This window comes from Odocoileus virginianus, chromosome 8 (genome assembly GCF_023699985.2).
Source record: "Odocoileus virginianus isolate 20LAN1187 ecotype Illinois chromosome 8, Ovbor_1.2, whole genome shotgun sequence".
Taxonomy (NCBI): Eukaryota; Metazoa; Chordata; class Mammalia; order Artiodactyla; family Cervidae; genus Odocoileus; species Odocoileus virginianus.
Window position 1 is genome coordinate 10,582,161 of NC_069681.1, and position 121,896 is coordinate 10,704,056.

At 39.7% G+C, this 121,896-nt stretch overlaps 1 protein-coding gene and 1 pseudogene across 6 annotated transcripts; both read left to right on the forward strand.

The window, feature by feature from the left end:
- The first annotated feature begins 15,371 nt into the window (after positions 1-15,371).
- Positions 15,372-80,986, forward strand: NAA16 (N-alpha-acetyltransferase 16, NatA auxiliary subunit). 6 transcript variants are annotated; one of them, XM_070471173.1, is made up of 21 exons: positions 15,372-15,681; positions 20,918-21,002; positions 22,648-22,752; positions 24,375-24,532; positions 26,987-27,121; positions 32,954-33,107; positions 35,887-36,006; positions 37,109-37,126; positions 38,785-38,880; positions 46,120-46,226; positions 60,804-60,876; positions 62,949-63,118; positions 63,461-63,613; positions 65,426-65,554; positions 71,608-71,821; positions 72,773-72,963; positions 75,015-75,123; positions 75,550-75,648; positions 75,959-76,102; positions 78,005-78,102; positions 78,879-80,986. In XM_070471173.1, the coding sequence occupies exons 1-21, from the start codon at positions 15,628-15,630 to the stop codon at positions 79,074-79,076; spliced, it is 2,610 nt and encodes an 869-aa protein (XP_070327274.1). In that variant the 5' UTR covers positions 15,372-15,627; the 3' UTR covers positions 79,077-80,986. The 6 variants fall into 6 exon arrangements, with proteins under 6 accessions (XP_070327274.1, XP_020735411.2, XP_070327275.1 ...); XM_020879752.2 differs by lacking the exon at positions 37,109-37,126; XM_070471174.1 differs by lacking the exon at positions 22,648-22,752.
- A 24,607-nt stretch (positions 80,987-105,593) lies between these two features.
- On the forward strand, positions 105,594-114,230 carry LOC110128790 (serine/arginine-rich splicing factor 3 pseudogene; annotated as a pseudogene).
- The last annotated feature ends 7,666 nt before the right edge of the window (positions 114,231-121,896 follow it).

Genomic DNA, 121,896 nt, shown 5'->3' on the forward strand with positions numbered 1-121,896 from the left:
GTAGGGTCGCGGACACAACTGAGTAGGCACACGCCTGTCGCATAAAACCCCAAGTTTATCGCGGTGGTAACTAGAATAAATAATTTCCTCTCTGAAAAAAAAAAAAATATATATATATATATGATGTATATTTACTTAGAAGTCTGGTGGAGGGTTTAGTGGTTAGGACTTCTGCTTTCACTGCTGTTGCCCCAGGTTCAATCCCTGCTCAGGAAACTAAGATCCTGCAAGTCATCCGGAGAGACCCCCCCCCATCCCCCAAAAAAGTTGGTGGAATTATAGGTAAACTCTACTTTCCTTTTTATAATATTACAAATTTCCAGAAATTTTGTGACGGGTATTGTAAGCAAGAAAGCTATAAAATTTTTAAAAAAAAGACATTCTTTCATGTCTGATTGAAAAGCCTTATGGAAGTTACTGTTGAATCATTCTATGAAGTTATGAAGTTATATTTCCAAATGTTCTGATATATTACAGAAAAAAAAGTTTCCAGAAATAGTAATAACAGAGGTTTATTCAGTGGGGGGAAAAAATAGCATTTTGATTGAATTAGGAAAGCATATTTCTCACAATCAAGTCAACTATGAACAGTTTTTTTTGTTGAATGAGTTTGTAATGGGCAATGCAATTTGGTATCTCTTTATGAGAAACGAAATGACCTGCTCCCTCCTACTCCCACCCCATCTTGGAGCATGCTAAGACGGCAAAATTCGTGGGGCCATTTTTCAGCTCCATTTAGAGCAAAATCTGCCCCAAGCCCAAAGGAGCAGGGAATGGAGATGTTCACTTGGCCTCCTCTCAGAGACTTCCGGATTGTTTTAAAGGTTCTGAGGATACTCTTGTGCCTACAGTGCTAACAGGAGGTTTTTGTTTGTTTAAGATTTGTTTACTTATTTTTGGCTGTGCTGGCTCTTCATTGCTGCGTGTGGGCTTTCTCTAGTTGCGGTGCATGGGTTTCTCATTGTGGCGGCTTCTCTTGTTGCTGAGCACGGACTCTAGGCACCTGGGCTTCTGTAGCTGTGGCTCACCGGCTTCGGTGCTCTGTAGCATGTGGAATTTTCCTGGACCAGGAACTGATGCCATGTCCCAGCGTCCCCTGCATTGGCATGCAGATTCTTAACCCCCAGGGAAGCCAATAGGAGGTTGATTTGTGCCCTTCTGCAGAGATTTCTCATCAACACAGTGTCTGCCTAGGGCTTTCCAAGAGAGAGCAGAGCAGCAGACTCTCCTTAGCCCTGGACATTCCTTGGGGAGCTTGACAAGGGTAGGTGTAGAGACTGTTCCAGGCTAAGCTGAAACCTTTGGTCCTATGTGGGAAATTTACAAAGGCCCTGGAAGCAACGATAAATCCCAGCTCACAAGCTATAATACATGATACTTTTCTGGTTCCCTGGAGTTTGGCCTCTTGACCACATCTTGAGACATTTCACGGTGGGAAGACCGGCAATAGTCTGGGATTTTAATCAGATATATTGCTACTAGAGGAAAAAGTGAAAGAAGTTATTTAGCAATTTATACAAAACTCAATCTCTCAATAAGATGGTAAAGTAGAAAAACAAAGAGTATTCTTTTTGTATTCTCATAAACAATCTTTCCTGAGAGAATTGGATTATGAAGAATGAAAAGCCAGCATTTCTTATTTTCATACATTCATTCAAGTTCTCAAATTTTTCGGCGCTTGAAAAAAATAAAGCTAACAAACACGCCACCTGCTGGCGTTAACTGAGACTAGATCACAAATAATGATCACAGTCAAGAGGTATTTAAGAGGTCTTGGAATGTCAACTTATACTGTATTCCTTTTACTCTTCAAAAAAAAAAAAAAGAAAAGGTAGATCCCGGAAACTCATCTTTTATCCCGTAAACTGGTATTATCCTAGGATGAGGTCAGCTTTGTTAACAAGCTCATTTAGTGTTGTCTCCTACAACTTCTTGAAATTTCATCTCTTCTCTTTTTCAACCTAAGTTTCAGGCCAAGTATTTTTCTTAAATTTTTTACTCCAGTTTTGAATTCTACATTTCAAATTTTCACTTCAATGAATTTTGTCTTTCCATCTTTTTCTACTAACAGTAGTCTTCAAATATCCTTTATACGCATTAAAGTACTTTCCAACGTATATCCAAATCCTCCATTGAGGAATACTCTGTAATCTATACTCTGTGTGTAAATAGGCATCTTTTTTTTCTTTTTATTATGAAAATTTTCAAACATGTTCAAAAACAGAGCAGTGAAATGACCCTCTCTGCATTCACCATGAATTCTCAATGTTATCAGCTCAGTTTTACCTGCCCTCCTCCATCTACCTTCTCATACTCACTGGATTAATTTGAAACAAATACAAAACATCTTAATTTTCATATGTAAATATTTTTGTATATAACTCCAGAAGATAAAGACTTTTAAATCATATAATCATTCTTAAAAATTAAAAATAACTTTCTAACATCAAATATCTACTTGTGTGCTCAACTGCTCAGTCATGTCCGACTCTTCGTGACCCCATGGACTGTAGCCCATAAGGTTCCTCTGCCATGGGATTTTCCAGGCAAGAATATTGGAGTGGGTTACCATTTCCTACTCTAGGGGATCTTCCCGGTCCAGGAATTGAACCAGCGTCCCTTGGGTCTCCTGCATTGGCAGGCAGATTTGTTACCACGGCAAGACCTGGGAAACCCATTAAATAGCTAGTCGATGTTAAATTTATGTGATTGTGTCAGCTTTTTTTTTTTCTTTTTCTTATTCTTTTCTGTCTTTTTGGCTGTTTCTTTATTCATGTGAAAGTGGAAGTGTCAGTCACTCAGTAGCCTCTGACTCTTTTCGACCCCATAGACTGTAGCCTCTGTCCGAGGAATTCTCCAGGCCAGAATACTGGAGTACGTAGCCATTCCCTTCTCCCGGGGGTCCTTCCGACCCAGGGATTGAATCCAGGTCTCTTGCATTGCAGGCAGATTCTCTATTCTCTGAGCCACCAGGGAATCCCCATTAATCACTGATGGAGGAATTAATTCTGCATAGGCTAGTTCACTTCAGTCACTCAGTCATGTCCGACTCTTTGCAACCCCATGGACTGCAGCATGCCAGCCTTCCCTGTCCATCACCAACTCCAAGAGATTGCTCAAACTCATGTCCATTGTGTCGGTGATGCCATCGAATCATCTCATCCTCTGTCCTCCCCTTCTCCTCCTGCCCTCAATCTTTCCCAGCATCAGGGTCTTTCCCAATGACTCAGTTGTTCACATCAGGTGTATTGGAATTTCAGCTCCAGCATCAGTCCTTCCAATGAAATATTCAGGACTGATTTCCCTTAGGATTGACTGGTTTGATCCCCCTGCAGTTCAAGGGACTCTCAAAAGTCTAGAAGGCTAGAAGGCGCCATTTTTGCTGAAAGGGGAAGAAAGAAGTAGAGTGATGTGTGCTGAGGAGCTGCCAACAAATGTAGATTGAATGAGTGAATAGATAAGGAGAAAATGTTGTACCCAGGAAATGGCAAGTTAGATGCATTTGAAGAGGAGGTATATTAAGAATAGAAGGGTGCATGAACTAGCTTCATGCACCATTTAGTAGACCATTCACCAGACCATTCAGGTATGACCTAAATCAAATCTCTTACAATTATACACTGGAAGTGACAAATAGATTCAAGGGATTACGTCTGATAGACAGAGTGCCTTAAGAACTATGGACAGAGGTTTGTGACATTGTACAAGAGGCAGTGATCAAAACCATTCCCAAGAAAAAGAAAGGCAAAATGGTAGTCTGAGGAGGCCTTACAAATAGCTGAGAAAAGAAAAGACTCGAAAAGCATAGGAGAAAAGGAGAGACATACCCATTTGAATGCAGAGTTCCAAAGAATAGCAAGGAGAGATAAGAAAGCCTTCCTCAGTGACCAATGCAAAGAAATAGAGGAAAACAATAGAATGGGAAAGACTAGAGATCTCTTCATGAAAATTAGAGATACCAAGGGAACATTTCATGCAAAGATGGGCACAATAAAGGACAGAAGTGGTATGGCCCTAACTGTTGGGGTCCTTTAATAGACCAAAACCTGGTGGTCCGGAGTTGATGATAAGAAAGTGAAAGAAGGAAAGAGGCTAATATTCCCTGGGTTACGCAGCTGGCCTTTGCGCTCCAGGTAATCAGCCAGAAATAGAGAGAGAGAGGGAGAGAGAGAAAGAAGGACACGGGGAGCCAAGTCTCTGGTGGAGCAAGGGTGATTTATTGAATTCTGTAAGAGTATATATACCGTAAAACAAGGTAGCTTCTTCAGATAAAGATCAAGAGACCAGACTTTACAAGTTACCAAGGAAGCAAGGAGCAATAGAGGCCCTAAGGCCAAAAGGCAATCCATATCAGAAGAGGGTCGTAAATAAGCCCTTTCACCAAATGGAAAAGCTAATGAAGGAAACCCTATGCAAGCATCCCATCTCTTTGATCTCTGTCCTGGGAGGGGCTTGCCTGCTCCTCTCGCCCTTGACGGGGACTAATAAGGAACAGAGGGCTTAAGAGAGAGAGGAAACAGCACAGAGGAATCCTACTGTTAAACATTCCCTGACACCTAACAAAAGCAGAAAATATTAAGAAGAGGTGGCAAGAATACACAGAAGAACTATACAAAAAAAGATCTTCATGACCCAGATAATGACGATGGTATGATCACTCACCTAGAGCCAGACATCCTGGAATCTGAAGTCAAGTGGGCCTTAGGAAGTATCACTACGAACAAAGCGAGTGGAGGTGACGGAATTCCAGTTGAGCTATTTCAAATCCTGAAAGATGATGCTGTGAAAGTGCTGCACTCAATATGCCAGCAAATTTGGAAAATTCAGCAGTGGCCACAGGACTGGAAAAGGTCAGTTTTCATTCCAATCCCAAAGAAAAGCAATGCCGAAGAATGCTCAAACTACCACACAATTGCACTCATCTCACACGCTAGCAAAGTAATGCTCAGAATTCTCCAAGCCAGGCTTCAACAGTACGTGAACAATGAACGTCCAGATGTTCAAGCTGGATTTAGAAAAGACAGAGGAACCAGAGATCAAATGGACAACATTCATCTCATTAGAACTGATTCAAATGAATTCTTTTTAATGGCTGAGTAATATTCCATGGTGTATATGTACCACAGCTTCCTCATCCATTCGTCTGCTGATGGGCATCTGGGTTGCTTCCATGTCCTGGCTATTATAAACAGTGCTGTGATGAACATTGGGGTGCACGTGTCTCTTTCAGATCTGGTTTCCTTGGTGTGTATGCCCAGAAGTGGGATTGCTGGGTCATATGGCAGTTCTATTTCCAGCTTTTTAAGAAATCTCCACACTGATTTCCATAGTGGCTGTACTAATTTGCATTCCCACCAACAGTGTAAGAGGGTTCCCTTTTCTCCACACCCTCTCCAGCATTTATTGCTTGTAGACTTTTGGATAGCAGCCATCCTAACTGGCGTATAATGGTACCTCACTGTGGTTTTGATTTGCATTTCTCTGATAATGAGTGATGTTGAGCCTCTTTTCATGTGTTTGTTAGCCATCTGTATGTCTTCCTTGGAGAAATGTCTGTTTAGTTCTTTGGCCCATTTTTTGATTGAGTCATTTATTTTTCTGGAATTGAGCTGCAGGAGTTGCTTGTATATTTTTGAGATTAATCCTTTGTCTGTTGCTTCGTTTGCTATTATTTTCTCCCAATCTGAGGGCTGTCTTTTCACCTTGCTTATAGTTTCCTTTGTTGTGCAAAAGCTTTTAAGTTTCATTAGGTCCCATTCATTTATTTTTGCTTTTATTTCTGAAATTCTGGGATGTGGTTCATAGAGGATCCTGCTGTGATTTATGTCGGAGAGTGTTTTGCCTATGTTCTCCTCTAGGAGTTTGATAGTTTCTGGTCTTACATTTAGATCTTTAATCCATTTTGAGTTTATTTTTGTGTATGGTGTTAGAAAGTGTTCTAGCTTCATTCTTTTACAGGTGGTTGACCAGTTTTCCCAGCACCACTTGTTAAAGAGGTTATCTTTTTTCCATTGTATATCCTTGCCTCCTTTGTCGAAGATAAGGTGACCATAGGTTCGTGGATTTATCTCTGGGCTTTCTATTCTGTTCCATTGATCTATATTTCTGTCTTTGTGCCAGTACCATACTGTCTTGATGACTGTGGCTTTGTAGTACAGTCTGAAGTCAGGCAGATTGATTCCTCCAGTTCCATTCTTCTTTCTCAGGATTACTTTGGCTATTCGAGGTTTTTTGTATTTCCATACAAATTGTGAGATTATTTGTTCTAGTTCTGTGAAAAATACCGTTGGTAGTTTGATAGGGATTGCATTGAATCTATAGGTTACTTTGGGTAGTATAGCCATTTTGACAATATTGATTCTTCCAATCCATGAACACGGTATATTTCTCCATCTGTTTGTGCCCTCTTTGATTTCTTTCATCAGTGTTTTATAGTTTTCTATGTATAGGTCTTTTGTTTCTTTAGGTAGATATACTCCTAAGTATTTTATTCTTTTTGTTGCAATGGTGAATGGTATTGTTTCCTTAATTTCTCTTTCTGTTTTCTCATTGTTAGTGTATAGGAATGCAAGAGATTTCTGTGTGTTAATTTTATATCCTGCAACTTTACTGTATTCATTGATTAGCTCTAGTAATTTTCTGGTAGAGTCTTTAGGGTTTTCTATGTAGAGGATCATGTCATCTGCAAACAGAGAGAGTTTCACTTCTTCTTTTCCTATCTGGATTCCTTTTACTTCTTTTTCTGCCCTGATTGCTGTGGCCAAAACTTCCAAAACTATGTTGAATAGTAGTGGTGAGAGTGGGCACCCTTGTCTTGTTCCTGATTTCAGGGGAAATGCTTTCAATTTTTCACCATTGAGGGTGATGCTTGCTGTGGGTTTGTCATATATAGCTTTTATTATGTTGAGGTATGTTCCTTCTATTCCTGCTTTCTGGAGAGTTTTAATCATAAATGGATGTTGAATTTTGTCAAAGGCTTTTTCTGCATCTATTGAGATAATCATATGGTTTTTATCTTTCAATTTGTTAATGTGGTGTATTACATTGATTGACTTGCGGATATTAAAGAATCCTTGCATTCCTGGGATAAAGCCCACTTGGTCATTATACAGAGTGAAGTAAGCCAGAAAGATAAAGACCATTACAGTATACTAACACATATATATGGAATATAGAAAGATGGTAACGATAACCCTATATGCAAAACAGAAAAAGAGACTCAGATGTATAGAACAGACTTGTGGACTCTGGGAGAAGGCGAGGGTGGGATGTTTCAAGAAAACAACATTGAAACATGTATATTATCTAGGGTGAAACAGATTACCAGCCCAGGTTGGGTGCATGAGACAAGTGCTCGGGCCTGGTGCACTGGGAAGACCCAGAGGGATCGGGTGGAGAGGGAGGTGGGAGGGGGGGACCGGGATGGGGAATACATGTAAATCCATGGCTAATTCATTTCAATGTATGACAAAAACTACTGTAATGATGTAAAGTAATTAGCCTCCAACTAATAAAAATAAATGGAAAAAAAATTAAAAAAAATAAAAAAAGTGAAAAAAAACCCCCAAAACAAATGGCTAACATTCATTGGATCATCGAAAAAGCAAGAGAGTTCCACACCCCCGCTCCCCCCCCCCCCCCCGCCCAAAATCTACTTCTGCTTTATTGACTATGCCAAAGCCTTTGACTGTGTGGATCACAATAAACTGTGGAAAATTCTTAAAGAGATGGACTACCAGACCACTTGACATGACTCTTGAGAAATCTCTATATAGGTCAAGAAGCAACAGTTAGAACTGGACATGGAACAACAGACTGGTTCCAAATCGGGACAGGAGTACGTCAAGGCTGTATATTGTCACCCTGCTTATTTAACCTATATGCAGAGTACATCATGAGAAATGTTGGGCTGGAGGAATACAAGCTGGAATCAAGATTGCCAGGAGAAATATCAATAACCTCAGATATACAGATGACACCACCCTTATGGCAGAAAGCAAAGAAGAACTAAAGAGCCTCTTGATGAAAGTGAAAGAGGAGAGTGAAAAAGTTGGCTTAAAGCTCAACATTCAGAAACTAAGATCATGGCATCTGGCCCCATCTCTTCATGCCAAATAGATGGGAAAACAATGGAAACAGTGAGAGACTATTTTTTGGGGCTCCAAAATCACTGCAGATGGTGACTGCAGCCATGAAATTAAAAGATGCTTGCTCCTTGGGAGAAAAGTTATGACCAACTTAGACAGCATATTAAAAAGCAGAGATATTACTTTGCCAACAAAGGTCTGTCTAGTCAAGGCTATGGTTTTTCCAGTGGTCATGTATGGATGTGAGAGTTGGACTGTCAAGAAAGCTGAGGGCCAAAGAATTGATGCTTTTGAACTGTGGCATTGGAGAAGACTCTTGAGAGTCCCTTGGACTGCAAGGAGATCCAACCAGTTCATCCTAAAGGAAATCAGTCCTGAATATTCTTTGGAAGGACTGATGTTGAAGTTGAAACTCCAGTACTTTGGCCACCTGATGCGAAGAGCTGACTCATTTGAAAAGACCCCGATGCTGGGAAAGATAGAGGGCTGGAGGAGAAGGGGATGACAGAGGATGAGATGGTTGGATGGCATCACCGACTCAATGGACATGAGTTTGAACAAGCTCCGGGAGTTTGTGATGGACAGGGAAGCCTGGTGTGCTGCAGTTCATGGTGTTGCAAAGAGTTGGACATGACTGAGTGACTGAACTGAACTGAGCTAGCTTAGATCCCTGGCATCTTGAAGAATGAATGACTCTTATTAAGGAATCAGCATATGTTTGCAGAAGGAAAGATACCCAATTGTCATTAGAACATGGATTGTCTCTCAAAGAATCTGACTGGAGTCACTAGCATCAGAAATCAGTGTTATACGCAAAACAGCCCTCTGAGCACAACAGCTCTTGGCTTCATGCTGGCAGGACGCTGGAGCCTCAGTGCAATGGCAGAAAGTCTCCTCTCAATGTCACCCTGACAGGCTACTAACCCCAGAAGCTGGCATCTCGTCTTCAAGACCAGGTAGTTGTGCCTGCTGCAACAAGTTTCCTTGGAGTTAAAAGGTTACTGGCAAATGTCTTCTCATTTAAAAATAATTTTAAAAGTAAGATAGTAGATTGCTAGAATTTGATTTAGGAGGTGGGGCAGGTCTTGCTGATTCTAAATTTGGCCATGTGAGTGGGTAGCTATAATTGGGTAGAAAGTGAAGTTCTTTGAATATGAAACCAAGGAACTGTAAGGCTAGGGATTAGAAAGAAAGATTTTATTTTTTAGAGTAGTTTTAGGTTCACAAAAAAAAATTAAGCTGAAGAGACACAGATTTCCCTTACTGAAACCACTGCTCCCACATATGCATAACTTCTTACATCTCCCAGGAAAGCAATACATTTGCTACAATTGATGAAGCTACACTGACACGTCATTATCACCCAAAGTCCATAGTTTACATTAGGGTTCACTCTTGATGTTGTACACCCTCTAGGTTTTGACAAGTGTAGCCCGCACTACAGTGTCATACAGAAGAGTTTCACTGCCCTAAAAACCCTCTTTGCTTCACCTATTCATCCCTCCTTCCCCCTAATCCTTGGCCTTTGGCAATCACTCATCTTCTTATTGTCTCCATAGATTTGTCTTTTCTAGAATGTCATATAGTTGGAATCACATAGTATATAGCCTTTTCAGACTGGCTTCTTTCACTTAGTAATATATTAGTACATGTAATATTCTTTGATATCTTTTCATCACTTGATAGCTCATTTCTTTTTAGCACGGAATAATATTCCATTGTCTAGATGTACCACAGTTTATTTATCAAAGGCTAGGGTTTTAAATCCACATAGTTACTGGAATTATAGTAGATAGATACCAGGAGTGAAGCTGAAATGACAACTATTGTCACTTGGAAGATGAACAAATGAAGGATAACAACCAAGAGGAAAGTGAGAACAGAACAACAGAACTGATGGGTATAGACTCAAAAATAATGAAGGTGAAGTCTTATGATGGGGGGGTGGGCGGGCAGTGGGATGGGAAAAAAATATTGATTTCTTCTCTCACCAGCTCATACAGTATGTAAGCAGAGGAAGATGCAAAATGAGAAACAGTATCCTTGGTGAAGGGCTGGGTATCAATGAAGCTAAGAAGGAAAGAATGCTCAGTGGTCGAGGATAAAGCTAAGTGGAAAGGTGTGGCATAGAAAACAGCAATAGGAAGATGAGTTTGGAGAGAAAACAGAGAGCCAAACAAACAAGAACACAACAGAAGTGACAGGACTGGAGGGTGTGAATCTGTTGGTTGTTCTTTTTTTCTCTCTTTTTTTTAAACATTAAAATTTACATTTATTTATTTTATTTTTGGTTGTGCTGGGTCTGTGTTGCTGTGGGCTTTATCTAGATGCAGTGAGCATGAGCTATTCCTTGCTGCAGGGTGTGGGCTTCTCATAGCAAGTGGCTTCTCCAGTGGAGCACCAGCTCTAGAGGATATTTCTACGCTGACCCAGAGCCTTTGAATAGTAACAGTTCTAGTCTGTGTTCACTATCTGTGGTCCCATCTGCAATTCGTAGTTTTTGATGAGGGTTCCAAATTGAATCTTGGTGGTGAGGGTTTTTTGTATTATGTGTCTGATCTAAATTCAACCTCAAGAGGAATGGTGGCATGTTTCAGTTCAGTTCACTCACTCAGCCATGTTCAAGTGTTTGCTACTCCATGGACTGCAGCACGCCAGGCTTCCCTGTCCATCATCAACTCCCAGAGCTTGCTCAAGCTGGCATGATTGAGCCTGGATTTGGATGAAATGCCCTGAAGCATTGGTTCTCAATATGCTGGTTGCATATTCCAGTCACCTGGAAAAATTTAAAATACCAATCTCCATCCTACCAGAGAAGACAATGGCACCCCACTCCAGTACTCTCACCTGGAAAATCCCATGGACGGAGGAGCCTGGTGGGCTGCAGTCCATGGGGTCGCTAAGAGTCGGACACGACCGAGTGACTTCACTTTCACTTTTCACTTTCATGCATTGGAGAAGGAAATGGCAACCCACTCCAGTGTTCTTGCCTGGAGAATCCCAGGGACGGGGGAGCCTGGTGGGATGCCGTCCACGGGGTCGCCCAGAGTCGGACACAACTGCAGTGACTTAGCAACAGCAGCAGCTCCACCCTACCTCAATAAAATCAGAATTTATGGAGGTGGGGCTCAGATACCAGTAGATTTTTAAGCTTCTTAGGTGACACAAAAGTGCAAGCCAAGGTAGACAATCACTGTCTTTGAATAATTTAAAATTTATAAAACATAAAACAGAGTAAGACATAGGCATAAAAGGACAAAGTACTTGTAAATACACAGAAGACAGAGATTAGATCTATCGGACAGACTTGGAAAGATCTTATGAAAGTCATGTCGTTTGAGATTTAGGAAGATCAAGATTAGGATAATGGAAGAACAATTTCATAAAACTATCAGGTTGAGTGAAAGTATGGAATTGAGAAAATACTGGATCTGATGTTCCCACTGGTTCCACTCCTATACAAGGTAATTGTGTGAGCAAAGTGGAAGGAAACTGAGAACAGACCGAGTTCTAGACCACGAGGGAGTTATAGACAACTGACAGAGTTCTAGACATTGAAAGTTTTGATACACTGAGTGGCCCATTTAGAGTTTTGGATAGAAAGAACAAATCTAGAGCAAGGTGCAAAATGAAATGGAGGAGAGAACATTAGAGTTATTCGGTTATTCAGTTTTGCAATTATAAGGTATTTGCAATACTCAAGGTGGAGTGGGAATAGAAAGCAGAGGAGGAAAAGGAGAAACATGACAGATCTAGAATCTAAAGGACTAGGCAACTTGAATGTGGAGAATAACAGAGGGAAGTCAAAAAGTTAATCAGAAAATTTTAACTACAGGAGTGGTGTCATTAACAAAAATAAGAGTTGTTACCAACTTCAAGCTCATACTGGTCACCACACAATAGGCTAATAAATCAGAGAGGGGTTGTTGGGCCAAAGAATAGTGATTTTATTTGGAAAGCTGGCAGACTGGGAAGATGGTGGACTTGTGCCCCACAGAATCATCTTGACTGGCAGGCAGATTCTTTACCACTAAGCCACCTAGTGCCCATTAAATGCAACCATGCATCAATTACCCTTAGTCTCATAAATATGCACACATCACGATCCAGAACAAGTATAAATAAGTTTATGTACCTGATATTTCCATATCCCTTAATATAAAACCTACATTGGATGTATGGCTATTCTTACTAACGATGTATGTCCAGATCATATCCAGAGTCATATATCTCTGTCATTCAGTTCAGTTCAGTCGCTCAGTCATGTCCAACTCTTTGCAACCCCATGGACTGCAGCATGCCAGGCCTCCCTGTCCATCACCAGCTCCCAGCGTTTACTCAAACTCATGTCCATTGAGTCGGTGATGCAATCCAACCATCTCATCCTCTGTCATCCCCTTCTTCTCCCGCCTTCAATCTTTCCTAGCATCAGGGTCTTTTCAAATGAGTCAGCTCTTCGCATCAGGTGGCCAAAGTATTGGAGTTTCAGCTTCAACATCAGTCCTTCCAATGAACACCCAGGACTTATCTCCTTTAGGATGGACTGGTTGGATCTCCTTGCAGTCCAAGGGACTCTCAAGAGTCTTCTCCAACACCACAGTTCAAAAACATCAATTCTTCAGCGCTCAGCTTTCTTTATAGTCCAACTCTTACATCCATGCATGACTACTGGAAAAACCATAGCTTTGACTAGATGGACCTTTGTTGGCAAAGTAATGTCTCTGCTCTTTAATATGCTGTCTAGGTTGGTCATAACTTTCCTTCCAAGGAGTAAGCGTCTTTTAATTTCATGGCTGCAGTCACCATCTGCAGTGATTTTGGAGCCCCCCCCCCCCCAAATAATGTCTGCCACTGTTTCCCCATTTATTTGCCATGAAGAGAGAGGACTGGATGCCATGATCTTAGTTTTCTGAATGTTGAGCTTTAAGCCAACTTTTTCACTCTCCTCTTTCACTTTCTTCAAGAGGCTTTTTCGTTCTTCTTTGCTTTCTGCCATAAGGGTGGTGTCATCTGCATATCTGAAGTTATTGATACTTCTCCCAGCAATTTTGATTCCAGCTTGTGCTTCATCCAGCCCAGTATTTCTCATGATGTACTCTGCATATAAGTTAATAAGCAGGGTAACAATACACAGCCTTGATGTACTCCTTTCCCTTTTGGAACCAGTCTGTTGTTCTATGTCCAGTTCTAACTATTGCTTCCTGACCTGCACAAAGATTTCTCAAGCGGCAGGTCAGGTGGTCTATTATTCCCATCTCTTTAAGAATTTTCCACAGTTTATTGTGATCCACACAGTCAAAGACTTTGGCATAGTCAATAAAGCAGAAATAGATGTTTTTCTGGAACTCTGTTGCTTTACTGATGATCCAGTCGATGTTGGGAATTTGATCTCTGGTTCCTCTGCCTTTTCTAAATCCAGTTTGAATATCTGGAAGTTCATGGTTCACGTACTGTTGAAGCCTGGCTTGGAGAATTCTGAGCATTACTTTGCTAGCGTGTGAGATGAGTGCAATTGTGTGGTAGTTTGAGCATTCTTCGGCATTGCTTTTCTTTGGGATTGGAATGAAAACTGACCTTTTCCAGTCCTGTGGCCACTGCTGAATTTTCCAAATTTGCTGGCATATTGAGTGCAGCACTTTCACAGCATCATCTTTTAGGATTTGAAATTGCTCAGCTGAAATTCCATCTCCTCCACTCGCTTTGTTCGTAGTGATGCTTCCTAAGGCCCACTTGACTTCAGATTCCAGGATGTCTGGCTCTAGGTGAGTGATCATACCATCGTGATTATCTGGGTCATGAAGATCTTTTCTTGTATAGTTCTTCTGTGTATTCTTGCCACCTCTTCTTAATATCTTCTGCTTCTGTTAGGTTCATACCATTTCTATTCTTTATTGAACCCATCTTTTTATGAAATGTTCCCTTGGTATCTTTAATTTTCTTGAAGAGTTCTCTAGTCTTTCCCATTCTATTGTTTTCCTTTATTTCTTTGCACTGATCACTGAGGAAGACTTTCTTATCTCTCCTCACTATTCTTTGGAACTCTGCATTCAAATGGGTATATCTTTCCTTTTCTCCTTTGCTTGGAGAAAATTTGGCCTTGGAGTGCAGAATGAAGCAGGGCAAAGGCTAATAGAGTTTTGCCAAGAGAACACACTGGTCATAGTAAACACCCTCTTCCAACACCCAAGAGAAGACTCTACACATGGACATCACCAGACGGTCAACACCGAAATCAGATTGATTATATTCTTTGCAGCCAAAGATGGAGAAGCTCTGTACAGTCAGCAAAAAGAAGACCGGGAGCTGACTGTGGCTCAGATCATGAACTCCTTATTGTGAAATTCAGACTTAAATTGAAGTAGGGAAAAACCACTAGACCATTCAGGTATGACATAAATCAAATCCCTTATGATTATACAGTGGAAGGAAGAAATAGATTTAAGGGACTAGATCTGATAGACAGAGTGCCTGATGAACTATGGACAGAGGTTCATGACATTGTACAGGAGACAGGGATCAAGACTACCCCCAAGAAAAAAAAAATGCAGAAAAGCAAAATGGCTGTCTGAGGAGGCCTTACAAATAGCTGTGAAAAAGAGAAGCAAAAAGCGAAGGAGAAAAGGAAAGATATACTTGTCATTATACTGCCTTTTATGTCAGAAAAACACTCCTGAGTTGGAACACCCTGGGCTTGAATCTTCTTCCTTCCATTATCATAGGTTTTGTACCAAGGAGAATGAGCTGAGGAGAAAGCCTAGGTAGACCTGGAGAATCAGTGGCATGACAGCACCATAATTCTGACACTGTTAGGTATTCTATACTGGTGAGAGTATTTTTCTTTGAATTTCAAACGTGCTTTCACATCAGCCCATTACAAGTCCTGTTCAATGACCTCACATACGTTGTGAATACTTGTTTGGTCCACACAGAAAAGAAAAGGCCTCTCTTGAAGTCTAAGTCGCCGGGGGAAAAGATGGGAAACAAGTTTGCCCTACACCAAGATACTTCTTGAGTCCAGTGCTGTTTAAATTCCTCACTGGACAGAAGACAACAACAACAACAACAACCAAAAAACACAGGCTCTGATATAACTAACACCCTCTTGGGCCTGAAACGTAACCGTCAGAGCACAACACAAGCCAGCGATCTGTGAGCGACGCGAGCGGGGAACTCCCACCGCTGGCGCGCGGGGCAGGTGCCTGAGGAGACCGCTTCACACACGCCCCGCTAGACTTTTCCGCGGGCGCATGCGCGCGCCGCCACGCTCGAGGGGGGCGGGCCCCGACCGCCATCTTGCCGTGCGCGGGACTCGCGCCGCGGGTCCCAAAACAAGCCTGGGCTTGCGGCGGCGTCCTGTCCGGACCGCCTTCCCCTTTCCTCGGTCAGAGCCGGCCAACAGCCCTAGCCGGCCCGCCCAGCCCCAGCTCTCGGCCAATGAGCTGATGCGAGGCTCGCAGCCCGACTCACAGCCGCGGCTTGCCCTGGTGCCCGTCCCGCAAGGCGGTGCGCGGGGGGCACCTAGCCTGCCCCTCCGGCCGCCATGCCCAACGTGCAGCTGCCACCCAAGGAGAGCAACCTCTTCAAACGCATCTTGGTGAGTGGCCGCTGACCGCACCGCCCGCCGCCCCGCGCCCGGCGCGGCCGGGCCGCCCCGCCCCCTCGGGTTCTTTGTTTTTGTGGAAACCCGCAGGCCCGCCTTGCCGGGCTGGCCCCCCGCTGTCGTGTCTCTCTCTGTGGACAGTCCTTCCAGGAACTTCCCGCCGCAGTCACCCTGGGCCTGGGCGCGGGGAGCGGCCCGCGCGCTGCGGTGCCTGGCGGCGGGCCTCGCCGGCTCCTCGCTCCTGGTCCTCCGCAGTTAGCTTTAGCCGTCACCCCCGCGCCCAGGGGTGCTGGTTCGCTGCTCCGTGTGGAATCTGTTGCACAGCGGGCGCTGACACCCAGGAGAGAGGGAGCGAGTCTGTGGCGGGGCGCGATCTGGTTTATACCGGTTCCCGGGAGCTAAAACCTCGGACGGAGACCGACCCTCCCTTTGACCGAGAGGTTTGTCTTCTTTTGGTGGCCAGTGTTCACCCTCTGAGAAGTTAGTGACCGGAACTGCCATTTTTAAGTTATAAATTCGAGCACAACTCTTGATTGCTTTTTAAAAAAATGTTATTTTTACTTTAATTGGAGAATAATTGTTGTATAATGTTGTGTTGGTTTCTCTTATATAGCAACGTAAATCAGTCATAATATGCCCCCTCCCTCTTCAACCTCTCCCCCCGCCCAATCCCACCACTCTCGGTGGTCACAGGGAACTCGGATTGCGTTTAACTCGCACAGGCCCTGCGGTGAGCTAAGTGATGAAAGCTTCTTGGGGTAGGCTGGCGTTGCACTTGAGGGAGCATTCACTTTGTTTTGTAGCAGAAAGAAACCTGGGAAGCAACGTGGAAAATGCGGTGAAAATGTTAAATCTTAATTTTACATGGTGCTTAGTGTTGAGCTGAAACTCCAATCCTTTGGCCACCTGATGCGAAGAGCTGACTCAATTGAAAAGACCCTGATCCTGGGAAAGATTGAAGGCAGGAGGAGAAGGGGACGACAGAGGATGAGATGGTTGGATGGCATCACAGACTCAATGACCCGGGTTTGGGTAAACTCCGGGAGTTGGTGATGGACAGGGAGGCCTGGCGTGCTGCAGTCCGTGGGGTCGCACACGACTGAGCGACTGAACTGAGCTAGTGTTGAGCAAATAATGGGAATGAGTGTAAAAATCTAATTGTGGCAGAATGCTTCTTTCGACTTTGCCTTTATTTTTTCTTTATTTTACTTTCATTTTTCTTATATCTATATTTTTCACAATGTGCAGTTAGAGAAGTGAATTTTTTGCCCCTTTTGGGTGAGCTGGTCTGTTACTTTTTTTGTTTAAGGAAGCTGAAACATGTCAATGAAAAATCATCTATATAAATTGCTAGTTGGATTTCAGGATATTTGCACTGTACATGAAAGATGACAACGCTTTTTTTTTGTCTATGTGGATATTTTCTAGTTCAAATCATGTCATCAGGAGCATAATGAGAAACAACTAATTTATTATATTCTAGTAAAAAAAAGTTAAAACTGCTGCTGAGTTCACTTTATTCCCCCCGCCCCGTCCCCCCAATTGGGAAATGCTGACCATTTTTAATGAGTATGTAATGTTTTTATAAGCTTACATGACTTCAGGAAGATGCTGCAAAATGAATTATTTTATCATCTCAAATTGCAGTAAGTGTGGGTGAAACTTGGCTGGGACAAATTCCATAGTTTTCAGAAGCCTGTCATAGAATTATTTTTTAGTTTTATTGTGGACCAAAGCGCATTGCCACCAACAGAAACTTTTCAGTGTTACTTTTCATTGTATTTAAACATCCAAACATGTTTACCAGGTGGCTTATCAACATGGTTTGCATGACTTGTTCCTACCTGTCTTATTTCCCCAAACTGGCTGTTAGCATTATGTTTTGTTGAATTCTGGAACTACTCCATTGCTCTTTACAGAGGAGACAGTCAAACCCAGGAATAGTAAATGACAGTCTAGGGGTCTCTGTCTAGTTAGTAGCCAAGTTGAAACTACAGTCTGTTTTTTCTACTTAGTATATATTCCTTATTGAACTTAATAAGACTTTCCTTTAACCTGAATGCTTGGATACTGGAGATGACTACCTGGGTTTGAATTGTGGCTCTGACACCAGCTGTGTAAACTCAGTAACTATGCCTCAGTCTCCATCTAAATGGAGATTACATGTATCCCATAGGCTTTCCTTGGGATTTAAGTAAAGAGTAAATGAGAAAAGCACTTGACACATAGAAAATGCTTCCAGGAAGTGTTAACTATTATTATTCCTGTTGTTGGTAGTATGATATTATTACTTCAGATACTTGGTAAAGCAGAAAAAAACATAATATTTCTCTTTTTCTCCTCTTCCCCAGTAGTTCCTTCTGCTTGTTTTTTTCTTCTTGTCTTTGTCATTAACTCCTGTGACTAGATTCAGATTGTTATTTTTTAAAATTTTTGTGTTAAAATATTTTTGGAATGTGTAATATGTTAGCATGATTCAAAATTCAAAGTTTTCCTATCTCTCCCAGAGGTCATGAGTTCAGTTCAGCTCAGTCTCTCAGTCGTGTCCGATTCTTTGCTACCCCATAAATGGAAGCATGCCAGGCCTCCCTGTCTATCACCAACACCCGGAGTTTACTCAGACTCATGTCCATCGAGTCGTTGATACCATTCAACCATCTCATCCTCTGTCGTCCCCTTCTCCTCCTGCCTTCAATCTTTCCCAGCATCAGGGTCTTTTCCAGTGAGTCAGCTCTTTGCGTCAGGTGGCCAAAGTATTGGAGTTTCAGCTTCAGCATCAGTCCTTCCAATGAACACCTAGGACTGATCTCCTTTAGGATGGACTGGTCGGATCTCCTTTCAGTCCAAGGGACTCTCAAGAGTCTTCTCCAGCGCCACAGTTCAAAAGCATCAATTCTTCGGCACTCAGCTTTCTTGACAGTCCAACTCTCAACATCCATACATGACCACTGGAAAAACCATAGCCTTGATTAGACTGACCTTTGTTGGCAAAGCAATGTCTCTGCTTTTTAATATGCTATCCAGGTTGGTCATCTTTCCTTCCAAGGAGTAAGCACCTTTTAATTTCATGGCTGCAGTCACCATCTGCAGTGATTTTAGAGCCCCCCAAAATAAAGTCTGACACTGTTTCCATTGTTTCCCCATCTATTTCCCATGAAGTGATGGGACAAGATACCATGATCTTAGTTTTCTGAATGTTGAGCTTTAAGCCAACTTTTTCACTCTCCTCTTTCACTTTCATCAAGAGGCTCTTTAGTTCCTCTTCACTTTCTGCCTTAAGGGTGGTGTCATCTGCATATCTGAGGTTATTTATATTTCTCTGGACAATCTTAATTCCAGCTTGTGCTTTCTCCAGCCCAGTGTTTCTCATGATGTACTCTGCATATAAGTTAAATAAGCAGGGTGACAATATACAGCCTTGATGTGCTCCTTTTCCTATTTGGAACCAGTCTGTTGTTTTTTGTCCATTTCTAACTGTTGCTTCCTGACCTGCATACAGGTTTCTCAAGAGGCAGATCAGGTGGTCTGGTAGTCCCATCTCTTTCAGAATTTTCCACAGTTTATTGTGATCCACACAGTCAAAGGCTTTGGCATAGTCAATAAAGCAGAAATAGATGTTTTTCTGGAACTCCCTTACTTTTCAAAGATCCAGTGGATATTGGCAATTTGATCTCTGGTTCCTCTGCCTTTTCTAAAACCAGCTTTAACAATCTGGAAGTTCACAGTTCACGTATTGCTGAAGCCTGGCTTGGAGAATTTTGAACATTACTTTACTAGCATGTGAGATGAGTACATTTGTGCGGTCATGGTGGAGAGGTCTGACAGAATGTGGTCCACTGGAGAAGGGAATGGCAAACCACTTCAGTATTCTTGCCTTGAGAACCCCATGAACAGAGGCCATCAATAAGCCTCAAAGACTTTTTTTCTATAAATACTTTTCCCCTCCAGATGTCACCCCTGTTGGCCAGAATTAATCTTTCTTCTCCTTTGGGGGTCCTGTTCTGTTTTAAACTTAGAAGACTGTACACATAGACTGTGTTGAGCAGTGCTTATTTGTCTAGAATCTGAGGATGCAGCCATGTTTAAAACAGTCAGGATCCCTGTTCTCATGGAGCCTACCATATGATGGGAAAGACAGACACTAAGTAAAAACAAATAAGTAATAATGTTAGGAAATGATAGCACTGTGTAGAAAATAGAGCAGTATCATAGAGTGTGTGTGTGTGTGGAGGGGTACAGTAAGAGGCTGGCAGTATTAGAGGGTCAGGTAGATGATGTGGAAAACTTGATCATAAGGAACCAGCCATGGGAAGATCTGGGGAAGAACAATGTTTCAGAGGGGCAGAGGCCTTGAGATGGGGGTGAGCTTGGCATGCTGAGTACTAGGAAAAATAACCTATAACCACAGGTGAGAGGTTGAGTTAAAGATGCAGTGTTCTCGTAGTTAATGACTGCGGAGGCCAGGCATGGTTATTTAGCCTGGCTGGTGGCATTTAGGAATAAAGAGGTTGCTTACATTTGTATTAGAATAATTGATGGAAAGACCATGGTCTTTGAAGTCAACCCAGAGTTTGCAACTAAGCTGAGCCACTATTAAACAAATTTAATGGACTTTTAAGTTTCTGCATCTGTGAATTGGAGATGATGACACCTACCTTAAGGAATTGTTGTGAGTCATAACAAGTTTTGTACAGACACTTATTAGTGGCCCAATAAATAGCAGTATTTTTTTGTGTATATGCTTTGGTTCCATTCTTGAAGTAGCAAAGGCTTTTAATACAGTTTCTAGTATTTTTCTTTGTGATCACATGTTTTTGCTTTTGGATTTTGAATAAAAGAAAGCCATAACAGTGTATTGATTGACAATAAGGTTTTTTTTAAAAAGTATCTATTTTCAAATATTTATTTATTTGTCTGCACCAGGTTTTAGTTGCAGCATGTGGGCTCTAGTTCCCTGATCAGGGATTGAACCTGGGCTCCTGCTTTGGGAGTCTTAGCCACTGGACCACCAGGGAAGTCCCAGTTTTTTCTTTATTTTCTGTAAAAGTGAAAATACTCAGATACCAGTAAGTAACAGAGGTACACTTCATGTTATAAGTTTTTTAAATTGGTATAAAACCTTTCCATCACATGTTTTAAACCTAACTTTGAATCTTGAATTTAGAATTGGTACAATACAATGAAATTATTCCATGTGTATTCATTTTGTATAATAATTTTTCTTTTTCAGAAATGTTATGAACAGAAGCAATACAAAAATGGCCTCAAATTTTGCAAGATGATTCTTTCAAATCCGAAATTTGCTGAACATGGAGGTATCACCTATGAGATTCCTTTGAGAAAATCTAATTCCACAATCAGATGGAAAGGATTTCTAACAGTGAAAGAAGAATACTACCCACTTTCCATGGCCTTGTAGCTCTCTTAGAGTCCACACATGTTTAACTTTTAAAATTATGCCTCATATCATTCTTATTCTAGATTATTTCCTTCAATATCATGCTTAGATATATTTATAGACTTTACTTTTATTAATAAGATGAGAAATAGTCGATCTGTTGGTAAATAAATGGCATATATACATCTACTTTTATAGACCTGATTTCATTTGTTGCTTTGAGTAGGACTTATCCTTTGATTTCTTATGTATAAAATTAGAACAGTATTTGCAGCACCGAAGTAGAATGAAGATACAGTCAAATGGATTTTATTTTTTGGTAGATGTATTGTTAACATATCTGCTGATCTTCATATGTAAATAGGATACTACTGATTTACATTTGGATTATCTTGATTCTTCTAGCACTGATATCAGTTAAGTCTGTATTTTCTTTCTAATCCTTTTTCGCTGGTGACCAGTGCTTGGTAAAAGGATGAGTCAGGTTAGACATGTAAGTTATGGTCCTATAGCAGAGGACAGCCAACTGGGTCTCTGAATATTAGACTTGAGTAATTCTCGAGACCATCTTATTAGGAAAATAGCCTGGCCCTACTCAGTTTCTAATAATGTTTAAAGCATTCTTTGAAGGAGGTGGAAAGAAGTCTTTGTTTCATAGCATTTTAGAAATTAAAGCTTATTTTCAAGCTATTTAGCAATAGAGTAGTGTTAGTTGCTCAGTCGTGTCCGACCCTTTGTGAGCCTGTGGACTAGAGCCCACCAGGATCCTCTGTCCATGGGATTCTCCAGGCCTTTATCCAAATGGGAGCTTCTGGGGAAGTTCATTATGTCAAAATAGATAAAATAAGATGTTTGATCATAGGAGCCTGAACTATTGGATCACCATATTCTGAAAACCAGAGTCCAACCATTTTTCTTTTGTAATTCGGTCTTGTGGGTTATTGAGAGAATTATTTCATTCTATATAATCTTCCTCTAACTAGCTTAAACATATTCTTGGGTTAGTTACCACTCGCACAGTCCAGTGTTGTGCTTTTCAAGTGCAAACTGATCTTAATTAGCCTCAGTGGACTTTGTTGGAATAAACTTGCAACCAAAAATGAAGTCTGGTCCAGTATGAAGTAGGGTGACTTTTAAATTGTGTACATCACTTTCAGATAGATTGAATGATTTTGTGGAGTATAGATTAGGTGGTTAGATTTTTAGTAGAATTGACCTCAGGTGAAAGGTGAGGTCAGCTGGAGTAGATTTAACTCAACGGGACTCAGGACCCTGCTGTGTTACCTTTTTTAGCAGAATAATCTTAACTTCCTTTATAGAGTCTTCAGAAAGGCAGAAAGCTTTTTACCAACTCAGTTCCAGCCTAAGGGATTTCAGAAAAGGATAGGGCTAAACTTTAAGCAGATACATAAATATATTTTTACTTTATTTGGAGAGAAGTTCTTCTAACTATAGGATTTAAAGGATGGATATTGTATGCATTGGTAGATCTCATATTAAAATAGTGCTAAGAGAATAATTTGAGTCTTTCATGGGTAAATAGAAGTTGAAATGTTTTCCAGAGACTTTGGCTATGAAAGGATTAACATTGAACTGTTTAGGAAAAAAAGAAGAAGCATATGAATTTGTTCGTAAAGGACTTCGTAACGATGTGAAGAGTCATGTCTGTATCCTTTTTTAGTAGTTCAGTAGTTTTAATTTAATTCATTGTTTCCGTTTACTAGTTTTTCTAACTCAAAAAACTTCTATGGAAAAATTTAAAGCTGTAAGAAAGAGTGAGTTTAATGAACTCTATGTACCTATTGTCCAGCTTCAATATTATCAACATTTTTAATATTAATTTCATCTGTTCCCTACCCTTTGTTTTTTGTTTATTGGAAGATTTTAAAAAGAATCCCTATGCACTGTGTATTTACTGCAGTTGTACTTAGTGTAAGAGAAAAGTAATTTTGATAATTGTGTGTATGTGCTCACTCATTCAATCGTGTCCGGCTCTTTGTGACCCCATGGACTGTAGCCCGCCAGGCTCCTCTGTCCGTGGGGATTTTCCAGGCAAGGATACTGGAGTGGGTCGCCATTTTCTTCTCCAGGGGATCTTCCCGAGCCAGGGATCAAACCCACATCTCCTGCTTCTCCTAAATTGGCAGGCGGCTTCTTTAATGCTGCGCCACTTGGGAAGCCAACCTTGATAATTATATGTGACTTAAAACCCATTGTTTTTTTCATTTACATCCATAAACAGAGTGATACTTTACCCATTCCGAATGATTTACCTTATAGTAAACTTTGTGTTCCTTAAAAGTTCCTTGAACTTTCCTTTAGAAACCTTAGAAGAACATTCAGAAGGAACTTATAAGATAGATTTTATTTAGTATAACTGTCATGTTGATTCTTCAACTTGGTTTCTGCTGCACAAGGACTTGGCTGTTACTTCACTGCATACTTATCATATTTTTCTTTGGCTAGTACCCCAGTGTGTAAGAAAACAAAAATATTCTTTAGGGATGGATCATTGAAACTATTTTAATTTGTGTTTTGCTTATATGTATACTTATTCAGAATCGCATATTGCCATTTTATGTTAATGTTTTGCATTTAAATCATCTAGCTCTAGACCAGTATTGAACATCAGTAGTCTTAATGGTGTTTTTTACATATTTAGCTTAGGGTTCTCTCAGAATACTAAATACTTACTTCATTATCTCAGTGCTTACCCCAAAGTGAAGAGAAAGGGCATGTAAGATAGTTTTTGTTGCTCCAAGATATGCTAAGACTGTAATTTACATTAAATAAAAACTTACTTTTTGTAGTCTTTAATCACTAGTCAATTAAAAACATGTTTTGTAGTTGATTGAATGGATATATACTTGTTTTAAAAGATAATTGCAATTTTTGTATATATCCTGTTTTAATACACAGTGTTTGATATTAAGAGCATGTTGAGATGCTGGCCTAGGAAAGTGAGGGACTGGGAATGTGAATTCCTACCAGTAATTTCTAAGGTTACTTAAAAATATTCTATGAAAAATTTCAGACATGTCCAGAAATAGAATAGAATAAAAATACTATATGAAATACTATATGCCCGTCACCTGGCTTCAGTAATTTAACAACTGTCAATCAAGGCTGATCTGGTTTCATCTTTTATCACCTCACTATCCCCCTCTTACTTAGGTCATTCTAAGGTAAATCCCAAACAAAATACCATTTTGTTAAGGTAAGCTTTCTGTTAAATATGTAGCATAGTATATTCTAGTATCTGTGAATGTCTGTTTCCTTAACTTAATAGGTTGGCATGTATATGGACTCTTGCAGCGTTCTGATAAGAGATATGATGAAGCTATTAAATGTTACAGAAATGCCCTCAAGTTAGATAAAGATAATCTGCAAATTTTGAGGGATCTTTCTCTGTTGCAGATCCAAATGAGAGACCTTGAGGGTTATCGAGTAAGTATTTTAGTCTTAAGTGTATATGTTTTTGCAATAGCTATAACTTAAAAGCACGTGAATTCAGAATGAGGTAAACTTAACATCATGTAGACTTGATCGTCAATTTCATTCTATAGTAGAAGGGGGAAGTCACTTGGGATCTCCCCTCCAGTGATTGTTGCAGAATTGCACAAATTGATCCAAAAGGGTAACTAGTTTATTCATTTAATGCTTTTTATTATAAAAGCTAGAATATCTCCTATGTGCTAATATTGTACCATATTCTTTGTGGGCTTGATATTTACAAATTTGGCAAACAGAGCTTTTATTTATTTATTTTTTCCATTTATTTTTATTAGTCGGAGGCTAATTACTTTACATCATTACAGTAGTTTTTGTCATACATTGAAATGAATTAGCCATGGATTTACATGTATTCCCCATCCCGGTCCCCCCTCCCACCTCCCTCTCCACCCGATCCCTCTGGGTCTTCCCAGTGCACCAGGTCCGAGCACTTGTCTCATGCACCCAACCTGGGCTGGTGATCTGTTTCACCCTAGATAATATACATGTTTCAATGTTGTTCTCTTGAAACATCCCACCCTCGCCTTCTCCCAGAGTCCACAAGTCTGTTCTATACTTCTGAAACAGAGCTTTTATAATAGAAACCCAAATGTAGAGATTGACTATCTTGCTTTATTAGGGTTAGAAAATACAAGATATTGTGAGGAGTATTGCCATAAATGTAGTCCCAGACCATTACTGTCAACTCTACTGGGCATCTACAGGTGCTTACCCCACTTAGTATCCTAAATTCAGTATGTTCAAAATGGAATCCCCCCCTCTCGTGTGAAGGAGGCTGCCGAGACGTAATGGTCCTCTTTAGATAAGTCTTTGGTTAGCTTTTCCCTTCTGCCTTTCTGCTGCTGTGGAAGTCCCTCCACCCTGTGCTCAGGCTTCTGCAGAAGTTTCTAGGGCTCTGCTGAGCTTAGTCATGGCACCAGTTAATTCATCAAGGTTGTGTGGCTTTTCTGTTTGGTTAGGACTTAGCAGCCTAAGTTTGGTCAGAGTTCAAATCACTTATCTTTAGAAATAAAGAAATTAACAATATTGGCAGGAGACTGGTTGCTAGGAGGGGTTGTGAAATAAATAAATGATAAAAGAGCTGGTGGTTAGAGGTGAAGGACTCAAGGTCCTGGTGGTATCCAGGAACAAGGGTGGGAAGGTCCCAAGTGAGACTGTTGATAGCATAGGAGCTGTAGCCAGGGTGAGATACCTGAATTTATGATTTCTGGGTGGCGGTAAGGTCTAGGGTGTGGTGGTGGGAGTAGGTCCCTGCTACAGGGTGGAGATCATTAAAGAGAAGTAAATCTTGGCTCCAAGAAGATAGGTTATTGGTTGGTTAGTGTTAGATTTGCCCAGGATAGTGGCAGGATTTGACAGAGAGATGAAAACTGAGTCAGACTTTAATGAAGTAGGGGGGTGACAGAGAAGTAACAGTGGAAATAAGGGGTGAGATTGATAAGAGCTTAATGCCATATTCCTAGAAGGAACAGACACTTAGATGTGAATATTGTCACAATCGTTTTGTCAAAGATAGCTTTTTTAAAGAAAGATCTAATCATAGTTCTCCTCATGGCCTATAGCGTAGATGGCCAGCACGCATTCCAATGGCAGTCACAGAAGCTAAACATTACATTTTTAAAACTCATTGCAGCTAAGGGTTTTCATGAGACCCTGTTCCTTTAGGCCGTACACTTGCTTAAAACCTGGAGACACACATGAACTACGAGGAAGCTGGAGTTGTGCAGGGAGGTTAGGTTTTGTGCTGGTCTTGATTCCTCTTGGCAACCAGGTGGAATTTCTGGTGTTTTCTTCCTAATGTCATAGATACTGAGCTGTCTTAAGAGTAGCAGCGGTGGTGTTTCTGCTAGAAAAGTCCAGTCAGATGTTTGAGTGTTTTCTCTGGCTCTGTCCAGCCTGTCTGTGGGCCTGTTACAACAATGTAAGTAGGTCTTAATTTTATATAATTTAATATGCAGGAAACTCTCCTTTCATTAAAAGCTATCTTATTCTCTCTTTTAAGGTGTTTAGTTACCAGAAGACATTCTTGTTGTATAAAGGTAACTTTATAAGGCAGCCTGATAGCATTGACTCCACAGACAGCTTTTCAGTGACAGTCTTTCAGTGAGCGTTACGGAGTATTCCAGAGTTTAAGTTTAGTTGAGGAACATAGACAGTATTGGGTGGGCCCAGAAGTTCATTCCAGGTTTTCTGTACCATCTTCCGGAAAATCCTAGATGAATTTTTTGTCCAACTCAGTATTTTTGTTTCATTCTGGAGTTCAGTGATACTTGTTCATTCAGTTCATTAGAAAGGAATTAAAGGTATGTTGTCTTAAAACTGATGAATTATATTTTAGAGAAACTTTAAAAAGTGAAAAGAATTTAAAAGATTTGTTTTTTTTTTAAGGAGACAAGATATCAGCTTCTTCAATTGCGCCCAACTCAGCGTGCTTCCTGGATTGGCTATGCTATTGCATACCATCTACTGAAAGATTATGATATGGCACTAAAACTACTGGAAGAATTTAGACAAACTCAGCAAGTAAGAAGTTCATTTTAACATGTCCTTCCTCTACAAACTAAAATAGTTGACTTCTATATTTCCTCCACCCCTCAAGCATGAATTAGTTTTTCAGATCTTTGAAAAAATTGAAAATTTTTTGAAATAATTGGAAAAAGTTATAATGAAGAATTCTTTTATTTTGGCCATGCCATGCATCGTGCGGGGTCTTAGTTCCCTGACCAGGGATTGAACCTATGCCTTTTGTAGTGGAAGTGCAGAGTCCAAACAACTGGACTTCTAGGAATTCCCAAAATAAAAATGTTTTTATGCTATAATTTCAATAATATTCAAATGAATAAATAAAAGAATACATGAAACTGAAAATAGTTTTGTGACTGTGGGAATTTCTTTAATATATATTGCTTTATATTTTATATAAATGTATTAAATATATTTTACTGTACATAGTAAAAAATAGAAAAATGAAAAAATATTAAACAGTAAAATAGTAAAAATGCAAAAATATAGTGTGTGTCCCAAGAGAAATTAAAAAGGTGTTAGCATTTTGCAGTAATTGCTCCAGATTTAATTATTTTTTAAAGAACTGAAATGTTCTGGAAAAACCAGTGTCCTCCCATGTCCCTCCCTAGAGGTAGCCACTATTGTGAAATTGGTATAGATCATTTCTAGTCATGTTTACCTTATGTATTAAGTCCATGAAAGTTTGCAGACTGTTATTTTATATATTTAAAATTTTACAAGAATGATACTCAGTTTTTAAAATCAGACATTCCTAGAGGTACATCTGTATTGATACATGTAGGGCTAGTTTAGCCATTTTAAACTGCTGTTTGGTGTTCCCATAGCTAAGGTTAATCTACACTGTTTCATGTCTATTAAAAATTAGTGCTATGGTGAATATTCTTTTCTGCTGTTTCATTAGCCATATTTGTGAGTTCCTTTTCAATTTATACCTAAAACTGGAACTGCAGAGCTGCAGATCTGTGTCTTCAGTTTTACCCATTTGAAGTACTTGTACTCATTTATATGCCCACTAGCAAGGTTTGGTGGTTATTATTTGCCTATGTCCTTACTGGACATACTTACTGTTAGCTGTAGTAGTCTTCTGGACTAATAGTTTTTCTAGTTTTCTACATGTGAAGAAGTGTATCTCATTATTCTTTTAATTTGCATTTCTTTATTAGTGAAGGATACTGGGATAAGAGATACTAAGCTGTACTCTTCTTCTGATGTCTATGTCTGGCCTCAGGGCATGAGTTGGGAAGTGTTTTGTGCAGGATGGTGTTAGTTCTTAGGTGAACATCTGGTAATACTCACCTGTTATGGCATCTGGTCCTGGGCTTTCCTTTATGGAAAGATTATTGGTAATTATGATTTACTTTTTATTTGATGTTGGTCTGTTAAGATTTTCTATTCCTTCTTGAGTCAGTTTCAGCAGCTTATGCTTTTTGAGAGTCAGTTCATTTCATCTAGGTGATCTAATTTGTTGGCATACCACTTTGCCTAATAGTCCCTTATAATCCTTTTTATTTTTGTAGAGTTTGTGGTAACAGTCTTCCTTTCATTCTCAATTTTAGTAGCCTTCTTTCTTTCTTGGTCATTCCTGCTAGAGACTTGTCGATTTGTTGATCTTGTAGTATTGTTAAATTTCTCTGTGTTGGTGTTTGCCTTAGCACTCAGCCAGGCAGTTTACCTATCACTTCACGGCAAATAGATGGGGAAACAGTGGAAACAGTGACAGACTTTATTATTTTGGGCTCCAGAATCACTGCACATGTGACTGCAGCCATGAAATTAAGACACTTGCTCCTTGCAAGAAAAGTTATGACCAACCTAGACAGCATATTAAAAAGCAGAGACATTACTCTGCTAATAAAAGTCCATCTAGTCAAAGCTACAGTTTTTCCAGTAGTCATGTATGGATGTAAGAGTTGGACTACAAAGAAAGCTGAACCTGAAGAATTGATGCCTTTGAACTGTGGTGTTGGAGAAGACTCTTGAGAGTCCCTTGAACTGCAAGGAGATCCAGCTAGTCCATCCTAAAGGAAATCAGTCCTGAATATTCCTTGGAAGGACTGATGCTGAAGCTGAAACTCCAATACTTTGGCCAACAGATGCGAAGAGCGGACTCATTTGAAAAGACCCTGATGCTGGAAAAGATTAAGGGCAGGAGGAGAAGGGGACGACAGAGGATGAGATGGTTGGATGGCATCACCGACTCAGTGGACATGAGTTTGGGTGGACTCTGGGAGTTGGTGATGGACAGGGAGGCCTGGCGTGCTGCGGTTCATGCGGTCGCAAAGAGTCGGACGCGACTGAACTGAACTGAAGGCAATTAACAACTCTGCCTTAACTTTCACCTCTTACTTGTGCAGTCTCAAGGTCAGCAGGAGGTGAGAGCTTAGGACTTTCTCAGGTAATTCTTGAACCTGTGTATAGCTCTATATGTGTGTGACTTCACTGCCCGCTATGGACGTCACATTTCCCAGCTTTTCCTTTAAGGCTTTTGTGTAGTCTGTTGTCTACCCTGACTGTTACCCATCTTTCAGGCGCTATAAAGGTAAAACACATGCCTCTAATCGCTTTTCTTTTTTCTTTCTTTGTGGCTGAACTGAATCTTCATTGCTGTGCCCAGGCGTTCTCTAGTTGTGGTGAAAGGGGGTGACTCTAGTTGTGGTGTGTGGGATTCTCGTTGCAGTGGCTTCTCTTGTGGAGGTTTAGGGCACGTGGGCTCAGGAGTTGTAGTTGACGGGCTTAGTTTGCTCTGCGGCTTGTGGAATCTCCCGAACCAAGGGTCAAACCTGTGTCCCCTGTATTGGCAGAGGGGTTCTTAACCACTGGGCCACCAGGGAAGTCCCCTTGTGAACAGTTTTGATGAGCACTTAGGCTCTCCCCTTCCCCTGAGGCTTTTTTTGCTTTGGGCACACTCTGAGTTAGGCTTGTACTTGGAGGCTTGCAGTGAACCAGGAGATAGGTCAGTTCACTACAGTTCCTGGGAAGGAAGCTTTGAAAGAGCCCCAGCTTCATTCTTTCTCACTGGTGACTGCCAAGCTGCTGTGGGAATACAAGCTTGTTTCTCAAGGCTACTGTGTAGCTGGAGAGCTTTGGATGGGACTAGTGAGATGAGTGAAGTCGCTCAGTCATGCCTGACTCTTTGCGACCCCATGGACTATAGCCTACCAGGTTCCTCCATCCTTGGGATTTTCCAGGCAAGAATATTGGAGTGGCTTGCTGTTTCCTTCTCCAGGGGATCTTCCTGACCCAGGGATTGAACCCGGGTCGCCTGCATTGTAGTCAGACGCTTTACCATCTGAGCCACTAGGGATAGGACTAGGGGAAGTTAAAATGACATAAAACTCACTGGTCGTCTTAAGATCTAGCTTTTTTTCTTCAGTAATTGCTCCCCAGATAGCTGTAAGTGATGGTCATTCAGCTGTGTCCGATTGTGACACCATGGACTGTACCCCACAAAGCTTCTCTGTCCATGAAATTTTCTAGACAAGAATACTGAAATGGGAAAAAAAAAATACTGAAATGGGTTGCCATTCCCTTCTCCAGGGGATCTTCTGACCTAGGGATCGACCTGGGTGTCCTGTGTTGCAAGCAGTGTCTTTGCCATGTGAGCCATCAGGGAAACCTTTGGTTCATTTTCAGAGTTCTGAATAACGTGATTCTGACAGTTTTTACCTGTTCCTTTCTCTTATGGAGAGGTGACTTTTTAGAGTTCTTTGCCATTTCTCCTGACATCATCCTCTGTATTTTCTTAATGAAAACTTTCTCTTTTGACACGTTACCCAAAACATGATGGGTTTGATAGCCAAAGTAGTTTTACCTGCTAGAGTGGTGGATGTTTTTTCTCTTCTCATTTACCCAGTAATTCTCATTACAGAGTTTTCATGGTAACTGTCCTCTATTCTGACCTCTCTGTCCCTGCCTTGTGGTCCAGAGAAGACATGAAAGAACAGAGCTCTCCATATGTTATAACATTAGGGAATATACTTACACCTCTTTTGGAAACTTCAAATAAAGACAATCATAATGTAGTGTTTTGTCTTTAGATTCTTTTATTTAGAATAGTTTTGAGATTCACCTGTGTTAGAGCATGTAGTATTAGTGGTTAATTCCTTTTTAGTGCTATATACTATTTCATTTTGGAGATATACCACACTTTATCTATTCAACAACTGATCGACATATATGTAGTTTTTACTTTTAGCTATGCATAATGCTGCTGTGAACGTTTGTGTGTAAGTTTGTGTGTGGACATATATATTTTTATTTCTTTTGGGTAGATATTTAGGAATGAAATTACTTGGTTATATGGTAAGTATATATTTATCTTTTTCATAAACTGTTGAGTTGTTCTTCTAAGTGACTGGACCATTTTACATTCCTACTAGCAATGTGTGAGAATTCCACTTTCTAACCTTCCTTACACCTGTTACTGTTCAATTTTTTGATGATAGTCTCCCAGTGGGTATGTAGTAATATTTGTTTTGATTGTGTCTGCATTTTTCCAGAAACTAATGATATTGAGCATTTTATCATGTTCTTACTAGTCATTTATATTTCTTTGATGTCTATGTAACTCTTTGCCCATTTTTTAGTTCGTTTATTTGTCTTACAATTGAGTTGTAAGAATTTCTTTTATATTCTCAGTACAAGCTTATCAGATATATCATTTGAAAATATCTTCTTATAGTCTGTAATTTGTTTTTTCATGTTATTAATGATGTCTTTTGAAGAGGAAAAGTTTATAATTTTGAAATGTATTTTACTAATTTTTTTCTTATACAAATAGTTATGAAGATTTTTTCCTATTCTGAGATTTCTTGTGTAGTTTTAGTGCTCACATGTAGGTCCGTGATCCGTTTTGTGTTAATTTTTGTATATGGTATGAAATATGTGTCTAAGGCTATTTTTTTGCATATGGATATTTTATTGCTTCTCCATCATTGTTGCAAAGACTGCCCTGTCTTATGGCACACCTGTCAGAGACTGACTGACCAGGCTATAAGGGCTTACTTCTGAAGCATGTGTTCTGACCCGTTGGTCTCTGTCTGTCCTCACGCCGTTCCCAACCACGGTGTCCTGATTGATGTAGCTTTGTAGTATGTTTGAAACTTGAAGTCTTCCTACTTTGTTTTTCTTTTTATGATTCTGTTGTACATGTAGGGTTCCTTTGGCTTCCATTTGAATTTTGGGGTCAGCTTGTCAGTGTCTGAAAGCTTACTAAGAGTTTGATAGGGATTGCACTGCATTTTTAGATCAGCATGGGAGAGAAAAATACTGAGTCAAAAAATATTAAGTTCTGATCCATGTACATGGAATGAAATGTCTGTTGATGCATTTAGGTCTTTAATTTCTCTTTGAGTGTTTTGTACTCTTTGGTATGAGTCTTGTTTCTTAAATATATTCCTGAATGTTTGTTCTTTTTAGTGCTGTTGTAAGTTAAATTATTTTAAATTTTTGGAGGGGTAGGGTTATTTGTTGCTGGTATAGAGAGATATAGTTGATTTTCTTATATTGATCTTGTATTCTGTCACCTTGCTAAAGTGCTTTATTCTAGTAGGTTTCTTTTTTTTGAAATATTCTTTAGGATTTTAATCCCATTATTATACTTTTCTTTGGTAATAGGATTTGCTGACCTCTTCCCTTTGCAGAAATCCCATCCCTTCATTTGTTTTAAAGAATATATTAATCTTTGCTGTTAATAACTCTTCTATTTGTAACTGCTTATAGGTTGCTTTTTAAAGTCTGTGTGAATGACATTCCTAAGAAATCAGTTAGATCTGTAACTGCTTTGTTATTATTATATAAATAAGATTATTTGGTTATTTTTCTTTCCAGGTTCCTCCCAGCAAAGTAGACTATGAATATAGTGAACTCATCCTGTACCAGAATCAAGTAATGCGGGAGGCAGATCTGTTTCAGGAATCCTTGGAACATATAGAAACATATGAGAAACAAATATGTGATAAACTTTTGGTGGAAGAAATTAAAGGTTAGTTGAATTGCTTTTTCTTTTTTTAAAAAATGGTCTCGATTAAAGATGAGAATAAGAGCTATTTGGGTTCCCTGGTGGTTCCCACAGTAAAGAATCTGCTGCCGTGCAGGAGATGCGGGTTTGATCCCTGGGGTCAGGAAGAGTCTTCTGAAGGAGGAGGCAACAACCCACTCAAGTATTCTTACCTGGGAAATCCCATGGACAGAGGAGCCTGGTAGCTGCAAAGAGACAGGACTGACTGACTAAGACTTTCACTTCCATGTCCTGACACTTAATTGAGACTGTATATCAGGAGTGTTCTAAATAGTTTTATTATTAAACCATTAATAATTAATGTAATCCTCATAACAACCCTATGATGTACTTGTTATATCCATTTAACTGAGGAACAGAGAGGTTAAGCGACTTGCCCAGAGTCACACAGCTAGTTAAGTTGAGTAGTGCAGGGTTTGAGTGCAGGGATTTGGACTCCAGATTCCATTTTCTAAATCAGTGTGTTATACTACGTTCACATGCATCCCCTCTCCCAATACTTATCTCCATATATAGTAAAATGAGATGAGTAAATGATGACACTGGGATCATCATGAAAGCAAGATTCATTTATTTTCATTATGGGCTAATTCAGACAGAATCCAAGAGAAATAGTTTTTTAAAAGTGGTATTTAACAAAGTCAAACATTTTCTTTTTTATATTTAACTTTGTTCATCAGTTACCCATTTCCTGAGGAATATTGTATTGTATAGACTGTCATTTGAATTAAAGATTAGTTTAAAACTAAAATCCCATATAGTTGCAGAACTTCTAAAGCTTAATAAAAATACTTGCCAAGATTTATTTAGTCTTTCACAGTAGTAATTGCTTAACTGGCTTAATTTCATGGAATATTTTATCACTTCTAACATGGATATTATTTATTATCCCTTTTTATATTTGAAGAAACTAGGAGAGGTTAAGGACTTGCCTGAAGTTGCCTAGCCTTTTAGGAGTTAATTTCTAAGCATATTTTTCTGATTTCAGAGCCTTTACTTATTTTTGTTGTTTTGTTTTAATTTAAATAGACTTTATTTTTTAGAGCAGTTCTAGGTTCGCAGCAAAACTGAGTGGAAGGCACAGATCTCCCATACACCCTCTGTCCTCATATGTGCACAGACTCCTCCCTGCCCCAGGTCTGTAGTCTACATTTGGGTTCACACTTGGTGTTGTACACCTAGGATTTTAAAAATGTGTAATGACATGTATCTACCATTGTAGTATCATACAGAGTGGTTTCACTGCTGTAAAAATCCGGTGCTCTCCCTGTTTGTTTCTCCCTGCCTCCAACCCTTGGCAAGCCGAGATCACTGTACTGTCTCCTTACTTGTACCTTTTACAATATGTATCAGAGATGGAATCATACAGTACATAGCCTTTTTATGTTGGCTTTTTTCACTTAGCAGTGTCCTTTTAAGGTTCCTTCGTGTCATTTTTTGAGTCCTTTTAACTGCTGTCCTTTACTCCTGTGGAGGACTGGGGCACAGTCATTGTTTTTTTCCCTCTCCTTTTATATAAATTGAAGTATAGTTGACATACTATTTATAGTTTTAAGTAGTAGATGCTTATTTGTATTCACTTTGTAACAAGTACTGTGCTGACCATTTTAAGTACATTATTTCAGTTAATAATCATAAAAATAGACTGATACAGTTGATATTTTGCAAGCAAGGAAATGAAAATTGAAAGTTTTATAAGTTACTCAGGGTTCCAAAACTAGAAAGGGGTAAAACTGGCAATTATACCTGTTAGTCTTTTTTTTAATTTGAGGGTAATTACTTTACAATATGGTGATGGCTTCTGTCATACATAAACATAAATTGGTGACAGTTGTACATACGTGCCCTCCCCCCTTGAACTGCTCTCCCACTGCTGTTAATCTTACTCTAGAGATTGAGCAATATATAATATACATAAATAGTAAAATAATGCATATAATAACTAATATGATGATGATAAAAGCCAAAATAGTATGTATGACTGAAGGCATTTCAAAGGGTTGTTTGAAACAAATTCTTCAGGAAGTGGGAAAGCTTAGTGATAGAAAGTTGAGGTATATTCTTTTTCAAGATTCTCCCCATTATCTTGATTAGATTTGGTTTTATCTGAGAAGTTTAGATTCTCTTTCCCATACCCACTTTCAATTTATATGGCTTAGGTAAAGGAACTGAGTGTTAGAGATGACTCACATGTGAACTTGGTTTGTGTAGCTTTTTCTCTGAAATGATATTTAGTGTTATTGTTTTGTGAGTTAAACTTCTCTGATTTTGGTAACCTGGAAAGGACACTAAGAGAATTATATAGAGAATTGTTTAACACAAAAATTGATTAGGTAAAATGAATTGAAAATCTTGCAGTAGGAAGGGAGAGATACTTTGTTGGAATTATTTACCAATCTGTAAATAGAGTGTCTTTAGTTATCTTAAAGGGTGTATAAAAATGTACAAAATTGCAAAAATTTTTACTAACAAGTTAATGTCATATATTTATATTTGGGGTGTGGGAGGGAGCCCAAAATGAATGTTAATAGAATATGTAAATGAAGGTTCATTTCTGAAGGCAAACTCTGAATTAATCTTTAGTTATTTAAACTACAACGACTACAAACCCTGAAGGGAAGCACATAAAATTCTGTCTTTCATAAATATCTGCTATACTAATAATGGTTAGTGAAAATCTCTGGGCTCAGAGAGGTATTTAATGTTTAAGTAAAATGAATGTGACATTTAAACTTAATTTTAGGGGAAATGCTGTTGAAATTGGGGCGATTAAAAGAAGCAAGTGAAGTATTCAAAAACTTGATTGATCGGAATGCAGAAAATTGGTGTTATTATGAAGGCTTGGAAAAAGCTCTGCAACTTAGTATGTAATGATTTTTCTCCTACCTTCTCTTAATTAGTATTTGAAGTATAGCAAAAAGTAGTAAAATATAAAGTTATAGTCATATTTGAGGATGTATATTTTTAATATTAGCATTTATTTTTCCATTTAGGAAAGTTGCAGGTTAAACATGGGAGTGAAAATGAATTCAGATATTTATATTTTTATATTTATATTTAAGTGATGAACACTTAACAGACAATTTTAGTTTTCTTCATCCCAGTCGTCAGTTAGTTACCAATTTAGACTGACTAGACTGATGGGGTAGAAAATGGGCATTCCCTTTCTGGGAAATGTCATAATTAGTTAATATTTCTAAACAATTACACAGGACTGTTACTCTCAACCTCTAAGCATAAGAATTGGGCCAAAGCAGTGTTGTTGAGAGTATGTTGTACACAGCATCAGCATAAAAACTATCTTTTTACTTTCAAACTAGGCTAATTTGTACAGAATATGAATACATATTTTGAAATTTGATAACCTTGACTCCTTTCAGAATCTAGAATATTATTCCAAACTTTCCTTAATATTTTCATAATTAAATATTTTTAGGAGTAGTTAGTATTGCCAAAATTATATTTACTCATGGGTAAATAAGTATATGGCTAAAATAATTATGAAACTAGTATGAAATAAGTCTGAAACTCAAAGACAATGAAATAGAAAAATTTTTTAATTTAAAAAACATGGTAAATAGGTAACTACCCGTATTTACAGTAGGAAGAAATTTGAGAAAAAATTTATTTTTTGTTATCCTAATTACTTGTATACTTAAATTCAAGTTTTGTGTTTGTACTTAACACAATTATTAAAAAAATTTTTCCTTACATAATTGTTTTTGTGAAAATAATGAAAATTAAAATATTGATTAAATTAGTAATCTCTTGTTTAAAAAAAGGACAAAGTCATGTGTCCGAAGGTTGGAAATGTGAGATAACTGATTTTTGTTTACCAGTTACTGACATACATTAATAACTGTTTTAGTAAAATGAATGGACTGTGTTCCATCTGTCAGGATCCATGCTCACTATAAAATACATTGATTATGAAACTAATTCCATTATTGTTCTCGGTTCCTTAGGACCTTTTCTCCCCCATGGTAAGTTCTGGAGCTCCAACACATGACTTCACAAAGGACATTGAAGTGGGTTGGTCTTAATTTAACTACGTTTATAAGACTTGGTTTATCTGAGGTAGTGGGAAATTTGTTTTTCTACTCATAGCTTGTTTCGTTCCCCAAGATTAGGCATAAATACGAGAACTGCTTTTTAAAATTTTGCAATAACCTTCTTGTAAATTTTAGTATAAGGCTCCTTAAATATTTCATGAAGTTCCCAGATCATTAGCAGAATGTGAGAATAATTTTTCACATATCCCACTTTTAAAAACTCAACCACTTTGGAGCTCCAAAATGTATTATTGGTGGAAGGAAGGAGTCTAAATAAAACCAGACTTGACTTTCAAAGTTCTATGTTTATAATCTCGATACTGAATACTACATTTACTGTGGAGATACCTTGACTGCTAGCGCTAAGGGTTATTCTTACAATAATTACGTATGTGTGGTTTGAATTAAAATCCACCTAGAACCTTATAGTTTAAAAATGAGTTTGCTTTTTCTTGAAATTTGCTGTAAATATCTTATTGCTCATATTAAATAGTCTCTGTAGATTATACAGGATACTATTTTAGAGTAGTAAACTAGACCTAGAACTTATTCTTTAGATTGTTACTTTACTTATAGATCTTGTATTTAGTACTATAAAATTAGGTTGGTCCTGAGAGGGAAGATAAAACTTTCTGTTAGAGGTACATTTTATATCATAATATTTGGGTGAAGTAATTGCCACTTTAAAAAGTCTGTACTAATGGGGTTCTTTTTTTGGGGCACCTGTATGGGGACATGAACTAATGGGGTTCTTTATTATACAGTTTCATTGAAGATTTTGACTGTCAAAGTGACCTTAGAAACTTAATTCTTATCTTTTAAAATATTGCAGTCATGACCCTAAAACTGTTGCTTCTTAAGCTTATCTCTCAGTGCTACTGACTTTTGTTGGATTTATATGGGTTATATTAGGTTAGAGGCGGAGAAGGCAATGGCAACCCACTCCAGTACTCTTGCCTGGAAAATCCCATAGACAGAGGAGCCTGGTAGGCTACAATCCATAGGGTCGTGAAGAGTGGGACACAACTGAGCGACCTCACTTTCACTTTTCACTTCCATGCATCGGAGAAGGACATGGCAACCCACTCCAGTGTTCTTGCCTGGAGAATCCCAGGGACGGCGGAGCCCGGTGGGCTGCCGTCTATGGGGTCACGCAGAGTTGGGCAGGACTGAAGCGACTTAGCAGCAGCGGCCGGTTAGAGGATTTATGTCAGATATGTTCTAAAGGAACATTTTCTTTTCCATGGATTGTGCACACAGGAATGTAAGAGGAGTATGTTGCTTCTGTGAGTCTTGCGTGTATATTATTTGAGTTGGATGTAGAATCTGTTGTGAAGTTTTGGATTTCTCTGACTTTGAATTTAAAATGGTCATTGACTGATGATATTATTTCACTACCACAGAGTTTTTAATGTGATTCCTACAAAAATTGAGAGCAGTTTTAATATTGATCATGAGATTTTTAATTTTTAACATACTTTTTAGAGTTTATTAGTTTTTATCATAGATTAAAGTTTTAAAGTTTATAAAGTTTTTATCATAGATAAAAGTTTTGATGCTTTGATCTCACACATATTTACTGATAATAGGCACTTTAGAAGAGAGACTTCAGATTTATGAAGACATTAGTAAGCAGCACCCCAGAGCAATTTCACCTAGAAGATTACCTTTGAATCTTGTCCCAGGTAATATTAGGATATCATTTGTAACACTAATAATTACTTGTTGAAATTACTCAACACCAGTCACATTTTAAAATCTTGTTTCTGGAAGAGAGTACACCAGTCTTAGGGGTGGGAGTCATTAGTTATTAATTTGTTATACATATGTTGTTAAGAGTATTTATGTTGGTTTAGCTTTATATTGATTTTAAGTGTCAGAAGTTATCTATATAAAATGGCTTTTCTTATGTGACTTTAAAAAGTAAACACCATATTTAGGAGGTAAATTAAATTCCATAGAATTGACGAAAAATTATATGTGAGGTATTGTGATTTAAGTGGTAAAAGTTTTGAAGTTCTAGATTTTCTTTTTTAGGACATGAATTCAGAGAAAGAGTTGTGAATTGTTTGTTCCTGCCACAGTGTTTAAGAATGTTATCTATCAATCCTGTGCAAGGCCCTCTCCTCAGAGTTGACCACATTCCTAAATTTTGCTTTTTATCGTTTTTGTAGAGCTCTGTATTTTGTATCCCTAGAAACAAAAACAAAAACCCCCATTTTGTACTTTATGTAATTTGGAGCACTGTGGTATATACTCTTACGGTTTGTTTTTATTGAACAATAGTGTATTCATGACCTTAATCTAAATTTTAGTGTATAGCTGAATTCATTTGCTATTGAACTTAAGAGAGGTAAAGAGTATATTAGCTCTTGAGATAGTTAATGACTTCATTGATGATTTTATGTGCCTTTTTCTTTTTTTGCTCCAGCTTCCTTTTAAAATTATTGCTAACACAGCATAAATCAAAATTGCATTATTTACAGTTTAACACAGTACAACATACAGATCTCATTCAACACATCTGTATTCCAGAAAAAAATTTTTTGAAATATTTCCCTCTAGAAGTTGTTTTAGATTATTTCCATCATTTTTTTTTACCCTTTTTTTCCCCCAATTTTTAAAAAATTTTAATTGGAGGCTAATTACTTTACATTGTTGTGGTTCTGCCATAGATTGACATGAGTCAACCACGGGAACACATGTGTCCCCCATCTTGAACCCCCCGCCCACTTCCCTTCCCAGCCCATCCCTCTGGGTTGTCGCAGAGCAGCAGCTTGGAGTGCCCTGCTTTATGCATTGAACTTGCCCTGGTCGTCTGTTTTACATATGGTAATATACATGTTTCAATGCTGTTCTCACAAATCATCCCACCCTTGCCTTTTCCCACGTTGTCCGAAAGTCTGTTCTTTACATCTGTGTCTCTTTTGCTCTCTTGCATATGTTTTTAAAAAACCAAAACTAACCATCACAAATTTAATGTTCTTTGGTAATGCAGGTTGTATACATCTGATTTGTCTACACAATTCTTCAAAGGTGCCAATAAATAGAAAGCCATCTGATTCTCCTGGCCTGCTTTACAAACACGTAAATCTCAGTTTTAAGTACAAGGAGAGGGTTTGTTTCTTACCTCCGTGTATAGAGCTGAGTACATGTCATAGGACAGATGCTTACATGACTGGCTGACTAGTACCTGGTTACCAGTTTTAGTAGGAATACCAACACTATGCAGGACATGAGGACCTGAGAGTTTTAGAAGGCATCATGTGCCTTTTTCTGAAAGTCATCTTTTATTTTTAGTTGCAGGTGCTTTAGATAATGAGTTATTTATTGAAACTTCTGGCATGTCTTTTGATACAAGTCAGACCTTAGAAAGCTGTTGTGACTTAAAAATCTCTATCCTAGGCATGGGTGAGGAGGGAAAGTATTTTCTTTGTTTTGTATGATTTTTTTTTTCTTGTTAAAAAATTTTATTTTTAACTGGAGGATACTTGTTTTACATTAGGGAATGTATTTTCTTATGCATTTTCTCATTTACATTGGAAATGTTTGTTTAAATAATTGTGTTGTTTTCCTTTTATCAAAAGGTTAATGGAAATTAAGAGCTTTTTAGTAGAGTGACTTTAAAAATATATGAAATACCTCTTAGAAATGTATTGGATTAGACAGTAGATACAAGTTTATTTAAAAATAAATAAATAGTGCCTCTCAGTCACATAAATGATGAATAGTATTTCTCTGAATCTCTGTTTTGTTTTGACTTTGTGAACTAGGCAAATTTCCTAATGTTTTCAAGGAAACATTTAAGTCCAAGTGGATGTTAATAGGCTTGGTGGGGAGGGTGCTGATGTACTGAGATATTTTCAGTCAGGTGAATTTGGGAAACTTGGTTAACGGTAGCAGTCAGGTTTGTGCAGGATTTCCTAGAACTTTCAGTAGATACATTGTGAGTTTCCAAGGTGGAGTGTACTGAGCTCAGAGGAGCATTTCCCTAGTAAGAGTTTGCTGAAAGATGCTTGGACTCACATTTCTGTATCTTCTTTAAAAACAAAACAAAAACAGCAAAGCAGCTTGTTGAAATGTAGCTCAAATACCATAAAATTCACTTTTTAAAGTATGTAGCTCAGTGTTTTAGTATGCCCAAGGACTTGCACACCCATCATTCCTCTCTGGTTTCAGGGAATTGTCATCACTCCAAAAAGAAAACTCATACCCATTAGCAGTCACTCCCAGCTCTCACCCCCTGCACCAGGCAGCCACCAGTCTAACTTTCTGTACCTGTGGATTTGCCTGTTTTGGACATTTTGTATAATTGTAATCATACCATAGGTGGCCTTTTGTGTATAAGGTAGGAAGTATATTTTTATTGAAAGATAGCTTGGAGCCAGCTGTTGACTGTAAAGTGTGGTCTAGGTTAAAGTGGAATGATTCTGGACCCTCTAGGACTTTCTTTGTTTGAATTGCTAAAGGGGTCTTTTTACAAACAAGGCCTCAGTTGAGGAGTCTTGAGGGCTTGGGCTTCAGGGTCAGCAACCATCATGTGAGGTTCTAGCATAAACATGTGTTTACAGAGCTCTGGGGACCATATATAAAATTGTGCAGCTACTTAATTGAACCTGTGCCACAGCTGAATACTTCATGAAGTTTTTTGCCTGCTCAGAAATATTTTTATGTGTCATAAGAAAGGTATCTCAAATGTGATGGGACTTGAAGATGCAAGTTTTGAAAAAGGCTTTCTAGTTTTTAAGTAAAAAGATTTATTACCAACAGATTAGTGAACACAACCAAAGTCCTGTCTGTGGAGATTCTCCAACAGCCTGAAAGTGCTATGAAAACGGAGCTTTTCAAAATACCTCGTTTAATTCATCGTGATATATTAGTCTTCACTGGACAAAGAAGGGAGAAAGAGGGAAGGAGATAATCCAGAGTGTTAAACAGAGAATGCTAATCACATTTTGCTCCTATTTTATTTTTGTTTGATTGGATTATTTTTGTTTTTTATTGAGATATAATTGACATATCATATGTTTAAGGTGTACGATGTATTGATATACATTTGTGTATTCCAATATTACCACTGTAGTGTTAGCTGATACCTCTGTTAGGTCACATGATTATCATTTCTGTTTTGTAGTGAGAACATGCACCATTATTTAGAATAAATTCCCTGGTTATCAGATACTGTCTGATCTTGCTTTTGTTCACTATTTTAGTGGTGGTTTTGGGGAATATCAATTTTTATGTGAATCTGCTACATCTAGTGAAGAATTAGCATAGCGTCTCTGAAGATAGAAAACTTGTTTTACAAGCTGCAGTTCTAAATAGGCACATATGATTGGCAGGTTTTTTTTTTATTCCTCCTCTAAAGAAAAGCCTATGGGAGTCCTAGTAATTAGGAAGAAGGGAAGTTACTTTTGTGAAAGTTTTTCTTAATATACAAAAAAAATTGATGAGATGGGTAAATAGTAATTTTGGGATATAGTATGTGACTGAGCAGTTGAGTAGCTGTATAGGCTTCTGGTTTAGACACTGCATTCATATAGTTCCAAATAAAAGGTACAAAATGGGTTTTAACTGAAAGGTCTTTTCATGTCTCTGTCCTCTGGCCACCAAGTTTACTTCCCCAGAGATAGCCATTGTTTACTAGTATGGTGTACTCTTCCAGAAATGTGCATATCCAAGCAAAAGTATGTGTGTGAGGGTTTATGTGTAATTTTCCCTTTTCCTCTCCCTTTTGTACAAAAGTAGCATAGATTGTTCTGTACGGGGTTTTCTTTTCACTTAACTCTGTCTGGAGTTCAGTCCTGTATCAGTATAGAAGACCTTTTGCACAGTTGAAATAACAATTTAATGGGAGAAGAGGCTTTCAGTGTAGTGGGTACTTGAGAACAGAATGCATTGTTTTTTTTTTTTTTTTTTTTGAAAGCTTGGACTCTTTTTATTTTATTTTATTTTATTTTATTTTTTTAATTTTTATTAGTTGGAGGCTAATTACTTTACATCATTACAGTAGTTTTTGTTATACATTGATATGAATTAGCCATGGATTTACATGTATTCCCCATCCCAGTCCCCCCTCCCACCTCCCTCTCCACCCGATCCCTCTGGGTCTTCCCAGTGCACCAGGCCCGAGCACTTGTCTCATGTACCCAACCCGAGCTGGTTATCCGTTTCACCCTAGATAATACACATGTTTCAATGCTGTTCTCCTGAAACATCCCACCCTTGCCTTCTCCCAGAGTCCACAAGTCTGTTCCATACATCTGAGTCTCTTTTTCTGTTTGTGCATTGTTTTTTAAATGAGATCTTGCTAGTATGATCTGAGTAGGTTGAGATTTGAAGAGTTTTTAGAGTAGCCTCTGACATGAAGATAAAATGCCTATTGTCTCAGTCGATGGTAGCGCATGTGGAAAACACTTCTGACTTTAGAAATACAACAGCTGTTAAATGTCAATGTGTATGATAGACAGCATTTATTGAGTGGTTATTGTGTGCTTGCACGATACTTTTCATCTCATGTGAGCCTTGAAAAAGTACTCTTGAGGCTGGTGGTGTTACCTCATCTTTGAGTGGATAATGTCACACAGGAAATAAGCAACAGGGTCTCTGACCGCCTAGCACAATATTGTTAACCTTTGTTTTATATCAGAGCAAGTGCTAGAAAGATTTGATTTCTAAAACTAGTTTTGATTTTTGAGGAAGTAATCATGTATATCCAACCCAGAGTGATATTTTGTGTGGTCTTGGCATATTTTGTATATAATCTTTTGAAAATCCCAGGTTATCAGTTCAGGTCAGTTGCTCAGTTGTGTCTGACTCTTTGCAACCTCATGGACTGCAGCACACCAGGCTTCCCTGTCCATCACCAACTCCCGGAGCTTACTCAAACTCATGTCCATTAAGTCGGTGATGCCATCCAACCATCTCATCCTCTCTTGTTCCTTTCTCCTCCCACCTTCAGTCTCTCCCAACAACAGGGTCTTTTCCAAGGAGTCAGTTCTTCACATCAGGTGGCCAAAGTATTAGAGTTTCAGCATCAGTCCTTCCAATGAATATTCAGGACTAATTTCCTTTTGGATGGACTGGTTTGATCTCCTTGCAGTCCAAGGGACTCTCAAGAGTTTTCTCCAACACTGCAGTTCAAAAGCATCAATTTTCCTGCTCTCAGCTTTCTTTTTAGTCCAACTCTCACATCCACACATGACTACTGGAAAAACCATAGTTTCGACTAGATGGACCTTTGTTGGCAAAGTAATGTCTCTGCTTTTTAATATGCTGTCTAGTTTGGTCATAGCTTTTCTTCCAAGGAACAAGTGTCATGGCTGCAGTCACCATCCGTAGTGATTTTAGAGCCCCCCAAAAATAAAGGCTGTCACTGTTTCCATTGTTTTCCCATCTATTTGCCATGAAGTGATGGGACTGGATGCCATGATCGTTGTTTTCTGAATGTTGAGTTTTAAGCCAACTTTTTCACTCTCCTCTTTTACTTCCATCAAGAGGCTCTTCAGTTCTTTGCTTTCTGCCATAAGGGTGGTGTCATCTGCATATCTAAGGTTATTGATATCGCCCAGCAATCTTGATTCCAACTTGTGCTTCATCCAGCCCAGCATTTCAAGGTTATCAAGACTACACAGGGTTATCAGGATTACACAAAATTTTACTCTGGGTTAAATACATATCATTACTTCCCTAAAAATCAAAAATACTTTCCGAGATTAAGTCTTTCCAGCACTTCCTGTTTTACAAAGATTAGAGATCATCTGACAACAGCCTTTATAGTAAGTTGAAGTAACAAATGTTGAACCTGTTTTTATGTTAGGTAAATTTTTAATCCAATAAAATTTGAATTTCTCCTAATTTTTATGACATCTGCAATATGTTGAGTATGCATGTTTTGTTCAATGATGTCAGTCACAACAGATAAAAACCACTTGGGTTGTTGTGTATTTTGGTAAAATGTCATGATTTCATAAAGAAACATTAGGAGAGTTCATTTCAGTAGTCTTACATTAGCTTAAGCCATTCATGACCTATATATATACATTTTTTCTCTCTTGCATGGCCAGATCCATGCTCTTACATTGTTAACCCTTACTGTCAAAAAGTTAGAGCCTTCATATTTAAAATTAATTTTGTTTTTCAGTTTTTTCTGCTTTTAAAAAGTGATACTGAAAATTTTTGGTAAAGGTTTAGCAACAATAGGAGGTGTATTTACTTAATGTTACAAATGAGGTATTTATTTAATTCTAATGTTAGCATGCCCCAGGACACTGATGTCTTATGTTTGTTATTTTGCTTATTGTCCATCTCACCCACTAGAATGTTAATAAGTTCTATGAGGGCAGAATTAAAAAATTTTTTTTGTTTTAATCACGGCTATATCGTGGACACTTGAAACAGTGCCTGGCACATAGTAGGTACTTGATAGATGATTGTGGGATAAATGATGGAGTAAATCACTAGTTGTTCTGGAAGACATTTGTAAATATGTTAGTGTTTAAGAAGGCATCTTGACTGCTACTTAAATATGGTGCTGGTTACAGTAGAAGCCTTTTCTAAAGTTTGCAGCGTGCCTTCAGAGATGTCAGATAGCAGGGTTGACCCTATGCTGGTCAATGACATTAGGAAAGGTAGACTGGAGAGTAGGTTACTCTTCCTCAAAGCTGCCTAGTCACTTTGCTTGCCGGTCTTTTGAAATGTTCCTTGAAGATATTTTGAACCTGTATCTAGGGAAAATAAACATGCCTACTGAAATACTGGTGTTCCACTCTTGGGCGGTAACAAACAAGCAATGCTAACTTTTTGGGTTTAAACTTTGGACTGGGGAGTCATTGTTTCTGAAGAAGTTTTATTTTTATTTATAAAATAACTTTGAGAACTGTTTGTATAAATCAAAGTTTAACAAAGTACACTTTTATTCCTAGGTGAAAAATTTAGAGAACTATTGGATAAGTTCCTGAGGGTTAACTTCAGTAAAGGCTGCCCGCCCTTGTTTACTACTTTGAAATCTCTGTATTACAATACAGAAAAGGTAAAATTTGGTCTTTATTCAGTTTTGCTGTAGTCTTTTACTCACTTTATTACTATAGAAAGACATTTTCTCTATTCAAGTAATGGTGTGCACCTTAGTTTAATAATAGATGAACTGAAATTATATGCATGTACTATAAGTAGTTTCAAAGGAAATGTCAGTCTGAAATTTACTGAGTAAGGGGCTTATAAGAACACTAAAAGGTTGTTGTTTTTAATGGGCATACTTTTCTAGTGGAATTTTATTAATAAACTTTACACATTGTCACCAGAGGTCTATATTTAACTATTTCACGATTAGTTATCTATTACTTTATAGTGTGATTGTGGATTTTTAAATTCGTTATGTTTGCTTCTAAAGTTAGAGCATGGCTAATTGTTAGTGCAACAATAAAATGTAGGCACTATTTTAACTAACAGGCTACATTTTAATAAAGATAGATTTAGCTGGTTTTCCCATGAAGAGTCATCCTTCTGCTTTTTAAAATTAGGAAATAGATTTGGTTTTATATTAGAAAGAAAATTAGAAGTTAATAGAAAATAAGTTATACTTCTATTTCCAAATGTTGCTTCTTATTAAGATGTAAAATCTTGTGTAAACAGTTTTTGAAAGTTGAATGGATAAGGAAGAGACTTTATTAGAAGTGCTAAAGTAGTTTTAGTTAAACCTTGTCACTTTACTTAGCTTTGACCCATAATTATTTGTAAGTTAGCATAATTATGAATAATAAGTTATTCAAAAAGGTCAGTGGTAGGTATACTGATGGGCCCTTTCTTCCTTTGGCAGCAGGTTCATAAACTAAAAGGGACGACTCATAACATCTAGAGGGGAATGGCTGAGGCTGGCTGGCAGAGCTCTGCACCTTCTTCCTGCCGTTTGTGCAACATCTCCTTGCCAGCTGGTCACATCCCCACTTCTAGAAAGATACCTATAGTACCTGATCAGTAAGAGTGTCATTTGCATTAAAAAAAAAACTCAAAAATCCTTGTAGTTCTTTAATGTCTGTAGTATACTTTATTTGATTGCTCTGGTACTGCTGTTGATTTTCTCTTGCTATCTTATTTTTTTGAGTGATTGATTCGTATGAAGACACGGGAGCCGTGGTTTCTGTAGGTTATTTAAATTGGCATTTGCCGAAGTGCTTCTTTTACTCATTTTGACAAGGTTGACAAGAAAGAAGAGATGAGATGTCGGCAATGTTAGTAATACAGAGCTTGTATGTAACTGTCTTAGAGCAAGTACTGAATATAGTGGTCCTTTCAGAATTTGTTCTCTTAAAGCTATCAGTGAGCTTTCCCTGGCTTTCTCAGTTTTCATAAGAGGCATAGACTTAAGAAATCCCTTCAGTATTGATCCAAAATTACCATCATAAAGGTGTTAAGCATTTGTTGATATTTTATAAATCTTATAAATTGCATTTTTAAAGAAGGTGTTGAGGATTCGTTGACCTGTATAGAAACCTGTGACATATCTTCAGTGTTAATTTTTAAGCACACAGCAGGAATGTTTACCATATGTTTTTGATGTTTAAATTACAATGCAGAAAATTGAGTTTAAGTTGTCCGAACTTAGTATATTTTAAAAAGTGTACAAGCATGGGAAATCCTTCTCAAATCATTTTGGCTTCATATATTTGTGATTACTCAAAAGGGCATTTTTAAATTTTGCTATTTCCAATCAGCAGTGAGTCATGATTTTTAGCAAGGGCTGCATTTTTTTTTTTGCATTTTTTTTTAATAAACTTAAAAAAAATATTTATTTATTTTTGACTGTGCAGAGTCTTCCTTGCCGCATGGGCTTTTCTCTAGTTGTAGGGGGTCGGGGACTGCTCCTCCATTGCAGTGCTGGGACTCTTCATTGCTGTGGCTTCTTTTGTTGCGGAGCACAGGCCCTGGGGTGCTCAGGCTTAATAGTTGTGGCTCCCAGGCACAGGCTCAGTAGTCGTGGCTTAGTTGCTCCCAGGCATGTGGGATCTTCCCAGATCAGGGATCAAATCTGTGTCCCCTGCATTGGCAGGTGGGTTCTTTACCTCTGAGCCACCAGGGAAGCCCTAGGGATGCATTTTTAACTCTTGAAGGATTTCAAAGAGGTTAAGGATGATGAACAATTACAGTTTTTTAATTTGTAAGTTTCCAAGACTAAAAAATAATCCACAACAGATACCATGGAAATAAAAGATTAGCATTTGAAGTTAGTTTAGGATATAATACAGTTGTAGAAAAGTGTTTTTTAAATGTCTCCAGCACTTTAAACTGTGAATGCACAATTTAAGAGCAATTTTCATATAATTCCTTTCCAAGTTTTTTTCCTGTGAATTTATTTGTGATGTATTTATATAGCTATAGTAATTTTGACCATAAAAACTTTGTTTTTTCCACCTAGCAATTCCACAGGCACTTCATGTGTTATTATGTAGTCTTTGATATCTTCTTTTTCATGACTGCATAGTCTTTTATCAAAATCATACTTCGTTATTGAACTTTGCTGTTTGAAAAAATGTCTTTGTACACATAGTTTTTACTTAGGATTTTTTTCTCCCATAAATTCTCAGAATAAGTTAATGGGTAAAAGGTATGAACATTCTGTTATTCTTGGTAAACACTGATACATTGATTTCTATAAGGCTGTAAACATCAGTTTGTGTTGTCAGTAGCAAAGGTGTGTGAAAGGTTCACTATTTCCTCACGAGCATTAGACAGTGTTAAATATTTTCTTGTGTTTGCTTTTTTCAGGAGATTTTTTTCTTTTAGATATAAAGAAACTAAAATGTAATGTAACCAGATTTGTTGATCTTTACTTCTATTGTAGAACTTCATTTGTTGTTTTAGAAACAGTTTGGAAAGTCCTCTTCCTCTAGAGCACTGCTTCACAAGGTGGGACAGGGGAGGGAATTAGGCCATTTGATTGTCACTGTGGTAGGGGTGTGCTACTTGATACCTCATATTGGTAGCGCCCTGGGATGATGCTAAACATTCCGAGGTTCAGAGGACAGCCCCACATAAGAAGGAATTGCATTATCAGCATATTGGGGGCTGATATTTGTTGTTAGGGGCCTGTCCTGTGTATTACAGGTTATTTAGCGGTGTCCTTGGCCTCTACCACTCAGATGTCAATAGCTTACCCCCCTCTTAATAGCTTTATTGAGATACAGTTCTCGGACCATAAAATTGACCTATTTGAAGCTTACAGATTCACCGATTTTTAGTATGTTCAGAGTTTCCTAACCATCACCATGATAATTTTAGAAACCTCCCATTCATATTTGCCCACTGCCAATCAGGCAACCACTAGTCTACCTTCTGTTCATGGATTTGCCTATTCTGAATATTTCATACAAACGGAATCAAACCATGGTTTTTTCTCTACTTTCTTAGTGTAAGTACTTTCATCATGTGGTTACATGAGTACTTCTTTTATGTCTAAATAATGTCCCATTGTATGGCTATAGCACATTTTATCCATCAGTTGATGGGCAGTTTGGTTGGTTGTACCTTTTGGTTAGTACTCATATTGCTATGAACATTTATGTAAAGTTTTTTGCATGTACACGTTTTCATTTCTCTTCGAGGTATATACTCCAGGAGTGGAATTGCTAGGTCAAATGGTAACTCCATATTTAAACTTTTTAAACTATCAGACTCTATTCCAGTGTGCCACTACCATTTTACATTCCCATAGGCAGTGTATTAGGAGTCTGATTTCTACACATCCTCACCAACAATCCACTTGTTATTATATGATATTTGATTGTAACCTACATCCTGGTGGGTGTGAAGTGGTATCTCCTTGTGGTTTCGATTTGCATTTCCCTGATGACTGATGATTTTAAGCATTTTTTCAAGTGCTTGTTGGCCATTTGTATATCTTCCTTGGAGAAATATCAATTCAGGTTCTTTGCCCAGTTTTTAATTGGGTTATTTATCTTTTTATTATTAATTTTAAGTTTTTAAGTATATTCTAGGAACAAGTTTCTTATCTGACATACGGTATTTGAAATAAATAATAAATGTAAATAATTTGAAAATATTTTCTACTCTTCTGTGGATTGTCTTTTTACTTTCTTGAAAGTGTCTTTTGATAAAGCCCATTTTATCTTTTTTCCCTTGTGTTGCTTGTGCTTTTGTGTTGTATGTTAAGAAACCATGTCCAAATTTGGGGTGGTGAAGATCTATACATATTTACTCCTGAGTTGATACTTTTGGTTCTTATATTAAAGTCTGATTCATTCTGTGTTCATTTTTGTATATGATGTGAGGTGGGAGACCAGCTTCATTCTTTTGCATTGTCTGTCCAGTTTCCTGCCATAATTTACTTTTTTTTTGCCCCTTGAAAGGCTAGATAGCCTTGTTGAAAATAAATTGACCATGAATTTGAGGGTTCATTTCTGGACTCTCTGTATGTCTACCCTTAGGCTGTATCACACTGTCTTGTTTATAGCTTTTGGGTAGTTTAGTAAAGCAGAAAGTGTGAATATTCCTTGTTTGTTCTTTTTTTTAAAATGTTCTTTTGGCCATTAAGGATTTATTTTCATTTGAATTTTAGGATCAGTTTTTCGATTTCTACAAAGAGGCCAGCTGGGATTTTATAGGGACTGCTTTGAATCTGTAGATCACTTTGGGAATTTCCATCATGGGAATTCCCATTTCCATCTTAACACAAGTGTTTCAGTCTATGAACATTGGTAGTCTTTCCATTTATTTAGAGTGTCCTTAATTTCTTTCAACAATGTTTTGTAGTTATCGGTATACATCTTATACATCTTTCATTAAATTCATTCCTAAATATTTTATTTTTTTATGCTATTCTAGATAGAATTATTTTCTCTTTATAAGTTTCAGGTGCACATGCTGAAACTTATGTAGAGCCAATTATAATTTAACATCTATGTACATTGTAATTTGTAAGCCTGGTTACCATCCATCACCATACAGTTGAGTCCCTTCACCCATTTCACACTCACCCCCAGCTCCCTTTCTCTCACTAGTCTGCTATCTGTATCTATCAAGTTTTGTTTTACTTTATTCTTTTTTTTTTTTAACATTCTGTGTGTGAGTGAAATCATGTGACATTCGTCTCTGTCTGACTTATTTCACTTAGCATAATACTGCCGAGGTCCATCCATGTTGTGGCACATGGTAAGATGTCATTCTTTTTTATGGCTGAGGAGAGTAATAGTCCTTGTATTATACCACATCTTTATCCATTTATCCATTGATGGGCATCTAAGGTGTTTCCATATTTTGGTTATTGTAAATAATCCTGCAGAACACAGAGGTGCATCTGTCTTTTTGGATCAGTGTTTTTGTGTTCTTTGGATTGAGATTATTTTCTTAATTTTTTCAGGTTTTTTTTTTTTTTTTTTTCTTGCATCTGTCTTTTTGGATCAGTGTTTTTGTGTTCTTTGGATTGAGATTATTTTCTTAATTAATTTTTCAGGTTTTTTTTTTTCCTTTTGGTAGTAAGTAGATTTTTTTATATTGTTATATTCTGTAGCCTTGATAAATCTGTTTACTAGTTGTTACAGTTGGTATAATGAATTCCTGTCATGTGCAAATAGAAAGTTTTATTTCTTCCTTTTCAGTTAGATCCCTTTTATTTATTTTTTGGACTACTTGTCCTGTCTAGAACCCCCAATATATGTTGAATAAAAATGATAAGAATTGACGTTTTTGTCTTGTTCTTGGTCTCAATGGGAATGCGTCTAGTCTTTCTCTATTAAATATTGTTTTATCTCTGGATATGTTAGTATATGCCCTTTATGATGTTGAGGAATTTCCTTCCTACTTCAGGTTTGTTGAACATTTGTGTTTTGAAAGGGTGTTGAATTTTATCAAATTCTTTTTCGATGTTTATTGACATGATCATGTGTTTATTTTTTATTCTATTGATAATTATGTCATACAGTAATTGATTTTCAGATGTTAACAGCTGTGCATTAGTGGGGTAAAACCCACTTGGTCATGATGTGTAATTCTTTTTATATGTTGCTAGGTTCAGTTTGAAAGTGAAAGTTGCTCAGTCGTGTCTGACTCTTTGTGACCCTCTGGAATCCATGGAATTCTCCAGGCCAGAATGATGGAGTGGGTAGCCTTTCCCTTCTCTAGGCGATCTTCCTAACCCAGGGATTGGACCCAGGTCTCCCGCATTGCAGGCAGATTCTTTGCCAGCTGAGCCACAAGGAAAGCCCAGGAATACTGGAGTGGCTCGCCTATCCCTTCTTCAGTGGATCGTCCAGACCCAGGAGTCAGACCAGGGTCTCCTGCATCTGGGATTCCCTGGTGGCTCAGATGGTGAAGAGTCTGCCTGCAATGCAGGAGACCCGAGTTCAATCCCTGGGTCAGGAAGATCCCTGGAGAAGGAAATGGCAACCCACTCCAGTATTCTTGCCTGGAGAATCCCATGGATGGAGGAGTCTGGGGGGCTACAGTCCATGGGGTTGCAAAAAGTTGGAGACAACGGAGCGACTTCACTTCAGGTTCAATTTACTGGAGTTTTATAGAGGATTTTTGTGTCCAAATTTCTAACAAATACTGTGTAGTTTTCTTGAAATGTCTTTGTCTGGCTTTGATATATCAGAGTAATAATGGCTTTATAATGAGTTGGGAAATTTTCTCTCCTTTTTCCTTTTTTTGAGAAGTTTGTGAAGATTGGTGTTGGTGTTAAATATTTGGTAAAATTTACCAGTGAAGCTGCCTGGGGCTGCACTTTTCTTTGTGGGTTGTTTTTGATTACTTGTTTGAACTGTTTATTTATTATTGATTCATTTGGCTTCTGAGACTTGTTTTTCTAGAAGTTTGTCCATTTAAATGATCTAATATTGGCATATAATTGTTCATCATATTTCCTTATAATCATTTTACTTCTATGAAGTCAGTAAAGTAGTGTCTTTTCTTTGATTTCTAGTTTTAATAACTTGAATCTTTTTTTTGCTTGGTCAGTGTAACTAAAGACTAGCCAGTTTTGTCAGTCTTTTCTGAAGGTCAAGTTTTCAATTTGTTGACCCCTCCCTCTGTTTTCTATTTCACTTGTCTTCAAATCTGATCTTTATTATATCCTCACTTCTGCTGGTTTTACATTTAATTTGCTCATCTTTTTGCAGTTGCTTTTTTGAAAAAATTATGTTTAGTTGAAGGATAAATTCAAGGTTACAGCATATACTTTAAAATATTTTGGGGGGTTTTAAAAGAAACCAAAATGACCCTGGTAAGAGGTGGAAATTAATTCTGGACTTCCGTTTTCACCTGTAGTGGAAAGTACTTGGCAGTTTCCTTCTGAAGCTGTTCACTGTGTCAGACTCTTCAGTGAACGCAGTGAATCATCACGGTTTGCGTGGATTGTTACAGGCACATTTGATTCCATTGAAGCTGGACATTGGTGCGTAGGTGTGCTGAACACAAGTGAGAACGTGGAAACTGAGTGCTTGATGAGACAGACTGGTGAAGCGTAGCTGTCTCAACAGAAATATATGGCTGTCCATACACAGGAAGGGAAGGTAGGCTGCTTTGCTTCCAAGACAGCCTTTCCTTCTCGTGTTAAATCTGCCCATAACTGTGAAAATATGTCAAGATCCTCATTCAGTTGAAGGACCTGTTGAGGTATTTGTGATGTTTAGAAACCAATGACAGTAGTTCCAAAGAGTTACAGAACACTTGGCCTGTTCAGTGAAGAAAGAGAATCATCATGAACATTGTGGAAATATATCTATGGAAAGTACTGAATTGTTTGGCTCTGGTTACTGGGAAATACCTATAATTTATTGCTGGAGGTGGGGGTAAACTAGATGTTGATCCTGGAATATTTTGTCTCCAAGGTATCTTTGTTTCTTTCTTTTGAATTAACTCAGGTGGGTATAAAATTGAGTTTTGTACCTATTTACTAACTAACTTTAATTGTGAATGTAAGTTAGGGGATAAAATGAAGCTGAGCAGCATTATAAAAATAATTAGAGTTCTGTCATCATTATAAAAATGACATCACAGTTAATGGTCAAGCAGAATGATTCTAAAAATGCTTCATTTCATATGTATTTCTGGAAAACTGGGTGTTTCAGAAGACTATATATGGGAGTAATTACCAAGGAGAGCAAGAGTTTGATTTGTATTTTAGGGCAGTATAAGGGGTTTTTCCTTAGATGCTCCAAATAATAGAAGAACTACATTAAGAATATTTCTTAGATTCTGCAGACTGAGGAGGAAGAAGAGAAGAAAAACAGAAAGAGGGGAGCTGCTTTGGCATAGGTGGTGACTCTGTAAAAGGTTCATGGCCAGGAGGAGGTCCCTGAACTTGAGCCTGCTCTCAGTCTGAGACAGCAGACAGCCCCTATTCCTGAGACAGCAGACAGCCCCTATTCCTGAGACGGCAGACAGCCCCTATTCCTGGGTCTCTCCTGGAGAAGAGCCTGGTGTCAGTATAGAACACTGTGCTATCTGCCGTCCTCTTATCCTGCTTCCCCACACTGGGCTCTTTGTAGCTCTGTCCATTGCCCTTTTGTCCAGCTCTGCAGATCTTATGGTCACTGGTTCTTTCTGTGGCAACAGCCAGCTCACAACACTAAAATAGCCCTTTCCCTCTTTTGCAATAATTATTGCAAATACAGTCTCTCTGAAAAAAGGGGGGAAAAAAGAATATTTCTTAGAATCCTGGATTTCTCACGAAAGGAGAAAAATTCTGTCGTTAAAACTTCCAAAAAGCATTATTTGCAGTGGTAACAGTGTCAGTATTTTTCAGACATGCTGATCAACTGTTAATTGTAATGACGTTCATGAATTCATTTCTTGTTTAAAAACAGTTAAATTTTGGGAGAGGAAAATAAAAGCAAGTACTTTTCTTACCTAGGAAAGTGTCTAAGTATAGTGTAATGTCAACTTAGTTATTAATCCCTTTGACAATTTTTGCCAAATCTGTGTAACAACTATAGTGTTATTTATTTAGTATTTTCCACCAAATTTGATAACTTTTTTTGTCTTTCATAAAAGCCAGATTTGTGTTCATACAGTTTTTATACTCATAAAGTAAAAATCTAATATTAAAATCTAACTTTAAAAGTTTCAGTTGGTGAATTAGCTGTGTGGTCACCCTTTGGGAAATACTGGTATAGGGAAGAGAGTGTTGCTGTGGAATCAAGCCTGGTTTAGTATCCTGACTCCCATCACATATTTTTCTGAGCAGCTACTTGAATCTGTTTCTGGATCATAAAATTGGGACAGTTGATACTAAATGAGTTGATGTGTGTTTTAATTAAATGATAAAGTTTGTAAAGTTCTTGGTTCAGAGAAGATTTAAACTCTCTCACCATCCTCACCCCCTTACAGGTCGTCTCTGCAAGAAGTTTCAATTTAGTGTCATAGTTCTTGGGCAATTTAGCTAGCTGCTTGGGGACCAAAATTGTCCCTGTTAATTGTATATTTATTAGAAATTAATCCACTTTTGGTCCTTGTTGATAAACTGTTGTGCTTGGTTTTCTCATTTGGATTAAAAAAAATTGAAAAGACAGTTTCAGTGGCTTTTGTGTTTTACAGTAACATTTTAAACTTGATCTGTATTTATATTGTGAAAAATTGTGTGTCATATATGTTTTTTAGGCCTTTGCTTTAAGGTTAATGAAGAATTATTCTAACTCATATATAAGAAAAGCTGATTAAGGGCAGTAATTTAGGGAAATTATCTACAGTAGTCACATTTGCCCATGTTGGGTTTGGTTAGTGAAAGCAAATCTTTTTCAATCCTGATCAAATATAACTGTTAGAAGAAAGTATTTAAATCAGGAGAACGTGGTTGAACTTTGAAATATTATTAGCTCGTAGAAAATTTTGTATGACTTTAAACTATTTTGAGGCTTGAAGTGTTATTGTGATATTAGATGCCTAATGTAAGATTGGACTTCTTGATTTTAAATGCCAATGGAAATACTCTTTTCAGTAATAGCCATTACTTATTAAGTTTTAGAAGAAAGAAGTTGAATGTACAGTTATATTGTACAATTGACTATAGTTATATGGTATACAACTATATAATTGAGTATATAATTATACAGTATAATTGCAGTATAATTGGTAAGTAAACTTGAAGTAAAATGGATCCTTTATACCTCAGTAGAACTCCTTAGACTAACTTTCATAGACAAGTTTGGAAAATTGAATTTTTTAGTTAATTACTTAGTGAGTGACTATAATACACATTTTTTAGATTCAGTATATATGCCAGTAAACCAGAAAGGACAGTGATCTTTGCAGTTTTTTATTTAGAACATTTCATGTGAACTTTCCATTACCTTGATTTATTCCCTCAATTAAGTCTTGTTTTTGAGTTTTGAAGCTGGAGATTCTGTTTTATTTAGTAGTATTTGCACTCCTTTTTTAAGAATTATGTGTAGCTTCAGTATTTTGTTGTACTTTTTAAAATTATTAAAACTGATTTTTAAAATGTATTCCACCCTAGAGATGCAAAAAGGTACACCTTTGCTTAAAATCTACTCTAGCTGCAGTTTTAGTAACTGCCAGTAGATGGTAGTATAAGTTCATGAAAAAGTTTTTGCTTCCATATGTTGAGTGCTGAATTTCCATAAGTTGAACCTGAAGATTTTTTTTTTAAGTTACACATACTCTGAGTGAAATTAATTCCAATGGCTTAAAAATGCCTATTACTTTTTATTTTGCTTTATAGTAATAGTCTTATTGCAGCATTTAAAAAAATCAGTTCTCAAACCCTTGGGTATATTAGAATTATTTATAGAGGGTTTGCTCAAAATGTTACTAGACTCAGGTTCTGATTCTATAAATGTGGGGTTTGCTTAGAAATTTGCATGTCTACAAAATTACCAGTTATGTTAATGTTAACATTTATGATATTAATGGTCAGAGGATTGTGCCTTTAAAACCACTTTTGTTGTTGGCAAAATACACTTAACATAAGGTTTACGATGTTGACCATTTTTTTAAGTGTATGATTTACTGGTATTAAATACATTCAGCTTTTTTTGTAACCGTGACCACCATCCATCCCCATAATTCTTTTTATCTTGTGGCACTATTAATAAAACTCTGTACCCATTAAACAGTAACTCTGTTTTTCCCTCCCTCTAGCCCCTGGCAACAACTATTAAACTTTACATCTTTATGATTTTGACTAAGTAATTCATATAAGTAGAATCATATGGTATTTGTCTTTTTGTGACTAGAATATTTCCTTTTGCATAATGTTCTCAAGGTTCATCCATGTTGTAACACATTGCAGAATTTCCTTTTCATGGCTGAATAATACCTGTCTTATGTCTCTACCACATTTGGGTTGCTTCCACATTTTGACAGTTATGAGCAACGCTATGTACATGGGTGTACAGATATTTCCTAGAGATCTGCTTTCAGTTCTTTTGGATATACAGCAGAAGTAGAATTGCTGGATCATTTGGTAGTCCTGCTTTTAAGTTTTTGAGGCACTGCCGTACTGTTTTCCACAGCAGCGGTACCATTTTCCACCAGTGGGCACAGAGTTTACCTTTTTTTTTTTAACATCCTTGTCTACAGTTGTTGTTCTCTTTTGTTTGTTTTTAGATAGCCATCCTCCTGGGTGTGAGGTGGCATCTCATCGTAGTTTTGACTTGTATTTCCTTAATGACAGGTAATGTTGCAAATCTTTTCATGTGCTTACTGGCTGTTTGTATATCTTTAACAAATGTTTATTAAGTATTTTATCAAACATTATTGAATGGGGTTTTTGTTCTTGAATTTTAGTTCTCTATGTATTTTGGATACTAACCTCATATTAAATACATGATTTGCAAACATTTTCTCCCATTCTGTGGGTTGCCATTCTGTGGCTGACATCTGGTTGTACACATTTTTCACTTTTCATGAAGTCCAATTTGTCAGTTTTTTCTTTTGTTCCCTGTGCCTTTGGGTTTATAGCTGAGAAATCATTGCCAAACCTGATACTGTAGGGCTTTTGTCCTATGTTTTCTTCTAAGAGTTTCATTGTTCTGGGTCTTATACTTAGGTCTTTGGTCCTTTGGGTTAATTTTTGTATATGGAATTAGGTTAAGTTCACCTTCATTCTTTTGCATGTGCATATCCAGTTTTCCCAATACCATTTATTGAAAAGACTTTTATTTCATTGATTGGTCTTAATGCCCTTGTAAAAAATTACCTATGTGAGTGTTGTTTCTGCTCTAGATTCTATTCCATTAGTCTCTGTCCGTCTTTGTGCTAGTACCATACTGTATTTTTTAATTACTGTAGCTTTGTGGTATGTTTTGAAATTAGAAGTGAGTCTTCTTGGTTTTGTTCTTTTTAAAGATTGTTTTGGCTATATGGTTTCTTTGAGAGTCCAAATGTTAATTTTAGAATGGGCTTGTCTATTTCTGGAAAAAAAGCATTGGGATTTTTATGGAGATAGCATTGAATTAATAGGTCACTTTCGGTAGTATTGTTATTTTAATAATATTAAAATTTCCAGTTCATGAATATGGAATGTGTTTCCATTTATTTATGTCCTCTTGAATTTTTTTCAGCAAGTGTTTTATAGTTTTCATTGTATAAGCCTTTCACTTCCTTGGTTAAGTTTATTTCTAAGTATTTTATTCTTTTGATGCTGTTGTGAATGAAGTTGATTTAGTAATTTCCTTTTCAGATTGTTTATTTGGAAAAGTGCAGCTGATTTTTGTGTACTGACTTTCTGTGTCTTACTGTTTTTTTGTGAAACATCTGCAGAGAAAATTTTGCTTCATCTTTCTTTACAATTTGGATGTCTTTTCTTTTTCTTGCCTTCCAGCAATAGGACTTGCAGAACTGTGTTGAGTAGATGTGATGAAAGCAAGCATCCTTGCCTTGTTGTTAATCTTAGTAGTGGAAATACTTTCAGTCTCTCCCCATTGAGTCTGATGTTCATTTTGGCTTTTTCATATTTGTCATCAATTATATTGAGATAATTTCCTCCTATTTTATAGTTCAGTAAGTGTTTTTATAATGAGAGAGTGGTGGAATTTATCACATACTTTCTCTGCAGCAATAAAGATAATTACATGGGTTTTTTTTCCTTAATTTTGTTGATATGGCATGTTATATTGATCAGTTTTTAAGGTAAACCATCCTTGCATTCCAGGAATAAATTCCTCCTGGTCATGGTGGGTGATCCTTTTAGCATGCTGCTGAGGCCTGTATGCTAGTATTTTGTTGAGGATATGCATCCGTATTCTTCATGAGTATTGGTCAGTAGTTTTCTTGTGGTGTTTTTTTCTGATTTTGGTATGAGAGTAATGCTGGCCTCGTGGAATGAGTTTGGAAGTGTTCCCTTCACTTCAGTTTTTTTTGGAAAGTTTGGTGTTAGTTTCTAGTTTGGTGTTCAGTAGATTTCACCATTGAAGCCATAGGGTCCAGGGCTGTTCTTTGTTGATAGGTTTTGATTTCTTATTCGGTCTCCTTACTAGATGTAGGTTTATTCAGACTTTAGTAACCATTCTTTTAAAATGATCTTTGTTATAAATATCTTACTAATACAACATTATTGTTAACTGTTTTTTTTTTAAGACTGTATTCATCTTCTACTGCCTTAATGCATTTGGTCATATTTTCAGTAATGAGTATAAATTCTTTCATTTTTTTTTTATGTTACATATTTCCCCCTACTACTAATATATTATCCCACATATTCCTTATTGCCCTTCTATCTGAGAGAATTATACCACATAGTGCAATATTCTTATCAGAAAGATACATAGGCCTGAGAAGTGTTTTAATTTGACCTTTTGTTTTTTTGACTGCTGTCAGTGGGATGGTATTAAAATAATACTATATTGATCACATACTGTTACACATTTTAATGGTTTTTCTTCACTTTTGACCTCTGTTTTTCTGAAGTTCATAAATAAGATGGCTGTATTTTCTGATGCATTCTGAACAGGTAACATCAACAGATATTTAAAGCGAACTGTAACATAGAAGCTACTTTTTTCCTGCCACTTCTAATTCATGTCACTTTTCTTTTGTACTTTCTGAGCATAGCATGTTTGCAGTGTAGCTTATGATGTTTTAGTCCTACCTAAGTATAGCATTGGAATGAAAATTGATTTAAATGATCACTGTAAACAGTTTTAAACATTTAATTATGAGTTTACTTCTTCCATCAATTCACTGTGTGGTTTAGATTATTTCACCTTTTTTTGTATTGACATTTTAGAAAATCTGAGAATATAATCTCTTACGACTTCACCCTGTAACAGTGGGGAGCAAAAAGCAATAAGCTGTTAATAAATTATACAGGTGTATTCATTGAGCAAGAAGAAAAAAAAGGAGTATGTGGTAACTAGTGATAATTTGTCCATTAGTTTCATAATTTGAAACTAATTATTGATACGAGAAATTAATGAGATTCTGTTTCACTATTAATAAAGAGAACAGTACATTTTCTGTGTTTTTCTCATTTTCTCTCCAGCATGGAGGGTGGGGGTGGGGAAAGCAGGCTTCTCAATTTATAGTTATTGTTCTGAAATAAACTGTATATTGTTTCCAAATCTAATTTAATCCATAATAAATAAAATACTTTCATAAAAGGTTTTTAAATTTTAAAACTATGTTTCTTTAACAGATTTCCATAATCCAGGAGCTTGTTACTAATTATGAAACCTCTCTTAAAACGTGTGACTTTTTTAGCCCTTACGGTAAGTTTAAATTAGATTGAGTTGAAATTTGATTACTCATTTCAGTCCATTTTTAATCACAGTAAAATTATGTTCATTATGTGCTACATGATAGCTGTTCACTAGTTTTCGAATTAGTGAATGAAATGAGAAGAGCACTTGCAATCTAAAGTAATTAAAAACTTCCGTAATCTTGTGAGGTGGGAGTTAGCCCCACTTTAATATGAGTAAACAGAACCAAGTGGCTGAGTAGTTTGACCAAGACCAGTAGTTGACGTTAAGATGTATTTTTCCTGAATTCCTAGTTTTTGTTCTTTGTACTTTTGTGTTCATGTGCTCAGTCGTGTCTGACTCTTTGTGGCCCGATGGACTGCAGCCCGCCAGGCTCCTCTGCCCATGGGACTCTCCAGGCAGGAGCACTGGAGTGGGCTGCTGTGCCCTCCTCCGGGGGATCTGACCCAGGGGTCGAACCCGCAGCTCCTGCACTGTGGGTGGATTCTGTACTGCTGAGCCACTGGGGGAGCCCTAGTGTGTCTTACGCAAAATTAACTCTCATACCACATATCTTAACACCTAAATTTTCCTGATTATTTAAAGAAATGTATAATCAGTTTATTTGAATCTGGATCCAACTTAGGTCCACAGTTTACATTTGTTTGTTATGTTTCTGATATTCTTTTCATCTTGAGTGGTACTTTCCTGTCCTTCCTTTCGCCCCCTTTTTTAAAGGCTGTTTGTTGAAAGGTCATTTGTCTTGTGTAACGCACCATGCTTTGAATTTCGCTGACTGTTTTCTCATGGTATCATTTAATACATCTTGCTGTTATCCATATTTCTTACAAACTTCGAGTTAGATTTATAGGCTCTTTCTTCCCCCCTGTCATGCATGTTGTGTTGTACAACATACAAGATCTCAGTTCCCTGACCAGGGACTGAACCCGTGCCCCTGCAGTGGAAGCATAGAGTCCTGAGCACTGTTCTTCTGGGGAAGTCCCCTAGGTTTATAAGCTTGATTAGATTCGGGTTCCATGTGAATACTTCATCAGTGACACTCTGAACTTCCTGTTATAGCACATTTGAAAGCCAAAGGCCTTCTGGTTGTCTCTCTTTTTCTGAAACTAAGACTCATCAGAATTTAGATGTTTGTCAGCCTAATCTGGCCATGCAGTGTTTCTTATTGGTCACTTACCTAGTGATTTTTGCAGCCACTGCAAAAATTGCATTGGTCCCTTGTTTCATTCTGATCATCATTCCTTCTGCTTTTATTAATAATTAGCTGGAGTTCTTAAAAAGAACTTTTCCTCCTCAGACATTTGACCCCCCCTGAAATAGAGTGTATATGAGAGGAGCAAGATAAATGCTTGACTCTTTGCTTATATTTATTATTTGTGTCTTAATTTATGTTAATTTGTGTGTTTGCATTGTCACTTCATTTGGTCAGCTAGTCTAGGAGACCTTGTCTTCTGAGGTAACGAGTAAATTCTCCTTTCTGCTCTTCCTACCTCATCTTATACCTGTGTGTCTTCCCTTCTGATACCCATTTTGAGAGCTAGGTATTTCATGTTTTCTGTAGTTTCAGGGTAGAACGGGGAGCCAGATAGAGGTCGGATGGTTGTTTGTGGCCATACTGTCAAGAGTGTACTCTCCTGATACCCTTCAACTTTGGGTTTCCCTGGTTTGTGTCGAGGCCTGGATGATCCACGTAAGCCCCGGCAGTTCTTGCCTCTGTGGAAGTTTTACTGTGGTGGTTAGGGACATGTTTTCTCCAGACTGTTTTCTCTGGCTTTTCCTGGACCTGCTGCCTTAATGCTGTCTGCCTGAGAATTCGTCGAGTTAGGTTGATCTGCCTCTTCTCCTCAGACTCTTCTTTGGCGTGAGGTATAGGTAGAAGCTTGTGAAACCAGCATCATTCCTCTGCTTGGCTGCTGCTTTCTGAACTTTGTGACTTGAGGTTGTATCTCTTTCTGTTGAAGTTGGTGATTTTTACGGGATTTTTTTGGTTATTGATTTCATTATGCACGGGGAGAAAGAAAGCAAGTGAGTCGCTTCACTTTGCCTCATTCCTTGTAATAATTGTGTGTGTTTGATTGCAGAGAATGGGGAGAAGGAGCCCCCGACAACACTTCTCTGGGTTCAGTACTTCCTGGCACAGCACTTCGATAAGCTTGGGCAGTATTCTCTGGCTTTGGATTATATTAATGCTGCAATTGCTGGCACTCCAACTCTAATAGAATTATTCTATATGAAAGCAAAAATTTACAAGGTAAAATCTTGGTCATGTTTTTTGAATAGTTGAAGAATTTGGCCATTTTAAGGACCCATGGAGTTCTTTCTGTGTGGAGATAACTTTTAGGGCACCCTGATTATTTATTCCCAATATGCTAATAATGCTAAGGAGTTTTATGTTGCATAGTCATATAGTCAGTGTTAATCGTTTCATTCAGCTCTGAGTAAATATGAATTTTAATGTATCTAAAAATTTCTCGATAGATTTGACAGAAATGTAACAGATTTCTAATTTGTCTTTAAGAACTTTTTCTGTTATATCATACCCATATTCTCTTAATCGTAACAGAGATGTCTTTAATACTCTCATCTCTTAAAGCATATGGGTAATCTCAGAGAAGCTGTCAAGTGGATGGATGAAGCTCAGTCTTTGGATACGGCTGATAGATTCATCAACTCCAAATGTGCAAAATATATGCTTCGGGCAAATATGATAAAGGAAGCAGAGGAAATGTGCTCCAAGTTCACAAGGGTAAGAAATAGCATGTCATTCTCTGAGTTAGTAAAATTAAACTTAAGTTCTCTGGTGATATGTGAAGTTTGCTGCTTTGGTTCCTCAGAATTCACCTTTGTCATCCTTTTTTTGATCTTGTTTAGCTCATATGCTGAGTGTGATTTCTTACTGTGGTTGATGAGTGTGCATGTGCTTCTGGTGTGTGCGTGCAAAGTTGCTTCAGTCGTGTCCGACTCTGTGCAGCCCCATGGACTGTAGCCTGCTGGGCTCCTCTGTCCATGGGATTTTCCAGGTAAGAGTGCCGGAGTGGGTTGTTGTTTCCTTTGCCAGGGGATCTTCCTCACCCAGGGATCGAAATCTGTCTCCTGTGTCTCCTGCATTGGCAGGCAGATTGTTTACCACTGAGCCACCTGGGAGGCCCTGTAGAGATGAGAAGTAAAGTGCAATTAGAAATGAGGATATTTAAGCTAAATAAGTTCAGTGGTTAAAAAACAACAACAACAAAGCACCCACGCAGCAAACCACAGCCAACTAGGACATGTCTGAAAAGACCCAGGAGAATGAGAAAGAAGGGGGAAGTTGAGCTTTCTGAGGAAAGTAGTGGCCCCAAAGTCGGGCTCACCTTGCTCATCATAGTTGCCTCCAGTCATCCACCGTTGACAGGTTGCTGTGCCGTGTAGAGAGCTTGGTAGTTTATCCGTGCTGCTTCGCTGGCCAGGCGTGTCCCTAATGGTGGTGGGTAGCAGTGAGCCGGGGGAGGAGAGCTGCTGATGACTGCGGTATCAGTTTATATCTGCTTTGTAACATGTAAGTGAAATGCTCCTATTTCCTTCGTGCAGATTTTTCAGTTTATAGTATTTGTAGAGTTGCTGATGCAGGTTGGTTAGTTCTAGTTGGTTGAGTTTTGAAATGAAAAATACAGTAGATTTCTTATAAACATATGTAGTTACCAAATGATGGAGTATCTGTAGCCATGAAGAAGACATAAAATACCACCATAATTTTAATTTACCCAGAGATAACTGGTTTTTATACTTTCAGTGAGAATTCTGAAAATTAAACTGATAACTTAAACAGTGGGTGTGAAAAAGAAATGAAGACTAACCTTATGTAAATATACCCATATCTTTGCTGTCTTTCTTGGGGTCACATAAAATACATTTTAAATAACTGTTCTAAATTATGACGAAGCTCTAGTGTCCCTGTGCTGAAACCAGGTACTCTGTGCTTTACATTCTCCTAGAAAACACACTGAGCCTGAATTAATGAATATTCTTTTTAAAAATTTTTTAATGTATTATTATATAATTCATTATTACTCTTTATTGTCATACTAATCCTCATAGACATAGTTGTGAAAGAAAGTGACAACTGATGCCTTGATGTGGAGGAAGGAGACTTGCAAAGCTGAAAACCGGGCTTGAAACTACTGTGAAGAGATTTGAAAACAATGTTGTAAATAGCAGTGGTCCTAAGTCAGCAAGGAAAAGGTTAAGTGGCTTTTGCTTAATAGACAAAAGATAGGCAGTGCTTCATAGGATCCCTGTCTTAAATAGGTTAAGTAAAAGCTTCAGTGTTTCAAACTTGGCTTCAGTAACCTGTAGTCTTTTCTGTGTAGGTTGTTGACTGTCTCTAGAGCTGGGTGAATAGACATACAGTTTTAAGGTGCTCGGAGCCTTTTGGAAGCACATTGATGTGTTTATTATATAATTTGTCACTGCTACTTACTGTTACCGTAATCCTCGTAGACATTGTTGTAAAAGAGAAAACGGGGTTTTTAGGATCTCTGGTATTATTTGCTTCCTTTATTTGTGATTGCTTCCATTTCAGGAAGGGACGTCTGCCATGGAGAACCTAAATGAGATGCAGTGCATGTGGTTTCAGACAGAGTGCATCTCAGCTTACCAGCGCCTGGGAAGGTACGGGGATGCTCTGAAAAAGTGCCATGAAGTAGAAAGGGTAAGTTAACAAGAGTTTGGGCCTCATTTTTCTCCTGTCAGGTGACCAGAAGAGCAGGTAGATTGCTACATGGGCTCATCTACCTCTTCTAACGACTTTGGAACACTTCACTGTGAAAAAATTCTCTATCTTTAGCCTTTCAAACATTCAGAAATTGTGAATAAATGATTCCTTTCTTTGGATCCTCAGGCGGTAATGAGGTAGACATGTCTGCATATTTTTGTCTGAAGCAAGAAGAGAAGGATTAGTTAAGTTATTGTTGCTATTACTAACATGTACTCAAAATTTCTCTTTCCTAATCGGACCGTTAGTTGATTTCCATCCCCAGCCTGGAAAGATGCACAAGCCGAGGGCCACCTCTTTCCGCTCTGTGTCAGGATCTGCTCTGTAGTCAGCCTCTCTCCAGTTCGTCTTCCCAGGATGTTTGTTCTCACCTGCTGCACTTTTGTACCCAACGTGTGGCTGGCTTGCAGGCTTATGTTATGACTTGCTAGGATTATGTGTGCGATGTGCCTTAGTAAGGGGGGCTTTTCTTTTCCTTGTGTGTGAATTTTTGTTTTCCTGTTCTTTGTCATCTCTGAAGCACTCTCCTTCCAAATGGACCACGGGAGGAAAAGAGCCGCAATGCACCCCCGAGGCAGGCCTCGGCAGCCCTCGGCCGGGGGTCACTCGGCAGCCCCGCCCCAAGCTGGCGCAGTCAGGTGAGCCTGCGGTCTGCACCCTGGCAGCACTTTGGCCTTCTTCCCCACGTGACAGTTGTGAAGTTGCCCAGAGGAAGGCTGGACCTCTTGGGGGTGGCTTTGGTCGGGAGCTGGAACTAGGATTCCACTAGAGCCCTTTCAGAAATAGGGTGGTTTTTGCTTTGTTTTGTTTTGTTTTGTTCTTTGCTTTTTAAGCCTAAACTTGATGGCTGATTGTCAGGGAAAACCCTTGTCATCTTCTCAGAAACTGTAAAGCCTTTGGATGATAGGTGAACTATTCAGGCAATATCTAAGCATCCTAAGTTTAAGTCAGGCTCTTATTTCTGTGACCAAACCATAGATCACTAGCTTGTTTTGACATCCTAGACAATCGTTACTTTAAAAACGTTCTGCTCGTTACTAGGGAAAGATGCATTTCTGTTACCCAGGACATTCTCAAGGAGCTGTAGCTTGAAACTCACGTATGAGTTCTTCCAGCACGACAGTAATTAGAGGTTGATCAGACTTCTGTGGAAATCAGATTTGAACACCTTGGGATCATTGGGAACTTCTTCATCTGTAGTCCCATTCCTCCTAACATTAGTGACTACTTTATTCTTTTTAATGTTTTTTGTTAAAACATTGTTAGGCTATGATTACTAGCTATTCCATTACTAAGTTTCATTTAGATTATGCTTTCTCCTGAGTTTTTAGTGATTTTGAATAACTACAATTGACCCTGGAACAGAGTGGATATTGGGGTGACAACCCTCTGGGAAATTGAAAATCTCCCTGTGACTTCCAGTTGGTCCTTTGTATACGTGGTTCCTATGTATCCCTGCTTCTGTATCCATGGATGCAACCAACCATGGTCATGTGGTACTGTAGTATTTACTGTTGGAAAAAACTCACATATCAGTGGGCCCACATGGTATTGTTCAAGGGGCAACTGTATTTCCAATTTGAGAAATGTGTTTTGACTGGTAGAAAGCATTTTTGAAGGAAAAAAAATTATAGGCAATCGCTGGTTATCAGAGATGGTAGAAATCATTACCCTCTGGTTATGTTATGTAATTATCATCATTGGAAACTTTACTAAGTATCTTTAGGGTTTGCTGTTGGTACTTCAAAATATAACCAGAGGCAGATAAACAAGAAAAGATCCTATTCATATTCCGCTTGTAAGGTCATCTTTATAGTGAGTAATTCATGCTAAAAGGAAAAACATTAGTATAGATTACAAATAGGGTGATTGAATGCTTCTGAAATAATTAACTTCTTTCTCTCATTTTGGCCGCACCAGGCCTTTGTCACGGCGCAGAGAAGCTTCTCTAGTTGTAGCGGGAGGGCTTCTTGTGTGAAGCGTGGCTTCGGTGGTTGTGACGCGCGGCTGTAGCGCATAGGCTCGGTCATTCCAGCGCGCTGGCTTCTCTCCCTGTCTTGAGCAGGCATGGTTGCCTCCAGGCCTGTGGGGTCTTAGTTCCTTTACCAGGGATGGAACCCATGTCCCCCTGCATTGGAAGGCTGATTCTTATTCTCTAGACTGCCAGGGAGCTCCTTGAAATTAGTTTCTAATAACATTAATGTAATCTAAAAGAAAATTCTTGATAACAATTGTAAGGATTTAGGTGTAATTACAGAATTAAAAGATACAACAGATACCTATTTGGGTTACCTTTGTGCCTGGGTTTTAAATATTTTAGTAAAAAGACCCAGAGGGATGGGATGGGATGGGGAGGGAGGTGGGAGGGGGGATCAGGATGGGGAACACATGTAAATCCATGGCTGATTAATGTCAATGTATGGCAAAAACCACTATAATATTGTAAAGTAATTAGCTTCCAACTAATAAAAATAAATGAAAAAAAATTTTTTTAGTTAAAAAACAAGCACCTTATTCAAAAATAAAACTTTGGGGACTTCCTTGGCAGTCCAGTGGTCAAGACTCTGCTTTGCCAATGCAGTGGGGGCACAATTTGAATCCCTGTTCAGGGAACTAAGATCCTGCATGCTCTGTGTGGCAAAAAAAATTTTTATATATATATATATATATATATATATATATAATTTTTCTGTTGACCTTCTAAATAGAAGGTTATTGAATAGAGAACTAAGTTCCAAGAAGAACTGAGTTCTTCTGCCTTGAAGAATTCTTTCACTGAAGGCAGTTTCAGCTTAGGACATACTGCTTTGCATTCTTACTAATTGGATTTGAAATGTTAGAATTTTAGAATGGTCCACTGTAGTACTTTTTCTGTCTTCTTCTTGCCTTCCTTACAGGGTTTAAGATTACATGTAGTGATTATGTAGTCAACCCGATCTGATGTTTAGAGCTTACGTTTTATTAAAAATAAGACAGAATGACCACCTTCAGGCTACTGGCTATAAACTTGTGTTCAGAATAATATTTTTAACTTTTTTCTTTTAAGAATTGAGCTTTTCCCCCCTTTTTTCCCAGGTGATTAGTTTCTCATTATTTTAGTGTGTTGATTTACATCTGAGAGGAGCAGTGCATATTTCTAAAACTTTTGATAAGATCTAAGGTTTCCAGTAGATCAAAACCATAGGGCGTTCGTAACTTTATTCCTGTTGGTTTTATTTATTTATGGCTGTGCCGGATCTTCAGTGCTGTGTGGGCTTTTTCTCTAGGTGCAGCGCGTGGCTCCTCACTGTGGTGGCCTCTCTCGTTGCAGAGCACAGGCTCCAGCAGTTGCAGTTCCAGGGCCCTAGAGTACAAGCTCAGTATTTGGGGCGCACAGGCTTAGTTGCTCCACAGCATGTGGGATCTTGGATCAGGGATCGAACCCATGTCTCCTGCATGGGCAAGTGGATTCTTTTCCATTGAGCCACACGGAAGCCTGTAACTTTATCTTCATTGCGTCTTAATCTTTATCAAGTTGACACTTACTTTATAGCAACAGATTCTCTATAAAGGAATTAAGAGTTGCTCTTTGCCCTGGTTGGTCTAGCTCTTACTTCTTTTACTTGTTTGTTTATGCTGTGTCAGGCCCTAGTTGCATGCGAGATCTTTGTTGCGGCATGCACGCTTCTCTCAGTTGTGGCACATGGACCCAGCAGTTCCGGCTCACAGGCTTGGTTGCCCCTCGGCATGTGGGATCCTAGTTCCCCACCCAGGAATTGAACCTGTGCTCCCTGCATTGTAGTTATAACGATCTAAGGATGATAAAGTCACATGAAACTGTTCACACACGTCAAACCCATCTCAGTTCTTCGTGCTGGTGGTTAACTGTAGGATGTAACCTGGTGGGGACACTGAGGAAAGAGGATATAGGACATCCCTGCACCATCTTTGCAGCTTCCTTTATCCGTGTTTATTTCAAAATGAAAAGTTAAAAAATCAGCCTAAGATGATTTAGTTGCTCTTAAGTAGGAATCTGCCATTCCCGAGCAGGTTCCTGAGACACAGGACTTTGAGCACAAGAACTGAGAAAACCTCAGACACACTAGGATAAGTGGGTTGCTTTGTTTCTGGAAGACGGTGACTGGAGAGAGGCAGCCTATGGGCGGTTACTGATAAAGAGGCGGCTTACATGTTTGTGGGTCCATGCGGCTCCCTCGAGACCTCACTGAAACCTAATGTTCTAGGAATGTCTCTTGAAGCTTGCATCTGCCTTTTTTTTTACACATAAATGTTTCTCACCCTAAGAAAACTGCAGCCTGTTAGACATTTCCATCTCATTATGTGTTCCATGATTTAGGGCACTGCCCTTTTTCCTCAGTCAGTTGTATTGGATTTTGAGATACTATACTGCTAGGTATCACTTGATTTATATTAACCATGAACAATTATATAATTCCTTCATTTAAAAAAAAGTTATTTGATTTGTCTCATTGATGGGAGGAATGAAACTTTCAAATATAACATTAAAGCATGGTTTGTGAAGTAGTAAATACAAACTAATGTGAAATAGTCATTTTTTCCCCCATTTCTTTCCCTCACACTGTGTACGTTTATTCTTTTTATGTTAGTATTTTAGAATATCAGGCTCTTAATGCAAGTCTGTGTATAATGTATTTCTGATTACCAAGACAACTAAAATTATCGAATGATATGGGCAGTTACTAATGTGTTTTCTGCACAATGAGTTACTAGGCCTCCAGGACAGAGGGTGATGAAGTAGTAGAAGAGTTTGATCTGTGTTTCTGTAATGAATCATTCATTTTTCTATATGTTTTTGGAGAACCTAAAGTAGGGGAAAAGAAAGAAGATGGAGGTGGAGATGCACGTAGGGAAGAAAATAAAAGTATAAATTGTTTTTTGGGAGATTTACTCATGTTTTCTTTCATGTAAGGGATTAGTTCTTAACCCTTTGAGAATTGGTTGAAACCCTCAAGCTCTCTCCTTAGGAAAATGTTACTGTGCTTGTTTATACACAAGAGTCCAGATTAAGAACTTTCTGCTAAAATGGGATACAGTTAGATGAACAGGAGTTTAATGAGTGAAAGAAAACCATAACACCCTGCTTGTAAAGCAGTTTACTGTTTAGAATGAACTTTAAAATAATTACTTGATCCCCTAACAACATATGAGATTGGCTCTATATATTTTTTTATTCCTAACTTAGGCTAAATAATTGAGGCTGTAGGAATTAAGAAGTCACATGCCTGAAAAGCAGCTTCTCTCTTGAGTTGGCACATACTGCGCTTACTGAATGTCTTCTGTGCCAGGCCCTGTGCCAGGGAGTGGGGATGGATGTGACAGGCTTGTCCTTGAAGAGTTCATGGTTGAGTAGAACCATCTGATGTATAGACATTCAGTGTAAACCTGTATATGTTTAGTTTCCATTCACAGCTCTGTTTAACTCTACCTTGCTGATTTTGAGGGAATACTGAGAAGTATTTGTTAAAACTAAAATATTGATATAGTCTAATTTCCAGGTTTAAAGAATAACCTGGGCATCTGGCTCTTTCTTTAGGCTGTGCCACATGGCTTGCGGGATCTTAGTTCCCCAGCCAGGGTGGAAAGCACCAAGTCCTAACTGCTGGTGCTCAGCTGTGTCCAGCTCTCTGTGACTCCATGGACTGTAGCCCGCCAGGCTCCTCTGTCTGCAGTGGGTTGCCGTTTCTTCCTCCAGGCTGCCAGGAAGTTCCCCTCATCTGACTTACTGCATATAAATTGGGTATCATCATGAAACTTGATTTATAGGGAATGGGGATAGAATGTAAGGAAGAGAAGCTTAAGCTGAATGCAAAGAACCACTTGAGGTCCCTTGTATGTTAAATCCTGGAGAGGGCAACTAAGTGAAATTGTGACTGCTTACATTATCTTACGGGCTTTTTATGATTGTCTTTTCAAAAAGTAGACGTTATTGACGTAAATGTAAGGGGTAACTTTGTGGTTTTCTTTTCAAGCACTTTTCTGAGATAACCGACGACCAGTTTGACTTCCATACTTACTGCATGAGAAAGATGACCCTTCGGGCCTACGTTGATCTTTTGAGATTAGAAGATATACTCCGGAGACATGGATTTTATTTCAAGGCCGCTAGATCAGCTATTGAAATATACTTGAAGTTGTATGATAATCCCTTGACCAGTGAAAGTAAACAACAAGAGAGAAATTCAGGTAACTAAAAAGGGACTTGCTTAAACAGACTTGGAAAGAACACAGAGTTTCAGAATGTCATTAGCATAATGATGGAAAAGTGTATTATCAAATGAGTGTGAAGGCAAAATTAGATAACGGATATACCCCCAAAAAAGTAGGGGAAGACTTAGAAAAAGTTGATAGGGTGTTGTCCTGTAACTGATAATGTTTATTGGCTGTTTGTTTTGTTTTTTTTTAAGTAGTGATTGAAAATAACTGAGGTTTTTAGAGAAAAAAATATATTTGTACAGCTTCTAATATCTACTTGACTGAAAATAGTAATGCCAATGAGAATATCTGTATACAACCTCTTACTCACTAACATGTCAATACCCAAGAATATTTGAGAAATTGTGGCATGAAAGCAGATTTCTGATCAGATCACTTGTGCCTTTGTGCTTTGTCTCACTTCTTGAATTTTTCCAGAAGGATAATCTTCAACTCCACTCTATACAGTTTGGGACTTGAGATTGAGAGAGAGGATTTGCCTAATAAGCCCATGTATTGTGTAGGAGGAAGGGGTCGGCTAGAGCTGGTTAATTTTAGTTGATGCAGCATTTGCTGTTGCCTTTGGTGTGCCAGGTGTAAGTTAATCATTAGGAATTCACTGTCTAAAAACTTGTATACAGTTGCCTCCCCACCCCCCCAAATATACTAGTGACAGTTGCTCAGTTGTGTCTGACTCTCTCAACCCCATGGACCATAATCCATGGGATTCTCCAGGCCAGAATGCTGGAGTGGGTAGCCTTTGCCTTCTCCAGGGGATCTTCCCAACCCAGGGATTGAACCTGGGTCTCCTGCATTGCAGGCGGATTCTTCACCTTCTGAGTCACCAGGGAAGCCCATATATACTAATAGTATGCATTGAATAAGAATATGAGGAAATTGAGAACACTGACTCAGAGTTTTCATTGACTTGAATATTTATAGAAAACCTGTCAGCCAAAGAATTGAAGAAAATGCTTAGCAAGCAGAGAAGAGCTCAGAAAAAGGCTAAATTAGAAGAAGAGAGAAAGCATGTGGAAAGGGAACATCAACCAAAAAATCAAAAGAAAAAACGGGATGAAGAAGAAGACAGTAGTGGTCTCAAAGAAGAACTTATACCTGAAAAATTAGAAAGGGTGAGATGAATACACTGTGTTTATCTGATAAAATTTGTATTATTTAATTCTGTGCTGACCATAAATATGATTTATTTGAATCTGTAAATCAGAAGCCAAATTTGTAGTATTAGCTAAGATCATTATGATACTCATCAGTTATTTATTTATTTTTTTTTCATCATCAGTTATTTTTAAGTGATAATATGTGAGTTTTGGCTAATGCAAGTTATAGGTAGAATTGTGCTTGTGGTAGGCAGAATAATAGCCCTCCAAAAGGGTTCATGTTCTAATCCCTAAAAACTCTGAATGTATTATATTACATGGTAGAATTAAGGTGGCAGGTGAAATTTAAGATTATTATTTAGCTGGCCTTTAAATAAGACAAGTAAACTAAGATCCCACATGCCTCAAGTATGGTGCAGCCAAAAAAAAAACCTGAAGAATAAAAACGTGGACAGGGAGAGGATTCCTGGACTACCCAGTGAGCCCAGTGTAGTTAATCACAGGGGGCCTCAAGGAGACGAGGGAGGCTGGTGAGGAGGGCTGAGTGATGTTTGGAAAGGACTCCATCCTCTGGCTGCCTTTGGAGGAGGGGAGAGCCCCGAGCCAGGAGAGGCGGGCATCCTGAAGAGGCTGAGAAAAGGCGTGGAAACACTCTCCCTTAAAACCTCCAAGGGGAAATGCAGTCCAGTGAGACCCACGATGGACTTTGAACCTACAGAACCGTGTCAGATAAATTTGTGGGGTTTTGTTTTGTTTTGGCTGCAGCGTTTGGCATGAGAGAACTTAGTGGCCCAATTGACACCATTTGGTGTCATTTGAGGGTCTCCAAGGACTCCAGAACCACAGTCCTGTATGTCTCAGTGCAGAGAGACTTGAGCAAGAGCAAAGTGGTCTGTTAGACTAGACACTCATGAGGCTTGCGGGTGTGCAGGCGGGGTAGTGCCACGCCCGAGAACGTGGTCGGCTGCAGTTCCGAACTCAAAGCGCGGATGAGGAGGAGGGAGAGGACCTGTGTGTTTCTCGCGCAGAGGCCGTGCTTCCATCACCTGCTCCTCCTCCAGGTTGGGCAGGGACTTTTTTCTTGTCCCTTCACGGTCAAGCTCGGCTCACACATTCCTCTTGTGTGTGTGCATGTCCCCGGGATCACTGAGGCCCTGAGCTCGCTGGGCCGGATGTGGGCCTCATGCCGCCATTTTTTTTTTTACTGTTTCGGGGCACATCCTTTGCTTCTGTTGCATGGCTTTGCTGCCAAGCAAGGCTGCTTGGTTTTGTGGTTAAGTGAACCTGCTTTCTTTGAGTAATCATTAGCTTAAAGAGGTCTCCCATATTTTTTCTACTTAAATTCCCTCATGGGTTTAGCTATTTAATCACCTGCTTTGTCCCTGTCATAACCAGAGATTGAACGCATGCCTCCTGCATTGGGAGCACAGAGTCTTAACCATAGTACCGCCAGAGAAATCCCTAAATTTGCGTTAATACAGTACATTTTTGGTAATTTGTTAGAGCAACAATACAGTGAAATATGGCAGCATTTTATATACTTTTCTAGAAAATGTTTTAGCTGCAAAGAGAATAGGACCTTATCTCCACAATTTTTTTCAAAATATTAATATTTAGGAACCAGATTTAGGGAAATATTTAGCTTTTTGGTTTATTCACTGTGAATCTAGTATAAGTATTTTAAACTTGCCTTTTTTTCAATTATGTCATGCAGTTGTATTTGTCTCCTTACTTTAAAATGTCTATAGTTTAAGGGGCTTGGTAGCATAATGGTACTTGTAGTACCACTTCATTAAGTCTACAGAATAATTTTCTGTATTTTTTTATTTTTAGAAAATTATTTTGAATTTTATAATCATGAAAACAATAGAGCTATTTCCATTTTGAAAAGTATTGACAGTACTTTGTTTATAGTTGGTAGTTTTAAATTTTTTTCTTGCTTCTAGGTTATATAAAAAGAACTATCTAGATTACTTCAGCTATGCATTAGTATAAAATTTGGGGGTAAATTTGACTTGTGTGACTGCTTTTTAAATACAATAATTTTTCTTTCTGTTTTAAAATAGATAGAAAATCCATTAGAAGAAGCTATCAAGTTTCTTATACCTCTTAAGAACCTTGTTGCTGATAACATTGACACTCATCTATTAGCATTTGAAATATATTTTAGAAAAGGTAATAGTTTGGATTCAGATTTTCATTTTTTATTTTATTGGTGACCATATTCAGTATAATGTTTGTGAGTTAGATCTCTTTTTGTTTCTCAGATCTTCATTTCAACCTCCCACAAAGGCTCTTAATACCTTTTTCCTTTGTTACTCGAAACTTTACTGAGTAATGGATTAGAATATTATGATCAAGTGAATTATTTGAACAGGCATACAGATTGTTTACCTGAAGTAATTCTTCATGATTTTTCAAGCATTTCTTTAGAAAATAAAAGTTGTCTCTGATAACCAAAATCAACTTTGAATTTTGCTTTTGAAGATTATAGGAAAGATAATACTATATTTCTGAATTTTAAGTGAGGCTAAAATAAAGGGAATAAAATAACATACTTAAATATTGATGCTGTTACTGTTCTAATTTTTTCTGACATAGGAAAGTTTCTGTTAATGCTGCAGTCTGTTAAAAGAGCTTTTGCCATCAACAGGAATAACCCATGGCTACATGAATGTTTAATTAAATTTTCTAAATCTGGTAAGTATAAAAAAGGTAATATTTATGTAAAAGTAATTATGACAGTTCACTTGTCTTCTATTAAGCTGGACATGAAAGAGATTAGTACAAAGAAAAAAGTTTGCAAAGTACTTAAATGAAGATACTAGCAAAGATATGTTAGAAATTAGTGCATTTTAAGCTGGAATGTTTTTATATTCCAAAGGAGCACTCCTATTTTTATTATGTAAAATATATCAGGCTTAATAATGAATATGAATGTATTTCAATTGATTTTGTTTCAAAGGACAGCTCAGACATACTGTAAACTGCAAATGTTCTGTTTTAATAGTGTCTAATCACAGTAATCTTCCAGACACCGTGAGCAAAGTTCTATCTCAGGAAATGCAGAAAATATTTGTTAACAAGGATTTGGAAAGTTTTAATGAGGATTTTCTCAAACATAATGCTGCCTCTCTTCAGCATCTACTTTCAGGTTGGTGTTTAGCTCCCGGGGTTAAAATGTTTATGGCAAAAAGTTAGAATATGATGAAAAAAAAAGTTTGGCAAGATGATCAAACTATTAGAGAAAAAGAAAGGAACACAGTACCATTTTCTTTCAAATTAGGAAAGATTATTTTTAAACACAACCGTACAGAATCTATGGGATGCCGCCAAAGCATTCTTGAGAGAAGTTCATAGCCGTACAAGCCTTCCCCTGAAAATAAGAAAAATCTCTAACCTAACCTACCACCTAAAAGGAAAGGTTATTCCTGTTTGAATAAAGGAGGCTAAAGTATGGGAAAGCTGTAGTGTATAAGCAGTCTCTTATTTTACTGCTGAAGGTGTGAATTGGTCTGACCAAGTAGGAAAACAGTTTGTCGTTCTTATCAAGAACTTTGTCTTTTGCTATAGCTATACATACTTGTGTAAATAATTTTAAAGAATCCAAGCAAAGAAAGAGTTTTAAGGTCAAAGGTATTAACTGGAATTCTGTGTGTTAAGGATGGGGAAGAGAATGGAAGCAAATTTAATGCATGTCCAGTTATAGGAGAAACAGCAGTAGGACTGCAGGATGGACTGCCAGATAGAAAGTGATATTTATTCAAAAGATTTGTAATAACAGGAGCAAACAGTTTTATAATATATATATATAATTAATATATAATACAGTCTCAACTATGTAAAAATATACATATCATAAAAGCTAAAGAGAAGCGTGTATTAAAGCTTTAATGATTGACTTTGAATGTTGAGGTTATGTGAGACTTATTTTTTCTTGTATTTTTATTACTTTATGTATTTTGTGTTTTAAGGACTTACTGTATCCTGCCCTGTTAGAGGAAGGATTTTAGACAGTCTATACAAGTTCATAAAATGACAAAGTGGCATTAAATGCAAACTAGAAAAAGACTTTAAATGGAACTGGGAACAAAATAAATGAAGTACAGAATGTAATTAGCTATGCTCCTACTTTAAGCCATGTATTTAAATATTTTAACCTAAGCTTTCTTGTTGTAAAGGGAAACTGCTTGGTTCTGTTACCTATGAAAAAAGTTAATTCCTATGAAAAATTACTGTACTTCTTGGTAGTAAGGGCAGGTGAGAATTTCTCATCAAAAACACAGGATAATGGAAGAAGATAGTTCTTAATAATAATGGGAAATGCCTTTCTAAGCATTATGTGATGTTCTCAGAAAAAGATAATTTTTGCCTCACTAAAAAAGAAAAAGCCATAAAGAAAATCAAAAGGCCAAGAAGGGAAAATACTCACAGATGTGTAACTGATTAAATTTAGCAGTACACATACTAATCTAATAGATCAATAATAAACATACAAATCAATAAAAGACCAGCAGAAAAAGGAACATGGACCATGTAGTTTACGGGGGAACATAAATTGGATTTTACTTCAAAATAGCTCTAAAAGTGACTTTCTTCATGAATATGCAAAGATTTTCTTGTTGTCCATCTATCACACTGCTCTTTGATAACAGTTTGTTCCTTAGGTGTTCTATTTTAGAGTATCATGTTTCAGAAATGATTTTAGTTGAAATACTGACTGATGCCACAGGGGTAGCCCATATTTACATTTCTGAGGGGTGGAGTTGTTAACCCTGGTCCTGGTAAATGTTTCACAGCCATCTTTTATCATAGAAAAAGCCCCAGTTGGTAGGGGGCTTTTTTTGTATGTGTCTAAACATAGTACGAATACTCTCCTTGTGGCCCCAAGCTGTCAGTGGGATATCATGGAATAGGGAGTTAGGGAAAAAAGGCCACAGTTGTGTGCAGCCCACTGCTGACTGGATACCTGGAGCCACATTTTACGTCACTGGTTGGTTCAGATCAAATGTAAGATGTCCACATTTACTGGTTTTGAAATGTCTTGGCATTTCAGGTGCTAAAATGATGTATTTTCTGGACAAGTCAAGGCAAGAGAAAGCAATTGCTATTGCCACTAGACTGGATGAAACTATAAAAGATAAAAATGTAAAGGTAAGATTTTTCACAAGCCTGTTGCCACAGATTGTGGATACCGAGTGAGCTAACAAAACTTCTCTTTGCAACGTAATTCCTGAGTGTGCCTTCAGAGTTACGTCTGGATTTGAATCTCAGCTCTGCTCGCTGTGAGCTGTATCATGTTAGGCAATTTACCTCTTTAGCATCCTTTTCCTCATTTATAAGTTGAGGATGAAAATATGGTCCATCTCAGAGTTAGCATAACAGTTAACTGAAAGAGTAAACTGTGAGGTGCTTGGCATGTAGTAAGCACTCAGTAAATGGGAACTATTACTGTTAATAAAGGACACTTTCAATGATCATGGCTTTCCTGGTGGCTCAGAGGGTAAAGCGTCTGTCTGCAATGTGAGAGACCCGGGTTTGATCCCCCGGTCGGGAAGATCCCTTGGAGAAGGAAATGGCAACCCACTCCAGTACTCTTGCCTGGAAAATCCCATGGACCCTGGTAAGCTACAGTCCATGGGGTTGCAAAGAGTCACATACGAATGAGCAGCTTCACTTAAATGATTATAGTTTCAGAGATTCACCTTTTTAAAGTATTAGAATTCTGTTGCTTTTTCAAGGCCTCATAGAAATGATTTTTTAAGTGTTCTTTTTTGTGGTGATTACTTGTTATAGATAGCAAGAAGTTATTTTTGGGTGAGGCCTTCTTGATTTTCTATTGCTTAATTAACAAACTACATCTTTTGATTAAGGTGATTATTAACCAGACTATTTTTTAAATAACTTTCATTTTTTCCTTGTTTACATAGACTTTAATAAAGGTTTCTGAGGCGCTGCTCGATGGCAGCTTTGGGAGCTGCAACTCCCAGTATGAGGAGTACAGGATGGCCTGTCACAAGTTGCTTCCCTTCACTTCTGCTTTCCTGCCCACTCTGAGCGAATTCGGCAGTCACCGCGCGGCTCTGAACCACACAGCCAACTGTGATGTCTTGGCAAATGAAACTTGAAATCCTCTAGAAAGTTGACATCTCTTAGACTCAAAGCTGAATTCAGGTCAAGGTTTCTTTTCCAGCTTGTATTTTATTTTTTTTATTTATTTATTTTTTTCCAGCTTGTATTTTAATATAGATAAGAAATGAAATACTGTTGGCCCTTGAACAACATGGGTTTGAATCGCAAGGATCCACTTAATGTGTTGATTTTTTTCCGTAGTAAATACTACCTTACTCTGTCGTCCGCGGTTGGTTGAATCTGATGCAGAACCCAGGTAGGGAGGAACTGTGTGTGCACAGGTGGCCAACTATAAGTGTATGTGTATTTTTGACTACATGGAGTGTCAGCGCACCTAACTGTTGCTTTGCGCAAAGGTCAGCTGTGCTTGGATATCATTTTTTTGAATGGAGTATTCCGTAAGCTTATTTTATTCTTTACCTGACTCTGCCACTTTACGTAAAAATCTGTTAAAATTACCTGTTTGTTCTTGTACAGTTGTAAATTTTTCCGTTGTTAGCATTGTGATGGTTGCTGTCACTTCATATTGTAATGATGATAATTTCTTAATTAACCTAAGTTGAATCCAGCTCCACTGTATTATTTTCTTTAGATTCAGGTTTCATTTCAGAATTCTATGTTTTGATCCCTTCTTGGTTTGCTTTGTTATTGTCTGTTTGCTTTTTAAAGCACATCAACATTCAAGTATTAACTGTATGTCAGAAATGGTATGGAACTCCTTTTGGCAAATATTTATTTAAAGCTTAACTTTAGTGTGATACTTTGTCCACCTTAATTTTTTTCTGGTGTACCGTTTTCTTCTTAATATCCATGAAAATGCTATTGTCTGTTGAATAAGGGTACTGCAGTTTTATGTTGATGATTCAGGGTTTGGGGATCCATTTGCCTCTTAATCATGAAAATTCAGTGGTGAATTTGTAGCATATCTAGGTCAGACTTGAAGATCCACAGGCGAGAATTACGCTTTTTTGACTGAACTGCTTTGTGTGTTCCCAGGTAGTCTAAGTAGTCTGTATGTGAGTGGTGTGCTTCAGGAGGGCGTATGGGGCAGAAGACAACTTTCAGTGAGGTGTTTTTACTCTTATAGCTATACACTGACTATTAAATACGTTTTAATATCAGCAAAAGGGGAATCTAGACCATCAGCTAGTTCTGTTACCGAGTCCAAGCTCACTCTGCTTGCCACACGACAGGGCAGTGAATCCCAGAGACGAGCTGTTGAGACAAGGAAGAGACTTTATCTGGAAAGCAGCTGACCGAGAAGATGGCAGGCCTGGGGCCTCAAATAACCATCTCACAGGGTCTGGATGCCAGATTCTTCTATAGATCAGAGATGGGGGGAGGTGAGGAAGCAAAGTAGAAAGACTCTGAGTCTTGCAAACATCTTCCAGAACGGCAGGCTTCAGTCAGGGGATGTGTTAATCTCCCCCTTCGGCCATCTGCAGGTAGACAGGGCTCTGAACAAAGGCACTTTAGTTTATAGGCAAGCACAGGGCCAGGGTCCTCCAGCCAAGCCATTAAGTATGATCATAACAAAAGTAAGTCAAAGAAACCATTTCCAACATGGAGTCAGAATTGGCTTCCTCCCTGCAACAGTGTAACTATTAAAACATAGTGTTGTTGAGCAATATTGGGGGGGGGGATAGCTTTTGTTCTATCTTGTACAGAAAACAGTAATAGCATCATTGAATATGTTTTTTTCAGAACCATATGTCTGTAACTTTAATACTTCCTTTTAAGACAAATATAAATTCAAAAGAGATTTTATTTAGAGAAACTGTTCTAGTTAAAATTGTTTTCCTTCACACTAAGTTAATATTTAGATTCATAATTGTTGAGGGAAAAGAATTCAGTGTAAAATAATGCCAACCTATATAATGCTGTAATAAATTATTTTGTACTTGTGTTTGTGTTGTTGCTTCATACTATCAAAATTGCTTATTTGTGTTTTTTTATTGCTTTACACTATCAAAATATTTTTGCAAAGTGTTTTTCTTTGAGAGAATACAAAATTATCTTAGTTTTACAAGTTTATTTTTTAAAAAATAACCACCTACCAGTATTAGTGCCACAACAGCTTGGCTTCTTTTTAGTGTTTTAATAATATTAGAAGTAGGCTATCTTTGTCACTAAATACCCTGGGAAACATGTAATTTGTCATGTTACTGTCAGTAAGTGCCATTTCTTTAAAAGATGCCAGTTAATCATAATTTATGTGTAAATTGTGCTTTCAACAGCAGTCTTTAAAAAGGATTCCATTGGGATCGTTGGAGTTTCTGAGTTACGTAGGGTGGGTACAGTGGAAATGTGGGCAGTTAGGTTTAAGGTGTGGAAGGCAGGAAGAGAGTGACACTGGGATTAGTGAGATCCAGTGGTATGTTCCTCTGTGTGTAGAGATTGTATCTCTTTACTCCCATCCCACTTTTAGAGTGTAAGTGTGGCAAACCTGGACTGTGGATAGGGATCCTTTTTAGTGAGGGTTTTGTATCATGTCCCTCAGTCGTGTCCCTCCACCCTATCCCAAGTTTGGCAGAGGACCTTTTAGTTTTGGAAAGCTACAGGAGAATGATAAACCTAAAGGAGATGCATCTGAGAGCCAAGTACTTAGTGAGATCTCTAGTCTCGGCATGAAAAGTCCTTTGAGCTTGCCCGGTTTATCGGAACAGATAGGAAAAGGCAGATTCGTGTGATTGTGTCATGACTTCAGAATTTGACTTTAGGTTTCTTGTGGTTTCTCTCTTTTTTGGCCATGCCACATGGCTTGTGGGTTTTATTTCCCTGACCAGGGGTGGAACCTGTGCCCCCTGCAGTGGAAGCACTGAGTCTCCTGAACACTGGACTGCTAAGAAATCCCTGGTTTCTTCCTTGAGGAATGCATTTAGCAGGCAAAGCCCACAGGGTGAAAAGCTATATGATTCAGTCTATGTTTTATTGAGCATCTTCTATGTGTCAGACATTGTTCCAGGTATGACAAACACAGTAGTGAACAAAAGTGTCCTTATTTTCATGGAGTTTATATTTTAGTAGGGGAGAGCAAACAAATTTTTATCTAATGTCAGGTAGTGATAATTACTGTGAAGAAAAATCAGATTTCTGAAAAGCATTATTGAATGTAAGAAGATTGAAAGGCTTTTTAAGGATTGAAGGAAAGTTACTTTGAGCTTAAAATTGTATATCCAAGCAAATTAGCATTAGAAGATGATAGCATTTAAAAATATCCTTAGTCATAGAAACCTCAGATTTGCCTTAGAAAGGTCCTGGTAGAAAATGCTTTTGGAACAATATTAAGAGGTAACAGAATCGGGAAGATGTTCCTAGAGATACAACGAGAAGAGTGATCAAGTAACTTTGCAGAGTTTACTGTTACCAAGTTATTTTTAATGTAACAATTAAAATTCTAGGCATTACCATCAGGGCTGGAGTTGGAGGTACAGACTTAAAGTAAGAGCTGAAGTGCCTTAAGAGGACCCTACATTGAAAAGATTAAGAAATTGATGAATTTTTCACTATGCACAAACATAAATGTGATTATTAAAAACTATCATAAAACAAATATAAAAGAAGAAAATTTATCTGGTGGAAAGCAGAAAAAGAGGAACAAAGATTACAGTGAATGAAAAATTCTGATGGACCACTGATGACAATAAATGGGTTAAACTCAGATTTTTAAATTGTATTAAAATTATTTATACACTTGAAATAAAAGCATGGAGATAGAAGCACAGCAAGCTAATATGAACCAGAATAAAGATGGAGTAATAGTTTGAATAGAATTTAATGCAGAATACAGTGGCAAAGAGGAATTATTTATACACTGATAAAAATACAAATTTAACACTAAAAATTAAATGGTAAAAAATTGAAAATTTTTTAACTGTAGTGATACATATTAACTGGACTTACTGTGATGATCATATTGCAGTTTGTACATACAGTGAATTGTGTTGTACACCTGAAACTGTTGCCTCAGTCATCTCAATAAAAATATGAGAAGATATGTCTACTGTTGACTTACATGCACTTACTTATACCTTAGTTTATATCAAGCAAAAATACAGTGCTGAAAGAGAAGTAGAAATACCAAATTACAACTGCAGATTTTTTTTTTCCATTTATTTTTATTAGTTGGAGGCTAATTACTTTACATCATTGCAGTGGTTTTTGTCATACATTGAAATGAATTAGCCATGGATTTACATGTATTCCCCATCCCGGTTCCCCCTCCCACCTCCCTCTCCACCCGATCCCTCTGGGTCTTCCCAGTGCACCAGGCCCGAGCACTTGTCTCATGCACCCAACCTGGGCTGGTGATCTGTTTCACCTTAGATAATATACATGTTTCAATGCTGTTCTCTTGAAACATCCCACCCTCGCCTTCTCCCAGAGTCCAAAAGTCTGTTCTATACATCTGAGTCTCTTTTTCTGTTTTGCATATAGGGTTATCGTTACCATCTTTCTAAATTCCATATATATGTGTTAGTATACTGTAATGGTCTTTATCTTTCTGGCTTACTTCGCTCTGTATAATGGGCTCCAGTTTCATCCATCTCATTAGAACTGATTCAAATGAATTCCTTTTAATGGCTGAGTAATATTCCATGGTGTATATGTACCACAGCTTCCTCATCCATTCGTCTGCTGATGGGCATCTAGGTTGCTTCCATGTCCTGGCTATTATAAACAGTGCTGCGATGAACATTGGGGTGCAGGTGTCTCTTTCAGATCTGGTTTCCTTGGTGTGTATGCCCAGAAGTGGGATTGCTGGGTCATATGGCAGTTCTATTTCCAGCTTTTTAAGAAATCTCCACACTGTTCTCCATAGCGGCTGTACTAATTTGCATTCCCACCAACAGTGTAAGAGGGTTCCCTTTTCTGCACACCCTCTCCAGCATTTATTGCTTGTAGACTTTTGGATAGCAGCCATCCTGACTGGCGTGAAATGGTACCTCATTGTGGTTTTGATTTGCATTTCTCTGATAATGAGTGATGTTGAGCATCTTTTCATGTGTTTGTTAGCCATCTGTATGTCTTCCTTGGAGAAATGTCTGTTGAGTTCTTTGGCCCATTTTTTGATTGGGTCATTTATTTTTCTGGAGTTGAGCTGGAGGAGTTGCTTGTATATTTTTGAGATTAATCCTTTGTCTGTTGCTTCGTTTGCTATTATTTTCTCCCAATCTGAGGGCTGTCTTTTCACCTTGCTTATAGTTTCCTTTACAACTGCAGATTTTAATACATCTTTTTCCTCTCTCAAAAATTGAAAGATAAGCAGATAAAACAGCAGTTAACTGAAAACTAATTACACCATGTAATTAGTTTGAGATAGAGTGTATATTACTCTTCACTAAATACGTGATTGGGAAGGGTTTACTGTTTTTAAGTAGGATGGGCCAAGAAAGCATTTCTAGTGGGACGACATTTGGACAGCTTTGCTGATCAGATATTGGTGGGAGGAACTTTTCCAGGAGGACTTCACAGGCTCAAGGCCTTGAGGTGAGAATTGTTACTGGACGACTGAGTGGCCACGTGTCTCTAGTTTTTTACTATGTTGTGGAATAAAGATGGTTGGACACTGTAGATTTAAGTAGCTACAAAATTTAGGAATTACAATGGATTTCAATGCCTGGTGACTCCTCTGAGAAGAGTTAATGAGGTCTGGTACGTTTTTAGCTATGAAATAGCCTGGATAGTCTCATTAATAGACTTGGTTCTTAACAATTTGTTAAAATGATTTTAATTACTAATAGCACACCTACTAGCTCTACCTCCTTCCTCCTGAACGTGTGGATGTTATTTCTAAAGTTTCCAGGTGGCTCAGTGGTAGAGAATCCGCCTGCCAGTGCAGGAAACAGTTTTGATCCCCGGGTCAGGAAGATCTCTGGAGGAGGAAATGGCAACACACCCAAGTGTTCTTGCCTGAAAAACCCCATGGACAGAGGAGCCTGGTGGGCTACAGTCCGTGGGACCGCAATGAGTTGAACGAGACGGAGCACGCACCATACAAGTTGTGATTAAGTGAACCTTCTTTATCTTCAAGTTGCTAAAGTGTCTTTGTATCACCTGAGTTGGATTATGTGTTAGCCTTGGCTCTTGGGAGTCCCTGAATCTGCAGCCATATCATCAGTTCCCACAGCTGATTTCGGACTGGTTGGAGATTTTCTAATTATCAGAAGCTAAGACTGCCTTTAAAAGGACTTCTGTCTGGACCATTGCTGAATTCTGAAAGCCAGCTCACCTATCCTCACCCTATCCTAATCCACCAAGGATCTGTTGGGACTAAGCCTGTTGACAGAGCTGTGGCCCATTTCATAGTGAACACTTAAGACATAACCCCTCTGGCTTGTTCTCAGCCAGACTCTCATCCTCATTATCTGTTTTTCTTAGGCTTCCCTCTGTGCCTCTTCCTTTTATTCTGTACAACTTACCCTCTGGGAATATTCCACTCCTTGGTTATTTGTTGTTCTGTTGCTAAGTCGTGTCTGACTTTTTGCCACCCCACGGACTGCAGTACACCAGGCTTCCCTGTCCTGCACTATCTCCCAGAGTTTGCTCAAACTCGTGTTCATTGAGTCGGTGATGCTATCCAACCACCTCATCCTCTGTCACCCCCTTCTTCTCCTGCCTCAGACCTTCCCTGCCTCAGAGTCTTCCCAGCATCAGTGAGTCAGCTCTTCACAGCAGGTGGCCAAATGTTTTGGAGCTTCAGCTTCTGCATCAGTCCTTCCAATGAGTATTCGGGGGTTGATTTCTTTTAGGATTGACTTGTTCCATCTCTTGTAGAGTCCAAGGGACTCACAAGATTTATTGTAGTTACGGTTATCATAGTTATGATAGTTATGTCAAGAGATATGGTTATCATAGTTCTACACATCTTCCTTCTCTGCCCTCAGCATTTCCTTTTCTCTTGACCTTAACTGAGATCTCCACCCATTATGCGGGTCTTTCAAGTGGAGGCTGTTTATTTTCTCACAGAAAATATGTATCCTTATTCCCAATTACTGCCTTCAGCCCATTATTCCACTATTGTATAAAAACCCATGTTTCTTTGAGATGAGTGTCACTGGGCTGTAGTACCCCAGACCCCTCTTCATTGCCGTGGCTTTTGTACTCCTCTGACTCACAGACAGCTGCGGTGAGAAGTAATGAGTTCTGTGCAGAGCCCTCGGAACGGCCCACACACAGTGCCGGATGAGTGTTCGCAGTCATTGTTGCTATCTCTGTCTCTCTCGCCGCCTTGCTGGGGGCGCCTCCGAGGATGTGGGCTTCTGATGGCTTCTCCAGTGTAGGCGGGCTTTCCGCTGGGCCTCAAGGAATTTCCTTTCCAACAATAGGAGCTCTGGCTGGGCTCCTCCTGAGACCTCTGGCGCCTGTGTGCTGGCTCTGCCCACAGGGACAGCACTGCGTTTAGTGACTCCCCACCAGGTGCCTGTGGCCGTAAGGTGGGGAGCCTAAGAAACCAAGGCTAGGCCCCTCGCAGAGATTCTTTTTTTTCCCCCTCTTTAGAGATTCTTTTTTTTCCCCCTCTTTATCAGTGAAAGAGGAGAGTGAAAAAGCTGGCTTAAAACTCAACATTCAGAAAACTAAGATCATGGCATCCAGCCCCATCACTTCATGGCAAATAGAAGGGTGAAAAGTGGAAACAGTGGCAGATTTTCTTTTCTTGGGCTCGAAAATCACTGCAGATGGTGACTGCAGCCATGAAATTAAAAGATGCTCTTTGGAAGAAACTCGATGACAAACCTAGACAGCATTTAAAAAGCAGAGGCATCACTTTTGCTGACAAAGGTCTGTATAGTCAAAGCTATTTTTTTCCCCAGGAGTCATGTACAGATGAGAGAGTTGGACCATAATGAAGGTTGAGCACTGAAGAATTGATATTGTTTCTAACTGTGGTCCTGGGAAAGATTCTTGAGAGTCCCATGGACAACAAAATCAAACCAGTCAATCTTAAAGAAAATCAACCCTGAATTATTCATTGGAAGCACTGATGCTGAAGCTGAAGTTCCAATACTTTGGCTCCCTGCTACAAAGAGCCAACTCATCAGGAAAGACCCTGATGCTGGGAAATGTTGAGGGCAGGAAAAGAAGGGGACGACGGGATGAGATGGTTAGCATCACTGACACAACGGACATGAATCTGCGCAAACTCCAGGAGATGGTGAGAAACTGGGGAGCCTGGCGTGCTATAGTCCATGGGGTCGCAAAGAGTTGGACATGGCTTAGCACCTCAACAACAACAATGAAAAATAATAATGATCAAAATATGTCCCATAAATTAACTAATGAAAACATAGTAACAAAGCATAGCGATTCTAAAAATACCCCACAGTAGACTGTAGAGTAATGTGGTTTAAAAGACAGCACTCGGTGATTCAGACCTGATTGGCCTGGGACAGAGCTGGGAAATGTAAGAACCTGTGTGGCCCAGGAAGAGAGCTGCTGTGTGTGGCTCGGAGACCATGGTTCCCCATCCTGCCTGCATGTTAAAATTACTTAAGGAAAGTTTAAAAAATACTGCACTTAGGACACTCATCCACATATTCTGATGCAGTTGATCCGAGTGAGGGCTTGGCCCTAGACATTTTATGTAAGCCCCCCTTTAGGATCTGATTCTGATGTTGACATGCTCTGTCCTGGGAACTGATAAAATAGAAATGGAAGAGCTTTCAGAGTGTGGGGTGGCCATGCTGGAGGGAGGATCACGGGGGACCACTCATTGCTTGCTTTGGGAGTGTCTTCTTGGTTCTTCAGGACTCTATTCCCAGTAATCTGAGACCAGGGCATCGAGGAAAGAACACAGGTTTTGGAGGAAGATGGGCATCGCCTTTCAAGTTGGCCGGAGATGCCGTTCCAGCTGGATGACTTGGAGCGAGTCATGTCCCCACTGTGCCTCATGGGTGATGCAGTGCAAACGTTGCTTCATTGTAGCCTGCCCGCAGCCACCTGTAAATGGAAACTGTCCTCTTTAGTAAATGTTTGAATCTCTTTTTGTTTCTCTGCAAGGTAGTTGGTTGGAGCCTTCTGAGCCCAGAGAGGCAGTTGCTTCTTCTAAGCTCACCCTGTTTGAATCACAAACTACGGCCAGTTCCTGCAGCTGTCCACAAATGCCCTGGGTCAGGACTGTCCCCATACAAGGCTGTGTCTCCTGAACCAAAGAGCCTACCTCATAAATCATATTAAAGACTGCGAATGGTTATATGAAAAGGGTTATGAAAAGATGAAAATCCAATGACTAGGTAACATTTCATAAGGAAGTATAAATTTAAGGTTTTGATACAATATGTAATTATATAAAATGGGAGCCAGCCTGGAGAATCCAAGTTGAGGGTTCTAAGAGATCATCTTCCTATTTTTCATGGCACCTGGATGGTTAGATAATGAAAAAAGAAAGAAAATTCAGAGATCTATGGAGAGAGATGGAGAAGGAAATGGCAACCCACTCTAGTATTCTTGCCTGGAGAATCCCAGGGACAGAGGAGCCTGATGGGCTGCTGTCTGTGGGGGTCGCACAGAGTCAGACACGACTGAAGCGACTTAGCATGCATGGAGACAAATTTTAAATCCCAAGGCTCTGGGTTTCTGGTCTCTTATCTACAGTCTCTATTGTTTAATAATAATTCTTTACATTTCTAATATCCTGCTGGTCTTTAGAATAATTATTCAGTTCAGTTCAGTTGCTCAGTCGTGTTTGCCTCTTTGCAATCTCCCTGGACTGCAGCACACCAGGCCTCCCTCTCCATCACCAACTCCCGGAGCTTACTCAAATTCATCTCCGTTGAGTCGGTGATACCATACAACCATCTCATCCTCTGTCGTCCCCTTCTCCTCCTGCCCTCAATCTTTTCCAGCATCAGGGTCTTTTCAAATGAGTCAGCTCTTCGCATCAGGTGGCCGAAGTATTGGAGTTTCAGCTTCAGCATCAGTCCCTCCAATGAATATACTCAGGACTGATTTCCTTTAGGATGGACTGGTTGGATCTCCTCACAGTCCAAGGGACTCTGAAGAGTCTTCTCCAACACCACAGTTCAAAAGCATCAATTCTTCAGCGCTCAGCTTTCTTTATAGTCCAACTCTCACATCCATACATGACTACTAGAAAAACCATAGCTGTGACTTGACGGGCCTTTGTCGGCAAAGTAATGTCTCTGCTTTTTAATTGTTATCACTGCCCAAATTCACCCTTTTCAATGCGTATTGTGAAACTCCCCGGGCTAGCTTGTGAGGGTCTTAATCAGTAATAGACCCCATGACAAGTGCTGCTCTCTAGGGTATATGCCACCTTTGTCATCTACTTTAAAAAAATTATATTTAAAAAAAGCCATAGCCTGCCCCTTTTCCACTTCATCTTCTATCTTGTTATTTCTTATTCTTAAAGTCTGGTTGGAAAAAGTGAAGGGAAAAGATGAGAAGTAAAGAAGGAGAGGTACTTCCCTGGCAGTGCAGTGTTTAAGACTCTGCGCTTCCAATACAGGCGGCGTGGGTTCAATCCCTGGTCGGGGAACTCAGATCCCACATGGCACGGGACAGCTAAGCGCCCCCTGCAGTAGAGAAGCCACATGCTCCAGATCCCACACCCTGCAACTAGAGAAAAGCCCTCAGGCCACAGTGAAGGCGCAGTGCAGCCAAAGCTAAAGAAAGAGAGCCGATTACAGTTAGGCAGGTGGGGAGGAGCTGGTTGGGGGGCTGCGGGAGTGTCGGGGAGCAAGACCTGGTTTGGAACCATGAGCACTGGGCTGCAGGTTTTACTGTCTTGTCCTGTCTCTTGCTGGTTTTTGCCTGGCTTTTCTCATGAGTAAATCGTTTACATTAAGAGGTAGTGTAGAGAGAAAATGGGGTAATACATGCAAAAAGTCTGCTGTATCCCGGTAAATGTTTAACAACTGGCTCTGTGAGGTGAGAGGGGAGAAACCTTGATTTGGAGAATGTGCTGGTTTTGTGGTGTAAATACTCCAGCTGGTTTCAAGCCGCCAGTTTAGCATCACAGAACATGGAGTTGGGAAGGGAAACCATAGCCAGGTCTTTGGAGCCTGGGTGAGCCCGTTCCAGCACCCCGCTGAAACACGTACCCCAAAGGGTTTGAAAACCCACTCTTCTCACATAAGCATTGTGTAACAGCAAATCCTCTGAGAACCACGAAAAAGGCATGGCAGGTTCCGTTGTTGCTGAGTTTTAGTAGCACAGAATAGGAGTTTTAACAAGTGGGGATTAACCATGGATCGAGTGAATGTGAGACCTCCATTAATTTCCTAAAGGAAAAGGGGTCAGGATGGAGCAGAACAGCAGGAAACGCTAATAGTGTCAAACACCCACGTTTAGGATGTAACTAGAGCCTGTTGTTTGGAAACAGGTCATTGGAGGGTTTGGTGACAGGCTATGGAGCCATTCATCTAGAGGTCAGCACTTCGCATCTTTCAGGGATGTCAGTAATCTGAAAGGAGGTGGAAAGAAAAGCATCTTGTCTGTCTGACTTGACACGGGATCTGACTTTAGAAGGAAAATCAAAGATGGAATCAGCAAGGGTTGGTACTTTAAAACTGGGCAGGTAAGTGCTCTCTGGAGTTGAGTGACCAGGGCCCCCAAAACCAGTCTTTTGTTTTAGTGGCAGTCTGACCATCCATCCCTCCATCTGTCTATTCATACAGTCTGTTCATGTGTCCATCCCATCAGGGTCTTCAGTTGAACAAAATAACCTTGAGATACTTCAGAAGCAACAATACCTTTTTTTTTTTTTTTTTTAACAAATACCTTTTAAATACATCTTAAATTCAATTTGGTACATCTGCTTCCATGATAATCAATTAGGCAATTTTAAAATTATTTATTATGGAAATTTTCGAATAGACAGAAAAGTAGAGAGAAGAGGATAACAGATGCCCAGGTACCTACTACCCAGGTTCAGTCGAGTAGAATCAGTGGAGGAGGGGTTGGGAGGTGGGGTCCATGTCCACTCGGGTGCCCCACTGGCTGCCTGTCTGATTCCATCTATCCCTCCATCCCCCCACCACTTGCTGGGACAGTGTGATTCTAGCCTTCCCGTCTTTTTGCTGGCTTTTCTTCCCTCTGTAACCACCACACCATTACCACCTTGCATGAAATGTTTTGAGATTAATGCTAACAGGAGAGAATAAAATAAGGCCATTCGCAGCAACACGGATGGGCCTAGAGACTATCATACTAAGTGAAGTAGGTCAGACCAGTATCATGTGATATGACTTACTTACGGAATCTAAAAAAGGGATACGAATGAACTCATTTACAAAACAGACATGCAGACATAGAAAGCAATCTTATGGTTACCAAAGGGGAAAGGGCAGAGTGATAAATTAGGAGTTTGGAATTAAGAGATACACCCTACTGTATATAAAACAGATAAACAAGGATCCGCAATATAGTCCAGGGAACTATGTTCAGTATCTTTTAATAACCTCTAATGGAAAAGAATCTGAAGAATACAGACACACACACACACATACATATACATATATATAATACACACATATATATGGGCTTCCCAGGTGGCACTAGCGGTAAAGAACCCTCCTGCCAATGTAGAAGACATGGAGATACAGGTTCGATCCCCGGGTCGGGAAGATCCCCTGGAGGAGGAAATGGCAACCCACTCTAGTATTCTTGTCTGGAGAATCCCACGGACAGAGGAGCCTGGCGGGCTACAGTCCATGGGGTCACAAGTTGGACACGACTGAAGCGACTGAGCCCGCACGCATGACTAAATCGCTTGGCTGGACACCTGAAACTAACACAACATTGTAAATCAACTGTAGTTTAAAAAAAGAAAAGAAAGCTTACACACCACAGGGGAGAGAACATTAAACCAAAAGGCCACACCCTTCCAGGGGGGGTTGTCACAGGCAGTCTGGGAAGGGTAACTGCGTGGATGTAAACGGCACAGCAGGATGGTTACAAGTGTACACTTTCTAGGCAAGGCTACAGGCAGATGAGCAAGGGGGAGTTTATTCTGAGTGCTTTCAAGCCCCACGTTTATCTGACCAGGTTTAAATCGCTCTGGTGAGCATTTCATCTACTTCTTGCAGCTTAACAGCTTCTCTGATCTGTCAATAGCTTTCTTTTTTAAAAAAATAAGTTTATTTACTTTTAATTGGAGGATAATTTCTTTACAGTGTTGTGTTGGCTTCTGTCACACAGCGACATGAATCAGCCACAGGTATCCGTATGTCCCCTCCGTCCTGAGCCTGCCTCCCCCCGCCGCCACGCTGCCACAGAGTTCCCGGTCTGAGGTCCCTGCGTCACACAGCAGACCCCCCGGCCGTCTGCTTCACACCTGGCAGGGCACATGTTTCCATGCGACTCTCCCACCTCGTGGCATCTGCTCCCTCCCGCGCTGTGTCCACAGGTCCCTACCACCGCTGCGTCTCCACGGCTGCCCCGCGTCTAGGTTCATCGGTGCCATCCCCCTGGATCCCATGCACATGCGTTAGGTAGCTTTCGTAAAGAACCACCAACGAGGAGAGCATGTGGGCTCGAGTCGGCTGTCAGGATTCCCATGCTAGCCTGAACCGGAAACCCAGGGCTAATGCAGGGCGGGAAGGAACTGACTGCTTTAAAGAAAGATCACCAGGTTCTAATATCCAGCTTCCCTTCTGCTTTTTCCTTCACAGCCACCCCCGACCCCACTGTGCACCTCAGCTCTCCAACCTCTCCACCCACGCTTCTGGACTGTGTGTTTTTCCCTCCTTCCCCATCAAGGCTCCGTCCTTCCCCTGAACTGGGCCTAGATGTCACAGCTTGGGACCCCTCCTGTGTAGAACCTGTGAGGTTCATCTCCCCATCAGGGCAGAGGGGTCCTAGGTACGGGTTCCTGTATCCTGTCTCACATCAGTACCCCACAGTCCGGGTACTGTGCAGTCCCGAGGGAAGGGCTCCATAACTCCTCCCAGCAGGAGTGAGCCTGCGGTTTTTCAGAAACTGATAATTCTCAGCTGGGATTTTCAATCCCTCCTTTCTGCAGCCCAGGGGGAGCCTGGGTACCTTGTTTCTGCTTCTTAAGATCCATCACCGAAGGTTGGGAAGAGGAAGTGAGTGGGACAGACCGTGGATGCTGCTACTGCCTTTAGGAAGATTGAACTTTCGGCAGTGTGTTTGGATTCTCCATGTTTTTAGCCGTATTCCTGTTAAAGCCATGACATCGAATTCCCCGAGCCTTGAGAGGACCTTGGGAATGGTTGTCAGAGGCTGTGTCTTCAGGAATGGAAAATTCGCCAAGGCCAGTCTGTCAAAACAGTAGTGATGGAAGCCATAGAGCCCCACGGCGTGTCTGTGGGAGCAGGGTCCCGACTGCGCGCAGTGGAGCCTCTGAGCTGCCGGCTCCTCTGCGGGGAGATTCTTAGGGCGCTAGCGTCCCACATTTTGGAAAACCCTACCTGAGTGTTAGCTTGTTTTTCTTGAAGTGGTGAGAGGGCACTCACATTTCCTTAGCCGACCCTTTGTTGGACTGCCTTCCGCATAACCCAGTAGTAAATCCTCAGACCACCCTTCAGAAAGAAATTTGCTACAGCTGAGCAAACAAGCTTCCGCAAGGCTAACTTGCCCAGATTCAGGCGATAAGTGATGCGCCTGGGATCACATTCCTGGTGGACGCCCCCCTCAGCCCAGCTTCTCCCATTACTCTTGAGGCTAGGGATACAGAATGTTTCCTGCAGGGCTAACCGTCACTTAAGGTGCTTAGAGAATTCCCGGTTCCTCTACTCATTCTCAGGGAGGCCCTAATGCACCTCAAGTCACTCAGTGAGACAAATGCTTCCTTTTTATTCTTCTAACTTGAAACATCTCCATTTGGTGCTGGTATATCCTGAATAATGCCCTCATACTCACGTATTTCCCCTTTTTAACAAAGAAAGGAAGCCTCAGCAGTCATCTGTCTCTCTAACATTTTATAGCCTTGTTTTGTCTTCTTAGTGTTTATGTGTTCCCCTCTTTTCGTGGCAAATCATACTTGCTTTACATTCACAGTATGCTATGATGTTTTCTTCTTTTTTTTTTCACCTTTAAAAGCTCTAATATATTTTTCTGGGTCCTCTAAATAGTCTCCCAGATTCTCCTTAATTTTTTTGTATTTCTTGATAAGAAAAAGGCTTATTAACTCTCATAGACTGATTATTTCTCCCGGTGGGTGCTTCATGAAGAGGCAACAGCTTGTGTGGCTGTTCTTCAGTCTCTCTGGCTGGTCTGCGCATATCCCAGGGTTAGATTGGAGAAACCTGCTTTTCTTTATCTCTTTGTCTCCTGTCCTCCATCTCATCTCTTACTTCTGGTCTGAGTTTCTACTGAAACCAGAGTAGTCTGAGGTCATACCGAGACAGGAGTTGTTTGGACCGTTCGCCGTCCTCCAGTGGGTACCGCGGCCATGCAGTATCACATAGGAAGACCAGGTGCGTCTTCTTTAAGCCCTGGGGATCAAATCTATCCCAGCTATTCAGGATACAGTTCAAATGAGTGAGGCTGGAATTGTTAGCTTCCATCTTGTGCTGAAGGATCCTGGACGAGCCCCCAAGATGAAAGGTTGTTGCTGAATGAAAAGACGCCGTGATTCTTGGCCTCCAGAAGAGAAGAATTCAATCTCGGGCCAGAGACAAGGCTTGATCACTCAGAGCTTTTGTGTAATAAAGTTTTATTAAAGTATAAAGGAGTTAGAGAAAGCTTCTGACATAGGCATCAGAAGGGGGCAGAAAGAGTACCCCTGATGTTTTCTTTAAAATAATTTGTTTACATGAAAAAGTGAATTGATTTCAGAAAATATTAGGTAATAAAAGCAAAAGTCCAAGTGCTGGCTCAACTAGGTAGACACATGCAAAAGAATGAAGTTGTATCCCTTCCTCACAGCACACAGAAAAATTAACTCAAAATTAGACACGTTTATATGAGCTACGGAGAAGGCAATGGCAACTCACTCCAGTACTCTTGCCTGGAAAATCCCATAGACGGAGGAGCCTGGTGGGCTGCAGTCCATGGGGTCGCTAAGAGTTGGACACGACTGAGTGACTTCCCTTTCGCTCTTCACTTTCATGCATTGGAGAAGGAAATGGTAACCCACTCCAGTGTTCTTGCCTGGAAAATCCCAGGGACGGGGGAGCCTGGTGGGCTGCCGTCTATGAGGTCGCACAGAGTTGGACACGACTGAAGTGACTTAGCAGCAGCAGCAGCAGCAGCATATGAGCTAAAATTATGAAACTCAGAAGAAAATGCAGAAGTAAATTTTGAGACCTTAGATTAGGTAATTTTTGTTTAAGTTATGAAGCCAAAAGCATAAGCAACAAAAGAAAAAAAATGAATAAATGGGACTTCATCTAAAGTAAAAAGTTTTTGTGCTACAAGTGATAGTGTCAAGAAAATGAAAAGAAAACCCACAGAATCGGAGAAAATATTTGCAAATTATATTTCAAATATAGGACCTGTATTTCAAATATATAGATAAACTCATAAGTTAATAATAAGAAGAGAAATAACCCAATTAACAAGTGGGAAAAGATCCAAATAAATATTTCTCCAAGGAATATACAAAAGGCCAATCAACAAGCATGTGAGAAGAGTTTGATATTATCAGTCATCAGGAAAATGGAAATGAGATACTATGTCCCACCTATGAGGAGGGCTTTAATGAAACAGATGATAGGTATTAGCAAAGTTGTGGAGAAACTGGAACCCTCATACATTACTGGTGAGACTGTAAAATGGTACAGCTGCTTAGGAAAACATTTTGACAGTTCCTCAAAATTTCAAACACAGAGTTTCCATTTAGTTCAGTAATTTCAATCCTAGACAAATTGTGTGTCCCCACAAAAATTTGTACATGAATCTTTATAGCAACATCATAATAACTAAAAAATGGAATCAACACAAATTTCCATCACCCGTTGCATGGATAAATACAATGTAGTTGTGATTTGGTACAGTTACATGGTTGAGCCATGGCATCCAGATATTTGATCAGAGATTACTCTGGATGTTTCTGTGTAGGTATTTTTTGGATGAGACTAACACTAAATTTATAGACTTTGAGTAAAGCAAATGATGCTCCGTAATGAAAGTGGCCCCCAGTCAGCTGAATGTCCAAAGAGGATAAAAGATTGAGCAAGAAGGAGCTCTGCCAGTAGGCTGCCTTTGGACTTGAACTGCAATTCTTCCGTAGGTCTCCAGCCTGTAGCCTACTCCATGAGATTGTTGACTGGTCAAGCTTCGACAATCATATGAGCCAGCTACTTAAATATCTCTCGAGGTGTAGAGAAAAGGGAACCCTCCTGCACTGTTGGTGGGAATGTAAACTGGTACAGCCACTGTGGAGAACAGTATGGAGGTTCCTTAGAAAACTAAAAATAGAGCTACCCTATGATCCAGCAATCCCACTTCTGGGTTTGTATCTGGAGAAAACCATGGTTCAAAATCATCATTGCAGTGCTGCTTACAGTAACCAAGACATGGATCCAACCGAAATGTCCATTGACAGATGAATGGATGAAGAAGTTGTGGTACATATATACAATGGAATATTACTCAGCCTTGAAAAGGAATGAATTTGAGTCAGTTGAACTGAGGTGGAAGAACCTAGAGCCTGTTATACAGAGTGAAGTTAAGTCAGAAAGAGCAAAGCAATATGGTATGTTAACACATATATATGGAATCTAGAAAAATGGTACTGATGAACCTATGGCAGGGCAGGACTAGAGATGGAGCCATAGATAATAGACTTGTGGACACAATGGGGGTAGGAGAGAGAGTGGGAAAATTGAGAAAGTAACACTGAAACATACACATCACCGTGTGTGAAATGGGTAGCTAGTGGGAGGTTGTTGTATAACACCCGGAGCTCAAGCTGGTGCTCTGTGATAATCCAGAGGGTGGATTCGGAGGGGTTCAAGAGGGAGGAGAGATTTGTATATTATGACTGATTCACATTGTTATATGGCAGAAACCAACACAGCATTGTAATGCAATTATCCCCCAATCTCCAGCCATAAATGCTGGAGAGGGTGTGGAGAAAAGGGAACCCTCTTACACTGTTGGTGGGAATGCAAACTAGTACAACCGCTATGGAGAACAGTGTGGAGAGTCCTTAAAAAACTGGAAATAGAACTGCCATGTGACCCAGCAATACCACTTCTGGGCATACACACCGAGGAAACCAGATCTGAAAGAGACACGTGCACCCCAATGTTCATCGCAGCACTGTTTATAATAGCCAGTACATGGAAGCAACCCAGATGCCCATCAGCAGACGAATGGATAAGGAAGCTGTGGTACATATACACCATGGAATATTACTCAGCCGTTAAAAAGAATTCATTTGAATCAGTTCTAATGAGATGGATGAAACTGGAGCCCATTATACAGAGTGAAGTAAGCCAGAAAGATAAAGACCATTACAGTATACTAACACATATATATGGAATTTAGAAAGATGGTAACGATAACCCTATATGCAAAATAGAAAAAGAGACACAGATGTACAGAAGAGACTTTTGGACTCTGTGGGAGAAGGCGAGGGTGGGATGTTTCGAGAGAACAGCATCGAAACATGTATATTATCTAGGGTGAAACAGGTCACCAGCCCAGGTTGGATGCATGAGACAAGTGCTCGGGCCTGGTGCACTGGGAAGACCCAGAGGGATTGGGTGGAGAGGGAGGTGGAAGGGGGGATCGGGATGGGGAATACATGATATTCCATGGCTGATTCATGTCAATGTACGACAAAAACCACTACAATATTGTAAAGTAATTAGCCTCCAACTAATAAAAATAAATGGAAAAATAAATTAATTAATTAATTAAAATTTTTAAAAAAGAGTGGGATGTTTCAAGAGAACAGCATTGAAACATGTATATTATCTAGGGTGAAACAGATCACCAGCCCAGGTTGGATGCATGAGACAAGTTGCTCGGGCCTGGTGCACTGGGAAGACCCAGAGGGATCGGGTGGAGAGGGAGGTGGGAGGGGGGACCGGGATGGGGAATACATGTAAATCCATGGCTAATTCATTTCAATGTATGACAAAAACCACTGCAATGATGTAAAGTAATTAGCCTCCAACTAATAAAAATAAATGAAAAAAAAAAAAAAAAAGAATCCACCTTCCAATGCAGGAGCCTCAGATCCGATCCCTGATCAGGGAAATAAGATACCACATGTTGCTGAGCAACTAAGCCCAAGTGCTGCAACCAAAACCAAGTACAGCCAAATAAGTAAATATTTTTGAAAGAAAAAAAAATTTTTAAAAAGAAGATATGGTACATATATATAATGGAATATTACTCAGCCATGAAATAGTGTAAAAATGCCATTTGCAGCAATGTGGATAGACCTGGAGATTATCCTAGTAAGTGAAGTAAGTCATACAGTGAAAGACATATTATATAATACTGCTTATGTGTGAGTGTGTGCTAAACTGCTTCAGATGTGTCCCGCTCTTTGAGATCCCATGGACTATAGCCTGCCAGACTTCTCTGTCCATGGAATTCTCCAAGCAAGAATACTGGAGTGGGTTGCCATGCCCTCCTCCAGGGAATCTTCCTGACCCAGGGATTGAATCTGTGTCTCCTTCAGCTCCTGAATTGCTGGCAGATTCTTTACTGCTAAGCCCTGGGGGATACCCAGTATTGCTTAAATGTGTGATATAAAAAATGATATAAATGAATTTATTTACAAAACAGAAATAGACTCACATATTTAGAAAACCAACTTATGGTTACTGAGGGTAAATGTGGAAGAGGAGGGATAAATTGGGGGTTTGGGATTGACATATACACACTACTATATTTAAAATAGATAACCAACAAAGACCTACTCTATAGCACAGGGAACTCTGCTCAGTATTCTGTGATAATCTAAATGGGAAAAGAAGTTGAAACAGAGTAGGTATATGTATATGTGAATCACTTTGCTGTACACCTAGAACTAATACAATATTGTAAATTAATTATAGTCCAATATAAAATAAAAATTTAAAAAACAAATTTCTGTATACATACATACTCATCCTGTTGATTCTGTTTCTCTGGAGAACACTGACTAATACAGAGGTATATCTAGGTATAATGGAATACTATTTGACAAGGAAAAGGATTGAAAACATTATGTGAGTGAATAAAGTCAGCCACAAATTTTATGATTTCATATATGTGGAGTGTCCAGGATAGGCAAGTCCGTAGAGATGTATAGGAGGCTGATAGTTGCTTAGGACTGGGGAGTGGGTGTGCTGGGGGTGGGGGCTGCGATGTGAAGGCACAGCTGGTGGGTCTGGACTTTGTCCTGTGGGCGATGAAAATGTTCTAAAATTAGATGATGGTGATTACTGTGGGCTGCCCAGGTGGCGCTAGTGGTAAAGAATCCGCCTGCCAATGTTCGAGATGCCGGTTTGATCCTTGGGTCGGGAAGATCCCCTGGAGGAGGGTGGCAACCCACTTGAGTACTCTTGCCTGGAGAATCCCATGGACAGAGGAGCCTGGTGGGCTCTGGTGCATGGGGTTGCAAAGAGTCAGACACGACTGAGTGACTAAGCATGCCATGCATGATTGTACAGCTCTGTTAATATAGTGAAAAAACTCTGAATTGTACACTAAATGATGAGTGATATCCCAATACGGCTGTTTACAAAAAAAAGTGCAAGTAGGAGCAAGTGACGCAGCCAAGCTCATGAAGAGAGTACTGAAGTGTCCAAAGCACAGGAGATGCTGAAGTGAAGCCCGCTGCTCCTCAGACAATCTCCCGTACCTCTCCGGAGACACGCTGTCTGCTCATGTTTCCTTTTTATTCCCCGTGGTGTTATTCATAGTCAGAAGCAAATCAATTCAACGTGGCCTAAACCAGTAGCTGTATTACTCAACCCAATTAAAAATACAAGAGCAAAATATAGGTTGGCTTATGAAATAAGAGGTAGAGACACTGACGGATGCAAAGAAGGAAACTAAAATACACGTTGGACCACTGCCTGGAAGGAGGAAGGAAATTTACGTCAGGAGGGAGGTGTGTGTGATATTTCATGTGCTGAGCGTTTCCATCCGTGAACAGAGAGCCTGCCTGCTTCTCATCCCTCATGGAGACACACGGAGCTGGGCGCCTGGCTGCGTGGTCAGCGTCCTCAGTGGTCTCTGAAAATCAGCGCCTACAGATTTTCCAGAGAGTTGGTGCCCATGTGTTTCTGAGTGACCATCACCTATTCCCTCGGCATACGTATATTTAAAAAATGGATTCAGCATAGAAATCCATTTACTGAGGTCACTTGCCTATTAAGTAAAGACCTTTATTAAGTAGTCAAGCTTTCTTGGGCACCATCCTCTTCTCTAAGGACCATCATGCAAACGCTACCCAGTCCCTCACAGCTCCTATGAGTGACAGCAAGTCTTATCCGCTCCAGACCACAGCTGATTCTACCAGGGTAAGCTGTCTGATCGACATTGGACCAATCAGCCCTCTTTTCTGGGAATCTGCAATTCAGATTTAGAGGCAGCTCACTCTAGTATTCTTTAGCAGAGGGGCTTCCTGGGTAGCTCAAATGGTAAAGAATCTGCCTGCAATGCAGGAGACCTGGGTTTGATCTCCCTGAAGAAGAACATGGCAACCCACTCCAGTATTCTTGCCTGGAGAATTCCATGGACAGAGGAGCCTGGTGGGCTACAGTCCGTGGGGTCGCAAGGAGTGGGACACAACTGAGCGACTATTATTTTTACTGTCACTTTAATATATTTTCTGAAAGAAGTTTAGAATGACTTCTGAAGTTTTCCATTGTAAGCATATGGAACTGAAAGGATGTTATTTCTTGGGTTCCATAAATACATTTTAAAATAAAATAATTATGTCACTCTTCTATCCATATCCAGTGGTATCCAAATCCATCCCTTAAATTTATCCATCCATCATCTGTTCAAAAAAACAATAAGCACTAAATTAACAGCAAGACATATTCCATCACTCTTTTCTCTTTAAACTTATGTTTCCATTCCAAATTGCCCATTTTTAAAAGTTGATCACATCATCTTAAATCTCCAGAGCAGAATTCTTGTTGTGGTGAGCAGGCTTAGCTGTCCTGTGGCATGTGGAATCTTAGTTCCCAGACCAGGGATGGAACCCATGTCCCCCTGCGATGGATGGCGGATTCTTAACCACTGGGCACCAGGGAAGTCCCAACACCACTATCTTACATTGCCCTTTGTTGGGTGTCTGGAGATTTTTACACGGAATGGTAAGCCACCATTGGGAGATTGAGATGAGCAAGGGATTGATTCTTTTAAGTGGCAGAAGCACTACTGAGAATGTGGAGGAGGAAATAGAACACCGGCATTGATCCCCTGGAGAAGGGCATGGCAACCCACTCCAGTACTCTTGCCTGGAGAATCCCATGGACAGGGGAGCCTGGCGGGCTACAGTCCACGGGGTTGCAGAGTCAGAGATGACTTAGCGACTAAACCACCACCACATGATACCTTTACCACATTGCTTCTCTGGCAGAACAGTTTTAAGAAAGAAGACAAACTGAAGTTGAGGATCTTCTAATGAATTTCCTAAAACTTTCCAAGAGCTCATAAACCAGCCAGTCTTTGCTACCTCCAGTTTGAAGGCTGTTGCTGTCAGGCACTGTGAGGCTGACTTTTCTGGAATTTGCAAGGTGGATTTATCTTTCCCTTGGCACTTCATCCCTGCCTCAGCCCGGAGAAAAATGACCAGTCCTAATACTTTCACTTCCTGCCTCTCCCTTCAGCCCTTTTCTAGCTGCTTCTGAATGGAAGAGTGACTCCACTGACGGCTAAGTTCGAGCAGGATTCTTGATCGGGTGGTTGACCAGTCAAAGCCACATGTACCCCCGTGTGGCAAGAGCAGCAGACGGTCCCCTCTTGGACCTGCCTTTGCTCAGGTAGGCGGGGGTCTTGTGCTCCCAGCCATGCTGTCATTGGCGTCCGGGAGCAGGGCCACCCAGAGGAGAGGCCAGCTTTTCAGCCACAGACCTTGTTGGGACCAGCCCAACAACCAACCGACCTGAGGGAGCGGTGCCGCAGAAGAATAAAGAAAAAGAAGACTCAGAAATAAAGTGGGGATCCGGGGGCTGTTGCCATTCACAGGCAGAAGCCCAGATCCTAATCCTTGCATGCTTTTCATTGCTAACATCTACTTTCTCGGATGTGCTCTAGAGATATCTGTTCTTTACAGTCTCAGATCGGGGATAAAGATATACAATGCACAGTCCTCAATGTCAAACCGTCATGCCTTTCATGACTCTCTTTAGCCCTTTGGCTAGTGACGACCTTTCTCAGCAACTCCCTCAAGGCTCTGGTTACAGGAACGGTCACTAATGGTTTTCCATCAGTCACATCAGTACTTCAGCATCTTGTTTTCAAGATGTTTTTTCACGATATACTTTTTACTGCTCCCACCCCTTCGCCTGGGGGTGATGAGACAGTCATTCTTATTTTTCAAAGAAGCCCTGCTAATGATAGTACAGACCTATGCATAGCATATTCCCTACAGGACCTGACTGCTCTCGATCAAGTGGGGTTGGAGTAGGAGGTCCCACTGTGTCCTCCAGCCCAGCTGTCCTAGGAAGAAAGCTGATGTTTCCGGAGTAGCTGCCAGTCCTGGTGACTCTTCACTAGCATTTCCTCTCTTCCTCATTATCGCTGCTCTGGAGCGTGCTCCGACCTCACCTAGTGAAAGATCTGATACCTCTTCTTTGCACGCATGCTCAGTCGCTCAGTTGTGTCCAACTCTTTGCGACCCTGTGGACTGTAGCCCGCCAGGCTCCTCTGTCCATGGGATTTTTCAGGCAAGAAAACTGGAGTGGGTTGCTGTTTCCTCCTCCAGGGGATCTTCCTGACCCAGGGATCGAACCCACGTCTCCTGCATTAGCAGGCGGATTCTCTACCACTGTACCCCTGGGAATGAAAGATCTGATACCCTGGTGGCTCAGAGGTTAAAGCGTCTGCCTGCAATGCAGGAGACCTGGGTTCGAACCCTGGGTCACGAAGATCCCCTGGAGAAAGGAAAGAAGCAACTTCCTGTGGCCCTTTAAATTGTCTTCTCCACGAGGTGGAATGAAGAAAAAGACCACCCATTTTGTAGAAGGTGGAGATGCTGGCAGCAGGGAAGACCAGCTCAACAGGCTTATTAGAAGGATGAACTAAGGCATCTGCCAGGATTATTTTTGTAATCTGGTCCATTAATAAACAATTGAAACAACAACAACAAAAAAGAAAGTTGCTAAGAGAGACTTCCCTGGCTATCCAATGATTAAGACTCTGCACTTCCAATGCAGGGGCTCAGGGTTCAATCCCTGGTTGGGAAACTAAGATCCCACATGCCATGTGGTGTGGTCAAAAATAATAATAAATAAAGATTTAAAAATTATAAGAAAGAAAGTTGCTAAGAGAGTAGATCTTAAAAGTTGCCGTCACAAGAAAAAAAGATTTGTACACTGTATAGTGATGGAATTTAAACAGATTTACTGTGGTGATCATTTTGCAATGTATACACACATTGAATCATTACGTTGTACAAATTGTAATTGTATAGACCTATTATATCTCAAGAAAAAATGAAGAAAATCATATGAATGAATATGGAGAATTATCCATGTCTATATCCAGTCCACATGTCGTGATATAGTCCATCATTTAAAAAAATACTAAAATGGAACCAAAACTTACCTTAGGAAAGTTAGCCTCCTTAAATGGCTTAAAGTGGTGCTCTTCCAACTTTACTGTGCAAACAAATCTCCTAGGGAAGATGCAAAATCTGATTCAGTCGATCTGGTGTGGAGCCTGAGAGTCTGTGTTTCTAACAAGCTTAGAGATGATGCTGATTCTGCTGGTCCAAGGACAGTAAATATGTTGAGATGACTCATTGGAAAAGACCTGATGCTGGGAAAGATTGAAGGCAAGAGGAGAAGAGGGAGGCGGAGGATGAGATGGTTGGATAGCATCACCGACTCAGTGGACATGAAATTGAACAAACTCTGGGAGATGGTGAAGGACAGGGAAGACTGGTGTGCTGCAGTCCATGGCGTCGCAAAGATTCGGACACCACTGAGTGACTTAACAACAGCAGTGAGGAATAGGGAACCTTAATAATGGGGGTTTAGTTCCAGCTGCATATAGCAGAAAACCCAAAATACCAATTATTTTTTAAAAGTGAAGATTATTTCTTTCTCATTTCTCATGGTCGCTAGGCCTGGGCTGATGTGGTGGCTTCACTGTACAACAAGGTAACAGGTGTCTCTTTTTCCACTCCATCAGCCTCAGAACCTGGCTTCCATCTTCAAGATCACCAGCTGGGGTCCCAGCTCTCCTGTCATATCTTGGGCCAGCAGCAGTTATATCCCGAGCACCTAGGATAAGCCTATTACATGGTAGATAGCCAATAAATATTTGATGACTATGCATGGGAGAGAGAGATCAGCAAATACATATGAAGAACTTTCAAAAATTATTTGATGGAATCTCCCAACAAGCCATACCTGTGGGAGAAGTAGATGTCATGACAAAGACAATACTTGGAGAACTCATGGGCCTGGGATAATAAACTCTCCCATTGACTTGACCCGGAAGTCCCTGAGAGAGGCTCATTTGTTCCAGGGAGATGAAGGTTCACAGCGTCGGGCTCAGCGCTCAGTGTAGATCTCTGAGAGCCAGCCCACGTGGCATCCTGGAAGGGGCAGACTTAGGAAGCTAATTCACTGTGGTCCAGGGGTCACTCGGAATGGAAGTGAGATGCTACAACATGGATGAAACTTGAGGACATTCTACTAAGTGAAAAAAAAAATATATATATATATACATATATGAAGAAATATTGTATGGTTTTACTTACATAGGGTACTTAAATTGGTCAAGTTCAGAAGACAGAAAAGTGATCTAGAGCTTCCCGGGGCTGCGGGAGAGGTGAACGAGGATTTCATGTTTAATGGGCACAGAGTTTCAGTTTGGGATGATAAGTTCTGTGGATGGATGGTGGGGACGGTTGCACAACAATGTGAATGTACTTAACGGCCCCGTATGGTACACTTAAAAATGGTTGGGAATTCCCAGGCAGTCCAGTGACCTCTGTGCTTCCACTGCAGGGGGCATGGGTTCAACCCCTGGTCAGGGAACTCTATCCCACATGCTGTGTGGCACGGCGTGGTGTGGCCAAAATAAAAAAATAATAAATAAATTGTGAGGCTTTCCATTAAAAGAAAGGTTAAGAAGGTAAAGTTGATGTTATGTGTATTTCACCACAATAAAAAAAAGCAAATAGCCTAGAGATTGATACTAGAACTCGGTGTGGTCGATGCTCAAGGGAACCCATGGATTGGGAGGCGAGCAGGAGAGGTTCTGTCAGTTATGTGATGTGAGCGGAAGGTGGGGGAGCGGGGGGACCTGGGGGGCCTGTGGTCCAAGGGGCTTGGATTTCTCCTCGTGCCTACATTTCCCAGCTCTATCCCTTTCTAAGTGGACTTAGAAAACCAGACCGGAAATTATCCAGACACACTAAAGTTATCAAGCCAAACAAACATGGCAGGATGGTACTTGGAACCCAGCAAGCTTGCGTGTTGCCTAGCCTTGAAGCACAGTTCCAGCAGAGCTCCTTCTCCCCCGGCTCCACGCCTCCAGATGTGGTGACCGCTCTTGGCCTCAGTCGCCGAATGCCGGACCTGATACTGTGAACCTTCACCAGGACACCGAAACCCAGCTGAGTTTGCCAGGCACAGCCTTTAACCCGCGGGCGTTCCTGAACTCGCTTCCTCTGGGATTCTTTTGCACACCTGATGACTAGTGTTTCCAAAATAAGTTTTGCTTTTCTTTTAAAAGTTCATTTATTTATTTTCAGCTTCTCTGGGTCTTGGCTGATGCTTGCAGGCTACTCTCTGGTTGCAGTATCTGAACTTCTCATTGCGGTTGCAGAATGCTGGGCTCTAGGTCACGTGCGCTTCAGTAGTTGTGGCGCGTGGGCATAGTTGCCCTGAGGCCAGTGGAATTTTCCCTGATCAGGGATCCAGCCCATGTGCCCCTTGCAGTGGCAGGTGGATTCCTAACCACTGGACCACCAGGGAAGTCCTGATAACAAGTTTTAACTTTCTTACCTAAAAAATCCACATACACACATCCACTCTTGGATCCAACTAGAAGTTCTCAGACCTAGGTTACACATGCCTGTTCTAGATGCAGAACAATTTTATCTAGATAAGCGCCTGCTGTGTCAGTGATTGTCACCAGGTCAATTTTGGTGCCAATTGCACCCTTGCTCATAGATGCTCCTAGAAGCTCATGGTCTGGTTAAGAGACATGCACAACATTGGTTGGGATTTCCTAGTTTTAAGTGACAAAAAACTAACCTAACAAGCTTTAGTTAGAAGTCAATATATTGGTTCTTTTAACTGAGATAAGGGGTTTCTGGCACTGCTGGATCAGGCTGAAAGTGTCAGAATTTGGTGTCTCCATCTCACAACCCTGCTTTCCTCTGGCTCCTTAGATTTTCTCACGAGGGCAAAGTTCTAGTCATCCGTGATATTGGTACTAGTCATTTTAGGAGAAGAGACACACTCTTTTTCTCAGGATTCAAACCAAGCCTCAAAAAGCTTCTACTTGCATCACAGACCTACCTCCTCTTTCTGCCGGCCTCTGTCCTGTGGTTCCCTGTGGGTGGGGGAGGTGGGGCCATGTGTCTGACAGTCTTAGAAGGTGGAGAAAGGAGTTTCTGAGAGGAAAAGAGCCTGGACAGAAGAAAAATAACAGACTTCTACTGCACAGGTGTAGCTCAGCTGGTAAAGAATCCACATGCAATGCAGGAGATCCCGCTTAGATTCCTGGGTCGGGAAGACCCCCTGGAGAAGGGATAGGCTCCCCACTCCAGTGTTCTTGGGCTTCCCTGGCGGCTCATACAGTAAAGAATCGCCTGCAATGCAGGAGACCCAGGTTCGGTCCTTGGGTTGGGAAGATCCCCTGGAGGAGGGCATGGCAACCCACTCCAGTATCCTTGCCTGCAGAATCCCATGGACAGAGGAGCCTGGCGGGCTGCAGTCCATGGGGTTGCAAAGAGTCGGACACGAGTGAAGGACTTGGCACGCGTGCACAGGGTAACCTCAGGCTTGCCTGGTGGCTCAGCGGTAAAGAATCTGCCTGCCAATGAAGGAGAAACAAGTTAAATCCTGGGTCAGGAAGGGAGATCCCCAGGAGAAGGGAATGGTTACGCATTCCAGTATTCTCACCTGGGAAATCCATGGACACAGGGGGCCTGGAGAGTTACAGTCCATGGGGTTGGAAACAGTCAGGCAGGACTTAGTGACTAAAGTGACAGTAAGGGTAACCTCCTATGTAGACAAAGGCTTAAAGCCCCAAAAGATCCTGCTGATAAATTGACCTCTCATTCTATGTTTTGTCTTCAGTCAGCGCTTAACTCCAGAGACAACTTTCAGATAACTCCAGCACTCAGCTTCATTTGTATTGTTATTTTTCATCACCAACATCTGACAGCCTTGATTTCTTTAAGTGGTCAGGCTCTTTGTCCCATCAAATGAAGCATGTACATGAGAACACTCGGCAAGTACAGAATCCTAGAAAAATGCAAGCTGCTTTTATTATTAGAAGGTTGGAAATGCCATAGTCTTTTAACTTATTCTCGTGACATAAAGAGAGTTCTCAGAAGAATCGAAGGTTTTCTTGGTCAGCTTGCTTCTCTTTCCACCCAGCCCCTCCCTAGAGAACTGATTTATTTTTTCACTGTGGTCCAAGCAGAGCTGAAAGGACATGCACTTTAAATTTAAATATGCAGGCTGCATGTGTACTTGTTGTTTAGTTGCTAAGTTGTATCCAACTCTTTTGGGACCCCATGGGCTGTACCCCACCAGGCTCCTCTGTCCATGGGATTTCCCAGGTGAGAATACTGGTGTGGGCTGCCATTTCCTGCTCCAGGGGATCTTCCCAACCCAGAAATCAAGCCCACGTCTCCTGCATTGGTTGGCGGATTCTTTACCCCGACCACAAGGGAATCCCTAATACCTAATCAAGATCTGGTAAAAAAAAATTAGCACAGTGAGGAGTTTTGATTTAGTAATACTTAACTGTTACATCAAATAGTGCTTTTTTTTAACCACACCGGTTAAGCCCTGTCGGTTCTTAGTTTCCTGACCAGGGATTGATCCTGGGTGCCCAGAAGTGAAAGGCAGAGTCCTAACCACAGGATGGCCAAGGAATTCCTTCAAATAGCTTTTCCATCTTGGTCTTTGAATATCATCGCTTCGTAATTTAGGGCAATTCAGCTCTGTGCTGATTCACCCCTCCCATGCTCACCATTGGTCCATATTAGGCCCTCTTTTATTTTATCTACCTGTGTGTTTATTTCTTAATAATTTAATGAATACCCCTGAACTCACTCTCCAGTTCGAGAACTAACACATTGAGAGAAACTTCCACCTTTTGCCTTGCCCCTTCCTCTCCGCACCCCTCCCCCCCTACTGCCCTCTGCCCACTGTGTGGGCACAATTCTGAATCTTGTATTTTTATTCATTCTTGATTTCAAATATTTTTATCACACATATATGCATGCAAACAAATTGATGATTAGTTTTCACTGCTTTTGACTTATGAAAAACATATTATTCTGTACATAGTCTTCTGGGACACTTTTTCCATTTAGTTTTCGATTGCTAAGAATTATTTACTTCTATTACTAAGAGCTGTGGGCTACTGTGATTCATTCATCTTCACAGCTGTATAGCATTTCATTGTGTGAAATACAATGTTTATTTATCTGGCCGCCTGGATCCTGGAGTTCGGGTTTTCACATTTCTTGCTGCAATGAACATTCTCATAAGTGGTTAACTCTGTATACCTGCTGGAGTTGCCCTCGGTTTAAATCTATGAGTGGAATGTAGGTCAATTGTAGGTAGTATGAATGTTTACCTTTGCAGGATAAAACCAGTTTTCTTTTTTTTTTTTTTCCATTTATTTTTATTAGTTGGAGGCTAATTACTTTACATCATTACAGTAGTTTTTGTCATACATTGAAATGAATTAGCCATAAAACCAGTTTTCAAAGCAGCTGTAAAAATTTATACTCTCACCATGCTATTGATCTATCTGCTTCAGCTCTTGGTATTATTAGACCCAATTTTTTGCCAGCTATATGTATGTAAATTGGTATCTATGGTCCTGATTTGCATTTCCTGGATTATTTATGAGAAATTCAATAAATGAAATAGGAAGAGAATGATTATCCATATGAAAAATAAATCAGATTCCTATCTCACATCAGACATGCAAATCAACTCCAGATGGATTAAGGATTCAAATATCAAAAGCAAAACTTTAAAACTTCCAGAAAAAAATAGGAGTGTATATCTTCAGATCTGGAGGGTAGGGAAGGATTTCTTAAACATGGGACCCAAAAAAGCCCATTATCAATTAAGTGTGTTGGATTTGACTACACTGAAGTAAAAAATTTGTATTAATCAAAAGACATGTTAAAGAAGGTAAAAAAATAAACTACAAACAGAGAAAATGTGTCATATATCACAAAGAATCTACCAGAAATATTTAAAAACTTCTACAAGTCAATAAACAAAGGACAATAACCCAATAGAAAGATAGGGAAAGACATAAAAGGACATTTCACAGAAGAGGAAACACATAAAGCCAACATTCATATGGCAAGACACTCAATCTCCTCAATTTAAAAAGCATCCTTTGAGGAAAATCAGGATACTTTCAAACTTTAGCCACTTTAATCTTCCTCTAGGCTAAGAAAAGAAGAGTCTAGAAAAACAAAATACAAACAAACGTTCATTTAATATTTCAGAAAAAGTAACCAAAATGAAAGGAAAGTAGAATACTTACCAATGTATTTTGTGTATTCTCTGATTTTGAGGATTTCTGCTGCCTTACATATTGTTGGCACTCAGCAGTGGTTAATTGATTGATTCCCTGTGCCTGATTTTCTGTAAGCCTAACTTTGATTTCTTTCAGACTCAGAACAGATGGGTACATCGTTTTAAGACATTAATAAACATTATAGAACATGATATTCTTTCTCTGAACCCTGTGCCCTGTTGGCTATGAGAATAAAGCACCCACTTGAAGGAAGAAATCAGATTTAATCTAAAAGGCATGGTATGGCATAGGAGCGCCAGACCCAGTGGTTGACAACAAAGTGCTGAGTCGGCATTGCTAGGGCGACTCAGAGCACAAAAGAGGGTGGGAATACCCCCAGGCCCCCTCACAAAGTGATCTCGAAATGAAATGAATGTGTTTTATAAAACAAGCACTACATTGTAAGGTGCTCTCAGAGAGCCCTGGTTTAATAAAGGTGACATTCCAGAGGGTAGTTACTTCTTCTGTATCAGATTGTAAAAAAGTGAGCTTGTAGTACTTGATTTTTTATTCAGGAAAACAGCTCTAAATTTTAATATTTCTAAAGATTGATCTGTAGGGGAGTATCTAAAGGGAACTGATGTGATAATACTGTCTTGGATATTCTGCAGTAAGCTATAACCTTATTGTGTATGATCTTAATTCAGATAATGTGGAAAATACATACTAAAAGACCTAGAATTTTATGTTTCCTTTGACCCAGCAATTTAACATCTATAGCTCAGATGGTAAAGAATTTTCCTGCAAGGTGGAGACCAGGGTTCAATCCCTGGGTTGGGAAGATCCCCTGGAGAAGGAAATGGCAACCCACTTCAGTATTTCTGCCTGAAGAATCCCACGAACAGAGGAGCCTCGCGGGCTACAGTCCATAGGGGCGCAAAGAGCCGGACATTGAGTGACTAACACACTAACTAGTCAATTCCAAGGAAGCAATCACGGATGAGCCTAAAGATACAGCTACTAGAATTTTCATCAAAGAATCATCTATAAAAGTGAATAACTAAAAGCAAGCTGAATGTTAAAAATGAAGACATAAATGGCAGTTTACCAACACATCTATTAAAATAATGAGAAAACATATCTGACATGGAAACTGATCATACAGTTACAGGTTATGAACAGAATATAAGGTATGATCTTATTTGAAGTATATACACCAGGATTTCCCTGTAGCTCAAATGGTAAAGAATCTGCCTGTGAGGCAAGAGACCAGGGTTCGATCCCTGGATTGGGAAGTTCCTCTGGAGAAGGGAATGGCAATCCACTCCAGTATTCTTGCCTGGAGGATTCCATGGACAGAGAATTCTGGCAGGTTACAGTCCATGGGGTCACAAAGAGTTGGACACGACTAAGTGACTAATATACACAGTACACCAGTGTAAACCTAAAGGAAGCAGACTGGAAAGATTGACACCACGCAGGGGAAGAGAAAATGCAGCATAAATGATCAGCAGGTCATGGATTGCAGATGGGAAAGGATACGAGTAAAAACAAACACAGCGGACAAACAAAAACTTAGGAAAATAATGGATTGAAGGAATGAAACATGGAAGCTTGAATCCACTCTCAAAAAATGAAAGTAGGGAAGATTGTGTCTAGAATATGAAGAATATCAGGTCCAAAGTGGTATAATTGCTAACTAAAAGTGAAAGACTTGGCTGCTCTGAAGAATATACTCAGTGAGAGTAAGTAACATCAGGAAGATATGTGTTAGATCTAGTACTCAACATTTCTGAGTGCCTACTGTGTGCCAGGGGCTGTAACTTGCCATATTTACTTGTTCAGCGTTTTGGCTGTGGGGGGGTCTTCAGGGCTGCACTTGGGGTTCCCTAGTTGTGGGAACAGGGCTTCCTCTTCGAGCTACACAGGCTTTCACTGTGGCAGCCTCTCTTCTTGCGGGGCACAGGCCCTAGAGCCTGGGCATCAGTAGCTGTGGTTTATGGGCCTGGTTGCTCCAAGCTACGTGGGATCCTCCGGGACCAGTGATCAAACCAGTGTCCCTTGTGTTGTCAGGCAGATTCTTAACCACTGGACCCCAGGGAAGCCCAGAAGTGCCTTATTTAATCCTTTCCAGAAACCCTGGGACAGGTAAGGATCAGAAAGATCAGGTGATCTGCTCAAGGTTGCATGAGTATGATGCGGTGGAGCCAGGATCCTGAGCCAGTATTGCTGGAGCCCTACGGCAAGAAAGAAATGATTGGTGACCATAATTTTTGATTGGTAACTGTAATTTTTTTTTCTGACCATGCCATGTGGCTTGTGGGATCTTAGTTCTACCAGGGATCAAATTTGTGTCACCTGCAATGGAAGCTAGGAGTCCAAACCACTGGATTGCCAGGAATTATAATTCCCAGTAATTATAATTTTTTAATGATTTTGAACCTAAGCCCCAACAGCAGAGGAAAAGTCCAGCAAACTATGGTATATTATAGATGCCTTATCAGAGTCTCAAAAACAACATTGTTGTGGGCTACTTCTATAGCTAAAAACTGTACATGTGAAATGTCATTAAGTGGAAAAAACAGAACCCAAGATCACCTCCACACAGTGATGAGAGCTCTGCCAAACACATGTGTTCCTATTGACCAAGCCTGAGGGTGAGCTTGTATGATATATGTTGATGCATTATTGAATGCGTAACAGGTTTTTCTGCAAGTGAGGAAAACTTCCTTCTCTTGTGCCTTATTTAATGTAACAGTGTATTCTTCTTATATATATTTTGAATGATTTGCTTTCCCTTAATAATTAAAATTTATATTCTTTCAAATATTTATATGACTTCCAAACTAATAAATTAAAATATTGAATTTTGCCAAATTAAATTCCCCCATCCATTTCAACATTGGTTGAAAATTATCATCCCGTTTTTCTAAACATTTAATGATTCACCAGTGCAACAGATTAACTCCTTATATATGTTGTAAACATCTAGAGAGTTATTCCACATATAATAACACAAAGACTGTACCATTAAAAAAATAAAAAGGATCACACCATTGGTACCTTGTCTAGTTTCTTCAGCTTACAATATTTTTGAGATTCATCTATATTGTAGCATATATCAATACTGCATTCCCTTTTACTGCTCAGCACTATTTCATAGTATGGATGTGCCACAATTTGCTCATTTATTCACTTATTAATAAGCATTTGGTAAGCAAAATAATGCTGCAAATGTGCAGCACCATGGATGGATCTAGAGACTGTCATACTGAGTGAAGTAAGACATGGGAAAACAAGTATGATATCACTTTCACTTATACTTCACTTCAGTTCAGTCGCTCAGTGGTGTCCAACTTTTTGAGACTCCACGGACTACAGCACGCCAGGCCTCCCTGTCCATCACCAACTCCCAGAGTTTGCTCAAACTCATGTCCATTCATTCAATGATGCCATCCAACCATCTCATCCTCTCTCGTCCCCTTCTCCTCCTGCCTTCAACCTTTCCCAGCATCAGGGTCTTTTCCAATGAGCAAGCTCTTTGCATGAGGTGGCCAATGTATTGGAGTTTCAGCTTCAGCCTCAGTCCTTTCAATGAATATTCAGGACTGATTTCCTTTAGGATGGACTGGTTGGATCTCCTTGCAGTCCAAGGGACTCTCAAGAGCCTTCTCCAGGCCATTTTGTGGACGCCGGGTGTGTGAGAGTATCCGGGAACGCTGGGCGGGAGGGGACTGAGAAGACCTAGCCTAGGTTCTGTGGATTTGGACCTTCGCATTTCTAACCCAAGATCTCGAAATGCATCGTGATTCCTGTCCATTGGACTGTAAAGTTTTTTTTTTTTTTTTTTGACTGTAAAGTTTATGTAGGTAATCTTGGAAACAATGGTAACAAGACTGAATTGGAATGAGCTTTTGGCTATTATGGACCACTCTGAAGTGTGTGGGTTGCTAGAAACCCTCCCGGCTTTGCTTTTGTTGAATTTGAAGATCCCCGAGATGCAGCTTATGCTGTCCAAGAGCTAGATGGGAGAGCACTGTGTGGCTGCCGAGTAAGAGTGGAACTATCGGATGGTGAAAAGAGAAGTCGTAATCGTGGCCCACCTCCTTCTTGGGGTCGTCGCCCTCGAGATGAAATCAGAGGAGGAGTCCTCCACCTCGGCGCATATCTCCAAGATGGAGAAGCTTCTCCCGCAGCCGGAGCAGGTCCTTTCTAGAGATAGGAGAAGAGAGAGATCACTGTCCCGGGAGAGAAATCACAAGCCGTCTCGATCTTTCTCTAGGTCTCGTAGCCGACCTAGGTCAAATGAAAGTTTGCAAGAGGAGTGGTTTACAGGAAATAACTTCATTTGACAGGAGTATGTACAGAAAATTCAAGTTTTGTTTGAGACTTCATAAGCTTGGTGCATTTTTAAAATGTTTTAGCTGTTCACATTTGTTTGTCTGTTGGAACAGTGACACAAAGGTGTAATTCTCTATGGTTTGAAATGGATCATATGGGGCATGTAATATCAAGAATTGTTACTTTACAATGTTCCCTTAAGCAAAATTTAATTTGCTTTGAATTTTAGTCTTGCATAGGCTGATAATAAACCTCTTAACTCCTGCCCAGCTAAAGTCAATGTTTAACATTATGGAAATAAAAACTGGCAAAAATTGGAAGATTCTTTTCAATATAGCTGGGATATGGTATGCAGCTGTAGTTAAGTAGTTTTTAAAAGCTGCTGTGAACTCAAAAACCAGCTGGAAAAATTAAAGCTTCACCCTTAAACTAGATTAGAGGTTTAAAAATCCCACTAGTCTTCACACTGGACAAAAGGTTGTCCAGTTGGTGTAGAATCTAAGAAGTTTCAAGGAAGTTAGTTTACCTTTGCTTTAGGTTGTAAGTTCCTTCTGTGATTGCTGTATATGAATACAGCTCTTTGTAACGTTCTTTATTTGGAAATCTGAGATACTCAAGGTAACAAATCTTCTGCCAGTTTAAGGGTACATTGTAGAGCTGAACTGAGTTGTTGTGCAAGATTCTTTTTTCATGCTGTCATTTGTAATATGTTGTGTGAGAATCCTTGGGATTAAAATTTTGGTTACAAATTGTTGTTTAACCTGAAAAAAAAAAAAAGCCTTCTCCAACACCACAGTTCAAAAGCACCAATTCTTTGGCCCTCAGCTTTCTTTATAGTCCAACTCTCACATCCATACATGACTACTGGAAAAACCATAGCCTTGACTAGACGGACCTTTGTTGGCAAAGTAATGTCTCTGCTTTTTAATAGGCTGTCTAGGTTGGTCATAACTTTTTTCCCAAGGAGGAAGCATCTTCTAATTTTGTGGTTGCAGTTACCATCTGCAGTGACTTTGAAGCCCAAAAAAACGAAGTCTGTCACTGTTTCCATTGTTTCCCCATCTATTTGCCATGAAGTGATGGGACTAGATGCCATGATCTTAGTTTTCTGAATGCTGAGTTTTAAGCCAACTTTTTCACCCTCCTCTTTCACTTTCATCAAGAGGCTTTTTGGTTCTTCTTCATTTTCTGCCATAAGGGTGGTGTCATCTGCAAATCTGAGGCTATTGATATTTCTCCCCGCAAACTTGAATCCAGCTTGTGCTTTCTCCAGCCCAGCATTTCTCATGATGTACTCTGCCTATAAGTTAAATAAGCAGGGTATCAATATACAGCCTTGACGTACTCCTTTCCTGATTTGGAACCAGTCTGTTGTTCCATGTCCAGTTCTAACTGTTGCTTCTTGACCTGCATACAGGTTTCTCAGTGGGCAGGTGAGGTGGCCTGGTATTCCCATCTCTTTCAAAATTTTCTACAGTTTATTGTGATCCACACAGTCAGAGGATTTGACATAGTCAATAAAACAGAAGTAGATGTTTGTCTGGAACTCTCTCCTTTTTTTGATGATCCAGAGGATGTTGGCAATTTGATCTCTGGTTCTTCTGCCTTTTCCAAATGCAGCTTGAACACCTGGAAGTTCACAGTTCACGTATTGCTGAAGCCTGGCTTAAAGAAGTTTGAGCATTACTTTACTAGCATGTGAGATGAGTGTAATTGTGCAGTAGTTTGAGCATTCTTTGGGATTGCCTTTCTTTGGGATTGGAATGAAAACTGACCATTTCCAGTCCTGTGGTCACTGATGAATTTTCCAAATTTGCTGGCATATTGAGTGCAGCACTTTCACAGCATCATCTTTTAGAATTTGAAATAGCTCAACTGGAATTCCATCACCTCCACTAGCTTTGTTCATAGTGATGCTTCCTAAGGCCTACTTGACTTCACATTCCATGATGTCTGACTCTAAGTGAGTGATCACACCATCGTGATTATCTGGGTCATGAAGATCTTTTTTGTACAGTTCTTCAGTGTATTCTTCCCACCTCTTCTTAAAATCTTCTGCTTCTGTCAGGTCCATACAATTTCTGTTCTTTATTGAGCCCATCTTTGCATGAAATATTCCCTTGGTATCTCTAATGTTCTTGAAGAGATCTCTAGTCTTTCCCATTCTGTTGTTTTCCTCTATTTCTTTGCATTGACCACTGAGGAAGGCTTTCTTATCTCTCCTTGCTATTCTTTGGAACTCTGCATTCAAATGGGTTTATCTTTCCTTTTCTCCTTTGCACTTCACTCCTCTTCTTTTCAAAGCTATTTATAAGGCCTCCTCAGACAGCCACTTTGCTTTTTTGCATTTCTTCTTCTTGGGGATGGTCTTGATCCCTGTCTCCTGTACAATGTCTCGAACCTCCGTCCATAGTTCATCAGGCACTCTATCAGATCTAGTCCCTTAAATCTATTTCTCACTTCCACTGTACTAATCATAAGGGATTTGATTTAGGTCATACCTGAATGGTTTAGTGGTTTTCCCCACTTTCTTCAATTTAAGTCTGAATTTGACAATAAGGAGTTCAGGATCTGAGCCACAGTCAGTTCCTGGTCTTGTTTTTGATGACTGTATAGAGCTTCTCCATCTTTGGCTGCAAAGAAGATAATCAATCTGATTTTGGTGTGACCATCTGGTGATGTCCATGTGTAGAATCTTTTCTTGTGCTGTTGGAAGAAGGTGTTTGCTATGACCAGTGCATTCTCTTGGCAAAACTCTATTAGCCTTTGTCCTGCTTTATTCCGTACTCCAAGGCCAAATTTGCCTGTTACTCCAGGTGTTTCTTGACTTCCCACTTTTGCATTCCAGTCCCCTATAATGAAAAGGACATCCTTTCTGGGTGTTAGTTCTAAAAGGTCTTGTAGGTCTTCATAGAACCATTCAACTTCAGCTTCTTCAGCCTTACTGGTTGGGGCATAGACTTGGATTACCATGATATTGAATGGTTTGCCTTGGAGATGAACAGAGATCATTCTGTCATTTTTGAGATTGCATCCAAGTACTGCATTTTGGACTCTTTTGTTGACCATGGTGACTACTCCATTTATTCTAAGGGATTCCTGCCTACAGTAGTATATATAATGGTCATCTGAGTTAAATTCACCCATTCCAGTCCATTTTAGTTCGCTGGTTCCTAGAATGGCGATGTTCACTCTTGCCATCTCCTGTTTGACCACTTCCAATCTACCTTGATTCATGGACCTAACATTCCAGGTTCCTATGCAATATTGCTCTTTACAGCATTGGACCTTGCTTCTATCACCAGTCACATCCACAACTGAGTGTTGTTTTTTCTTTGGCTCTGTCTCTTCATTCTTTCTGGAGTTATTTCCCCACTGATCTCCAATAGTATGTTGGGCACAACTGACCTGGGGAGTTCATCTTTCAGTGTCCTATCTTTTTGCCTTTCATACTGTTCATGGGGTTCTCAAGGCAAGAATACTGAAGCGGTTTGCCATTCCCTTCTCCAGTGGACCACATTTTGTCAGAACTCTCCACCCGTCCATCTTGGGTGCCCCTACATGGCATGGCTCATAGTTTCACTGAGTTAGACAAGGCTGTGGTCCATGTGATCAGTTTGATTAGTTTTCTGTATTTGTGGTTTTCAGTCTGTCTGCCCTCTGATGGATAAGGATAAGAGGCTTATGGAAGCTTACTGATGGTAGAGAGACTAACTGAGGGGAAAACTGGGTTTTGTTCTGATGGGGGGGGGTCATGCTCTGTAAAATTTTAATCCAGTTTCCTGTGGATGGATAGGTCTGTGTTCCCTCCCTGTTGTTTGACCTGAGACCAAACTATGGTGGAGGTAATGACGATAACAGTGACCTCCTTCAAAAGGTCCCATGCATGCACTGCCACACTCAGTGTCCCCGACGGTGCAGCAGGCCACTGCCAACCCACAGCTCTGCCGGAGACTCCTGGACACTCATGGGCAAGCCTGGGTCAGTCTCTTGTGGGCTCACTGCTCCTTTCTCCTGGGTCCTGGTGCACACAAGGTTTTGTTTGTGCCCTCCAAGAGACTGTTTCCCCAGTGCTGTGTAAGTTCTGGCAGCTCTATGGTGGGGTTAACGGCGACCTCCTCCGAGAGGGCTTATGCCACACCCAGGTCTGCTGCACCCAGAGCCCCTGGATTTGCAGCAGGCCACTGCTGAGCGGGACCTCCTCAGGAGACACTCAGACACAGCTCTGTTGCAGTCTCTCTGCTGCATGCTGCGTGCTAAATCACTTCAGTCGTGTCCAACTCTTTGCAACCCCATGAACTGCAGCCCACCAGGCTCCTCTGTCCATGGGATTCTTCAGGCAAGAACACTGGAGTGGGTTGCCATTTCACTATATGTGGAATCTTTAAGTGGAGTCAAAGATGCAGTAAACAAACTTATGGTTACCAGGGAATAAAGGGGGAGAGGGATAAATTGGGAGACTGGGATTGACATATACAATAATTCACTGACACTACCACATGTAAAATAGGTAACTAATAAGAACCTGGGGTTTCCCAGGTGGCTCAGTGATAAAGAATCCATCTGCCAATGCAAGAGACTTGAGTTCATTCCCTGGGTAGGGAAGATCCCTTGGAGAAGGAAACGGCAGCCCACTCCAGTATTCTTGCCTGGAGAATCCCATGGACAGAGGAGCCTGGAGGGTTACAGTCTACGGGGTGGCAAAAGAGTGAAACATGACTCAGTGACTAAAGAACAACAGCAGCAATAAGAACCTGCTGTATAAAATAGGGAACTCTACTCAATTCTCGGGATTGGCCTATATAGGAAAAGAATCTTAAAAAAAAAAAAAGAGTGGATAGATGTGTATGGATAACTGATTGACTTTGCTATACACCTGAAATTAACACAATAGAGCAAATCAGCTATACTCCAATGAATTTTTTTTTTAAAGAAGCATTGAGTAGTTTCCAGTTTAGAGTTATGAATAAATCTGCTACTAGCCTTCACATGCTGACTTTTATGCAGTTATAGGTCTTATTCTTACTTTGTGGGCTTGTGCCACCCAAGATGGACCAGTCATGGTGGAGAGGTCTGACAGAATGTGGTCCACTGGAGAAGGGAAGGACACACCACTTCAGTATTCTTGACTTGAGAACCCCATGAAAAGGCAAAAAGATAGGACACTGAAAGATGAACTCCCCAGGTTGGTAGGTGCCCAGTATGTTACTGGAGATCAGTGGAGAAATAACTTCAGAAAGAATGAAGGAATAGAGCCAAAGAAAAACCAACAATCAGTTGTGGATGTGACTGGTGATAGAAGCAAGGTCCAATGCTCTAAAGAACAATATTGCATAGGAACCTGGAATGTTAGGTCCATAAATCAAGGTAAATTGGAAGTGGTCAAACAGGAGATGGCAAGAGTGAACATCGACATTCTAGGAATCAGTGAACTAAAATGGACTGGAATGGGTGAATTTAACTCAGATGATCATTATATCTACTACTGTGGGCAGGAATCCCTTAGAAGAAATGGAGTAGCCATCATGGTCAACAAAAGAGTCCAAAATGCAGTACTTGGATGCAATCTGAAAAACGACAGAATGATCTCTGTTCATTCCAAGGCAAACCATTCAATATCACGGTAATCCAAGTCTATGCCCCAACCAGTAACGCTGAAGAAGCTGAAGCTGAATGGTTCTATGAAGACCTACAAGACCTTTTAGAACTAACACCCAGAAAGGATGTCCTTTTCATTATAGGGGACTGGAATGCAAAAGTAGGAAGTCAAGAAACACCTGGAGTAACAGGCAAATTTGGCCTTGGAGTACAGAATGAAGCAGGGCAAAGGCTAATAGAGTTTTGCCAAGAGAACACACTGGTCATAGCAAACACCCTCTTCCAACAACACAAGAAAAGATTCTACACATGGACATCACCAGATGGTCACACCAAAATCAGATTGATTATCTTCTTTGCAGCCAAAGATGGAGAAGCTCTATACAGTCATCAAAAACAAGACCAGGAACTGACTGTGGCTCAGATCCTGAACTCCTTATTGTCAAATTCAGACTTAAATTGAAGAAAGTGGGGAAAACCACTAAACCATTCAGGTATGACCTAAATCAAATCCCTTATGATTAGTACAGTGGAAGTGAGAAATAGATTTAAGGGACTAGATCTGATAGAGTGCCTGATGAACTATGGACGGAGGTTCGTGACATTGTACAGGGACAGGGATCAAGACCATCCCCAAGAAGAAGAAATGCAAAAAAGCAAAGTGGCTGTCTGAGGAGGCCTTATAAATAGCTGTGAAAAGAAGAGAAGTGAAGTGCAAAGGAGAAAAGGAAGGATAAACCCATTTGAATGCAGAGTTCCAAAGAATAGCAAGGAGAGATAAGAAAGCCTTCCTCAGTGGTCAATGCAAAGAAATAGAGGAAAACAACAGAATGGGAAAGACTAGAGATCTCTTCAAGAACATTAGAGATACCAAGGGAATATTTCATGCAAAGATGGGCTCAATAAAGAACAGAAATTGTACGGACCTGACAGAAGCAAAAGATTTTAAGAAGAGGTGGCAAGAATACACAGAAGAACTGTACAAAAAAGAACTTCACGACCCAGATAATCACGATGGTGTGATCACTCACTTAGAGTCAGACATCATGGAATGTGAAGTCAAGTGGGCCTCAGGAAGCATCACTACGAACAAAGCTAGTGGAGGTGATGGAATTCCAGCTGAGCTATTTCAAATTCTAAAAGATGATGCTGTGAAAGTGCTGCACTCAATGTGCCAGCAAATTTGGAAAATTCATCAGTGTCCACAGGACTGGAAATGGTAAGTTTTCATCCCAATCCCAAAGAAAGGCAATCCCAAAGAATGCTCAAACTACTGCACAATTACACTCATTTCACATGCTAGTAAAGTAATGCTCAAACTTCTTTAAGCCAGGCTTCAGCAATACGTGAACTGTGAACTTCCAGGTGTTCAAACTGGTTTTAGAAAAGGCAGAAGAACCAGAGATCAAATTGCCAACATCCTCTGGATCATCAAAAAAAGGAGAGAGTTCCAGACAAACATCTCCTTCTGCTTCATTGACTATGCCAAAGCCTTTGACTGTGTGGATCACAATAAACTGTGGAAAATTCTTAAAGAGATGAGCATACCAGATCACCTGACCTGCCTCCTGAGAAATCTGAATGCAGGTCAGGCAGCAACAGTTAGAACTGGACATGGAACAACAGACTGGTTCCAAATCGGGAAAGGAGTACGTCAAGGCTGTATATTGATACCCTGATTATTTAACTTACATGCAGAGTACATCATGAGAAATGCTGGGCTGGAGGAAGCACAAGCTGGAATCAAGATTGCTGGGAGAAGTATCAATAGCCTCAGATATGTAGATGACACCACCCTGAATGACAGAAAATGAAGAGGAACTAAAAAGCCTCTTGAAGAAAGTGAAAGAGGAGAGTGAAAAAGTTGGCTTAAAGTTCAACATTAAGAAAACTAAGATCATGGCATCTGGTCCCATCACTTCATGGCAAATAAATGGGGAAACAGTGGCTGACTTTATTTTGGGGAGCTCCAATATCACTGCAGATGGCAATTGCAGCCATGAAATTAAAAAATGGTTACTCCTTGGAAGGAGAGTTATACCAACCTAGATAGCATATTAAAAAGCAGAGACATTACTT

Excerpts from the sequence above, each read along its gene's own strand:
- NAA16 (XM_070471173.1), top strand. The coding sequence starts at position 15,628 with ATGCCCAACGTGCAGCTGCCACCCAAGGAGAGCAACCTCTTCAAACGC. Across the intron at positions 60,877-62,948 it reads TGACTTTTTTAGCCCTTACG|AGAATGGGGAGAAGGAGCCC; the intron begins GTAAGTTTAAAT and ends GTTTGATTGCAG. Across the intron at positions 63,119-63,460 it reads TGAAAGCAAAAATTTACAAG|CATATGGGTAATCTCAGAGA; the intron begins GTAAAATCTTGG and ends CATCTCTTAAAG.